We start from the raw sequence: 140,878 nt of genomic DNA, 5'->3' as shown, positions 1-140,878 counted from the left end.
TATTAAAAAAAATAAATCACTATGAAAAAGTAGTAGAAGCCGATAAAATGTCTTTTGAAATGAAAATAGACTAAAAATTCGCTATACAAAACAAAACATTGATGCTAATCTGATGAAGTATATTGAGATAAAACATTTAAATAATTTTTGGCGATTAAATTTGGTAGTAATAAATGGAATGCATTCAATAGCTATATATTCTTCAAGGTAAGTTTCTTCAGTCTGTCACTGTATTTACGGAATGTAATCTCACGAAGCCGGTTTAGTGAGTTCGCATATCTTCGTGGCTGTCTACAATTTGACATGTCGTCAGGAGCGAGACAGACGGTGCAGAAGACAAGGACAAATGTTGGCGCGCTTTACCGAGAATTCACGACAAAAATTTGAATGCCGCTTCGGATGCAGATCTCCAATCGCAAGGATAATCGGTGCCATTTGTTATTGTTAAATTGTTAACAATACAGGCGCCATGTTGGTGATAAAAATGTGAAATAGCCAACACAACTGGTTTTTGGAAAATTACGTTTGTTTGGTCGAATGTAGAACATAAGGCAATGATTCAATAGATTTTACTCGATTCTATTGAATTTGGCACAATTATATAAAGTATTATTTTATTATCTTTTTCAATCTTTTTCAACGTGAGCTTTCATTGTAAAAAGATCAGGTTTAGTATCTAATATACCAAATTATATATACGATTCTTACCTGCTGTAAACTCCTTTCTTGCTCCATCTCATTACTCCCTTTTGCCTGTTAATTCGTTCTTAATAATTTGGCATATTTGCACATTTCTACTGCACATCGCTGGCACATGCATTTCTTGGCGGAACTCACGCACACAGCGATATTGTTTTGACGCATGTGCTCAGCGAAAAAGTGGGCGTGTTTAACGCGCTATGCCAGTGTGCGTGAGTGAACTTGGTGCATTCATGCATACGTTTCGTTATCCACTACAGGGGTCGTCGGCAACTGTTATTAGCACAGGACTTTTGAGATAAAAATACAATTATAAGCATGAAATATGGACATGATTTCCCTCTTTATAAATATTATGATATTGAATCTGCTTTCAGATCTATTTTTTGTTATTGAAAGCAATGGAAAGCAATCTAAAAATGTTGGCTTTGAAGGCATTCATTAGCAAGTGTACGGGAGTTCTTTCTTGGTTCAACTTACCAGGACTTTCCGTTCTGTTTACACACCTTCTTTATCTTTTATTTCCTGGGAAGGTCTCGCGAATGCGCTCTCCCTCTCAGCTACGTTCACGTAAGAGAGAATCTGGACTCAGCAGCATCCCAAAGATGCCCCATGTAATGCAACGTGGATAATACGCTGCGTTCTTCCGGTGGAACCGCTCAGACTTGGCGCTATCCCGATTGTCTCACTCTGCCAGCTCCCCAATTGGTTGACTTCGTTCGCTTTCTTGGCTAAGCTGTTATTCGCAATATCTTCGGAGGATCTGGCAGTAGTGGGTGTCCTTGGTTTGATAAACCGCCTTTTTTTATCTCGCATTCAAAGTTGAGCCCTTCAGCAGAACATAGAATTCCTGGTACCTATGTTTCGTTTCTTTATAATGGTTTTACATGTATTTTGCTTGCTCGGGTGATCCGGACAAGTACATATTTTTTTTTTAATGTGTTTTTTTGTCGATGATTGTGGAGGTTGCTATGCTATTAATGCGTTCAATGCATATATATTTTTTTTAGTAATAATACAAACTATACGGTTAACATTTAAATTAATGCCTATTTGTTATGAACAGTTCATGGAATGATATTTACAGTGATTGATAATCTTTTATCATGAAGCTAGTAACTAATACCATTGTTATTTTACATCTGTTAAATCCAAAAAAATTGTATAAGAAAATTAAACATATGTTAAGTGATACTACATTTGTAATATTGGTTTACAAAATTTGTTTTTATAATGAAAACTGAATCAATACATCTAATTATGAAAATATTAACATCTAATTATTATTTATATGAGGGTCTCTCACAATTAGATAATCAAGTTGAAGAACTTTAATGCTTTATTTTGTTTTCTTATTACCATGCAATTAAAAAAAACATGCATCAAATAGTTGCGTCATCGTTGCTCCATCGAAAAATTACCACACTTTCTATGAAGAAATTCAATGCACGAGCAAAACTACTTACAAGCACCTGCCCGTTGCTGTGTCATACCATGCCATAGGCTCCGAACGACAAACCGCTTTGCAAAAAGGATAAAGGTCTTTTCAACCACAGCACCTACATCGTCTTTACTACCTTCCGAACTCCTGGGCGGTATGAGAAACCATCCTCACGCTCCGATTCCTGCAAGCAACGACGTTCTCAGTGGCCTCGGTGGTACGGTTGCGATCTAATTCAGAGCAGGATAAAATTTAATTATTTACAATCAAAGTTTTATATCAGCGCATATAATGACATTGTAAATTTTCATATCTTCTTTAATGTGCCAGACGGCTGCCGCTCGGTTGAGGTTCTTCAGTGCCACTGCAACTGAGCCATGTGACCTACGCCCTGGGATCTCATCTAATGAATCGAGAAAAATGGTGGCACGTGTAGCGGGTAGCTTGTTAAAAGCGAGCTCGATCGGTAGATACAACTTTTCCAGAGCACAGGCGGAAACTATACGGCTGAGAATTAGATTTTTAGTTCAGCGCTTTTATGGATGGTTCGTATAAAATGTATCAACCTGGAAGTGACTGAAGCTTCGCAAGGGATTGTGAGAAATGTAAAAGCTTGAAAGAGTCCTACTTAAACATGATGAATGAATATTGAGTTTTTGTGTGTTTTGAATAAGGTTTGCTAAACAATTTTGAACTGAACATTCTTGATCCCAAAATCTGAAGTCAACATCAGTCTCTAAATCGTGAGAAGGTAACAAATACAAAATTTGTTCGTGTAATAAACATTCAGCAGCCTAATGAAATAAAATAAAGAACATAGAATCCAGAAAACTCAAAAGCAAAATCTCATGATGAAATTAGTAAATAACTAACGTACAGCTAATATTGCTTTATATATCAAAGATTTTCTTTGAATGTAACATTGTTTAAAATAACTATACATAAATAAGCTATACATACTCCATGTGCCAACTGTCCAACAAACTAAAATGAAAAGTAGATCTTAGTCAATCGGTAGCCCACAGGCTATTGTATCCGATATTTTTCCCTTTTGCTAAGACCACATCATTAAACTGTTCAAAAATGGAAGCAAATACACCTTCAACTAAAAACACACTTTATGGGCGGGAATAACTCCCACCCATTCAAAAGCCGACCATCCACTGATACCGACACGTGGTCCAAACAGAAGGCAAAAACTGCGTGAAAGCCGTTGGTACCGGTTGGTACAAACAGCTTCATCTACACGAAAAGTCGTACCACGCTGAAAGACAGGTGCTCCCGCTGCTACTGGTAGAAATAGGCAGAAAACATTACGAACGAAATAGGCTTCGCCTGCGCTAGGTGCAAGTTTTAAAGGATCTTTTCGGGTGGGAAAATTGTTGCAAGAAACTCGCCCATGCCGTCTAGTGCGTGAATGTTTCCGATAAACTTTTCCTCCGGCGGAGTTACAAATTCCCGACCTTTCAGTGGTGGGAGAGATGTAGCGAGCGCAATTCTCACAAACGCGTGATATATGGACGGTATTTGTCTCAATTAAAATTACACCGAAAATGATCACTGTGGTGATGATGCTGATGCTACTGAGCTTGATGATAGCCGGCCGGGACGACAGGATCGTCCGAACGATAGCCCCATTTCTCGTGGCCTTACGTTCACTGTTAGCGTTCCATTCGTCGTGCAGGTGGTGCGGGAATGGTTTTAAGTAGCAAGTAGTAGTGGCAGTAGTTAAGAAAATTGTTACAAAGTATGTTCTGCTAGAGCTGGTCTCTTGCCATCCGACGAGGGATTTCTTTTGTGCAGCGTAAAGTTTTGCCATACCTCTATGTGCTTCGAGAACGTCTTGCAAATGTCTCGATACAGAAAAGCAATCCGGACTAATTGGCACCGAAGATCCATTAAAAATAGTTGCCACTTGCCCGTGCAAAGCAGATGCGACAGGGGTATTTGGGGCAGCACTGCACGGAAACTTCAAACGCTCCAAACGATTTCTTAATGGGGAAAGTTTAGACAGAATGGCAATGTGCTATTAAAAATTTTCAAGATCTATAAGTTTAAAGATTTGACCGGGGGATGGTTCTGCAAGCTGTCAATTAAAATTTGCTCCGATGGTTTTGTGAATGTATTTATGGAACAATCAAAAGCGTGTGAGGAGAAATAAAACTGGAAAACCTGAACGGTGTAGCGTCTAATATTTTAAGTCATGTTTAATTTGATTATAAACAAAATACATTTACTTGGTTATTCGAGTTATGCTTTTTACTGTAGAAATAAGATAAAAGCTAAACTTCAAATAGCCTCTCGTGCAATATAAACAAGACACAAGACCAAATAAAGACCTTCATGTGCTAAATATCTAAAGAGTTCTTAAATTCCAATTTGAAGGAACCTAGCATAATTTATGAAAGGGTGACTGGCTCAGCACATAAATAAATCATCTCGCTTTAATATCTGCCTGCTAGATACAACTGAAGTTTTTGTCTGAAACTTTTCGATCCTGATAAAGCGTCGATTCCCTGCAGCAGGAATTCCATCGATTGAGGGATTCTTTGCAACTACACCAAAACCAACCTAATCAATAGCACCATCCGAAGGTGCTGCAACCGTCACAGCCACCCGTACCATTTTTCCAAATGAGCAATCACATCATAAAGCATAAGGCCATGTCACGTCATCGAAATCCCCAAACGTACCCGCAACGTAGTGAAGGTGATGCCCATACCATAGCCGTTTCCTTTGACGATGAAAAATCCTTCGCTGGAAAGGGGTTCCGGTCTTTCAAATAATTTCCCATTAACCTGTGTGGAATAGAAGGGGACCTTGCTCGGCGAGTGTAGGAACGGTCTGAAACGGCCCTTTCATGAGTGGTGGCAAAAAAGGGCCTTGGTGGAGAGTGATTTAGCAAGCACTGTAAAGACGGTAGGGGAACGATTGGACAATTCTTTTCCACTGCTCTCGGACGAGGAGGAAGATGTAATATAGATAGAGTTTCTGACAACCTTTGCGAAGATGCAATGATGGGTGAAGCTGGGGATGGAAAGTAGGCATTTAACAGCTATTACAAGAAGTTGTCATCGATAAGAAGCAGCCCGGGGCGTCTCTTTATCATTGGACGGTAGGAAGCGCTGCGCAAGGTAAGCTGTTCTTGGGCAGAGAAGACGAGTGTGGCTATGCTGTCAAAAGTGTTCATCTAGAAAAAATAACAACGAGCTTTTTTGTGTTTGTGTAATCCTCTGAAATACGGTCCCAATCCCCAGCCACCAACGTCATCGGTCTGATTGATCGTGTGGGGTTGTCTATCGCCGTTCCATGGGGCGATGGATCAACACCGGCCGATGTGTTTGGATGGTTTTACCTTTCGATATGTGGACTATCAGTTCAGCAAATATTTGTCCGCTCCGCGGCAGACAGATATTTCAGCATAGTGTTACGTGCTGTATATTGCTTCATCGAACCAATCGATCGATCGTCTGAGTTGATCGGAATGAATGTGGAGTTGTTGCTTCTAATCTAATCTGCATTAAAATGAAACCCCTTTTTCTTCACATACACCCAGGCGGGTACGGGAGAGGGTATGTAAATCGATGGTTTAATTAGCAACGGGTTCAATTGTATCGAGGCCAGGTAGTTAAGTCCTGGAATCACCCAATCACCGCCACTGCCGGGCTTACTGTCAAGATTGGGGAGCCGAGTCACACGCTGTGTGCTATCTGCTTATCTGGACCATCGGTTACCTCGCGTCGTATGTTAATTCAATCAGCACCTTCAGGCTGCAATCGGGCTGAAGCTGCCCCATTACAAATTAGAGTGACGATGAGCTCCTCATCCAATAATCGTTATCAGTCGGGTGGAGGGCGTCTTATCGGGTACCTCATCCCCGGAGGGTTTTGTACCGTTGTGTGTGTGTTTGTATCACTGTGTGTGCACTGTAACAACAAACAGCGTCGTGCGGATTTTTCGTGGTATCACAAGCAAGCTATCGAGCTGCAATTGCCATGAGCTGTCCGCATGAGCTTCAGGTGGGTTGGTTACGTATTGCCCTGGGGGAGGCCGGCGTGCAAGTGATTGATGTGCGCTTAATCAAGGCTCAGTCCATTGAAAACTTAATCACATTAACGGGTGGTCCAATTGATTTGGTGGTTTGCGTGTGCTGGCTAGGGACAGGAGTTTGAATTATCTATTGGTCAGTAAAGGTGTGTTATTGTGATGAGGATGCGCTGAATGCTCTTACAGCGAAAAAAATGGGTACATGAGAAACGATTTTGAGTTTACGAACTAGTTTCTTGTGCCAGTCTCAATTCAAAAGGATTAGCTAAAATGCTGAATTAACCTAAGACGTTGCTTAGCGAATACTTTATAATTTTTCACACTCCAGAGTAAAAAAACCCCGAAAATGTTCAGTTGTTGTAACGATTCGTAATACACTGTTGATTTCAGTGACACTGAAAGTGCATTCACATGTTGCAACCTTGGGACTTTATTTAGAGTAGCCCAGTATTTGTTTTAGGTCCAAATGAAATATCATGCATGTGTAGGATAAGCGGACTTTTTCTTCCTTATATGCGCAGATTATTCCTAACAAAATGTCTGGATTGGACAATCAACAGTTGTTGTTGAGCTCAGGTCCGACTGCGTCATTGGAAATAACGCTGGACAAGTTACAAGTTATGTGATAATGCACATTTTGTGCTGCATTAAGATGTTATCTAAAGTACAAAGGTTTCCCGTTTTTTATGATAAAAAATAATAAGTTAGGAATTCCCACGGTGGTTTGATGCCATTCCAAGCCGCTACTAAGCATCCGCGTGTTTCCCCCTGTATAATCGTTGGCCGAAACGAAACGTCACTGTGCAACCAGACATATCGATACAATTTCACGCCGTGAAGCGAGAAAAAAATGCCAAAATCAGCTGTCATCCTGAGGCTGTCCTGTGGCGTTGACATTCGATGAAATGTCAAAATGTTCACGCGCCCATACATGGTGTGAAAATACTTGCCGTGAAACTGATTGTTTTTAGATGGAATTCTCATCGAATATCATCGAACTTGGCTTAACGCTTCACGGCGAGACGCTATTTCTCGGAATGGCTGGTTGCACGGTCACGTGTACGGCTTGTGTGCCGTTTTTTAAAACCATCACTTACCACACCCTTCTCGGTGGTAACCACGATGTATGCAAACAAGTGGCGCAATCGGAATAGGCAATTCCCGTACCGATAACAGCCTTTTGGCGACGATGGATCATGGATTGTTGACAAAGCCGCAATGGATAAGCGTGTTGGATGTATACAAACTTATTTGCATGGATGTCGAAGCTCAGCTAAGGTCTTATTCATCGTCTTGTGTGCAAACATTAATGTCGTTTCAACTTTCAACACAATTGCCGATTATCGTCCAAATTGTTGAAATAAGTTAAAGGAAAAAGAAAAGAAAACAACAACAACAACAACATAACAACTTACATGCAACTTACCGTGGTATGGTATACCAATTTTGAAAAGTGGCACTGTATGTCCCGATACCGGGTGACCTGGCACCGCGATGAGTCCTGATAAGCTGGGCAGTGTCTTGTGCGTCTATCTTGATGCTCGGGTGTCGGGCGGTTTGACACCTTTCCGTCGCCTTTCGGGTCGCCTATTCCTAAGCACATCCGAGCGGAGTATTGCGGCGTAAGTGAGTTGTTAGCTGTTATCATCCATCGGGACGCAGGCTTTGAAACGTGACGCGTAGTAGCGGTGGAGCAATAGAGAGCGAAAGAGCGAGAGAGTGTACAGCAAAGACGGAAAGTGTCTTGTCAAACCTCTGCCACTGCCACGTTCCATCCGGGTAAAATCGCGGCACCCCCAAGAGCCTCAATCCAATAACGGGGTGTGGTCGATTTTTCAATAAGTTTAATTGTCAATCCATGTTCCCAGCCCGGTGGTATATCCGTATGGGGCGGGGACGGTGCGGACGGTCGCGCATCTTTATCATCATCGTGTGCTAAACGACACATTAACAACGAACACGTACCAGCCGAATGAGGGCTGAAGCGCCTTCAAGTCAACATTAGACCGAAACTTAATTTTTGTACGATCGCCTATGGGACGACCATGGTCTTCGCAATTGCGTCACCGACCGTAGCACCTAAGGGGTAGAATGTGCGTGAATGACACCTTCAGAAAGTACCGAAAACTAAACAAATCGATTGTCAAACATACAGATTCAAACGGGACCAGGGGGATCGAACGTTTCGTAACACCGTTTTGTGTCGGATTTGTAGCTGGCCACTTCGCTGAAAGCAATCTGCGTTCTTATCAAAGCAATCGAAACCCCAATTGATTGGAGGTAAAGTAAATCACGGCGGATCTTCTTATCTGCTCGGGAGACACATTTGCTGTGGCATAAGCTTACGTCTACAACGATGGATATTGCCTCACTAAGACGGACATTGTTTGGTTTTCCGTTCGCTTCTAGCTAACCATGTTACAAACGGATGTTTGCTTTGAATAGTTTTGAATAAAAAAAAGAAACTAACTGAAAACCACACGTATACACGTCAGTATTGATTGATTGAAGTATGCTGTTGAGAAAATGTTTCATTGTATTGTTTTTTTCAGAGTTGATATCGTATAGTGTTGCATCTCACTAACCAATTTTTGAAAAAGCAGAATAATCTCTTCCAATCAAGGCGTACATGTCAAACAAATTTATGTAAATTATAGATACAAATTACGCATGTTTTGTACATTGTTAGTGCTTTAAATTGATTGGCAAGAGATCTCCTTTACTGTATGAATATTCTTTGTTTAAGTTACAAGTAAACCAGGAACTGGTAAGCGAAGTTGACGTTCTGAAAGGAAATTGCTAGCCTCAACCATCGTAATTTGTACAAATGAACAATGACTGATTATTAGACATCATATGTTTTTACGTGTCTGAAGCTGGTGTAGAAATTAATTCTTATTTTATAGAACTACACAACTATGACTTATTGACAGGCCGCAAGATAGTCTTCTTCTTCTTTGGCACAACAACCGTTGTCGGTCTAAGCCTGCCTTGACCCAATAGTGGGATTGGCTTTCAGTGGCTTATTGATTGATTACCCATCTTAGGATAGTCAGCCCTACATATGGGGGCACGGAATATTCGGGGCTTGAACCTATGACGGGAAAGGTATTAAGTCATACGAGTTGACGACTGTACCACGAGACCGTCGCAAGATAGTCACTTCTACGTATTTTAAGCGCTCGACCTATTCGAGATCTGAGATTTTGACGGGAGTATGTTGCTAAGTATTACGACATGATGACACGCAATCCACAGTGTGGGATTGGATTTCGTATTTTGAAAGAGTAGCTTGATCTATACGTGGATTCAAACCATGAATGTCACATGATTCAATCGTGCATTTCCTGGCTCTTTAGCAATCTGGTAATGGGGGCCTTCACGATTCTAGTTAATTTTTTGTATGGAGTTTGACAGTTGGAGGCTGAAATCATGTAAACACTCCATACAAAACCACAACAAAAAACTAGCCTGCGAATTTCAGTCTAGAAAATTTTAGCCTAAAAGCTAGAATTAGATTCGAGTACCTGCTCGAAAACACGGTGTTGTTTACATTTATCCCAAGGTGCATTAAAGAGATCAGGTGGTGGAATCTGGAATCAAAGGGTATGTAGTCCAGGTGGTCTCATAGCATTTTTTCATAACCAATTTTGAACATCACTTTTTGACAGAACGAGTGAAAACTTTTGCTCCAACGAGCTTTCTGGAGGCTTGACGAATACTCAAAACACTCTTACAATCTTCATTCAGAAGCAGAAGCGACAAAAATCAGCCTTCTAAATTCATACACCTTGGGATAAGCCCACCTGTATATTATACTCACTTAGATAGCTGCTCAAAACTGCTATACAATGCAAACAGCTGACAGGCTGAAATTTCAGTCTACGAGCTTCAAACGGAAAGGACCCCAATATAAGTATAATGAAAAATAGCTTAACATAAGGTACAATGAAAGCTATATCAGTTGATGGAACTATGTTTTTTTCTTATAGTTTTTTTTTATTTTATATTTTCATAATGGTTTCAATTTACGTTTTTGCAGGTATTATAGTGTGAAAATAGTCTACCTTAAAATATTTTTAGCATAAAAATCATACAGTTCCAGTGAAAGACGGAGAATGTTGTTTTTTTTTTTTAAATCTTATCTGTATTACATTTTATGATAAAGGTCTTGTTTCAAGACAAACAAAAAACGTAAAGTTTAGTAAAATGTTCATTTGAATAAAGTTTTTGATCAAAATGTAGCATCTGCATGTTAGATTTTTGATAGGATTGACTATGATAAACAAAAATTGAACAAACTAAGTTTGATTATTCTTACAATGTCATCCATTAATAAAGATCCAATAAAAGGATCCATTTACTGTTAAAGTTTATCAAAATATTGAGCTCTTTCCAACACGAGTGGACATTAAGAAAGAATGACATCGTTGGCAACAGCTTCTTTCCGTCCTTCTAGAAAAGGCCACAGCCCACTGGAATTAATCATAAAAAAAGGTTAAAATCGAATCACACAAAGCTACTGTAAAAGACGTTCTTACTTTTCACCATCAAGAAAAATGAGACACACATACACACACAGGAAAAAAGAAAGAAAGATTGAGAGTGACATAAAAATGGTTGCGTTTTTAGGAAATGCCCCATCAAAGAGCTTTACCGTGAAAGATTACAAAGAATAAAAGTGTGCTTAGTGTGGAGCCCGATTTAGGGTGGAGTCTCTGCACGAACCGTGCTGCGAAATGAGGCAGTGCAGTGTGCGAAATGTGGAAAACTCGGAGAAAAATTACTTCCATTTTCCTACTATGTAGGGGTGTTTGCAGTGTGTGAGTGTTTTTTTCTTGTTCCACTGGAAGCTGGAACAAGAGCAGAGCGGGCGGGAGAAAAAATCCCCCAGAGCTGCCAATGAAGGATAGAGCAAAAACCCAAGCCAAAGGACCTTGTCGCACAAAGTCGCCAGCAATCGCTTTCGGTAAAAGCGGCCATTCTGTTTTATTTCCCGCGCCCGTCCCGTGCGCGGTGGGTGGTTTCCATCAGCCCGTAAGCCATGCTGCAGCATTTATGTTTTAGCGAGCAGCATAAGAATAAAAGCAACAAAAAAAAAAATCCGAAAGAATATCACGCAAGCTTTTTGATAAAGTACTTTGTTGGAGCAAGTAAAAGCATCCCCTGAAAGCGAAAATGAGACAGAAACAGAGAGAAAGGAAAAGAAAGGGCTTTCGCTTGCAACGAAAAAACGATTGCATTTGAAGCTGCCCGTCGAGCTGCCTGTTTTTTTCGTTCGTTCGCTTCTCCAATGAGTTGGAAGGATAGAAGGGGAGATTTTTTTTTCGTTGTTTCTTCATAAAGCCATCCTTATGTTTAACGTTGTTCCTCCTTTTCGGTGTGAGGAGGTTTACGAGTGTACATAATGAGCGAGCAGCTCGATCGGGGACGTTTATAAGCACACGCGAAGGAGAAAGAATGATCCACACCGGGATCGTGTAGATGAGAAATTGAAGCGAAAAGAGAAAATGCGCGCCACGGAATAGATAATGGAAGTACGAAACTCGGGCTGGGAAAGCATAAGCCCCTGCGGATGGAGCTGTAAGACGTGGAAAATAAAAGCGGAACACAGTTCATTTTTTTTTTCTTTCACTCTCTGTCTCCACGCTGCTCCTGTAGATTCATCGCTACCGTTGACGGGCTGGAACATAGAGGACTCGGTAGTACATAAGAGACAAACCCAGTGCTGAGCTGCCTCGAACGCTATCATCTCTTGCTAGCCCGTTTATCTGCTTGCATATCTCCTTGTCTTCGGGTTGCGCTGCTAAGGCATGCCTGTTCCTTCGCCCGGTCCCGGGGAGCATGCGCGGATTTGGTCTGGGGAAATGACCGAAAAATACCAACACACGGAACGGAACGTGGGCACGTGGCACATAGCAGCATTTGCCGTATTCGAGTCGAGTGCCACCCACACACACACACCCTTACGCTCACCCTTAACCCCTCTACGCTCCCCCTCCCCTACACCATTTGGAGTTAGAGGCGCGAAGAAAAGGCGCTGGAGCGTTTTTAGGCACCGCCCTGAATTCTGGTGCAAAACCCGATTGGAATTTGCTTTTGGGTTAGATTTTCCCGATCCCGAAGCTCGCCCCGATCTGCCGGGATAAATCGTTGCTCGACCCGACCCAGCCAAACACTACGCCGTTTGCTGTTCGAACTTCGATCTTGGTTGGAGGGTTGCAACAGCCAATGAACTGGCACAAACGGTGAAACGGTCTTGCAGGATCGCGCGCACCGAAACCAGCAGCCCTCAAATCAGGCTGTTTGCCATTAAAGTAAGACCCATTCAACGACGTTTGGTAGTGTATGTATTATTGATTTTCCGAGCTGATGGACAAATGGACGGTGTGATGCTGATGTTGTGTCCTTTGAATTGCGTCCGCAATATCGATTTACCTCCGGCACGGAGGGCAAACGGTGTCCTTTGCGTTTGTGACATCCCGATACACAAGTTGAAGGACAACCAGCGTTCGCACATTGGTACGAATTGGATTCAGCGGTGACCCGAAATAGACCCCATGCCCCGGTGCTGCATCCTTAGAATAGGGACCGTTCATATGCCTCCCGCACTGAATGATGTTTGTTTTGAAGTCGTTGGCAGGCAGAGCCGTCTACCCGCTCATCGGCGGGTGACCTGGAGCTGGGCATATTTTTAGCTCAAGTTGCGATGAAGAGGTTGCTTCAGGTTTGTGGCGTCGATGGCTTTGCAAAGACGTCAGTAAATTTTATATGAGAAATAATGTTGCAAATGTTGTTTAAATCGGTGCAGATCCTCATGGCGTTGGATGATGAAACCTCAGCTCATGTTAATTTCGATAGAGAAATTTTGTAATAGAATACAAAAAGGTTTTCTTAGACGTTGAACCTTGAATGGCGAATAATACTTATTCTTATTTCAGTTTTAAGGATACACGTCTCTTTTTCAAAATAAAATCACTCTTCAAAAAAGATCAAATCACAAGAAATAAATTAAGGCTTCAACGTATCACTTCTACTGTACTTTGTTGATAAAGGCGATGTATTTTTTTTTGTGGTTACTTTAAAAAAAACCTTATATTTCGTATGCTAATTTGCTTAGGTGCTATCTTTGAGGCTTTTGGACAGTTCTTTAAACTGCGTTCTGAAGTACCGCCTATAAAAATCATCAAACATTTGCAAAATTTTTAATTTTTAGGAACTGATGTTCTATACTTAGGTTATTTAATACGCACATGAAATACCAACGCAGGTTTATGTCTAATGACTACTAATTCTCGTAATTCATTTTCAGTACCATATTGGTAAACATTGGTAAGTTACCTGGTCATTTTGCTAAGGAAATGACATGTTTTGCCTCTCAATGGAACTCATAGATCTCATGCCTTTTTCGACTTCGATTTTCAAGAAAATGGCCTGATTTTTTGTAGGAGCATATTTAAAGTGTGTCCTCAGCGACACGTGGAGATATTGTTCCGATAACTAGTCTAAGTAACAGTTCAGGAATCCTCAATGTCAGAAAATACATGCAAGTTTGAGGTGTCTAACATTAGTATCCTTAGTAGGAAGGTCAGTCCCGAGCATCAAAATTTAGATAGTTTGAAAAAGCTTGATTGTCGTTTGGATTCAAGCAGATGAAATTTAAAAAAAAAACTTATTTGTGTGATTATGCATGAGTTTCATCTTCAAAAAGACGTATTCTTAGTACGCTGCGCCTTTCATCTGATCGTTTAGTGCAAGGTTAGCTGAAAAGTGATTCTTTAGGATCGTTTTCGACCGACGATAGGTTCCCACACGAGCTCAATCTACTTACGCAGCAGAGATATCTACTTCGCAGTCCGTTGTACTGATAAAAGACGATGTTGATAGAGCTTCACACAGAAAATAGACACTCCGTGCCGCCTGCCAAAAGGTAGGAATTCAACCCCGATAGTGATCTGCTACTTTTATCTAGCTGTTGTTTTCCTTTTGCCGCTTTGTTTTTCCTCTTTAAGTGGTTTACTAAGCAAGGTGCGATTTTAACGGAACTGCTACAGTAGTTAGACGGGGCTGGAAAGGGGTAATAGAAATTAGTAACTGTTTCTGTAGATCGAATAAGAGGGGAGAAAAAAACTAAAACAACAAAACACGAGCGACAGTCTCAGCAGGGCGAACACAGGGGTGAAGAATGAATGAACGGAGCAAGGGTTTGGGGCTGCGTGTTAACATTATCACTTGACGAGAAATCACAAACGGCGGCTTTTTGGGGACGGCAAAGTGTTTTTGACGAGGCGCATCGCCAGGCCCTGTCTGCGTCGCGATGGCGCACTGCTTATCGTGTTAAGTGATCCATTTACTAGTTTCAACTCGATTCCGTTTGCGGTGTGTTTTCCATGTACTTATGGAAGGTATGTTTGTTTTTTGAAACATCCGAGAGCTATTGCAACTATTGATGACTCGGTGGGGGATTTTCGCAAGCATTTCATTATTTTAGCAATCGTTTGACGCGTGTTTATCTAAAGTTGCTTGTACTTAAAGTTGCTTTTTGGTTTCTAAATATTCTTCTACTACAGCTGGCTTCATATTTGTGCTCAAAACCAATTGAACAAGACACTAAAACCTACTGAAAAACAATCGTCTTTGATCCCAGACAATCGATAAGACAAACGAGGCCATTCGCCTCACCTTCTGCTTGCTGTCTCACTAGCTTCTCACCCAAAAAACAGAGGATTGCGATAAGGTGTTTGGCTAAATTAAAACGAAAATCAAATCACCAACACTTATCATCCCTTGTAAATCTTATCTTGTCACCATGCTGCTCCATGCTCATAGCTAAAACGCCCATTCCACTGGAGAGTCGAACATGTTTTAGAAATTAATCAAAATTTTCCACTACACAACCGCAAACTTAAAACGCACCACGGGCTGGGTGTCGTATTATTGTTGTTGGCTTTTTTATTTGACCCTCCTCATGCCCTACCCTTTTTCCAGCAGGTTGTTAGCAAAAGTGCAGCAGAAACCTTGGTTCCGGTTTGTCATGTACTAAGCGGGTCGGAGGGGTGGAGTGTAGAGAGTCGGAGGGAAGATAATGAAAAGCGTAAAGCGGCACGCTTTTATCCTTTTTGATGGACATAACCCCTCCTCTCTCCCTACCCAACCGTTTTCCGGCGCTGGATCGTCGAGCTGTTGTGTGCTGCGGTTTGCTTGAGAGGGCGCACTCTTTTGGCGGGCCGGTTCCTGTTCAATGGTCGAGATAGAGTGATTAAATACAATCGAACACTTGATAGAGGTTGATAGAGGTACTACGATGGGGGAGGAGAGACAATTCCGAAAGAGACGATTGCCCTGCCTGACGCAACTTCTGAAGAAGCACTGTATCGTAAATGGAATCGCTTCATTGGACACAGGTAACGGTTGGGTGTGTGATTGGAATCGAAGGTTGTGTTGCGGTAATAAAGATTTCGAGGAAATATATTTCAGAGGTTGAGAAAGTAATGTTATGTTGCATCTGAAGTCAAGCCAAGGACATCACATATACAACTATGTTTATAAACGTGTTTGTGAATAATTTATACGAATTCGTGGGATCTCAGAAATGCTCGGAAGGTCGAATAAGTTTGATCAAGTGAAACATAAAAATGTGAGTGATTATCATTATGTTTTGCGTCCTGCCATGAAGCCAAACATATTGAATGGCGATGGTATTCTATGAGAATAAAAACAATAAATCTCGTTTAATTTCACACGATCTCTTTTTTAATCCGTTTCCTGAGGTTAAGTTTAACTATCCTTTGGCTAATGAACTGTCATTTCTGAGCAATTCAGCTTTGCACAGTATTGCTTCTTCCTCTTATGAATTAATCAAAGATCTATTATCGTTTAAAGTCTATCTAATCTATACATTAAACACGATGACTATCCGTGGTTAAGAATCTAAAATAATAGGATAATCCTTCCAGGACATAGCTCATTTGAAAACTGCTTCCTTATGGTGATGTTTTTAATACGTTTTTCATGCGTTTGAGTACATGAAGTACTAGTGTCTGAAGCGTTTCATGTGATTTTTCTTTTTTCTATTTTCCATCAATGTTTAAGATGTATTTTGCTTATTGCACTAAACTTTTCCATAAGATATAACTTTAAAAAGTTTTTAGTGCAGCTGCAAAACGCCTTTCCTGCTCTTCTGCTGCAGATCTCATAAGGGTCCCTTTGACTGCAAGGAATAAAAGCAACACCCAATTAGCTGATCAATATTGGTTCATTGTAATTCTCATAAACGGGTTTGCTTCCATCAACGATCGGTCAGAAAACTCTTGCCAGTAAGCGACCCTAAAGGTAACGCCCCAAAACGCAGCTTGTTTGTTCCGTTTCAAATTACTTTTAAACTTTAAAAGCCGTTTAGGGAACCTATTCATATGCCGAGCAGCCAAAGGAAGAAGCGGACAACCAACAGCCAACGGAAGGAATGCACTTCACGCGGGAAGTGTCCGCTGGGAGCCCGTACGAAGTTGGGCTACCGTGCGTCATTAGCTTCCACAAACAAACAGACACTCGCGCTGGTATCTGTATTTGTACAGATTGACTCTCCGGAAGGCTTGTGGGATCAGGCCCAGCCTCATGCAAGTGCGAGTGTCAAAAATGCATCCAGCGTGGATCGGACATCCAGAAAACGATCCTAAATCCGTAAACGAAGCGATGAGCGTTTATGTTTACGCTGCCTGCCGGACGGAGGACGGTGTTTGTTTTGGTTTCCCGGACCGGAGTGCTACCGGCAAGTCGAGTGGACGTCGGTGGGATTTACCTTGCACTTCGACGCAAGGATGTGTTTTGACCTGGAGGTGGTCCGGAGGTTGAGTTTGACTTTCAATAAGGGTGATTAAAGCTAAGGTAGGAGATTTTTTGTGCGTTGCTCTTGGTGAGGAAACTCTAATTTGTAAGGGCTCAAAACGAACCGTGGTGATGGGTAAACTTGATCCCCCGTTAGTCGATTTCATGCATCGTTTCGGTTGCTCAGCACGGTAGCCCTTTTTTGGTAGTCTGGACAGTTGGACAAATATTTAGAAGCACTTCAGGCTGTTCAATTGACGAGTGTGTAGTAAAGGCGTTGGATTTCCGTTTTCTATATTCCATCAGAGATCAGAGAATTGCGAACAGCAGTTAGGAGAGATGATTGTGAAGGACGTTGAGTTAAGCTAAAACTGTAGTTAAAATATCAACTGCGTTATTTTAATTCCTTTGATATTGCCTTTAGTAAAATATTTACGTTAATCAATGTACGAAATGTTAGTTCTATAAGAGGTCCACTTGAAACAAAAATTAAATGCATTGTCGGTATCTCAACCCGAACACACCTACCCACCATGCTAAAAAGAAACAGTCGGTCTTTAAACCTGTTTTTCCCTCTTATTCCAAAACCCTTGTCCACTTAAAATGTCTTTCGCTTTTCCTTCCCATGCACGGGTCAGTTTAAGCAAATCGGCTTACAAGAATGAACCTAGCGGACCTTACCGTGCTGTCTTTATCCGATCATCGGATGGCCAATTGCTTCCCGCCCTGTCCAGTTCGTATGACGATAAACAAAATTGCAACCGTTACAGAAACGATGAAAAGTGGAACTAATATCCCAACAGGGCAGAAGAGCAGAACAAGAAAAAAAAAGAATCAAAAAAGGTAGCATGAACCATTGCATGAACCGTGATGGTGGTACCGTCTATTTTCTTCTACAGGCATGATCCCCCGCGCATATGAACCAGTACAAGTGGATACTGAGCCGAAAGAAGCCGGCTGCTGGACACTGGCCCCCTTTGCTTGTACACCCATTATTTGTCCGTATTTTTGGAAACAATCTTATTTGCCCACCGGTCGTGTCCGCTGGGCAGCGGGGCTAAGAAGCGATGTCACATTTCGTCGACCAAGATAGGCAGCCACGTGGTAAGTGAGTTTGGTATTTATTTTTTATCTTTCGATTTATTTTCTATTAGCAAACGATAAATAACCGGGTCGTCGAGTTGATCTGAGCTGAGCTGATTGTCCGTCGAGCCAGAGGGAAGCATTGAAGCCAGCCAGAGGACACAGCCCAGCGTCTTAAGCACTGGAAGCTGCTCCGAACATGTCTTTCGTAGAAAAAGAAATAAAAAAGAAAACAACAATCCTACACGTAGCAGGCAACAAAAAGCGAACCGCGAGCAGAAAACGGACATCATCCTCGAGGAATTGGAGCAGTGTCTTCAGTCTCTGGCTACGTTCTCAGGGAAAAATCGCCAAGGAAAATGGCAATGAATACGATATAAGAGGCTAAGGAGCATCCCGGCAGCAAATAACTCACCGGATATATGACAGATGACTTTATGATGTATAATTTATAGCTATATTATGCTTGTTATCGGGCTTAGCGTTGTGGATGTGGTGTGTTGCTGGGGTTTTTTTTGTTGTGCGCCCTACCTTCCGCTTCCCTTTCGCGGTGCGGAGGGAAATGGGATGAACAGAGGGAAAAACAGGAAAAAGACCACCATGCCAAGCTGGTGGAAAATAGGCTGCACGGTGGTGCTTGGTGTGGTTGACAAATTGGAAACAAGGGGACTTTACGTGTTATGCGGATAGGCGTCGTTTTTTTTCTTCTTAGTCACTGGGCGCATAAAAGACAAACATTATGATAGGATTTGAGGAAGATGTTATGTCCAAGCTTATCATTAGTCGTGGTACAGATTGGTTGAATGGAGAAAAATGGGAATGGAAAAATTTCGATCTTAATTAAAGTATGCTTAATATCGATGTAAACTAAGAACTCATATTTTGTCATAGAAACATGTTATTTTCAGCAAAATATTAAGTGTTTTTTGTGTTTTTAATCGGGATGTCCAAGCAAGTCAAAACATTCAGAAATGTTCTTTCTTTGTAGCTTGCCAATGTCCACTATATGAAACATATTCTGAGTAAGTGCATAGCTGTTAATAGTTTCATAGGCAAGCTGTGAATCTAGATGACTTCTAGTTTATGTGTTCAATCCAAATTTAAGACAAATCAAATATTAGGTTTTGTGAACGAAAACGAATTGAAGTGTGCAAATGATTAATGAACGCCAAAAAGCTGTAAAGAATTGTAAACAGCAAAAAAAAACACTTCATCATAAAAATCCATCGTCCAAGATGAGCTAAGACAATGCTTTACTTTGCAACGATAGTTAGCAAAAGCAAATACCATGATGAAGTGTCGCTATTTACGAAACAAAACCTAATTTAAGAAGCATTAAAAATAAATTCCAAAATAAATGGACGAATAAACACTCCGACCAGCTACACGGGTAAGAAAATGGACCGCTTCAGCCCCGGAAAGGATAGGATAAAGTTGGAAAGCTTTGGGTTTTAAAACAACAATGCACTTGTGCACAGTCCCGTGCTGAACTGAGACTGAAACAATGAAAACCATCAGGAATGTTTAGTGGGAGGAATTAAAAGAAAAAATAGCAGACGCAGAAATAATAAATTGTTTCCTTGAAACCGCATCACGCAACGTTCGTCCATCAGTCAACTGGCGAGGTCAAACCTTGAACAAAAAAAAAGGGAAGCCTTCAAAATGAAAAAGGGTTTACACTTTATTGCAGCGGAAAATTCATACCATGACGTCGCTACCTCGCTTGTCTTTCTTTTCCAGCGAAGGTTTTTATTTTGTGCTGGAGGTTAGAAGTGGTATAAAGCGGGTCATACTTTTTTTTCATTTGCTTCAATGCAAAACTCATCCACAAGAACGGAACGGACTGGGCGGTTTTGTGCGAGCAGAATCCTTATTTAGCATGAAAGCACTGAAAGAGCGATTGTTTTGGGTGTTGCTAGTGTACACAAACAAAGCAAGTAAAAGGGGAAAAGGAATTAAAACCTTACACTCACTTTTCTCCCGATGCTGAATGGTTGGATTAGATATCATATTTATTTTAATGAGTTTAGCAAAGCGTTTCGTTATTTTTTTCTTCGCTTTCTCCTGCGGTTTGGGGTTTGTGCTTTTTGTTTTTGTTTCAGTGAGAGATTGCACCAAAAGGTTGAAACGAAATATACAAGATGAGTTACGAGCCGCTGATGTTTGAATTACCTGTTTATATTGTGCTATTCTGGACGAGGTTAATAGAATAAAGGATTTATCTTGTATGTTATAGTTTTGGAAGCTAAGATCATTTGAAACAGCGCTCCAAGAACAATTTTCTATTTAAAATTTTACTTGAATTTAAATATTATTATAGGTTTTGGGCAGCTCGGCTAATTATATACTTTACAGGCTTTCTTAAGTTATATAGTTTTTCTATATCGCTATCTAGAAATATATGTAAATTGCAGACAAAACACCTGATAGAGAAAAAGTATACTTAGACAGAGAAAAGCAAATAAAAATAATCAATGCAATTTTAGCCCTAAAATTGTGAACAGAACAAAGAAAGGATAAAAAAGAAAGAATGGAACATAAAAAGAACGCTTTTCACGCTCATAAAAGGTGCGGTAAGGCACCGGGTGAAAGAGGGGACTGTACCATCGATACGGTGCGCTGTAAAAATTAACAAAATGTGATATTTATTCATTAACTTCCCACGTTCGGTGTCATCGGTGAGGTTTCCGTAATATTCTTTTTAAGGGTTTATTGTGTTTTTTTTTCTTTAAACTTTTTTTACCTCAATTTTTTCTGTTCAGCCGGCCTACGAGTTTTTAGAGCGCTTTTTTTCATACAACTAAAACCGCTACGGTTTCCACCTCACGCCAGCACGGTTAATTTCGGCCCATCTGCTTCGCCACCCGAAATGGTGATTTCACCTCTCAACCGAATTCTGCTCCAGCGGAAATTAATGTCCTCTTAAACTGTTCAAACTAGAGCAATCCTGCGAGCGGAAGAGGAAAAGAAGAGCTCGCTTTGTTTAACGTTTGGTTGTGGACAGATTTTTCCTTTTTTAATACGAATCCTGTCCTCTTTTTAAAAAAGAACATCTTTGCCGTATCAAACACGTACAACGGTGGGGCGGAGAGGGGAAAAAATAACATTATCCCATCTTTTGATACACAGCCCCGCGACGACACGCACGGCCGATAAGAGCACGAACGGGAAAAGGATATTTTTTAATGAATAAGATCAGAAATTTTTAATTGAACTCCTGAGATTGGGCCGGGTTTGCCCTGCTTTTTTTTTGCTTCGCGGCTCTCTCCGTCCCTTTATTAACTGGCGCTTGGTGACACACGTAAGACGATCGAAGAGGGTAGGTAAGGTGGGCGAATCTTAATTTTTCTTTTCATGCTCACTTAAGCCCGGATTAATCCATTGCCCGCTGTAGGCTCGTGCCATGGTAGGAGGTTTGGTTTGTTCTTGACGATTTTTTTTCATTATTTAGAGCCATTTTTCTGGCCTCTTTTCGTTTCAAGCGTGGTAGTCATTAGAGGCAAGATGGTCTTTGATATTTGGTCACGTTCTCAATCAAAAAATATACGACACAGTCACTAATCAGGCTTCTAGGTTCTAGGATTAGACAAACTAACGATGAAACAGATGCTTCTGTCCATAAAAAACTCGCTTAAAATCGTATATTAACCATTGAATCTTACTAAACTATATGTTTGTGTACGTTGTTCATGTACACAAAATAAGTTCTTTCTACGCATGAATTGTGTCATTGGATTACCTTACGCTGCCATTGATTGATTGCTGACGTGTTATCGTTGCGGCCTTTAATCGACTCGAGCTTCAATTCGCAATTCGAAGAATAATTGTAATCTCTTGCAGCCAGTGATAACTGCATTATCTGTCGCTTTTAAATTCCAGTCCTCCTGCCCCCCCCCTCCTCTCCCGTCCCTTTCAACGGTAGAGCTTGTGGCGGTAAAAATGTGGCGTAGCTCTCGAATAAGCGATAAGCGCGATCGTGGTCAGCGTTTTTTCACAGACACTTGTCGGCTGGTGGGGGACGCCGCTGGACACGCGCTGCCTGGGATACTTGACAGATTGTTTGCTAGCGTCACTCCGTACTGAACAGGTAGGATAGTAAGGCGTTGTCGATTTTTAAAATTAGACCATTGCTTAGAGCGGAACAGGGTGCGAAACGGGCTCAAGTACAGCGGGTGCGTACGGCAAAGGCAATCAGTGCGCGGCACGGAAAGAGAAGCAATCGCATGCTCATGATTTTCTTTGATTTATTAAAACAACAACACTTGATCCGATCTGTTTGCCGATCAATCGAGCTGCTGTGTAGTGCGGTGTTGCTTTATCAGAGCTCAAACTCTTTTTTCTTTCTTACGCTACGGGTTACTCTTATTGACACAGTTTGCAGCACTTTAGATGTAGGAATCGTACAAAACAAAACACTTGGTAGTAAAGAGGAAGAATCGGACCTGTTCTATCCAAAAATGAACCAAACTTTGTTGTATAATACGGCATAATCTATGACAAGTCAGTTGGGCTTCAATAATTTTTACCAGAAACAAATAAGAACGAAATATCACCTTGCTGCAAGTTTGAGTGCTGCACCTCAATGAGTAAAAAGATAAATTGGACAGCTAAACGACTTGTTGAGCCAAATCTACATTACAAAGCCGTGCATTAAGTTCGTTACATACTAAACAAAACGATGAGGTATTGTAACATTTTTGATGATTTTTTAAACGCTCCAAAACGTTTTGAAAATTGGCATAGGAAGCAGGAGTAAAAGCCGCATTTAAAAGGTATTAATTATTTTTCTCTACAAAAACACTCTCCCTTCCTTGGTGCCGCTTTTATACAGTCATGCAAATGTTAAGAGTCGATGTCGAATGGTAGCTCCAGCTTTATTATCCTCGTCTTATCACTGTTGAATGGAACTTTTCTCATAATTTTCCCAAACCCTGGCTGCGTTTCAGCCGTGCGTGCGCCCTTGTCACCAGGTTTTGCGCCAAAGTAGCTTATTGTGAATGCCAAGGTTTCGGTTCACTTCCACAGAGGCGCTACGATACCGTGGTGGAGGCGGCGCTCTTTCCCGGCCATCATCGGGGGCATTGCAAAATCATTTGAATTATTGATTCACGCAATTCATAAAGCCGACCGAGTATCATCGTTTCCTTGTGCTAGTCCAACGCGTTAGACGGTTGGCAGAACAATGGCCAGCGTGGTAAGGATGGTTACAAGGATCAGCAGGGTAATGAGGTTGGGTGCATTTGAGACGGTTCAGCGCGTGGTACAAAGAAATGGTTTCTTCTTAAGACGGGTTCCACCCGGCGTGGACGATGATGAATGCGAAGGGAACGCAAAGCCTAGGACGCAAAGTGGATGGTCCGCTTTGGTTTGATGGTTGTTAAAATTATGTAAACAATTTTAATCCTTCGCCCGCTCGGTGGATTGTGGACGCCGCGAGGACACTCGCTTGAGCTCCAGTCCAGGCTAGAGCAGTTGGATGCAGAACAAAGCACGCGCGGACAGGATCAGCGCTGCGAAGAGGTCGAGCAGGCCAAACCGGGAGGAAGTGTAGTTGCGTGAATAAAAAAGGCAATCATACTTGAGCGTACCAATGACAAGGGACTTTAGAGTCCATTAATAATCGACGCTGTGTGAGGCGCTTTGCAGAAGAGCGCGCACTTTCCGGCAGGATTAGAAACGGTGCGTCAACAATCGACCGAAAGTCCGATCTTTGACTGTTAGATTAATCAGTGAGTGAACTGTGTAAAATAAGTTATGATTTATCTTGGATGCGAGCATCGCTCCAATTTCGCATCTATTAATCAAATTTCCACAAGCAGAAGCGCATGATAAATGTCATTTACTTCCGAATAATCTTCACCCGTGTGCCGTCTTTTGCCTTAAAACAAACCGCTTGAAAACACTTTCCCGACCCACGGAGCTGCTCCCTCGCGTAAAGTTAATTATGCGTTTCAATCGAATTTCCACTCTTTGCCTACTTCAAAGGGAACAGCCAGCAGTACAGCCGATATTGCCGAAAAAAGGGGTTAACTCAATTTCATGGCAGCTAATGCGCTCGTCGATTGCCGGTAGGAAGTAGCTGCTTCTTTGCCGCTTTCCGGGGTTGTGAACGGGTAATTCGATCAGCGAAGATCAATACCGACGGTAGGGGAGCTGTTTACGACCATGCAGACAAAATGGGACAAACCAGATGACAAAAGCCGTCACATTTTATCCTGCTACACACACACACAGACAGTTTCAAGCAGCGAAAGCAAAGTTTGTGACTCCCAAGACGTCGTCGTTTTCCTTGATTAGGGCGCTTCAAGAAGCTTCAGATGCTTCTTAATCGCCTCAAATGGAACGCAAACCTCATCCCACCGTTCAGAGCAGTGGAGTGTTTTGCTGGTACGTTGCAAGCGGACTTATTGCAACTTTGCTTTAGATAAAACAATGGAGAGCCGATTCCTCTTTTTGTTGTGTCAATCCTTCAAAGGAAAGAATTGAAAGCATCTTAGCGTCATTAAAATGAAACTCCGTTCCGCGAGTTGATGATGGGGGAAAGGAAAACTCTTGACTGCACTTGCGGCGGTGCAATGTACATTTCCCATGGCTCGTTTGTTTTATTTTTTCTTGCGCCATTGAAGATGCAGTTTTATGTCTTGATTTTAAGGTCAGCAGTGTTTTTTTTTTTTCATTATGCTGGAAGTTCAGTCCGGAACAGTAGTTAGAGCGTTAATTCTTCTTTTGTTGAGTTTGTGTGTCAATTCCGTACAATTTTATAGTTTTTATGAGAAAAACGCGGATAGTAAACGGTGGAAAGAAACAATCTCAACAATGTCATTAATACGAACAATGAACGTCAGAATGGCATTTCTTTATACTTGCTAGGGGAAGTGGTATAAGCTTTCTTAACAATGAAGGATTTGTTTTATTTTATTTTATTTTATTTTATTTTATTTTATTTTATTTTATTTTATTGGTTTCATTATACTTCACTTTGCTTGTTGTTCCTGTTTTTTAGTTCAAATACATTATTTGAAATAAAATAAGAGTTAAGTTTTATTGCTTATGATGATGATTATGATGATTATAATTTATAATAAATCACATGTTGCCTTCTCTGCTTAAAATTCGGGTTTTTTTCTATGTGCTACGTTGAATTGTTATACTTTTTTTTACAGCCGTGACAATCATCATTTATTTATTTATTTATTTATTTATTTACAAACATATATGTCTTGCACTCTTAAGACTGTGACAAATGAAATCATATTGATTTTTTCAGTCTTTCGTTCCGCAAGTAGTCAGGATTTCAAAGTGATTTAAATTTCGCGATTATTTTACGATCCGAATGAAGCATCCATTTTAGCAGCGCTGTGGAAAACGACTTCAAAAGCGTCTTTATTCCTAACAAAAGAGGTAAGGGAAGAGATTTCAACTAACCTAAATACCCGCGGACGTCTCATTTCGCGCTCAGATAAATTAGGAAAGGGGCTGGAGGGACTTAGCTGGACATTTTTACTCAGTTCCTCAGTAACAGCTAGAGCACCACGTTCCGGATCACTTCTCATTCGATTATGGCGCGCTTAGCGATCTTCTTACAGGAACTGATTTTAATGAGGAAGATGCTACGGTATTTTTTTCTACCCATTTCGCTCCCTCACGGACAATGGTCTGATGTTGCTGGCCTGAGCAAATTACGTCCAATCGTCCGGCAGCCTTTAGCTCGTAGCTTAAGCGAAGACACAACCGCACCGGAAGCGCTAGCGCCACCGTGCAAGACACAACATCGGGAGCACCACCATGGGCAAAGGAAGCAATAATATCCTTTCGCGCTCAATTACAATCGCAAAAAGCGTGTAAGTCACAAAACGTTTTCTTTTCTCTCGACCCACTCCAACATCCCCTTCCCCCAACACTGCTGCAATTGGCCGTAACCCGTTGTGCAGTGCAGTGAGAAGGTAGCGGTGCGGGAAGAGTTGTCCATAAATTGACTCCTTCGCCAGCGTCTTCACCCGGGGCTCGGGAAGAAAAGAACGACCGGTCGCCGGTAGGGGTAAGTGCCAGTGCCACTGTTCGATGAATGAAGGAGATAAATAAAATGGGATTAATTTATAATTAAATGATGATAATTTCCGCGTGCTGCTCTCGGGCAAGGATTTCCCGCCCGGTTACGGGCGTGTCGGGTCATAGCGAACGGAGTACCCAGGAAGGGGTTTTTTGGTACCGAAATCCCACTCAACTCGGCAGCTAGGGGTAGGTGGACAACTTGGTGGAACACGACCACCAGGACCCGGCCAGCGGGAGAGGGCGTCTATTGTATTAGTAACGCAGATGATTTCGACAGGGGCGCTTCCCATGGTAAGCTTACGGGGTTATTAAGACGTAAGACGTTGGTTTTACGCGTTTCGGTAGAGCGGGTAAGACTGTGGTGGGTGAGCGATACCGGGACAAAATGGAGCCGATACCGATACAAGATTCGTGGAAAGTTTACTGAAACTAGTTTTAGTCGCGCAAAGCATATGCATCTGCGAAAAGTGATACTTTCCACTTATTTAATTCAGTTTTCATGCAGCAGTTTCTTTCAGTTTCGATGGAGAATGACAACGATTTTCATAACCTTACTTGGTTGGTTCGCATTGTAACGTTTTCAATGGTGCGGTATTTTGATGATGGAATTTCAATTTTCCTTGGAATACCGATCCGTTTACTTCCAGCTGCTATCGTCTTGACTTATGGGAAAGCTTTCTAATGAAATGGATGATGTGAAAGTAGAAGCACCAAAGCATTCCGGCGGTTCTCTGTGGAAGTAATAAATGCGATAGAAGTTAGATTAATGTAGAAGTAAGGTAAATGTATAACATTTCAATTTATTTCGTCTCGTTCTCTCCATATCTTTTGTAGCACACCAATATGAAACATTTCTATTGTAGAAAGGTTCCATTGAAATATAAACTTTTAAAACAGTATGTATTATTTTTATTTTGTACATATTTTCACGAAAAATATAAAACATTTGTTTAACTGTTTCTAACTCATTTCATCACAATACCATAGCAAAACTGCCTCGAAATACCTAACAGCAGCATTCAAGACTCGTCTCGTGTCGATTCATCTGCAAGCATTCCTATTTGCCGGTGGAATCGGTTCTGCTTTCCGTTCAATTAAATTTCGCTTAAAAACGCATTCCACCGCCTTATGCTAACCGAATCGAAAATGAGTAAATTTCTGTTCGAAGCTCCACCAGCACGAAAGGGAATGGTTAATTCAATGTTGCAGATACGATCCGTGTTGTGGCGGTGGTCCCGCGCACACTACAACCCCCTCTGCTACGTTATGTTTTCAATCATCAAACCCACCAGATCGACGCCCTATCTCGACGCTCGACCCGCAAATTGTACCACCGATAGCCAACCGCATGGCATTTTCGTACCTCGGTTTCGGGTACGGCGGTAAGGATCTCTCGGAACGCATTAGTGTGGTTATTTATGACGCCGCCGGCTTGATGGTGAACGCAACCATCGAACGCAATCGAACGAATCGAACGGCTTTTTCTCCACCACAGCAGACCGCTTCTGGCTGCTCGAGTGGAAATGTACGACCCCAAATGGAAACGCCATTTTGCCTGGGAGCAGTAAGTAGCAGGAAATAGAGAGAGAGAAAAAAAAGAGACACTGCCAAAAACCGATCTCATCTCGCGAATTGAGTCGTAAGCGGTCCCAACCATTCCTTCAACCAGTTAAACCATACTGGATCGAGCATAAATATGCTAATAATAGAAGTAGAACGTAGCCACACTCGATTGCACGATTGGGAAACGTGGATGCACGATGTTTTCCGCAATATGTTTTTTCCCCCAAATTCTCAACGCCCATTGATAACGATGCGCGTCGGCAGGAGAATTGCAGCTTTCGAGCAAATGTGCCAAATAAAAAGTAGACCCACTCACCACGCACAGCGGTGAAGATCCAGTGTAGCAGAGAACTCATAAAATAGAAAATTGTCCTTTCGGCTACGGTTGGCAGCGGGAATGGAACGGAACAGAAAGGGGCGGGTGTGATTTTCTCCCATTAACCGCAAACAAACACATGGGAACACTTCAAATCAACGGCTTCGGGGGAGTTTTCGCTCGCTTTCGCTTGCCCGCACATCGGGAAAATCGGCTCGCGTGTAGGTGTGGAAAAGCGTATAAAAGCGCCCATCTTTCCCGCTTGCTGTGGTGCAGGGGGGGTTTCGGTGTGTAACATCACTACCCTCCTCACACACCGACCGGAAGCTGGGAACTTCAGTAAGCAAACGTTTCATTCGATTCCGTTCGCTTGGTGCGGTGCGGTTTTCGCTAAGAAGCTCAGAGCGCAACGCAGGCAGAAGGGAGGAAAGAAGCAAGGACAAGAACCAGGGCGTACCCGCTGGAAGGGAAAAACAGACAACTACAAATTTGGACGATATGTTTACGAATTTACTTAACATTCAGGCATGGGCATGGGGTTTTGGGGTTGGGAATTTAGCAAAGGAACAGAATGGGAAAAACGGGGGAATATTTCTAACACTCGCTCTCGGGTGGAACAACTCGCTCCGGGACGCCGGGACGCACTAAGCTGAGGTACAATTCTTCCGGTTACGGTTCGTTGTCGTATGCGTTGATGTCGAATGTGATTTGATTGCGGTGTGATGAGCAGCAGGTTGTGTGGACAGAACGAGAAGAAGTGAACTAAGAGGCAAAAAACAAGAAATAAATTCAGTTTTAAGTGAGTCGGGTGGGGAGGGGAGGGGTTTGGAGGGCAGGTGAAAACAATTCCCAAGAATTTATCTCATGTGTAATGTTACGAGAATGAGAAAACTCGGTTACTGGTTTAAACCCTGCAGCAAGGGTTGGGGTAATGTAAGGAATGTAAATATAATGTAATGTAATAGTGAACGGAAATCGTAATGCATTGTGGTAGGTGGCCAGAAGAGCTATTTCCAACACTATGATTGAATCGGCAGTAGTATTTACAGGAAATTATTGGTTCTAGGTATCTTGTCAAACTACTTTTAGTTGAAATTTTACTTGTATTGTCACCAATATTAGCAGTATAAATGAAAGTATAGTGAACAAAGACTACATGGTGTTTGTTTGTGATATCTTTTCTAACTGTTTATTTATTCTCATTGTTTCCATTTCCATAACATTTTTAACGCTTACTTACGAGTTACCTTTGTAATAAAGGCATTCAAACAGCAAAAATAAACAGTTAACGCATTTTGTGTAAGAATTTCATATTTCTAGCATCTTTTAATGTTACGGACACCATTGATACTCTAAATCTAAAACTATAAACGTTTTAATCTAAAACTATAAATAAAACTATTCTGGAAAAAGTTTTACTATTATCTGAAAAAAAAATTGTTTACTTAGTGTTTCGTTCGAATCATACTTCTTATATAAAGTATTAACAAATTCATATGCGTCTGTTTGAGGCTTTATAATGGGTGTGTCTTTAACGTTGACCTTATTTTCCTCATTCGCTTATAATTATATACTATAATAATATGAAAAATAAATATAATAAATTTAATATTAAGTATGATAATATGAATATAATAATGATGAATACTTAATAAATTTAAGTTAAATTTAAGATAAATTTCAAAAGTTAGTAAAAAACTTAACCTCCTCTAGTTTCATTTGAATTATTTGTTATTAACAGTGTGAAACACAACAAAAATATGTATTTCTACATGAATGAAAAAAACACATATACTGATTAATTTTTTTTTAAATACATCAACAAATTGATTGCATAGTAGTCTACATTTTATCTAAACATTGGTATTGGTAGAAATTAGAAAATTAATGTAAAACAAATTTTACCACAACAACACAACAATTACCCGACACAGCCAACAACAATAGTATTTACACAACGTGAGATGAATCACCCGCCGAGAACACGACGATTATTCAACTCATTCATTATCACGTTACACGACCATTTTTTATTGCATCATTCTAACGTGCCCGCATAATCGCTAACCTACACGACACAATGCGGCCGATAGCGCACACGCTCCAGTGGCGCAATTGGTTAGCGCACGGTACTTATATGACAGTAATCGTTGCTTCGAGCGATGCCGTGGTTGTGAGTTCGAGCCTCACCTGGAGCAGCAACAGTGTTGTTGCTTTAACCGAAGCTTTTTTAGTAGACACACTCAGTACATTACCATAATACCCTTTTCTTGCGAAGAGATGTTTGATTTGGTGTTGATATTTTCATTATTTGAAAGAAGTAGTAGTAATAGTAATAATTGGTTAAGTTGCTGTTGTTGATATGTGTTGAGTTGAGTGTAATGAAAATTGTGTATGACAGCTCCTCGTTCGAATAATGTAAAGTAAGGGAATAACCAATAAATAATGAACAAAATTGTATTCATATCTCCCTATTATCAGTTGAATTATACTGTTTTGTATAAGCAAGAAATAGATACTAAATGTTGTATTAAGTGTTGTGGTTCAGTTTTATCATCATCAAGCCTGCGCTCTTTTATTATCGCAGTTCAATGCATTTTACTTTATTTTAATAAAGTACAAATTAATAGTACCAAGAACTAAACTATGTTTATCTACGCTCTGCTAGACACCCACCATATCTTAGAATTGTGAATGCTGAAATCAATCAACATTGTATCAGGTACAGAATCATCCGAAGAGGGCAAAAAAAGTACGGAAACCACATTCGGCAAACCGGAAACGATGAATGCCACAAAAGCGTGACTTGTGTCGTTTGTTTACGCGTTTCTTATCTCGACGAAATGATTTCGCTTAAGCTATGCTTTTCACTTTCCCGATGAGGAAAGCCCTTCTCCGCATCCTGTGCTTCGAAACAGGAAAAAAGATGGTCCAATGCGGACCAGGCGGCTACGAAATGACAAACAAAAAAAAAGTAATACGTAGGAAACCATAACGAAAGAAATGAAAGCGCCAGCGACATCGGAAAATCTTCCAATTATCTCACCGGTTGTCAGTCAACCTTTTTCAATCGTGCTTAGGGAGAGAGAGAGAGAAGGAGCAGTTGAGACGGAGAGCAAAAAAAATGAAGGACGATGAAATCGCACATTGACTGTTTGGGGGCAAATGAACTGATGTGGTGAGTGAAGAGGAAAAGTAAAGATATTTCCTTTATTCGTAAACGAATGTATAAAAAAAAACCTGATCTGAGGTGTAATGCAAGACGCTGCGGGAGCACCTCAGTGGCGGAATGGGCGACAAGCATTAAAACATAAAAAGAAAAGGAATTATTTCTTTACGCTCGATCGGTTTTCTTTAATTCAATATTTGCGTGAGCAGTGATGCGACTTGTCGAATAAATTTGTGGGGGGAAAAATGGAAAGCAAATGGAAGAAAAACTGTTAAGCTGCGGTTTTGGAGGTACTTGGAACGCACGAAAAAAAAAAGATAGCAAACAAACATGACACAAAGCATCACGATCGTGAAGGATGATTAACCATAAGCAACAGCGACAGCGCGCAAAGAACGCGGAATACCATTTTCATCATTTCCTGGTGGGTGATTTTTTTCGGGTATGACATTTTTAGAAATATTGATCGAATTTTGAGGAATGTCCTTTATAGAGTGGGTTGTATTTAGAGCACAATGTAGAGGACGGCCAGTTTGATTGAATGTTTGCGCTTGCTTGTGAGCTATCCGTTAATACTTTTTACAGGAAGTTGTTGGTTATAGTTAACAGCAATGAACAAAACAATGAACAAAAATATAGCAAAATAAAACGAATACTCCGAAAAAGTGCTGTTCATTTGAGGCAGGAGTACTAATGCTATAAAAAAAGAATATTTTTCTATTTGGTTTTTACTTACGCCGGCAGTGGTTAGCAAGCTGGTTGAGTCAAAATAATAGTTATAATATTGTATCATTTAACATGACGATCTGCAACGCAACGATCTCAAAGCAGTACTGATCTAAATTGAATGTATTTGTGTCATAAGTTTCAATAATTAGTGTATTTTCATATTATATTCCATATCCTCGATATAAGACTTCAAAGCGATGTTTTTTCGTGAAATATTTATCGTGTGTTGTCAACCATAGTCAACCATCTTTTGCATTAAATTTCAATAAAAAAAATTAATCAAAATGGATCTGTAGACAGCTAAACTAAAACCAGATGATATTTTTGTGCCCAAATTTTAATTTGCCTTAAGCCTTAATTTTTAAGCTAAGTTATATCATAAAAACATCTCTCGTTCATGTTGCCAACCACTGTTTCTGCATCGTATGGCGTCAGTGCACCCTGCCGGAACTCCATTTACTAAGCAAACAATTAGCCAACTTCAAACCAACCCCAAACTGTGCGCCAATTTTTTGTTGCACCTTTTTGTGTTTGTTTTTGTTTTTTGGGCTACGATCTGATACACTTTTGTGCCTCTTCTTTTTTTTGTACATCCGCTTTCAAACCTGAACCGAACGATGTGACATCCGGTGTGTATGCAAAAGTATGCGCACCCTGCGTGTCTGGGGATGTGTGGTGCTGGTCACATGGAAAATCCATTTATCCTTATTAATTAGTTTAGAAAATCTAGCCACTTTGGCAAAACCGCTTCGGTTGGTTTGGTTTTCTGTGCCTGTGTGTAGTTGAAGAAAATAGTCCAAAAGCAACACTGTTTACCTAATTTTTCGGCAGCGAGAATCAACAGGGCCGAAAACGGGAAACACGGGGTTTATACATTTCCCATAACAAGTGGTTTGACTCTGCTCTGTTCGCAAAAGTGTTTTCTCCATTTAAATCGAGGGTAACTGGCGACCGTTTGGTTGATGCGTTCCTGTTTCCAAGGGATGTGAGCAGCCGCTTGATCCTTTCACATGTGTAGGGCTTGTGGATATGTACATCCCACTTGTTTGTATTCATCCCCTACGGTGTACTCGGCTCGGATTGATTCTCGCATCCCGCGTTCGTTGCGATGTCGCGTGAGAGAAGTTGAAAGAAGGGGAAAAACTCGCATAAAAAAACCCCGGAGGAGGGACTTTTCCGTGAGTTCGATATTTTATTGATTCCAATTAGAGGCCATAAGGCTAATGATGTTTTTATCCCGGGCGATGGAACGGGTCCCGTGGTGATAATAGCGCTGAGCCGTTTTCACTCTGCGTTGCTTGCCGTGTATTGATTGGGGTAGGATTTCGGGGGTGTAGTTTGTTCCTTATGCTAATCGATTGGAATTGATGTTTGGGAAAAAAGGGAGTGATTTAGCGAGTACGCGTATGCAGTGGATGAACGTGAATTAGAGTATTTAGGGATTATTTATGTGTGGTTGTGAGTGTTTTTTATGCTGGGCGTACGTGTACTTATGAGCTTCATTATTGAACGATATGTTCGCTGTAGAAAATTAGGAATCTTTGCAATAAAATAGGCATTTAGCGTATTTATATTTTTCGTACGACTATAGAAGGGCCGATGGTCGAATGATAACAATTGCTATTTTGAAAACAAAAAAATACTGTATTGTATTAAACATACTCAAAAGCATTTGCTCTGCAATTTATGCTGCATTTTGCTGAAAAAAGAGCGTTGAAGCACAATAAACCACCATTGTGTAATTTATGAAGTTAATTGTTGAAACTTGATTTCTCATTTTAGGCGGACATAATTAAATTTGGTTGAAGGTGGTTGCAAATAGTAAGCTTTTTATTTATTTGTATAGAAACCTCGAGCCAATTGGCCTCATTCGCCTCTTTGTAAATAGTAAGCGTAGTAAAACATGTATCCATGCTCCAGCTTTACCAAGCGCCTGAAGTTATGCAATATACGGTTAATGTGATTTAATTCCTGTTTTCTGCGTTGATTCGTTCACGGGCTCAAATACTCACAAAACACTTCATTCTGTATGTTAAAATAGGTATTATGTTCTTACTGCAGCATACACACATTGTTAAAAATTAAAATAAATAGTTCTATTTAACATACGCATAAAAGTATGGAAAGAATAAATTTTATTTGAAAAACATTTGTCACTGAGGTAAGAACATTACATAACAAAATAAAAATTTAAGGCAGTTTCTTTCGTTTATAAATATTTTTATCTATTTTACGTAATGTCGTTCTAAGCGGACATATGCCGGCCTATACATGCTTTCGAGACTTAATTCATTACAACACAGCCGCATAGTCAACCATTGCTACGGGGAAACGGTCCATTGAGATTTTATCATCAGTTCTAAAAAAGAAAAAAAAGCTTATCTGAATGCGTGTCGCATGGTTAGACGTGTTAGAATGGCAGATGATGGCGATGGATGAATGGAGTTTCAACTGGAAATTTGTTGAGAAATATTCTCTGTGGTCTGCAAATAATACCCATGCTACTATTTTGCATTTGGCCGTTGACTGACTTATTGAAATATTTTCGTTCATCTGACTGCCAAAGATTTCGTTATGAACCGTGTGATGACAAAGTATTACGCTTGTTAGTTTTTTTTGATAATGTGCTGGAAGGATATTTGGATAATTGTATTGTTGTATTCAATAGAGCGCATGTGGCCTTCAATGAATGTAGCTTTATTTGCGAGTGGATAATGCAATGACGTTGTCTGGTAACTTAATCAACTGCTACTTATTAGATAATACTACAACTAAAAACCTTCAGAGGAAAGATATCTACTATACCACTAAAAACGGTTAAGTGATTGAAATTAAAACAATCCAATCTTCGAACCGCACCGCTGCTCATCATTCTGATTAATTCTCGCTTCCCGTAATGCACTTTGGCCCTCAGCCGGTCTCCTCTTCTCCTCTTCATCGTCTTCCAAGAAAAGATCGCACCTTTACACGCACGAAATCGCGCGTACGATAAGCAACGCAAACGCGGCGGTCCGTGCCTAACACGGGGCAAGCAGTGGTCGCTGTCATCGTCGTCGTCACACCGACCGGCACCGGCTTAAATTGAACTTGATTGAATTAGGGTACCTTCTCCGATTCGCTCCACGGGCTTATCCCCTGAATCCGCCGTGTGGTAAGCTGATCTTTGCGATCGGCTGTGCGCTAGACGTAGATCAGTCGACGGTTTCATGCGTGACCCGATGGCTGTCCGGTGCCAAAGGTGTACGGAAAGGTGTGCGTTTCGGTTCTACTGCTAGCCCGTATCTTCCCGGTAGTTTGCTGTGTTCGCTCAAGGTGAAGGCTAAGACAGAAGAAGTTTGTAAGTGCCATCCTCCAGATTAGAAACGAAACGTTGCGAAATCTTTCCACCACAGTGAGTGTGCAAAATTTGGTGTCTCCTGCTCACTGGATCCCGCTTCCAATCGCGTGTTTGTGTATGATAAGGGGGTTTTGTGTTTTATCAAGTAGCTTCCTGGCCCATCTCATCTCAGCTAGAGATCATTGCTCTCCGGTGATGTTTGTGATGTGTGAAAAAGGTGCCGGGGAAAACTGCACCCTAATGCAACATCTCTACTACTGCAATGTGCCGCAATAGGAGGGGGAAGCGCAGGTTAATCCATCCAACCGGGTCGAGCCTTTCTTGTGCTGGCAGAAGCAGGAATTGAGATCTTGATTTACAACATCAGGCCGGAACGGTCAGACACTGTGCTCCCTCAGCCACTTCAGCATCCCAGATAACGAACTCGCACTTTATCAGATCATCCTCAGCACAATACAGCACAGTCCGATAAGAGAATGGTTTCACAAAGCATCGCTCGCGGTGATTGGGAACTCTCGGGTAGGATCAACTCGATCGTGGCGAGTTGGGGCCGAGTGAACAAGTTCTAGAACGACCGGCGCGCTTGTGTGCCAATTTTGGACATAGCGCCAATGTGGATATGACGTCTACGTTGAGTTTATTTTAAGGTAGTTGGGGCTTTTGCTTGCTTGCTTTCTCACTGGAGAAATGAAGCCAGGGGAAAGTTGACAGATTGTGGGGGAAAAACACAGCTGCCGCGTAAGTTGTAAGTACCGCCGCGATCGTCGGGCGAGTGATCGTCTGTTTGCGCCGTCACTCTTTCGGTGCTCGGTGCTTATCACCTCCCGGCAGCTCTAGTGCCGGGGTTAGTGCAGCAGCCCGGTATATATCATCCTTAATCCGCGCACGGGCGGTAGGGCGTCTTGCGCGCAGCCCAGTAGGGTTTAATCGCTGTTCAAATGTTCTGGTTTGCCTCCGCCCTTCCCCCGGCTTCTCCTCCTTATCAGCGACGCACTGCCTTCTGGGCGGTGCATCGAAACGCTACAGCCTCTGCCACGCATCGGTACGCTTATCATCCATATATCACGCTCGCCGCTTGTTTGCTTCTTGAGATGAAGATCACCCCACCCCGGGGACACCCGTCCGCATGCCCTAATGCCTTGAGCTCGGCAGCAAAAGCGACCCCGCGGCTACTGGCCAGCCTCGTCTGACTGTCTGACAAATGGACCGGCCATCACCGTGATCATCGTTTGTCTTTTTTGTTGTCAGTGCTGTAAGAGCTGTTGTCGTTGTTGTTGCATTGTTTCCCACCAGGAAGCTAGCGGGGCAAGCAATCCCTATCGTATTCGGACAAAACCTTTAGCCGGAGGCAACCGCACGGACAGAAGTCTGCTGGAGCCGCAGCATTACGGAACGTCCGCGTTTAGTGCCATCGTGAGCGGTGCAAGAAGATAGAGCTGTGTTAGGCTCTGACATTGGGCAGAGGATCATTCAGAGGTTTACTTTCATCTAGCAATCAGCCCATTGATCAGGTCATCGTCAAATAAATAGTAGTTTGTGCATGTGTGTGTGTGAACAGTGATTGTGATGGTGTAAGTTGTGAGAAACCCGTTAACACAGTAGCAGAAGCACCATTACCTGAAATCGTCGAAGCCATCAATACCCAGCAAGTGTATAGTGCAGTTAAGGTGAAATGGTGCCCGAAAAGGATGTGGATGTATTTGATGAGCCCCGGGAGCAGACGGGCAGTGGGAATGGTGTGGTTGGTGAAGGCAGGGAAGGAACAGATCGAGCGGAGGATGATGATCGTACCGGTCATGATCAGGTGACCGAACAGGTGACGGTGGGTGAGCGTAAAGGCAGCTACGCCGTGTACAACAATGGCAAGAAGGCGGAAAAGGTACCGGAGATGGAGAAGATGCTGCCGGAGGACGTGGAGGACATGTACCGGGACATGCCAGTGACCAAGGATACGAGCTGTGGCTTTTGGATGTTTCAGGGTCCAATGCTGCAAAGGTAATTAGAGCCTTAGGAGCTGTTATCTTTTCGCGTATTAGTTCTTTGAAGTCTCTAATGATATTCATAGGGACCTATTGCTTAGACAGACATTCATCTCAGGGAATCAAAGTAAACTTGTTGATGTTTCCAAGAATGCCAATGCTAAGATATGGCATACTTTTAACACAAAACATTGTCATTCAATGGTTAATGGCATCTACATGGCACATACGGTTTAGAGGATTTTGTACTCTAGACAACCCAGGAATTAACTGTGTCAGGCTTTCTGGCACCTCTTTGTCGCAAAAAATATGAGAAATTTTAAGCAAAAGTACATTATATTTTAATAGTCGTGAGTTAGTAGAGTTTCCACAAATCTATAAAGGTTGCCTTTTGGGATATTAATGTCGTAGTTAGTCCTTCTTTCACATTGAAGCCAGGATGGATGACTGAAATAAGAAAAAAATATCGCTAGATATAGTTAAAAAAAGCTAATTATTAAACACTTTTAGATCGTCTAGCAGAAGTCTGACTAGCAATGCATTTCATCATGAAGAGACTTGCAGTTATTAGGTCACGCATTCAAGCCCAATTTTCGAAAAATTTCCTCGTTTTTTCACTCACCTTCAACACTCCCCGTCCTAACCTAGGTTCGCCAACAAGAAGGTGTACGTGTTCATGTACGGCGTGGTGGGCTGCATCTTTTCCGCCACCTATGCGTACTTCAACGGTACGATCACGACGCTCGAAAAGCGCTACAAAATTCCGAGCAAAAACACTGGCATTATCTCGGTCGGGAACGACATCAGCGCGCTGCTGCTGTCCGCCATCTTAAGCTACTACGCCGGGAAGGGCCACCGGCCGCGCTGGATCGCCTTCGGGCTGCTGATGATAACGGCGTTCTGCTGGCTGACCGCCCTGCCCCATCTGCTGTACGGGCCGGGGGAGGCCGCCCTCTCCCTGACCACCGAGTACGGTGCAACGTACGATGCGAACCAGACGGCCGAGGTGATGGAAGCCCAGAAGGCCAAAATCCTCTGCCGCACGAATGGTATGAGCTGGTGCAAGACACTGAAAAGACTATCTCGCTTAATATGATTCCTGCTCTTTCCCTTTGTTCCCCCCCCTGCAGCCACTCGCGGTGCGGAATGTGAACGGGAGGAGGGCACCCTGGCACCACAGATCGTGCTGTTTATCGCCCAGTTTATCTCCGGCATTGGAAGCTCGCTCTACTACACGCTGGGCGTCTCGTACATGGACGATAACATCAAGAAGTCGAAAACACCGGCCCTGGTCAGTGTGTCGTACTTTCTGCGCATGCTCGGACCGGCCATCGGGTACACGCTGGCGTCCTACTTCCTGAAGCTGTACATCTCGCCCTCGATGACGCCGACGATCAGCAATACCGACCCGCGGTGGCTCGGTGCCTGGTGGATGGGATGGTTGATACTGGGCGCCGTCCTTGCCTTCTTCGCCATCTTTATGGCCATGTTCCCGAAGCAGTTGCCACGTGCGGCCGCCCGGAAGCGTATCGCGCAGGAAAAGCGCCGCCTGGGCATGCAGCTGAGCGATGCGTCCAAGCGCGAGGATGAGCTGCCCGCTTCGTTCAAGGATATGCTGAAAACCTTCAAACGTTTGCTGCGCAACAAGATCCTGATGCTCAACAACATTGCCTCGGTGTTTTACTTCTTCGGCTACATGCCGTACTGGATCTTTACGCCCAAGTACATCGAGACGCAGTACAAACAGTCGGCCTCCACCTCGAGCTTGGTGACGGGCACGGTTGCGCTATGCTTTTCCGCGATCGGTGTGCTCCTGTCCGGGCTGGTGATCTCCAAGTTTAAGCCCCGCGCACGGTACATGGCGGCGTGGAATGTGATCGTGGGTCTGCTGTCGGTGATGGGCATGATCGCGTACGCGTTTCTGGGCTGCTCGGCTAGCGAGAACTCGGTTATCGTTAACATTCCTTCGCAGTAAGTATGGGAGGGACAGTGAGATCATGTGTAAAAAGGATGTACTAAAGGATGTACTCTATTTTAATTAATGTGCAGAACGGATCTTACGCCCACGTGCAACTCGGCCTGCCAGTGCGATTACGTCAAGTACTCGCCGATCTGTGGTGAGGACGGTAACACCTACATCTCGGCCTGTCACGCCGGCTGCAAACGTCAGAACCAGTACGGTGATCTCAAAGTACGCTGACATTGACTCACAAAGCTGACGCTCGTGATCGACTCGGTTCGACTTGCGGCCACTTATCTTATCGGTTGCTCTCCTTCCCTGTTCACAGATTTACGGCGAGTGTTCGTGCATTACGCCGGTGGTCAATTACACCAGCCCACTGTACAATCAGTTGCTGACGGGTGGCAATCACACCACCACCAGTACCGCTGCAGCTCGGGATGAGAATATGGTGAGAAGATCGCGTCTCATCTGCTCTTATAGCTTCCCGTCTTAATACACTGTGCTTCCCTTCTTCGCTACAGTTCTCACTAGGCGGATCGGCCATTGCGGGACCGTGCCCGCTGAACTGCCAGAAAGAGTTCATCACCTTCCTGGTGGTGATGTGCTTCCTGAAGTTTTCTGGCGCCACTGGCCGGGCAAGCAACTTCCTCGTGTCGGTGCGCTGCGTCGACGAGAAGGATAAGGCCGTTTCGATGGGTTTCGGCATGATGGTGCTGAGTTTGATGTCGTTCATACCTAGCCCGATCTTTTTCGGGCTCGTGCTAGACAAGACCTGCCTGGTGTGGGGCAAAACGTGCACCGGCAAGGGCAACTGTTGGCTGTACGATGGGGAAACGTTGAGGTACGGTTGCACTGGAAGCCGATCCGTTGTAGGAAACATGTTTACATAAACAATGTCTTTGATTTTTTCAGGTATTTGCTGAACTTCATTGCAGCGGCTTTCGTGCTGGTGGGCACGCTGTTCGATTGCGGTGTGTGGTATTACGTGAAGGATTTGAAAATCTTTGACGACGAGGTTCAGGATAAGGAAATTGCGCTCGCTGATAAGGAGGAGGAAGCGATCACGGATCGACCTACGTAGGCGGTGCACTTTGGGTAGTGTAAGTGTTGTTTTGTTCCTAGTGTCGTTAGCGGCAGGAAAACGGGTTGCCTAGTGAACGAGGAAACGGTTATGTATAGTGAAACTATGACGATTATTTAAATAATTAGATATCTGCTAAGAAATGAAAAGAATCAAATTTCTCACTTGATCTTTGTTGTTACGCATGGTCATCCCATGTCCATTAAAGCTATATGAAAGAAAACGCGTTATCCAAATGAAACTAATGAGTTTAACCATTATTTAAGCAAATACTATCTTTGCTACAGGAACAAATATTAAAAATACTAAAAACAATAACGATTCATCCTTTCACACTACAATTCAACATCGAAGCTGTGTGTGTTTGACAGTATAATTATAACTCTGGCCGGTCTGGTGGTACAGTCGTAAACTCGTGCGATGTAACATCATGCCCGTCATGGGTTCAAGTCCCGAAAAGACCGTGCCCCCTTAAGTAGGACTGACTATCCTGCTATGGTAAAAATTAGTCACTGAAAGCCAAGCTCACTTGACTAGTGGATAACAGGCAGGCCTTGACTGACAGCGGTTGTTGTGCCAAAGAAGAAGATTATTACAATTCATTTATTATCTTTGTTTTTCTTTTTTTCCAATTCTCAAAAAGTTTGTTTAAATTAGAACTATCAAACAAAGTCTCCTTGGCGATTGTAGCGCCCTCTGCAAAACTTATGATAGCGAATACAACAACCACCAAAAGCTGGCTAAACAGCGCCACCTGTTGATTAGCTTGGAAACTACTATAAAATCTTGCTTTTTTATTGCAGTTTAAAAAGCTGTTTTATTTTTCACTTATGAAAGGGAATAGTTTTTGTAATCATTTTAATTTATTTTATTTTTAGTCACACAGCTTAACAACATTCTCGTCATGCATTAACGCCTCTACGCCTACGTTGAAATGAAATCCTGCTAAGGGTGTTCAATAATACACTGATTGCCAAGTCTATTAGTGATACAGGCAGGGTTTTTCCTGCAATGTTTGATGCTTCTAAGCAGAAGAAGAAAAGAAGAAGCTTTAATTGATTTCCCTGGGCTATATTTTAGTCAATAAATAAAGGCTCCCGACATTTTTGGAACAGCTCGGACCAAAGTAAACATAAGTGATACTTTCTACGTGTCTTATTATGAATTCTCGCATTTTAATTAGTAAATAAAATGTTCACCCGTTCTGTCAAAGTTTCAAATGCAGTCAATCAAACCAGGTACGATCATCTCATGCACCAACAAATTATAATTGAACTAGACTAAAATGACACTATCGATAGCTTTCGAATACATTTTAAATCAAATTTCCAGTCATTTGCGTGAGAGCACATATGATTAGATGCATAATTAAATATCATACACCACCATGGAATCGGCAAGCGATTGCAATTATATCCCCAATTTAAAAGCCGCCTTCTAACACCGAGCCCAATTTGCGAGCAATTCACCCTGATATTTGATTGCTTCAAATCGCATCGTCGATTGACTTTTATCGATTATTAGTGACCCGAATGTTATAATTCTGCTGAAATGAATATCGCTTGATTATTAAACAGCACAGTAATAATAATAATAATAATAACCGTACAGCAATTAATCCTAGTTCAGTGGCTAATGACTTTCGGGAGATGAAGTAAACACATCTGCTAATTCATTCAACAAGTTGTGGAATAGAGGGAGCATAAAGCCGTTTGGTTTGATTGCTGTTTATATTCCCCCTGTTGGTGGAGCTTTATTTCAAGAACTATGTGTTTTGTGTGCTAGTTGTTTGCCTACAAGCGTACAGGTCAACGAATTCTAATAAAAAAGAAGAACATTTTCGCACGAAAGTTATCATCGCTCTCCACCGGCGACAAACAAAATGTCCAAAATCATGTTCCATGATATATGGTGAGGCACCGATCGTCACACCAGTATCTTTGTGTGCCCCGTGTATCTGTGGGGCAATAAACCGTGGCCTAAGGAAAGCAGATAAGCCTACCGGGTGTGTGCATCGGCTCACGCCACGATCGCCGGTAAGCCAGCCAGTTGACGGACAACCGTGCGAGCACCATGAACGGTAGTTTGGCGAACGGATTGAACGAGGGCCACCTGAACGCGCCGCCGACGAAGATCGCCTTCGATCGGAGCATTTCCGCGTACAGCGAGCGGGATGTGCAGTGCGGGTTTTGGGTGTGCCGTGGCCCTTTCTGGCAGCGGCTGGCCAGCAAGAAGCTGTACGTGCTGCTGTTCGGGCTGATGGGATGCATCCTCAACTCGACCACCTCCTACTTCTACGGCACGCTCACGACGGTGGAGAAGAGCATACAGATCTCGTCCCGCACGGTGGGTATCATTACCGCCGGCTCCGACCTATCCTTCGTGCTGGCATCGCTCTTTCTATCGTACTACGCCTCGAACCGCCGCAAACCGCTATGGATAGCGATGGGGATTGTCAGCATGGCACTATCCTGCTTCGTGAACGCACTGCCCCACTTCCTGTTCTCAAAGGCTCAGGCAGAGTTGGAGCAGAATCTCGGCAACTTGACGAAGGGTGCGGATAACCTGTGTAGAGAGGATCGACTATCGCCAGACTGTTCGCTGGACGTCGGAGATATAAGGCCACAGATCGTGCTATTCTTCGGCAGCTTCCTGTCCGGCATTGGGACATCACTATACTTCACCCTCGGCCTTACCTATCTGGATGATAATGTGCGCAAGGAGAAGGTACCGTTCCTATCCAGTTTGGCTGCGTTCGGGCGGCGCATGGGACCGCTGGTTGGCTTTTCGTTGGCTTCCCTGTGTTTGAAGTACTTTGTGCACGTCGGCGTCGATCCGGGCTATAACCAGAGCGATCCGCGCTGGATCGGTGCCTGGTGGATGGGTTGGCTAGCGCTCGGCTCCACGCTTATCATCATCGCACCATTCTTTGGTAAGGAGTGCGCGAGTGCGCAAACGCAATTTCGCAACATATTTTTGCAAGCGAGCAGGCAGGCGCCGACGCGGATTTGTTTTTGCTGTTGACACTTTCCGAGTCGTAGATAGTAGTGGCATTAAAACCAAATCCTGCTGTCTAGCCATCTGTCTAGCCAGTAGAAAAGTGGAGTGCGTTCAGTGTTTAACGTTTGTGTTCGCTTAACGGTCTTGTCATTGCAGCCAGCTTCCCGAAGGTGCTGCCCAGGACGGCGGAACGCATATCGCTTTCCCGGCAGGCGAGTCGCGCTAGCGGTACCTCGACCGCCGAAGAGGATGTCGAGACGAACCGGAAGGTGTCGTTCAGTGACATGCTGGTTACGGTGCGCCGGCTCGTCACCAACAAGGCGTACGTGTTTAACAATGTGGCCAGCATCTTCTACTTCTTCGGGTATATGCCGTACTTCCTGTTTCAGGCTAAGTACATCGAGATCCAGTATCGGCTGACACCGTCCCAGGCTAAGTAAGTATCGAAAACGGACACAGGTTGTCTATTTCTTCAGTAAATCTTATCCTCTATGATTATGGCAGCATGATCACGGGATCTACTTCGCTCGTCTTTTCCGCACTGGGAATACTGATCGCCGGTATGGTGATCCAAAAGCTGCGTGTCAGTTCTAGACAGCTGGCCGGGTGGAACGTAATCACAAGCATTCTTTCGGCGGCACTCATCGTTGGGTATGCATGGTTCGGTTGCTCTGCGTTGAACAATGCAGATATCGTTGCTAAGTAAGTTCCCAGCCAAGTAGGTATAGTGGTATAGTAAGCAAGAATTTAACACATTTTAACCATTCTTTCAGTTCTCAAGACGCATCCTGTAGTTTGGGATGCAATTGTGAGTTCGTGAAGTACGCCCCAATCTGTGGAAGCGATGGACAAACGTATCTTTCGCCGTGTCATGCTGGATGCCGGGACTCGCTCAAGGATCCAACTGGAACAACGGTAGGTGACACTGCGTTCGTATGAAAGCAACAACTGCTGATCGGTTTGTTAACACCTGCCAGCTCTACACAAACTGTTCCTGCATCGCGAGCCCGACAGATGATTTAGATGCCAATTTCACCTCCTCCTACGGTTCGGCCACGCCTGGAAGTTGCCCAGTGGACTGCGGGACTCCGTTCTACTTCTTCCTGATGTGCTTGTGCTTGAACAAGTTTATCGGTGGCACGGAATCGGCCGCAAACTTTCTCATCGGCTTAAGGTGATAAACGTTTTTGCTAGATCTTGGGAGGCTGTATAAATCAAAAGCGTACTCTTTATTTGTAGATGTGTCGAGCCACGCGATAAAGCCATCTCGATGGGATTCTCGATGGCGATCAACACACTGTTCTCGTTCCTTCCTGCACCGATCGTCTTCGGTGCTATCATCGACCGGACCTGTGTGCTTTGGGGCCGTACCTGCGCTAAACAGGGCAACTGCTGGCTGTACGATGGTGAGGCACTGCGCGCATCAATGAACTACACGGCGGCTGTGTTTGTCATCATTGGAACATGCTTCGATATGGGCACCTGGTACTACTCGAAGAACTTTAAGATATTCGACGATAAGCCCGGCGAGCAGAGTGCTAGCAAGAGCCCCACGGAACGGGAGCTAGTGTCGCTCGTTAGTAAAGCGAAGGAAGAGGAGGCACAAACTACTCGTAACAACCAGTAACCGGTTTGATCACGACGACCTTGACGACTTCTTGTGTGGAGCTACGTACAGCCCGGGTGGATTGTGTCGTGTGCCATGCCGTGCTGCAGCATCTGTGTACCTGCGCGTTATCACTCGTTTGATGGAAAACACCGCTTATCGGTCTGAAATGCAAACAGACGACACCTAATGGGTGTGTGGTGGGGCGTGTGTGTATGTGTGTGTTTGTGAGTACACAATAAACTGACCCATGACTCTTGTTGTGGGTCCACACTAAGCTATCGTGCGAGTGGAGATGATTTAGAGCAGCCTAGAATACAACGGGATGCAAAGAGTAAACAGAAAAGGATCATAAAGATGTTATCAGTGACCTTGCGATGTTACTGTCGCTGTACTCCGTTTTTGAGTGGAAAACCCGACAAACAACAACACATCACGGGCCATCCCATACGTCTCAACGCATTAGTTCGATCAATCTCTATCATTTTATTTTTCATTAGTAATTACATTAGTTACACACGTGTTGGTTTTGTTATGCTTTTTGTTGCTTTGCCTACACATCTGCTCTCCCTTCGATTGTGTCTTATCTATACCAAAACAAACAGAAAAATATTCGAATGAAACTAAACAGCACAAACTTCTGTCCAAAAAATCAAAATTTGGGACAGCCCCTAAAGATCAGATCGTTCCTAGGCTGGCAGCCCTCCCTTGATCGCTCTAGCCGACACGTCTACTATGGAAATTTTCCTCCACTACCTTCCTAGGGGGCCGAAATCTATTCCATTTGAGCCACTTAAACGCTAAAGTTATCACAGATTTTGCGAAATTTTTTGTTTCGTTCGATCGTCGTACGTGTTTCGTTTCAGCTTCGTTTGTTTTTGTTTTTTTCTCGTGCCTCATGTTTCCTCATCTCATTCTTGTATTATGTTGGAGGAGCTTATAGGTATGAGCTATGAGTGGATGAGAGTTACAGAGTGTGTGTTTGTGTTCCGCTGTGTTAAAAATATCGATTAACCGACCGAAATCAGTCTCTTAAGCTTGCTGCAGTACAGCACGTGTACGTTTGAGATTTTATGATTGCTTTCCATTTGTTTCGAGTTTGTCTCAGCTCTAGCTGTAGCTGAGGTGCCCTGTAAGAACGTAGCAGCGGCTCCCGGCAAAGCATGCATATGAGCGGCTCCGATGTCTGCGTGCTCGGCTCGGCACCGGTATAGACCCGAGTGACGTCGATGAAGCCATTGCTTGTGTTTATTGTACAAATCTGTGGAATGGAGAAACGGAAAAAAGATTCCTTTAGCTCCAGATGGCACTGCATGTTGAGCACGGTTATACTTACGAGTTTAAAATGAATTGTGAAAGTCCTTTACCACATGACCACTGCGCACCGTCAATTTGTTCTATATTTTGTTCCTAGAAGTTTTTTGTTGTTTCATCTGTAGTGGAGGAGTAAAGAGAAGAATTATTTAATATACAAAAAATTTCTTAATTCTTTCTAACCTTACCAGTTTCGATTGCGATCGCAGTTCAGTTGTGTGTGTGTCTGTTTCCTTCCTAGTTTACATCAATACGCTACTGTTTCCCTTAATTTAGCTCCGTTTTTTTTTCTTCTACATCTTCTACACAGTGCAGGTTCGATGTACAGCTGTACAGACAAAACCCGGGAGATGCAGGAGTGGCCATTAAAACCACTGATTGAAACGAGGCTACTCGTTGCTAGTGAAGCTGGTTCATTCGTCTACTAAGTGTGATCTAGTGCTCAACACGCCATGTACTATACAACGGGTTGAGATCACGAGCTCACACGGGGATGTTGGGATTGTTTGCATTTTGCAATCAGTTTTACTCCACTTCTCTCTGTTTCTTTCTCCCAAACTGTCAGCTAACAAATTGTTCCTAGCTTACGACGACGAAAAGGATTCTACTCACAACTGGAATAGGGGACTGGATTGATGTTTGCTTGTTGTTTTTTTGCTTCTTCTTCATCTTTTACTAACCTTGCTACAACATTCGATTACTATTGTGTATTTTGTTTAGGTTGTTTGTTAGTGTATGGGTTTTGTTCTGCTCTCTCATTTCCGTTTGTTAGCTTCTCTTTCAATAGGTTATTTTGTTTGTGCATTGTCATAGGATTTCCTTCGCTTATCACAGACATTGTTGTTGTTGTTGTTGTTGTTTCGCTTGTTAAAATGTAACGACTCCTTTGTGTTGAGAAGGGCCTGAAAATGCAGTAGAAATGAGTTAAAGAGTTGAAGCGTTGAAGTTGTGATGAAATAGCTCACCTTATCATCAGACGTTTCCATTGCCTTGGTACACGTCCAGTTCGTTGTCTTTCGGGTTAGTTGAGCATTGCTGGTTAAAAAAAAAGAAAAATGATGATAAGATTAAGAAGATCAGTAAAAAGAGCAAGCAAAGACAACAAAAAATCCTACCGATTGCTTCGCTTCCCATCGCTTCAAGGCGGACTTGTACCGCTCGAACTCGTGGCACCAGTCGGAGTAGATTTTCTGATAATCGTTACCCTTGCTCGGTGCCGTACACCTGTAAATACATCAGCTCTTTAGTGTTCCGGGCCAGTCTCATTGGCAGCGTATTAATCACAAATATCTTACCGATGCGCATCCACAACCAAGCTGAAGCTGCACAGTAGCGACCCACCGAGATAGCAATCGTACCGTCCGCTGTCCGCTTCGTTGATCGCAATCACCACCAGCCCGCCCTCGGACGTTTCGATGTGCTTGGTGACGCTGTACCGGACCTCGTACCGGCCGCGCTCCTTCGAATGGTGGTACCAGGTGACCGGCTGGTACTTCAGGATTTCCGGCACCCGTGCAAAGCACCCGAGATGGACGCTCTGGCCGAAGGTGACGATAATTTTCTTCCGCATCACGTTCGTGTCACAAATGTCCGACGTCCGGTTGCCAACATCCTGTTTGGAGCGCAGCCAAGCGAGGGAGATGAAAGGAGGAGTAGGTGTTAAAATGGAACTTTCAACCCTTACCCGAAGCACTGCGCACAGTTCGATTGCGTCAAATTTCGCCCAATAATCGTGATTAAATTCAGTATCGCTTTTTAATGCGATTAAAGCCTGCCTAGATAATCATCAGCACTTGGCCCCTTCGCCCCGGTGCCCCGGTCTAATGCTTTGCTGCGCGATGCGTTTTCGGGTTGGAAACCCTTTTAACGCCGGTTTTCAATTAACGATACATTATGGCGACCGGTGCCATCGGGACGACCATCACCACCCGGCCAGGGCATATGAGTTCGGGTGCGGGTCGCTTTGTGTTTGTGAGGGTTTTTTTTTTAATCTTTCGGGGCCCACACCTATCTGGCGGTCTCGTGGTGACGATCTACTGGTTATGACCCAATTCTAAAAATCAATTTCATCGTTATAGAGTGATTGCACACGTCCCTCGATTGCTCCCCACTGGATTGCAATGGTGGAAAGGTTTCAATCCCACTCGGGTTTGGTGGTGAGCAATTCCGAAAGGGATTTCAAATCGAGCTAATGGCATCGAGCGATAGCAGGGAGGGATGGAGAAGCAAGGCCCCTTGGGGGAGTAATTATTCTAATCATTACACCTTCACCTCACCCTAGGGCTATCGGTAGGAGCAGTGGAAAAGCACGCGCGTGTTCCCCAAGCGCGCAATAAAATTGAAATCGATACTAATAAATACGTGTGCGAGTGTCGATGAGTTTTAGGCGCCGACAGTAGGGCAATCGGGAGATTTTCCATTCCGTTTTTTTGTTGCTGTTAGTGCTGATGGGTTGACTAATGGAATCGCCGAACGAAAATGGACCGGATTTTGCTGCTACCGGAGTGTGTACCGGGGCACCGGGTGGGTATGAAGGAAACGCTTAGTTTCGATCGATTTTGGAAAGCTTGACATTATCCCGATGGTGGTTTAATTACTCTTGTGTGCGAGCTTTTTTGTGCAATTGTTTTGTATAAACTGTTATTAAATTATGCTTAAGTGCTGCGTTTTTTGCTGTCCTGGGTCATTTGTTTGTGTAGCATGTTTTTGATTTATGGTTAAACAGTCGATATTGTCGCGTAAATTGCCTAACTTTAGGCGTTGGGTCAAATGTGAGCGAATCAATTGTACAATAGGAACGTTTAATTCATATTTTTTATCTCAAAAATATCCCATGCATGATTTTACGAAGCCTGAGGCATGAACATGTTTTCCATGAAGTAAAAACATGAGCCGAAGAAACATTTGACTTGCTTACATTTACATGTAAAAGCCAATAATTAACCCTTGTACCAATTGAGTATTGCCACCGGGCTACGTGGTCATACAAAAATACATAAAAATACAGTAAACCGCCCGACAATATGCAATCTGCACTACAAACACCATTGAAAAACACAATCTTTACGCTAATTTACGTACCTGTAGGAATCCCAGCTGATACGGCCGGCAGCTACCACTGTCCCGGTCCCAGCCGCAGTACGGATCCTGCACGCACCGGTAGCAGCTGTCGTACCGCCGATTGCACATCACCAGATCGATCTGCTTGATGCGCGAATCGGTACCGATGTAGAGCGATTTGTAGCGCTGGCTAAGCCGCATCACCTGGATCGGTTCGTTCGGTGCCACATCGAAGATGTCCAACAGCTTCGCCCGCGACTGACCGTCGTGGAAGTACTGTACCACCTTGTAGATGCGTCCCTCGTTCGTGGCCAAATAGTACACCAGATACTCCTGGTTCAGGATGTCGATAGTAATTCTACGCAAAAAGGATACGGGAGTGTTAGAATTAGGGGCAATTCTTGGAACTGCTTTGCGCTGGGAAGGACGCTTACTTGTCAACAACAAGCTTGGTAAGGATAAGGTCTCGCTTGTAGAACACCGGATTGCCATAATCATGGGTGACCGCCCGGTCCATCAGTGGGTGGGAGCGGATAAAGTTCAGCACAGCATCGGGCAGTGTGGTCGTATCGTCCACACACGTACCGGGCCGTGGTTCGGGAATCTTGGAGCTCATCACCGGCAACCAGGCGGAGTTGGATGTCGCTTGCTCCTTGAATTTACCTACACAACACAGAAACGACGCATCGAATTAGATAGTGGAATCGCCGCGGCTGATGCTGCTGCTCCACCTACCAGCGAATGCGGAATGGATTTCGCCCAAGCTAAAGCTGCACACCGCCGATCCGACCAACCCGTTCGTGCTGGTCGTGAAGGTCGCATAGAACTTGGTCTTGTCCGTCGGCATCTGGTACACGTCCTGGATCTCGTTGAAGTAGAACGGGAACTCGCCCGAGATGCTGCAGTTCAGCCGTGCCTTTAGGTAGGTGGCCCAGTTCTGGTTGAGGATGTTCTTGCCGCCGGTGTCTTTCTTGCAGACGCGCGCCACCCGCGAGTATACCGCCTTGCCGCAGTTGATGTACTCGACCGCTATTTCGCGGAAGAAAAAGTACACGTACTCGCCGATGTCGAACGAACCGACAAAGTTGGGCTCTGCGAAGGAAAGGAGGAGGGAAGCTGGATTAACAAATCATGCACAAGAAAAGGATTTTTTTATTTTATTAAATGAATGGAAGGAATTGTTGCAATTAAATAAATAATGCTCAAAGAGCAGAAACATTGTATTGATGTGCGGACGCAAGCCTTTTCATGAAGTGTTTTTCTTCTTCTTCTGTGTCTTGTAGTCTCTTATCTGGTCAGAAAGCAAATAAGATTAATTTCTCTTGAGAGCAAGGTGCATCTAGATCAGTTGCTCTGGGTAGCAGTTCGTGTCTATCTGGCAGAGGCTCTCGTCTCGCTTAATCTTCACTGCGAAGAAGGTGTATAATGAAGCTGTTGCATATCGAGTGGTATCGTGGTTTTTTTCTTGCCATCATTTTCTTTTATCAAGAAGTGAGTTGTAGTAGATAGGAACCACAGCTCCTTAAGGAGCTGAATAGGCGATAGTAATGTAGTGAATAAAAGAAAAATGTGCTTTAAGGAAATTATAATCATTTCAATCCTATAGACTGGAAGCATTTTCCTCATTGCAAAGAAATAATTCACTTTTTACAGTTTTTACCACGATAAAACAATTCTTGAAGTAAATTAATAAACAAATATGGAAAACAGAATAAATAAGTGTAACAACATTGTGATTAAAGATGTACAACAATAAATTCATTTAACATTCAAACCTAACATGGTTGAAATCTAAACAACACAACACCCAAGAAGGCGTCCATAAGCACACCATAATCGCTAATCACAAACCATCTCCCCCATGACCGCCATTACGATTGGCGATGTAATTTTAGCAAAGCCCCACCACAAACCAGCAACTCCCATAAGTCATCCGCTCAAGCCGCTGGTTTCCGATGCGAAATAGATTCCAAGATTGTTTACCCGGTCGAGCGGTGCATAAATCCTCGAACCAATCATCCCCGTCGGAGGGACAGGGACGGGCGGGCGGATTGGCATCGGTCGGATTAAGATCATCGTTCCGAAGCAGCCATCGGTGCTTTCCGTGAAGCGCATATTGGTCAATTAGGGAGAAATGTTTGCTCGCGTTATCCGCCGTGCGTGAGGCTGGCTGTTGTTTGTTCCTGTGTGTCCTGCGTATCCTGTACGTATGTGCTTGCGGTTTTTCGATTGTTTCCCTCCTGCGCTCACGCACTCACGTCACGTTTCACGTCGGAGCAATAGTTTATGGTCGCGTATGTAAATATCAAAATTTTGGTATAATTTTGGACCTCATCCACATTGGGTTCGGGCTGCGCGCTTCGGAGAGCGGTTCTTGAGCGAACTTACGCAAACGCCGGTCCACTTCACTCATCGCAGTTAATTACCCTCAATGAGATAAACACTTGCTTCCAGTACGGAAACAACGGTACCGACCCCGGCCCCACTGCACAGCGATCCCGTTGCTCGGGATTTGTGGTTGCAAGTTTAGCTGAAATGCTATGTGCTTTGCGGTTTGCTGGCTGCCGCCAACACCAAACAGCATCAGCAGCAGAAGCAGCAGTGGCAACTGCATCTTGTTCTCGTTCTCGGAACGGCATGCATGAAAAACGGGGCTCGTTCGCAGTGATCGGCTGGGCACAAAAACCGGAGTACCGAGCGGCGGAGTAACGCTGGGTCATGTAATGCAAGGTGGTGGCAGCAAATAAGCAGCGCTGTCACAATCCAGTGCGCAAATTGATAAATGGCCAGTGGTGGTCAGCCGACCAAACGCAGCACAACGATGGTGTGTTGTCGGGGTGCTGGGCTGCAAAGCGGGTTATCTGGTGTACACGGAAGGGCTGCTCTAAAACATTCCATTACATTTGGAAAAGAATGATGATTGTTGTAAGGGGGTAAAGGGTAGGGGTTGTTTGGGATAAATCGGAAAGTGGGACAGGAGAAAATTAAGCATAATAAATTATACTCACTATCCAACCACTTGGAGTCGTACTTGAGCGTACGCTTGAAGTTGTACATCTTCTTCCCGGAGGACATCTCGTACAGATCCGCCCGGAATATGACCGTGTCCGCCTTGGTGAACTCGGCATTCGTACCGGAGTACTGGGCGGGTGGTGGCGCAGAGCGAAAAGGGGTAACAAACATGGAAAAATTAACAAACGAATCAACGTTGGTGCTGCAGGGTGATGGGCTGTGTGTTCCGGCTCGCTTGTTTGTTTGTCAGTGGAGCGTCGTGGCGCTACTGCTGCCGCTGTTCCAGGTGGAAATGAGCTGCACTTACCAGGGCCGGCAGGCCGCCGGGATTGCCCTCGTGCACGTAGATGGCGGTCGAGTTGTCGATGGGATCGTAGGGACACTTGGCGACGCCGAGCCCGACCCCGGGCACATACTCCGAACGGGGCAAGTGGGTTAAATTACGCTAAGAATGATAGATTGAAGGGGTAATTTATTAGACGTTTATGTAGTTGTGAGCAGTTTAGCTACTATGATTATGGCTGAGACAACAAAGATAATGCAATGAGATGTTTAAAGCAATAAAAACTAAAATCCTTTTTGAGAAGTTTTAACAACTATTCTAGATAGGTAATAACTGGACTTAAAGTATTTTATTCAAAGTAAGAACAACAACACTTTTTGTACTCTCTGTGTGCTACATTTTACAAATGGCGCAAATTTTGCCAATTGCTTCGTGAATATAATCATCTGAAATTGTTTGAAAATCGATAAAACTGAACCTCACTTAGCCATTTCCGTAGCTTTTTCTCTGACCCAGTGTCATTTGGTAAACAAACAATCATAGCACACACACACACATACTACTACCTTCGGAGCTGCCGAAAATGATAATGAAGCGTAGGAAAATGTCCCTCATCACATCGCTGCGTCAACTGGTGTGTCAACCCGCGCTGCCAGCGTAACAAACATTCTGTACCCTCTTACAGTATCTTATCTTTCCTTTTCGGCTTGAATTATCACGTAATTGATTTTTGAGCACTCCCGGGAACGGGAAAAACTGTATGTTTACGCTGTTATGTTTTACTCCATCAAGTACAAGAGGCGCAAAAAGGAGGCAAGCTTAAAGTGGTGAAATAGTTTCACGCTGCAATCGAAAAGATGCTCGAAACCCGGGAAGAGGGAAAATAAAAGGAAGCAAGTGGAAACTATACATCGCGGCCCGATCGTGGGAACCGATTGGAAAAAAGAAGAAAACTTCGGTACTGACACCAGCAATCATGCAATCCCGCACCGTAAGATGGGTTTTGGATGAAATCAAGTGGAAAGGTACGGGTTTCGGCAGAATTTTGGCACCCTTTGGAGGGGTTGCAGGCAGTGTGCGTGGTTGAAAATGGGGTACAAAATTTAAATATTTATTGCCTAGTTTCATACGAACAACTTCTTTGGCACAGTTTGGGGTACCTTTCACTTCATTTACTTTTCCTGCGGTGGTAGCTATCTTTTGGGACAGAATAAATCGTTGAGATGAAGTTAAAGTTTTTTTGTTATCAAACAAAATAGACTATACAATCAACATAAACACATACTGCAAGTGAATTGGAGAAAAGAGTTTATTAAATGTTACTCACGAATATCACAACATCCTTCGGGCTGTGAGCGTTGGTGCCGCAGATGTAAAGTCGTGTTCCATTGTCCATCGGCTGAATCACTCGAATGTGATTTTTACAGTCAAACATCTGCAAAAAAAAAAACAAAAAACACTCAAATAAAGACTTACTGCATGAGGAAATGGTTGGAAATGAGAAATAAATTGCACTGACCACTATTCGCACAAACCCTTCAATTGAGTCGGGCCAATTACAGCCACCATCGATAATTATACCAAAATTTGCAGTCAAAAGACGTCCACAACAAACAAAAAAATGTAGCACACACGTCAATCATAATTTCCGCTTTTCCTTGGAAAGCATGGCACTATTGCGGCAGTCTTCTACCCCACTAACAGAACCATATAATTTATTAAAACCATAGTTATGGAAAACCTTACGGCAATGGTTAAGAAAAAAAAACCACTGCCGGCGTGTACTATTGGAAAACGATGTTGCAGCAGAAGCAACAAAAAGGACCAACAGTGCGACAGTGTGTGCAGTGGTGCAGCAAACGGTACTGCTGCACGAAATGTGAACCGGAAAGGTGCCGCCATTTCGTCTGAATGTCAAATCAATTATACCCGTGGCAAGATGGGATGGGAAAGAATTGAGCCAGTCTCAAGCATGAAAAGCTTCAAAATGCTGCGAATGTGTGCTGGCCGTTGCACCGAACGCTTCGTTTGCAATTCGTACTGGACTCATTAGCGGCGGACTGCTGTGATGATGAGGGTACTACCAAAGTGGTGGTTTACTCACAAATAAGCATTTATTCTTCCTCTTCCTTGGCTCGGGTTGCACCGTTTTACCAATTCTTGGGTTTGTTGCTTTTATGCAGCATGAAAAGTGCAACACGCATCGGTTTGAGGTGGTTGGACGTGGTTGGATGTAAGAATTAGTAGTTGTAGTACTGTAGAAGTAGTAAGTAGTAGTAATAGTATGTAGAAGTAGTTCTTTTGTTGCATAATGAATGAATTAAGCTAAAGGGACATTCAAAAGTTATTTGTTGTATATACAACTTAATATCAGGTTCAGTTCGTGTGCGTTGGACATCTGAAACAACCAAATATTTAGAGTGCATATTTGCAATAAATGTATTGATATTTATGCTGGATAGTTTGAGTAGAAAAATAAAGCAACATCAAGCGAACATTGTGATAATCGTTTAAAAACTGATTTAAAATCGACTAGTCTACAAACATCGAAAATGTTGCTCATGAGTATGTTTGTATTCTGTCAACAACTTCTTGTCCAAATTACTTGCTTGCAAATAAGAAGTTGAAACAACGACTAACACCATTCTACTGTTTGCTTTAAAATATTACCTATAAACTTACTTAAAAATAACGAAACACTTACACAGTACAACAGTATTACATGAGTTTTTGTTTTTACTAGCAGGCACTTTTATTTTAGTCAAAATCCATGTTTTTTTTTAAATCCCATTCTGTAAGCGTCTTCGTCACCCATTGAGCGATTATTTCAGCCACCTTTACCACGAGTCTAGCTAACGAATTAGCACCGCAATTAAACTCTCCAGTACCATCCCGGGGGGGTTGAAAATGCAATTGCATCCACACTTTGCGCGTTGGCTACGCCTTGCCATGGGGAGGCCTCGCTTTCGGCCTGGGTAGGCTTCCATGCTTCTGTAGCGCACGGTTGATAGATGCACAGTGAAGGTGTTCTTTGTTGGTGTTGTGTAAAGCTTCTCTTGTAAAGGCACAATCTTTAAAGGACCGACGATAGGGATACAGCAAGCGTGCTTTTTTTTAACGTACATTCCACCACCCCCCAAAAAGGCTACACCGTAAAGCCACACCATCGTCTTAGCCGCGGCGAGACATAAGAAGCGGTAATGTAACGTCGAGCTGGTCTGCTGTTTTTCTTCTAGCTGCACCATCTTAGCCTCTTCAGTGAAGTGGTAAGCCACCACCTTAGTGTGACACGTGGCCACACCCTTCGTCCGCCCTTTCATGCTGTTCAATGTGCCTCCTGCGCTGTGCGTTTAATTTCCATGTAATTTAATTTTAATATAATTACCCTTAGCAAGCGCATCCACTGTATGTGTGCTGGAGCTGTGTGTGTGTGTGTGTGTTTTTCGCTTTCCCAGATTATGATGCTTTCGGAGGGTTAAAACGGTTGGTTAAGCTTACAGAGCGGCAGCACCGTATAGAGAAATTAAAAGAACGCTTCACAATACACCATCTCAAAGATGAATCAGAAAGGGACGCGCGCGCGCGCGCGCTTAGGGTTCAAGGGACTTCCCACCTTTTATGCAGCAGCACAGAGAGACCACAGAACGGGACTGATGTGCATCATAATGGCGAGAATGGAACAGCACAAGAGCCGCCAAATTCAAGATGGCATGTCGGTGTAGAAAGGTAAGCTGTTTTTTTTTTTCCTCCGTGATGTGCCGTGGCAACACCATAACGGCTCCTGAAAGCCATCATCAACAGCGTGGCTGAGGTTTGAACATGTTTTGGAAAATACTTGCCGGCGGTACAACAGTAACCGATTCTTCGTCTGCACGTGTTTAACGGTGAGCGATAATTGAAGGATTTTGGAGAAAAGATCACTGGTAAGATATGCACTGTGGGTGTGTGTGAGTGTACGCAACCATTGCAGTAAAGGTGAACGACAATGTAAAGCACCTTTACCTTAGTTGGAGCAGACAAAGCAGAGCGTTTCATCAAAAACTTGATGTAAAAAAATGGCAAAGAAGAAGTGGAAGCGAATGCTCTTTTTGATGGAGCGTTTTTTTGCTTTTCTTGAAGATTCTCAGATACTGAAAATAAAGCTTGGTAAAATGTGCGGGTTGTTTTAATTAATGGTAAGCAGCGTAATCACAGTTCTATCATGCCGGTTTTGCTGCGGGGTTTGAGTGGTTTAAATGATAATGAAATGCTCATTGCATACTTTTATTTGCAGGACGGTTTTACTAACGTGCGCTTGACGTTGATCTGAAAACGTTGCTCAAATACACCACTCACCACAAACACTCTCGCTCGTTGGAGTCAAAGCGTTCGAAGTGATGGTATTGTTTCAATTATTGTTGATTTATTGTTCATCGATAGGGCGAGGGTGAGAACCATATCAAGAGCAGCAACAAAATGGTTACAAAAAAAAAAGTAATCGAAAATGGACGGAACGATAAAACAGATTTATTACGTACCGACGTACCAGCCGTGGAAATAATAGTACACCAGCGGTAAAAAGGAATGGAAAATAAAATTTTGATTTCATCTCTACTTTAAATTTATTCGGTTCGAAGGCGCGCCGAAGACGTTACCGGGGGCGTAGCCACTTTTTCGGCGCTACTGTCATCGTCTTTTGGTGCAATCGATACAGGCTCGTTCGGGGAGCTAGGGGGAGGGAGCGTAGAGGACGCTATATTTATCCGTTCGGATGCATTGCCTCTCTTTGTGGGTGGACATTTTTTGTGTATTGTGCCTGTGTAGAGTGATTGTTTTTTTTTTTATTTGACCAATCATAAATTTTTACGATCGCACACCACGGCGGTATGAATTATGGAACGGCGTTTCAAGTGCTTCGATTTTTTTTTGCCTTTGCCCAACTGGTACGAACACAAGCGTGATGCTGTACCGGAATGGATTATTGAAGCAAATGTAATAATACCGTAGAAGGTGCCACAGGTACGGTGTGCGGAGTGTTTAAGCATTTTTGGGGTGGATAAAATATGGTCTCGTTTTGGGCAGATAGAGGAATTGAATTGTTTCTTGGAAGCGAAAAGGTATATCTAGCAGCAACGAGGTTTTATAAATGGATTAAAGCTGCTGAAAATCCATCCTCAATGTATGAGCATTTTCCACATCCATGTAACCATGTAACGATTTCCCTTTTATTTAAAAAAAGTCAACGTAGAATCAGAGAGTCGTTTTTAATAGCCGTCGTTAAATTCATGCAAAATGAACAACATTTCATCAAATATCTTGTATTAACAAATCCATAGACAAATTGAGCCGGTCTCGTAGTACAGTCGTCAACTCGTACGACTTAACAACATGCCCGTCCTGGGTTCAATCCCTAAATAGACCGTGCCGCCATACGTAGGACTGACTATCCTGCTATGGGGGGAAATCATTTAGTCACTGAAAGCCAAGCCCACAAGTGGTAAAGGCAGGCCTTGACAGACAACAGTTGTTGAGCCAACGAGAAGAAGAAGAGAAGACAGATCCCTATATGCGTAAAATGGCTGTATTATTCATTTTTGCATTATTTTGCAAAATAACAATGCTTTCCAGTGAAAACCAATTGTGAAAGTTTGTCCAAAATTACTTTGATTACTGATTTTTGTTGATCTACAATTTGCAACCTCATAAAATTGAACTGGCCACTGGTACATTTCAGTCCATTTCAAGTGAAATAAATGCGTACCACAATGCATCTGTCCATTGAAAGCGTAATGAACCATTGAAAGCAATATACGCATATCAATCATGCAAACGCATCAAAAACGTTACGCTGTGGAAAAGTCTCATAAAACGCTGACCATAAGTTGTCGAACACGTCACCGAGTGATGACGCATTGTATAGTCGAGACTTGAAAGCCTCCTTCCGTCGGCCCAACTATTAAGCCAACGGGCACGTCTACAAAGCTCTCTCACTCTCTCTACTCTCTCTCTCTCTCTCTGTATAGCTTCCTGGTAAGCTCGGCGACGTGTCCCAGTGGGAAAAAAGTAAACCAGCCGATGCCTACACCGAATCAGGACATGGATGCCTCTGTTGTTAGCCGATCTGGGCTCCACCTCTGCGTGTGCGTATGAGCAATTCGTGCAGCAACATTCCAGGCTTAATGGGTGACCCGCTACCCAAACCGCTTTCCCGAAAGTTCTTACTTGCGATCCTTGCCATCATCGAACGAACCTTAAGACCCACACTCTCTGGCTGGTACCGGGCAGAGAGCTATCAAGCATGAAACAGTTGCAACATTGTACGTGATGCATTTAAAATAAAACGTGAATAATTTCGAAGCTCGAATTGCTTACCGTGAGCAAGTGAGCAAATGGGGAAGATACGAAGTGGCAGTAACGCTTGGGATGCTGCTGGCCCATTGCCAAGCCCACTCGTACTCGTGCACGTCCGAGGGCTCGCGCTGGTGGATCCGAGACCGTGCAAAGTGCTACACACTTTGCCCGAGCGAAATCGCCACTGGTGCTGGGCATACTGGGCAGGAGGGAGAATTGTTTGTAGCGAAGGACGCGTTGTAACGATCTGCATACGTCATCGGGACTGTGAGCGTATTTTAGGAGCAATCGGATTTTAAGGATGTAGCCGGACATCTGCTAGGGCGGTTGAGCTGGGGTGGGATAACACGGACGCCAGAACGGACCCTCTCCGTTTGCGCACGTGTGCACACGCAGATGGTATTAACATTTTTGGCTACCTTTAATGCACACGTAAAGGTGGCCCGCCCGAGTGCCTTCGTGTGAGCGGCGGTACGAGCAGCCATTTGCACCATGGACGAATGGCGCTGATGGAAGTGGTCTAAATGCTAGCAGTGTTGTTATGATTCTATTTTTGTGTGCTTTTATTTGAAGCTGAGTAACGAAAGAGCCTTCATACTGATTGCTTCGGATAAAGATTAGGTTATCAAGTAGTTTTCAAATTGTTTTTTTAGCCAATTTACTCGATTATTATTCTCTTGTTTCTTAAAAATCCTCTAGAATCATAATTTCGTATAGCGGCCATTCGGCTGACTCAAAAGCACTTTCTGTCTCATACCATAAAACATTACGTGACAAAGAAAGACCCATCAAAAAGGGCTTGCTGCTGCGTGCTACAATTGTTGGATACCTCAAGCACTGTACCACACCGAATGTCATTTACAACCCAAACGCTTTCCAAACCCAACGGGCTGGGTCTTGGGGCATCAAACGAAGCACACTCGCTTCGCAAGTATCTCCCATCCAAATGGCGTATCCATCGAGCCGTCGAACGTTTTACGCGATATGAAATGCAAAACGCATTAAAAACCCCTTCGGTGATACACGGGCACCGGTTAGCGCCATCATCATCATCATCAATCGGTGGTGGCCGGCTGCTATTCGTCATCAGTTGCCGATACGGTGCTAGCAGCAGCAGCAGCAGCAGTGCCCATACGAGGCCTCAAGCCTCAATGCCCACGCAACTCATATTGTCATAAACAGAAACCTCAAAACCAGAGGGAATGTTTTCGAGAGGATGCATTTTTTTGTAGGCTCCAGTTCAATGACATAGCTCCAATGGGAAAGTGCGACAGCGCGACCTATCGCGAAAGTGCAATGAACTATTCCGCGATGACACAGTATGTCGTCGCTATGTCCCAGCTGTAGGTGCGATCGTAACGATGAAACGTGCTGCACTGATCGTACATTTAACAGATGGTGGAAGAGACCGCCGTGACGGTGACCGGTTCCTAAACCTTACACCCACGTGGATGGTAGGAAATTATGCAGCCCTTTTGGAACGTGATGCAATTAGTCGGTGCAGCAAAATGTTGCTTTGTCGAAACGCATGTTGTCTTTCATTGTCTGGATTTGTTCAAACGTTGGCGTTTTCCCAGGATACATATTTCAGAAGGAAAAGAAAACTTACCTCACTCTTGCCACGGGACACACAGTTCCGGATGTCCGCTCCAGTTGGATCAAGCAGCATGGAATCTTTCTGTAAATGAAAAAAAAACAATGAAAATGAAATACATCTGTAGAATGTCACATATAATGCCATATAGCTAGTATTATGATGATTTGTTTTTAATAGAAATAATGAAGTCAAGTGGTTTAAAGTAACCTTTCAGATTGAATAAATCATTTAAAAAAAGTTTACTGCTACATTGGCGATGGTCCTTTTACACACAAAGGATTTTTAATGACATTTATTAATAAATTTTCAAAATTTGGTTTCGCAACCTTCTACAAGTTTATTTGTTTGAAGCTTAAACTTTCTATTTGTTTCGAAGAATTAATGCCTTCTGATGTCTGTATTTCTGTTTAAAAAGACTCTAGTTTTGAATCAAATTGCTGCATTTTGTTGTAGAAAGATAGCTATTCATTTGAATCTGCAAATTACCTAAATTGGTATTATACATGCGAATCCTATAAATAAACATTTCAAGAACTGCTGGTAATGCAACGCATCTAAAAGCTTTATTTGAAGCGTATCAAATGGGATTTTCGATCCGACTTTCCGCATCGTGTAGGACTGTTTCAAGGTATACTTTCAATCATTAGTGGTATAGATCATTGTGATCAAAATATAGACCAGAAGCTCCAGGCTTTTTCTGCACATTGTAAAGCTCTAGTATTCCAAACAAAGAGATCGGAATGGAACTATTTTCTTTAAACATAACAATACAACCGATTGAGTGTAATAAAGAAGGAAAATTATAACAGTGTCCAATAATTACGATTCTAACAGACTAATGCCTAAGCCCCGGAAACCAAAACTCCCCCATATACTCAGTGCAGTCCGGTCCATCGAAAACCAACGCACAACCGATTTCAATTTGTGAACAAAGCTAATTTCATACCTCTCCTTTCCCCGGCACAATCCACAAAAGCCCACTCCCATTGTGCCGCCCAACAGTTTGGCACACAATCCGATTATGAATTCTGACACAAAAGTGCCACAGAATCTGATTTCGACCGAGAAGAAAGAATCCCAGTAACTAACTAAAATCGCATTGTGATAATGGGTTGCGTTATGGGGAGCGGGAACTCAGAGCGGGACGAAACCGGGACCAAGTACCCAATCCGAGCGACGTTTCATAAGCTTCAATTGATCCTGCTCCGGGGAATAAAGGTTTTTTGGTCACTGTTACAAAAAAGAAAAATAAAAAAACAAACCCGCCAGCAAATAGGCATCCAATGTTTAGAAGCTAATTTCATAAAATGATTAAACAAAACCCAATGAGCTTTTGGCTCTGTGTAGGAGTGTCGAAAAAAAAAATATAGTAAAAAGGGAACACAAGGTATAATAATTCCAGTTTCTAATGACACAATTAGAACGCCCTGCTTTGCGTCACCTTCCTTTGCTTGACCTTTCCCCGCCTGTCGCTAGGAATCTGTGCATCTGGGTGCAAAAGGGGAAGGGTAAGAGCTTTCGCGCAGCGGAAATTGTTGCTTTGATTTTTGCTCTCGTTTAAAGCCGTGGCTGGCAAAGCGCTTCATCGAACGTTATGTTGCCGGTGCTGCAAGTACACCAAACCCATGACCAGCGCAACGGCTTGGAGGAGCACTGGGAACGGAGTGAGGATCATCGTAGCAAATGGAAAATTAAGTCTTTGTTTTAAGAGAGGCCAGAGCGCCGACGGCAGGGAGCGCGGTCTGTTTGCCTAGGTGGTACAGGGTTGCAAAAGCTTGGCATTGCCAAACATCTCCCATCGTGTGCGGCTTATTGTTGGGAAATTGAAATAATTAAATTGAGATCTCTATTGCTTCATTGGGTGGCATTGGTTTCGGAGTTTGTGTGTGTGTATGAGTGTCTTCTGTTGCTTCGATATTATGCGTTTCGAGGGAGAGTGGAAGATTGTTTGGCACAAACATCCTTTGCGCCTTCGTGTGCCATTCTTTATTGATTTGTTCTAAACGGTGCGAGCGGAGGGAAGGCGTAACAAGATGAACATATAACGCAGACGCTCACGTGTTGTTGTGCTTTGAAGTTGTTAAATTTTTTCCCGGTTTTTATTTCACATTGTCATCGCGATGATACGCGGTTTGCTTCTGTGCACGAATATCAGACGAATAAGCAACACCTAGACAAATATTAACAAGAAGCGTGTTTAGAAGAAAAGAAGGAGTCTCTTCGCATAGTCATACATTTTTGATTGGAAGAAAGTTTCAACGTGGCTCACTCTCGTTCCTTTCATTTGATGAAATTGTTAGCTTGTGAGCTTTTTTTCGTTTTGGTTTGTTTTATGACAATCAGCAACCCGTGTGGTAAAAGCACACGTGGCAAGTTGCATTCTTGTGGTTTGTGTGCTTTGAAGTTTAGTTCAGCAAATGAGCTGTTTGTTTCTGTTGTCGATAGGTTCAGGCAGGAGTAGTTGGTTGCCCGGAAGGAACGTGCGTGCGACGACAAAGTAGAAACGCACACACATCTCGGGTCAGGGTCGTGGCTGTGAGTGGGTTGATTGATTTTCCATTAAAGCGTGCGGAGACGCAAGCTCCAATTTGCTATCGATCTTTGCATACACGGGGAATGGAAACTTATGCCCCACTTTTAGGGTCGTTAAGGTAGGCGAGTTGGGTGGTTTGATGAGCGATCGATGTAAAATATGTATAAGAAAATTATTGTTTGTGTTTGTTTTGACGGCATGAGTAAAGTGATCCCGATCTATTTTGTTTACTTTACAAAAAAAAGTGAGTCATGATTAAATTGTGTCATGCGACATGCCACAACAAGAAATAGAATAAAACAACTAGGTCTCTCGAACAAACTTGAGTGGCTGAGGAGTTGGGGAGCAAAATGACCCTGAAGGTAAACCCCCAACAAATGTGACCGTTTGCTCACATCAGCTATTTTAAGATTGAAAGAGACCACCAATGAAAACTCCGCTTTGAAACCCGTGGGAGCCGAGAATGACTCCTTCACGGTTAATTTTCACACACCTTTCCCGATGTTGACGTCTTTGGCCTGAGTCCAAATCGGTCATTTGACACAAGCTGTTTGCAGTGGGAGGAAAGAAAAGCTCGACCCAATATATAATCCTCACCTGACTTTTCCGTTGCCCATCCCTCTTACTGCTGCCCTACTGCTAGACTTCCCACCGAAGCAATAAAAGGCACAAGCAAAGCAAAGAAAACACATTCATTGAACGATTTTCTCAGCACCGGTGTCGGAGCTTCGGTGGAAAAGGTTGATAAGATTTCATAACGATTTTATTGGATTAAAGAGAATTATAGTTTCTCGAGCCAACGGCCCAGCATGCGAGTGGGAAAATCGTAAAGCCGAAACCATCCGTTTGCAGCCAGCCACCCAGCTAGTCGCGCCGTTCAGGGCCCAGGTCCAAGTTGTGTGTGGCGAAGAGGAATAACCGGGCGAAAAGAATTAAAAATTGATCAGTTTTGCTGATATTTTCCGCTACAGTGATGACGAACAAAAAAAAAAATAGGAGGAAGAGAACGAATGAGCGAAAATGTCCCATCAACATTGGCGAGCGAAGGCGTACAGCGAATCCGATGCGACAAAGTGGGTTGGTCCCAAAACATCCGGCAATGGATTATAGAACTAATGAAACCCGCAGTTTTTTTTATGCTTTGCTTCTTTTTTGATAAATTCGAGCAAAAAAACAAAAAAAAAACACCCAACCCAAAAAAACACCATTCCAATCGATTCCGTACATCCGAAAGTGCAAAACGATGGCAAATGGATGCGATTCTTCATTCGCCTCCCTTATCCGGGTGGGGGGGGATTTTCGCTCAACGAGGCGACTCGAGCAACGCAACGGATCGTCAAAGATTAAATTACTAGAAAATGTGTGCCGTGCAACAGAAAGGGGAGAGGGTGAAGGAATCATTCAACGAGCTGAGCCCCGTGAGCTGTTTTGTCATTTCTGTCCTGCTTTCTTCCAACATCGTCGCTTCCGGTGAACCGGGTGCGCGCGCGCGCCCTCGGAGAGGCTTTTCTATTGGAGACAATTTTTGTTCCATCCCGATGAGCATCCGCTGCCGATTGGTGGAGCATTTATTGGATAAGTGATTAATGATTTCAACTTGAAAACGACTGAAGATAGATTTAATTTCATTACACATTTTTCTACTTTCCGGCCACTGCCACCCGGAGGTTCATTGGTGGCAGTTTGGGGTAGCTTTTTTTTTTGTTTCCGAGAAAAAGCATGAGCGGCGGCAATGAAATGAAGGTTAATAAAACAAAAAGGGAAATAATTTGCTGGTAATGAAATTGGATACTGATTGATGGAGCATTTATCAATGGTTGGGGAGGCTTTTACGTTACTGCACAGGTCTGACAGCTGAATTGAGAGCTATATTTTATATTTAGATATACTTCGTTAATATTATTTATTATTTCAACAAGTTAATATACATTTCTTGAAGACATTTTATTCTATTAAATTTAAAATTGAAATAATCTACTTTTTTTTACTTATCATTATCTATTCAATCTTACACCTTTATTAATTTAATTATATTTTTCCAAACTCATACACATTAAATTCGTTTTCCGGACAACAGCGCACCAAAGTGCACCATCGTCAACAATTCGTGTTCCACGCGTAAACCTTCTCAAGAAGGTTTATCCATTTACTTCACCATCTCCATTGACAACCGGCACTCAAGATGGCTTTATTTGATTTGATTTAATTAAGCCCACATTTGAGGGGAAAGGTTTTTTCTCTTCATATCATTCAGATCAAGCGAGACCTCAACCACTTTCATGATATGCTTTCCGCATTATGAAACAACAATTAAGCAAAGGCAAAAACAAAAGGAGGAACACTCTTAAGCAACCAACGCGCACAAGAAGGGGCGTATGCAAGCGTACAGATCTAATAATCATACGCGTATTGATGTGGTTTGCATTGAAATGTGCTCATCGAAAGGAATGTGGCTAGATTTGGTTGCTTTCCATAGTTGAGGTTCCGAGAATTTGGAGCTTCTGTCTGACATGAATAAAAGAGAAGCTGTGTCGGTTTCGGCAAAATCTCATCCCCTCGCTTAAAATTGGTTCTCCATAATGGCTCGCAAATAAGAGTCCGAAATCCGATAACAATACAGCTACCCAAAAACTGCAGCACAGGGAAAGCAGTGCTCTTGCCCTCGTTGGCGAAGGTAAATTGGGCTCCTTTCGTGCTGGTTTTGGTCGAAAGGAAATTAATCCAATTTGGCTTTTAATTGCATTGCACACTACTTTATCTACCTGTGCTTGAATGTCGGTGTGTATTTCCGCACACCTTTCCAGATCGGGTGAATCGGTGTATGCGAGTATCGGTGAAAGCTATTGCAATAAGATGGTTTATTTAATTTTCCTTTTATTTTGTCCAGCAGCTTCCGTTTGGCAGAAGCACCCGAAACGTGTTGCAATCTTGCACTACCTTCCTTTGGCGCTACCGTACTGCCGCCAAGCGGTTGTATAAGTAGGAAGCATTCACTGATGGAATTTTAATTCCTTCCTGTTCGCCCGCTGTTCCCGCTGCACGGAAAAGTAATTTGTTTTGTTAAAAAGTGAATTTCTCGTTCACAGGCGAGGAGGAAAAACAAACATTGTCTTTGCACAGACACAGGCTGTATCAGACACAAGGGGAGGGGGGAGGGGGAGATTATTCTTGCCAAAAACCACAGCTCAACAGTGCTGGCGATGATGGCCCTGTTTGTAAAATGCCAATTTACATACCCCAAATCCTACCAACCCACTCTCGCCGCTTTTTCGATTATTATTGCCGCATACATTACTCTCGGCGGTTTCGGAGGGATGCATTCTGCCAGAGATTGACTACTTGAAAGTCCGCACCCGTCTATTTCCTTGGTAACCAATCTCCCAAGAACCTTGTGGCGAATGGCTTTCTTTTGTGGCGGCGCTTAACCCTAGTCCGCTGCACCGTGGGCGTCGGGATTGATGGTTTGATTCGCCCCCAAACCTCCACCAAGCAAACCAGCTTTGTGACAGACGTCGAAACAAGCCTAACCGCCGATTCCTATTAGCCCGACCGTCAATCAATGATGTCCGCCCGGGTTTTTCACTCAGCGAAGGGTAGGACCGCTGTCGGGTGCTTTTCAAAACACGCAAAACCGCAAAATTTGATCATCGCGGGCGAGCAATTTCGGTCCATTATTGTGTTGAACAGGGCAGCTGGCTGGGGGCTGCGCTGTGATTGTCCGCTCAGTTTGAGTGTGGATGCAGATATTTTCGGAGACGATTGTTTTGCCGTATGTATTGTGATAAATGAAGATTGATATAAGTGATAAGTGCGTGACACTGTTCGAACAATGCGTCGTTTATCCATCAAACTTGTTAAAAGCAGGCTTAATGGTTTAGATATTAGAATAAAGTGAGAATAGAGTGATTGTTTCTGGTGACCTCTGTTGCACATTGTTAGCTCGGTGTTAGAAAAACCGTTTGAACAATATAACCGAAATATATAAATTTAATTTGACATTTCCATGCATTTACACTAATATTAAACAACATTCAATGTGAAGTTTAAGAGCTTGGGCTTAAATTCATTTTGGAAATACCTAAATGAAAACATAGTTTACACACTTTTTTTAACTTTTCAAACAATGTCATCAAGAAGTTAGGATAATCCTTCTTGTTATTCGCTCTTTATTTCTTTCTGGCTGAATGAACCCGGTTATAACGATTGAAACCCATAAAAGCGCTCATTTCCCGAACTCCAAGCGGAAAATGAAATATTTCTGATGCAATTGTTCTAATCGAGCGATATATTTCATTTACGAGCTGGCATTTGTGAAATAAATTTAATTTATTTCATCGACATAATGTGTCGGCGTATTCCTTTTTTTTTGTTTTGCTTTTTTCCACACCCACCCACAGCTCTCAGCCATCCCGCAAAGGGAGCGCACATTAACCACGGATCTGCAGAGCACGGGTTAACCAGTTAGGATGTGTAAAAATGTGGCTTCGCGGAAAACCACGCAACACACGCAACGCAACCTCCATCTATTGGAATTGCAACGGTGCGAAACTATGCATGGAAGGCCTACGGCAGGCAGCTGCACGCATTAGTGGCTGCGTGCGCCTCCAACGTTTTTGTCGCACGGATTCCAATCGCCTGCCACCCTCACCCAGGTACGAGTGGGGGAGGAGGTTTGTGGCGCGCGAAAATTATCACGCAAACGCGTGCAAATGTGAATCACACGGCATCGGTACAAAAGAATTACCAGCGGTAATTGTGGCAAGTGCAGTGGGGGAGGTCGGTGCAAATGTTTATACCGTGGCCACCTCCGAAGTGCAAATCGGCATGCGTGCGATTGCAAAATAGCAAAACACCCCACGGTATGCCCCCGGTTCGCTATTGAAATAGTTTCCACCAGCCGAGCGGAAAATGGGGAAAATATTTAATTTCTCAAAATTAAATTAAATCCTCCCTCATCCCAACTTGAGCTGGGGAGTGGGGTTTGGTGGGGTGAATTTGAAGAGCCGATTGTCCGTGTTTTTTTTTTCTGTGCTGCCTGAGTGTGTGTGAGCGCGTTTTGTGGCTTGTCTTGTTTCACAGCTCCACCGCAACCCCTCACCGGGGCTTAGTCAGCATGCCAAGGGCGAACGGATTCCCGCCAACGCAGGGCAATGTTACGCGTGAGTGAGGCAATTTATATTTTCATAAAATTTTATTTCATTACTTGCGTTATTTATGACGTGCCGGCAGAAAGGGTGTTGGCGCCGGCCTTTCGGTAGTGCCGGCGGGCGGGTGTTTCCGTTGTCGGTGGAACAGGGTGGAAGTGCATTTTGTAAATTGGTCAGTTTTTAATTGATATTGGGCTGGTTAGTGTGTGTGTGCATGAGTAGCGGGGAGTTTTGATTAGAATTTTCATCACTCCATCACCACCCCTTGGATGACTGGGCCTGCTTGGGCGCCAAAGTGTACCTCCAAGCAATATGGTGAATCTCGTTCGATTCTAATCAGAGCGGCCCTTTGCGGTTGGATGAATAAATGTATTAACAGCGTGCAAAACGTTGTGCATGTATGTATATGTGTTTTTGTGCCCATTAAAGCAGAAAATTCCAGCTCAATACAAATCGGTTTGCCACTTCGGTTGCGATGGTACGCTTCGCCGGATTTGCAATAAACAACAAAACAGAACAAAGCAAAAACTTCCCTTTTGAGCCGTATGTGCGGCTAAAAAACGCTTCCGTCCCAGGCAACTCAGGATCGAAATTAGTGTCGTAAAATATGATTTGTAAACCGGAAATCGCTTTTGTATCGGACTTTTCCGGCTGCCGTCATTAGTGGCTTTTGCTATCGCGGTGGTGATAAACAGTGGCCAAATTTTCCACCCGAATAAGCATCCCACCGGTTGATCTCACCCGTCCGCCCAAAGCGAGAAATTCCTCAAAATTTATTTACTATTAAATGATGAAAAATGGCACACAGGGGTGCAATAAATTCGCACACTAATCACCGCGCACGACCGATTGGAACGATCGGCCCTGGATCGCCCAGGCGACAAATGCGCGCCGGGCCGATAATCCATCATTTGCTGGTCGGGAGCACGCACAACCGGTAAGCGGTGGCACCATTAACCGTTTGGTCATCAGGGTGTGTGCGTGTGTGTGTGTTTTTTTGTTCGGTATTCACACGCATTAAGCGGGACAAATCCGTCACGAAAAAAGCATAAAAGCACGCCACATCCCTACAGCTCCCTAGATTGGGATATTTAAGCTCGAGATCCCCGGTTTGTTCCGTGAAGTAAATGGGGGAAAAAATGAAACCATTTTGCTGGTGCGATGCTCGCTAACGTAGGCGGGAGAAAAAATATTAAATAAAAAGGCTTGACAGTTTGTTTTTCGTCCTGCACGCGTGCCCCCCGCACCTCGAAGTACCCGTAATACTCACTCACTCTGCTACAAATCATTTGACCGGAAATCGAATGTCACAGTCCCCCCACCGGTTCACACCGGTATCGGGTACGATCAGAAAATATGGAGGGATAGCGGGATGACAGTTTGTTTACCCCTGAACCAACACCCCCTCGGACCGGGTGTCTTTCTCCCCGGAGCGGTCAATGGTGGTCCGGCCACGTGCTGGATGGATTGCAAGCAGGATGGCAAAAATGGGAATAGTGTGAAAGTATCGGACCGCGGACCTTCGGAGCTCATAAATGTTAATCGTTCACATATCATTTATGGCTTATCTGTGCTGTCGTCGTCGTCGTCGGCAATGTCCCCTCGTTTAACTAATCCAGCGTGCATGAAGCGGCAAAGGACGCAAAGAGCAGCGCAAAAACGGTTATAGGATGCTGACGCCTTGGGTCGGGCTTGGGAAATTGTGGGAGTGTTTTGTTGTTGTTGTGTGTGCTTCCTTTCGTCCCATCTTTCCTTCATCGAAATAGCTGATTTGGTTTCGTTCAAAAAGGCTAACGAAGCTAAACGAAGACACCACCGCACGCAGCACCATCTTGTGCCGTGTGTGTGTGTGTCGAGTCATCGTGGGGCTAGCGCTGGACTAGCTCCGGATTGACCCTAGTCGGGATAACGCAAAAATGGCCACTGCCGGCCTGCGTTTGACCTCAGGCGTGTCATGTCGTCGTGAGCAAACCGGCTCAAGTAGGCATCGTTTCGTGTGGATTGTATGCTTTTTGTGGCTAACTGTGATCTTCTTCTTTTTTATTAGACCTTATCAGCATTGGTGACAGTTCGATTTCCGGTCAGTGTAGGTGTTGCAGCTAGGGTTTTTTCCGTTGTTGCCATTGCACACTTCATTTCCTTTTTATTAAGCTATCAAGATGACGCACATTTTCGTCCTCGTCGGCCGGGTCATGGAACATATGACGAGAATTGTTATCTTGTGGCCTGCATTGGTTCGGCTAGGCAATAGATGCAGTAAAGAAAAGTATTCTTCGTATTTTTAGAATGTAAATAAGTTGATATTATGATTGAAATAAAGAAATTCTCCAAAGATTTCAGGAAATAGAATGCATGGATTTCATACCTATACATATTTTTTTAATGTCAGTTTTGAACCGAATTAACATTCATATTATGAAAAAAAGCTGTAAGAAAAACGTCATATTCTACAAAATAGCCAAATGATAGACGGGCCTGCTCGAGCTGATTAAAAGGCCGAGTTAATTTTTCACAAAAAGATTTAAGTGTAAACCAAAAATTATATTATTACATGTTAACAATCATCAATGTTTTTAAATGCTTTTAGTTATGGATTTTATGAGAAAATCTTGGTAGGAGACCATGTACAATTTTAGCACATGAAATGAAAGGATGAAATGCAAATTGAAGGTACTTTAACTGTATATCCGAAGGTAAAATCTTTGAGCTCGAAGAAGTAAAGCCTGTTTGCAAACCTTTGACCTAGATTGAAAGGCACAGGCACGTTGAATCCACGACTAAACGTTTCCAGAAATGACGTCCACGTAGACCAAGATAAGATCGGAACCGATACGCTGAAGTGCCAATACCCGATCGATTAGCAGTAACATTAAATGCTCCATCAAATGACGCTCGGGACGCAGTGCAACAACTGCTTGCCAGCGGTGAAAAAAAAAACCGGGCCCCTTTACACACGCACCACTCACATCGAAAAGTCATTGCGTCAACGTACCGAGTAATCGATAACGATTGCACAGATGATCTCTCTTCCAGGCAAATGGCCACATTTGATGGCAGCCGCCTAATGGTGGTGATGCCTTGCTTTAGCACAGAGAAACGAAAAGGGAATGCCGGAAAAAAACACTCACACAAACACACATAACCATGAAGAACGTGGAGCGTGGAGAGATTCACCGCACGAAACGTCAAAAGGTGACACGATTATCCTGGCTGCAGCGATATCCGTATCGTTCCGTATCGCTCTGGCGAGGAGCTAACCAGCAAAAAAAAAGGTAAGCCACTCGCCCAGCTCGATGATACGGCCCGGAGACATTAAGCTAACGTCCTCCCCGGCGCCCACTGCACCCTTCGGCTGGCCACGCTCGAAACGTGAGGCGGAATTTGTGAGCGGCATTCTTAAAATGTTCCGAATATCCTGAAGACATATTCCTGCCCGGGCCGGCTTTCCAGCCAATGTGTGTGTGTGTGTGCGTGTGTGTGTGTGTGTGTGATTTCCCTCTTGTCTCTCCCTTTCAGGGAAAGCTTCTTCATTACAGCTTACTGTTGTTTTGCTTTTTTTTGTCCTTCCGCCTGTTGTGTTACCACACAAATTTTTATTTTCCTTTCCAAAAACCATGGACACCAAACGTCCCATTCTCATAGAAACACACACACACATGCACATCCTGTGCTCCCCGGATACGCGGGGTCGTTATTGCCGCAGGTGGCTCACGAATATTCCAGCGATGGCATGCCTTTGGTTTACGCGCTGGTCATACCATGTGGAGGTTCTTTTTTTTTTTGATTTTCCTTCCCGCAGGTTGAATTGAGTGTTTTCGAGGGTTTGTGGGAAATAGTGGTCGGCAAAGGGAATGACCGACTGCCACGCGAAGGGAACGCCTCGGGGGACAAACTTCGTGTCGTGACATTTGTTGGACATTCGGGATTGTGACAGCGTTTGGGATTAGCGTTCTGTGGGAGCAGGTTTCGGAGTCGCAAAAAGTCACCGAACAGTGTTTGCAATGAAAGAGAGAGAGAGAGAGAGAGAGAGATAGCAATAGACTAGGAGCAACTGAAGGAAATAAAATGAGAGAGAAAGAAAGGGAAGGGCAAACGAAGAGGGATATGCTGGCGTAATTTAATAAGAAAGGTCACTGTCGTTCTTTGATTGCTGGTTGAAAGAAAGAATGATGCAATTAATAACAACAGACACTTGAATTTTTATTCTCTACTTGAAGATAAGAATGAACTGAGAAGCTCAGCTTTAAATTAAACCTAAAAAAATCCAATGTTAGCATGATTTTCAAACTAGATTTTATCGATTGCGATAAATTGCTAACATTTCACCACCAAATGTGCTTCTACTGCTTTGTTGCAGTTTGCTGGAAGTTGCAAAAATAATTAACAAACAATTTTTACGTTTTAAACCTTCAACATCGCACGTTACATTCTGCATACACACTCCTCCATTAAAGGTCACGTAAAACAGAACAAAAAGCAAACGCTCCTTATTTAACAAGTCATATAGCTGGCTTGCGATGGCTTTTTTTATTTCTCCCATTCTACACAACACTACCCTTAACAGCCAAGGACGTTGCAGTAGCTGTGTGCAGTGCAGCAAGCAAACTGCAACCTCAACGAAAATCTGCCCAACGATGAACGAAACACTGGTGTCAGCGCGGTGGGTCGAAGAAAGCTCGACCGGAAAGATACACACACTGCGATAGTAGCACCGTGCGATGCCAGGGTGGAAGAGTGCCTGCAGAAAGAAATGCAGCAGTGAAAAACTCCCAAAACCTTAGACCGTCCATAGAGAGTGTAACAAAAGTGGGAGATGTAAAAAAAAAAACACGCTTTTGAAAAAACCAGCATCAGCTGCATTTTAACTCCGGTAGTAATTAATTTAGTTTGCTGGAGAGAAAGACAGCGAGAGACAGAGAAAGAGAGAGGTAACCACGTATGTGGGTAAACGTGGGGAAACCTCTGGCCCCAAACCACATGTGAGCACGGGTGCAAATCCGTGAATCCTCCACAAGGGATATGCATTTTAGTTAAGGCTAGGAGAAACTAGGCAAAAAAACGAGCTACAAAATAAAAGTGCTGTCGTTGAAGAACGGAGCGACTTGGTCCGGTTGCGGGCAGTGCCGGTGTTGCAGGAAGGTAATGGATGCTTTTTTTTTGTTTGCATCCATTCGTTGTTTTTACGTACTGTAGCGTTTATTGTATCGTGTAGGTTTTTTTTTTGCATGGATGGTTAGAAAATCACTTCCAAAACGGGTGTAAACACAAACCGCTGCACAATGAACCAGCACAGCAAGTGTTGTTTGAATAATGCCACAAGGTTGATAACCTATCACGTGTCGTTAGATGCTCATACCTTTTGGTATTATTGTATTTGTTACTTTTAATCCTTATTTATTTAAAAAAACAATACACTTTTGATGATTATTCCACAAAATATCTATCTAATAAAATATGGTTATGAGATAATTAAGATTCATTCTTACAATAAGGAATCTTGAGAACTTTATTTAACAGTTTATAAACCATTCCAAGATCCTTTAAGAAGGAAGGATAAGGAAGCTACAAATGTAGATTATTGTTATTATCATCAAATTATTTTGCAAGATTAACGATTTTGTTAATACACCATAACGATTTTAAATTATCTTTTGAAATATTATTTTCGATGAATATGGATTTTTTTGGATTTAAATTGCTATTTACGATATGAAAATGCAATTATACTTCAATTATTCTATATAATTTCCTTTAAGAATTATTATCAATAAAAAAAGGGTTTCTATTTTGCATTGAGTATTCTAATCTTGGGGCCCTTCACGATTCTAGTCAGTTTTTTGTATGGATTTTGACAGTTGTAGGCTGAAATCATGTAAACACTCCATACAAAACCACACACAAAACTAGCCTGCAATTTTCAGTCTAGATTATTCTAGCCTCAAAGCTTAGATTAGATTCGAGTACCTGCTCGAAAAGTGGCAAAGCAAGGTGATGTTTACATTTATCCCAAGGTGCATTAAAGAGATCTGGTGATGGAATGTAGAATCAAGGTGTGGACTACATACATAGGTGGTCTCATAGCATGTTTTTTATAACCAAATTTGAATATCAATTTTTGGCAGGATGGGTGAAAATTTTTGTTTAAACAAGCTTTCTGGAGGCTTGACAAATACACAAAACACTCTTAAAATCTTCATTAAGAAGCAGAAGTGGTAAAAATCAGCCTTCTAAATTCATACACCTTGGGATAAGCCCACCTGTATATTATACACACTAAGATAGCTGCTCGAAAACTGCTATACTATGCAAACAGCTGACAGGCTGAAATTTCAGCCTGCGAACTTAAAACGGAAAGGACCACCTTGTCCGAATAACTTCCGAATAACTACCTTAGGTCCGTTTGAGTGTTGTTGAAAGCAAACAAAAAATAAATTGTACATCAGGAACAAAACTCGCATTGAGTAAGTAGTTTGTTCAAATAAAATGATTCCTTTTCACTAGCGAAAACTATATTAAATATACCTACGAGAAAAAGCATCTAAATCTACATCTATATATGAAGCAGTTTATCAACAGCAGGTCAATTTTATTTTTCGTAAAATGCCACTTGTCGTTGATGAATATTTGCTTCCTTCACTCAAAACCATTCAAACCGAACCGATAGAAAAAAAAAGAAACACTAGCTTAAATATATGAAAAGAATCCCACCGGAGGACAGCTTCCTGTCGCGCAAAGTATATCCTTTTCATTGCGATGATGTGCTCCACCAAACAGGATTGCGGTATCGCTTTGATCGAGAAACAATATATTTTATCGTCAAAAAGCTCCCCGTTTTATCCCCGGGTCCGGGTGCCGCGAACGAAGGTTGGGTGGTTGGGAAATAAACATGCTGTTCACAAGATGCTCTCCAACGGTGAGCCAATGCACCGAATGCACACCAATGCAAACAATGAGTAGCGAAGGCAGAAGAGGAAAAAGCCGGCCAAAAAAAAACGAGGATAAAAGAGAGCGAGTGAAAACACATCAATTCCGCATCCGGATACCGGACGTCCTGTTTTTTGGGAGTGCTTGGTGGTGATAGTACCGCAGGGTTGAGACGTATGTGTGTATGTGTGTATGTGTGTTTTATTTTCGCTGCGCCTCACTCCGGTGCACAGCAAGCGCGGTGTGCATCTCTTTACCGTCCATTTTTCCTCACCCAGCCTCTTGCACACTATCCAATCCGAACGATAATCGAACGCTGAATGTGCCGGGGAGTGGCGATAGGGACGTGGGGTCAAAACAATTTCCCTTCGCTCCCCAAAAATGGTTCGGAAATGACTCCATCTAAACGGGTTGCTTTTCTGCTTGTTTTTTTGTTGCCGTTCCTTCGTCTCTTTTTTTTGTTGCATCCACGCCACATTTGCTTGCATCCAGCGCCACAGTTTGTCGATGCATAGCTTTCCGGCTTTCCCCGTCCACTTTTCCGGGTGCCGGTGAAACGCTGGCAAAGTGGTTTCAACAAGGGAGAGAGGAAAGATCAATTGATTTGAATTCGTACGTTAGTTTTCATCACCAGTTAGGACCACAGTTCACCTGGCAGCAGCTCATGTGCTCATGTGTGTGGCTGGCCGGGAGTGTGTGTGAGTGTGTGTGTAGCGTACTCCGCGGGGAACGGGTAAGGATGAGTTTGTTTTTGTTTCATTTCAAAGCAGACACACACACACACACAAACACCCCAAAAATGACCGCAGAAATAGCTTCCCACTAGCTTTAGTTGCTGTTTTGCCACTGGCCGACTACTGTTTTGAACGGGGACAAGCGAGGAGTGAGTGTGATGGGGCGGACTACAAAAACTAGTTCGTTTGATGTGGTTTGCAGATGGAAAACTTCACAACACTGCACCAGGGCTGGTTGGCTGCCGGTTGGTGCCTTATCGAAGGAAGCAGCAGCAGCAAAACAGGTAAAATGTGAAAGCAAACAAAAAAAATAAACATTTGGTGAATTGCTTCCTCCCACTCTGTCTATCTCTCTTTCTGCTAGCGGCACTCATGAACACTATTCATAGCAAAATTCCAGTTGAAAATTGCGACTCGATAATGCTGTGCTGTGTGCTGTGGTAGATTAAATAAAGAAAAAAATACAAATGTTGCCCGATTTTCATGTTTCAATTGATCATAAATGAATTAAGGAAATAGTTAGCTGAGCACGCGGTTTTTATTGTGCGGTGGTAGGACTTACCTCGCATGATGTCATGCTGATATTTTTCAAATTAAGTCGATACACCCGATTCCTGGAAGAGCGAAGAAAAAGATAGATTAATTAACACATTCGTAGCAACATGTATTGCTCAAACTTGGAATTTGTAACCATTAATTAAACGATACATTTTACGAATTTTATGAAACAGCTGTCAATTTAAAGTTTTTTTAATGATTTACCAGTAACATCAACGCAGAGTTGAGAATTAGTATGAGATAAGGATTAATTACAGAACCGTTATGAGTTATGCGAATCAATTTCAAGTCTGAACAGGGGTCAGAGTCATTTTACATTAGGGGGGTGTGTGTTTGTATACGTTACAGGATATGTTAAAGCTATGTATAAGTTCCTGGATCGCTATGGATATAGATTCAGTTCCAGGACTGTATTCAGAAGTAGAATTAAGCTGTAGAAGCAGTGTCAATGCTAAGACCTGGCATCAGTTCTAAGACCTGGCAGTACGGTAGACAACTTCAATCGTATGGTTAGGAATCCGACATCATTTTACGATAATGATGGTGATAATATGTTCCACCTCTTACCCCAGAACGGTAAGAAGTTCTAGAAGGACGGAAGTATCTTTGTAAGGAAGAATGTAGGAAGTATCTAACTCCATCGAATACAAGGCATCCCTGGCATACTTTAAATAGCTCGCCAAGAATCAACTAATAGATTTAGCGCACCACTTATCATGACATAACTACGGCATGCATATGACTAATTCCACTGGTACCAACGGTTTAACAGAAATTTACAAATCCTGAAAACGGTTTTGAGTGAATGGCATATTCGTCAAACGAAAGATTCACGCATTCGATATCATTTTTTAGATTTGTTTTTGTTAAATTATTGCAATTACATATAAATGACATGCAAGGTGCTTCAAGGACCAAATGTAAGATAATCTTTACAGAAATAAAATCATTCACTCTACCAACAATGGATTCAATCGATGCAACAGCGTAATCGAACCCAAACAGCACATAATGGTCCGCATCCTTTAGAGTACGTCAAACAGAAACATTGAACCCATAAATATCTCGCCAGAAATTTACCTCACCGCTTAGCATTAAGTAATACAGCAGCAGGATGCAGACGAAGAGCAAGCAAAAGCCACCCCACCAAATCATCGTAAAAACGCTTCGGTGTCGATAAAAAAGCACCTCAAGTTCAGGGTGTTAGCATAAACAGCCAAAATAGACACCAGCGTGAGATTAAAACTCCGCTCGCCACCCTTCGCACCCAGCTTCAGCTTCATCAACATTCCAGACCGTCCTCAACGCCCGTCCCGGCTTCCACGAATCGATCCACTTGTGACGCACAGGGCGTGTTTGTGTGTGTGTGTGCTTCTTCGCTTTTGCTGTACAAGCTCTGGGCAGCTTCACGTAAATTATTTTCCGCCTCAAGGAGACTCCGTTTGGGCTGGCCCGGCTGGGGTGGCCTTTCCGGCGGCCCGAATGACCATCCGTCCACTCCGCCGTTTTTTCCCAGGCATCGAGTCCCGGCAAAGAGCTGCGTAAGTGTATTGTTGAAGTATGTGAAGCGTAACCAAATGCTGGCAATTTGGAAGAGCAGCAAAGCGATAGAGAGACAAGTAAGTGAGCCAACGCAAAAAAAAGGACGTCCTTCCTACACCCAAAAGCTTATCACACAAAAAAGAAAACATGAAATGAAGCAACACAAAAACCGCACAACCGTTAGAGACCGATTCGCACACTTTATGAATTATTTATCTCCTTCTCGTGCTTTGGCCTGCCTGCGGTGGTTCTTGCTCAAAGTTCATGCTGCCACTTTCCGCGGTTTTTTGCTTACGCTGTACTGCTGTTAGGGGGGCAAGCAAGAAACCTCCCGGAACCGGATCTGTACAACCATCGTAACCAACACCACCACCACCACCACCACCACCACTGCTACTTCATTAGCAATTTCTGTACGCACCCGCAGCCGACCGGACGACACAACGCCCAGTTGCCGATCCATCAATTGAGATTCCGGAATAAAACACCTTTCGGTCGGAAACATATTAAATATTTATCCAGCGTAATAGACTACCCAAGGCTCCGTTCCCGAAAACCGTCCAAAAGGACGCACACACACACTTACACCCACACACAAAGGAAACTTTCCCAAGCTTTCGTGAAAGATTCGTGGCAGCGTCAGCTAGGGAAGGACGAACGGTGCCGCCGTTAAATATTAGGCATGAAGCACGCAAACAGCCGGAAAGGTACGTTGGCGCTGGATTGCCTTCCCGGTTTTCCTGCTTCTGATAAAAGCTGACAGCTGTTACTGTTGTGCTGCCTTCGAGGTGTGGTTTTCCTTTGGCCTTGGCAGAGCCCCAGCACGGACGGTCCCTCGGACGAAGCGGACCACAAACGGAAGGAGTTATTTGTGTTGAGTCAGTTGTTTCTCGATTTCTCGAGCAGGCCCAAAGTCAACCCAATAGCTGTCCCATCCCATCCCACCAGGAGCAGTCCAAATCGACGGCCGATTTTGGGCCAATCGGTTGGGTTAGGCTGAGAGTTATGAGGTGGATACCGATCCTATCCCGATTCATCAGCAGCTGTAATGGATAGCTTCTTAGGATGCGCCCCGGGGATCCCGGGAAAGAAAAGCCGTTTGCAATGTGCGGCAATTAAATAGTGCTACCTTCAGCGGAAACTACAAAACCAAACCCAATTGATGTTGGTGGTGCTGGTGGCAATTAAAGCGGCCCATTGTTACCGCCCACAATTCTTTCAAGTCTGCTAAAGCCGCTCAAACGGGAAAGTGTTCCCGGGGCTCGTGTGAGCAGTGTTTCGTTGGCATTTAAATACCAATATCGCTCGACGGTGCCTCTTCTCTATCGTACGGCATTAAACGGAAGCCTTTCGCGCGTACGAAACGCCTACCCACCTTCGAACGAAGCTACTCGCTTTTCATTAATGCCGCTTTTTGGCGGCACTTAGGGCCCGTTGCCGGATGAGCGAACTCATTTTCGGCTACAACTCATCTCTGCCCTGCCATTGAATTCGTGACCTTGAGTGAGGGGTTGAATTTTCACCGAAAAGCTCCACTTCAAACTCTTAAGGGAAATTAGTGTCTTCGCGATTGTTTCGCTCTCGCTGCTAGGCGGGTTTTCGTGCGGGAAAAAAGTGCCCTTTCGCGAAGGTATGCTTATCCGAAATTGTTCGGATCAAATTTCACTCCCTGACTCGCTCTGTGTGTGAGTGTTTTCAACGCAATACGCAGTACGCAATGGGGCAATGGCCAAAGAAAAAGAGGCAAAAAAGCTTGATAAGCTTATTGCTGCTGCTGCTGCTGCTGCTGCTGCTGCTGCTACCACACTCCGTAGAGAGTGGAAAAATATAGCAAAAAATCGGAACAATTTGCAGGCGAAACAAAAAAAAAAAGAAAACCCATAACGTGAAGAGAGCCCGTGAAATAAATTACATTGCGACTTCAAACACCGAACAGACATGATGACGATGGCAGACGGACGGGGTGAAGGCGGCGACGGGCGGCAGCAAGTGCCTTAAAAAGTTTGTGCTTGCGCACACCGGCTTCGCAGCTAAACCAACGGGGATAATTTAATTTTGCGCCCCTTTCGAAAGCGTTTACCTGCGCAGTGAGGAGTCCCACGGCACGGGACGCTTTTATTGTGCGGCCCTCCTGTGTCCTGTGTGTGTGTGCGGGAAAGCTTCTGGGACACGGGGCGGCACCGAACCGGCGCTGTCTACTTTCGCCCGCAGTTGGGTAGATATTGTTCGTCTCCCCGGTTCAATTTATCTCTTGTTTTCTCGGGCACTTCTCGGGCGCTCGGCTCGTCACGATAGGACGGTTGATTTATTTCATTCCCAGGCTTTATATTCTCGGCGAAGCACGGGCACATTTTGGCTCATTTCTTACGCTTTGAAGTGTGTTTTGGTAGTTTGGGTTTTATATATTTGAACTTTAGAAAATTAGGCATTATATTTCATACATCGTCTTACTATTGTTCCTGGTTTTCAATACATGTGACCTTTATTTACTTCTAAAACTTCTTACTGCTGTCGGTCATCCGTTCCTTGTCGCAGTTAAGAGCCTTTCCGCGAAATCGTTTTGTTTGATGAGTTTCACATTCACCCTGATCGGTAGTCGGAAGTCGAACGATAAAGAATGTTTTCCCGAGCAAATTGTTTGCCGATATCGAGTGTAACTTCTCCCTGCAACTTTATCAAAATGCCTACTCAGCGCTGCTTTGCGGACGGTTGCGCCCTGCCAGTATCCCTACGTGACTGTGATTGTTAATGAAGCTTTTGACGAACGTTTATGGAGCGAAACACTCACTACAAACGATGCTCCTGCCTGACCGCTCCAGTTTCATTTACACCGTGTGAGAGGGCAGTTCGGCAGATGTCGGTAGCAATTTTCGCAACGAGATAAGCGCACATGTATAGCGGGCAGCGGGAGGCACCAGGATTGAGTCAAGCAAAGCCAAAAGAAATTGCTGGGACGAGAAAGATTGAAGGAAATTTCCAACGAATGGTCCAACTGGCACGCGAAGTCTCGTCAAAGAAGACTTTAAATCTTGGTTTTATCTTGTGAGTGGTTTCAATTTCAGGACTGTATTGCTACCTTTCTGTTTTGTGTGTTTTTTTTGTGAGTATTCAGGACTTAACTACGAATGACGAAGAATGTTGGTCGTGGCCAAAAACAAAAACGAAACTCTAATTGGAATTTATGACGACTTCTCCCTCGCAAAAAAAAAAAACGGATTCAGAAGCAAAAAATCTTTTTTATTTCGTTCCTATGAGTCTATAACTTCTTGAGCGTTGAACGCACAGCAAAAGTCAGCTGTATTTTTCTATCTGGAGCGCAAGAGAACTAGGACATCACAGTGGGGAAACTGTGCCAGTGTCATGACGATGGCTCTTCCCTTTCGCTTGTCATCTTCTGAGACGTCGTCAGCGTTAAGAAATTTGCTGCTGAATATTCTCCTGAACTCGTCTATCTGGAGGTGTGTGTGTGTGTGTGTGTGATCGCAACGCAAAAAAGCGCGATCCTACTCAGTGGATGAACTTCTCGTTCTCAAGGTATTTCTGTGGGTGTGTGTGTGCGTTTACCCATCCTTTCTCATCTTGACTGCTTCGGTTCTACCAAAGCATAAGAGCTAACGGAATGCTGGCGAAGGAAACTTTCTTCTGTTTTTAGCTTCACATCTGGATCATCTGGCACACTTTCGCACTCTGTCTGACAGGAATGGTGAGCAGCTTGAAGCGAACGAGCCTGATGCCTACCAGACTACGGGTACGGGTGGAGCAACAAATAAAAAAAAAATACCCCATTAAGAAGAATTTGCTGTCACTAGCGGGCAAGAGAAAGAAGAGCGTGATGAAAAATTTATTTCAATTTGCTTCCAAACGCTCAGCCGCTTTCACTCTCTTATCTTATCACTGTCAGATGCTTGAAACTTTGTTTCTTGCTTTGCGTCCCGTTTCCCCGTAGTTGACCGTTTGTGTCCTGGACGGGTTTGATTGTGCGCTGAAGTTTCATTGCCGGTGAACGTTTAATCTACCCCGAAACCGGGGACCGGACGGCGTCCAAACACCCTACAGCTGGAGCTGGAGGGTTCTGGCTTGTGTGTGTGTGTGTGTGTGTGTGTGTGTGCAAAAAAATGAAGAAAAATATCCAATTCATTAAGAAGTGACATTAACATATTTTATCTTCTAGCCTAGCTACACACTGGCCACACGCCCTCCGTTTGCTGATTAGTGAGTGACGGTGTCTGCAAACAGAATCCCGCCGGTAATCCAGCCAGGATCAAGTCAACATGGGCAGGAAGTAAGCGCCAGCTGTCATGGGAAGGGAGAGTAAAAAATAATCGCAAACGGAAACGCACGGGTCTGCTGTTAACTGTTGATTGTGCTGAACCACAAGATAGGCGTTAAACTTCTTGGGAGGAGAAGCACAACTTTGCCTAATTTGAGCTGCGACGTACGCAGGCTGATAGGTTTTTGACAAATTATTGAATGTTGTCTGCTACTCTGTTGGGATTGTTTTTTGGGCGTCAGGCAAGACAAATTAGCGTATTTTGCGTCTGGATTGTCTGAATCCTGCTTCCTTCCTGTTGCACTAGGGAGGGAGAAAAACAAGCTGTTGCTTTTAAATGCTGCCGCAATGGTGCTGGGTTATTTAGGAAGCAATGAGGGCGAGGGCTTAAGAGCTGTTTTTAGTGCTGAAATCCCTCTGGATTACATATAAACCTGTACTGAGGTAAGAGTATTAAAGAACTGACAATAGCATAATACCATTTGTCTGTATCGTAAAACAAAATATTGGAATGTATTAGAAAATCGTGAATGATGTGTCGTGTGTATTTGTTTCAAACTTTTAGTTAGGATATAAAATACTTTATTAATATTGACTATTATTGAACTATTAAAATATTGACACGCACATCATAAAGCTTTAAATATAAACCCTTGAAAGGTTCATTCATTGCTAGAAATAGTAACAAACAGTCATCGACAGGACTTTTCAATTCCCTCGAAACTTTAGATCACTAAAACACTCAGATAGCTACCGTTTCTTGTCGTTTCTTTGGGTAAACATAAAAGCGATTTCATACGATCAAACACATACACCCCCACAAACCCCCAGAGCCACCCACTCGCAAGCGCCTCCACACAGCTTGAACACAATCAAACGATTTCTCATTAATCTAAGCGCCACTCATTAGGAAGCAATTTTAGTACCAATTAAATAAACCATACAAAAGGGAAGCTTGGATTTTACCTCAACCTCAACTAAGCGGGCGATTTAGTGCGTGGGAGAGATAGTGGAATGGGGGGGGAGGGGGGGTTTAGTAATTCCTTCCACAGGTGGATGGTGCGTGGTACCGGTTCCCACAGCCACCGACCGAGTTGCATGCCTTTGGCTTAGGTTAAAATAATCCCGGTATTGATGAATGATGGTTCGTGATGGATTTTGGCGAACCTTTCACGGTGTAAATTTCGGTTAGCTGTACAGCGCGCCCACCTCAAAAACTCGCCTCCCTACGCTCCCTTCCCTCCCTGAATACACTGTGTAAATGTTAGAAAACGGGGGAAAACTACGGGCGGAAACGTGATGTGCGCACGCCCACTCCACCCAGGGCGGAGGGAAATCCACTTTGCTACTACACCACCACTTTACAAGCGCTTTTTCCAGGTAGCTGATAATATGGCAATGTGACACCGGCTCTCATTATTCACCAGCAGGGGCACCACCCCTTGAAGAAGTCTCGGCTACACACGGTGGGCACGGGTAATTAAAATTGGCTTCGTTAGTGTGAAACCTCACCCATTGAAACACTGGGCGCACCCGATACCCGTGTTTTTGGGGGCAGCACCGAATCGGGACGCGTGCGGGAAGGATTTTCGGGTAAATGAACGTACCCATCCACAGCCAGGCTGCTCCAAAAGGACATCGGGAAAAGGTGACGGAAAAGGTAACGTCACCATCGTTACCACGCAGCTCATAAGTGTTACCGCAGTATCAACTTCACCATAATAAGTACGATGTGATGATTATTTTCGAACAAACTTTGCTTTCTCGCCTCGCCCTGATCTCTGGGACGATTGGGGAGAAGGAGGATTGAGGAGGTGTGGTGTATGGAGGGTGCACTTTGCCGAGGTGACACACAGGACGACACGTGGTGGGAGTGGTTTCAGGTGGTAAAATATTTACCGAAATCCCGAAACCGAAACCTTCAGACCTTGGCAGAAAACCTGTGCCAGGATCGTGCTCATCATCCTGAACGGCACGGCAACATCATTCTTATCCTCATCAATCCGAGCACTTCCGTGTCGTGGCGGTGGTGGTGGTGCTGGTAATGGTGGAGGATGGCTCCCAGGAAAGCAATACCTGCTTAAGCCTTTGGCCCGTCTAATCTCGATGCTTCTGGCAACCACGCCGGCTGCCGTCGTCGTCGACGCACCGGCGGCCCACCCCTAGATTGGCCCAGAGTTTGTCTTCACACGTGCCCTGCACGTGACGCATCCCATTAAATCTTCATCACTGTTTGTTTTACGCCAACGGCAATGCCGGGCGAACGGCTCGGCCCGGTCTTTCTCTCTCTCTGTCTCTCTCTCTCTCTCTCTCTCTCTCTCTCTCTCTCTCTCTCTCTTTCTCTCTCTGGCAGGTGAGCGATTGGAGCGCAGGCAAATGGGATGGATTCGGTTTACATCGTTATCGCATCGCCGAAACGGAGCAGTTGCGAAGAAATGGAAAGCTTTCAGCCTGAGGAAGGTGCCAGCTGGCTTGCGCTCTGCACGGCACGCCCGGACCTGTACGCCGAGGTTTTGCTTACTGCAGCAGCTCACCGACAACGACTTAATAGGAAATGAGTTGTCTTTCACTTTCAATTTGCTTGCAGCTACAGTTTACTTTCATCCCGGGAATACAAAAAAAAAAAAAGATGCGTCGAGGTTAGTCACTGTGTGTGCCCCTCTGTTGCTGTTGTTGCTTAAACCAAACGAGGAACGCTTTAAATCGCAGGCAAGGATGAAGGCAGCCACATCTAGGCGGGAAAACGCAACACAAAATAACACTTTGATCCTGATTCATTATGAAACGCACCGTATGGTTGCTGATGATGAGTACATTTTAGAGTACCGTGCAGCCTTGCGGTGCTAGAGACCATTCCACACTCTCTTCCCGTGGGACAATCGAATTAGAAGGTGCGTCTAAAAATGGATACACCCGACCCCGAACGCCTCCCAAAATCACTGCGTTGCTGGGCTTGCGATAGACTGAAACCCCCCAAACAACGCAACCGTATCAGTCTCGAGCGCAACGTTTCACCGAAGTTTCACCAGGCGTTCGGGGAAGTTTGGGGAATTATTAGGTTTAAGTGCTGTGGACGTTCATGCCACAACGTACGAACACACACACACACACACCAATGCTGACGATGTTAACCGCGCGGGCACAATGACGCTGGGAAAGGAGATAATGCGACACAAAATAGCGATAGGCTGTGATGGCTGATGGAGAAAATTATTATCGGATTATCGCATAATCGCTTGCCTTTGTTATTGAAAGTAGCAAACAAAGAGAGAAAGAGAGAGACCGAGGGAGGATAGAGCGAACAGTGCTCGGGACCGTGCCGTTAGTCGGACCCGAACCAGAGACTGCATAAAATGGGTTAATTTGGATGGATAAATTTTGTACACACGGGCAGAGAGTAAATTTTCAGCCATCCTGATGTCGACAGACCGCTCCGATGATAACTACCCCGTACGGGTCCCGGCACCTCCACCCACCGCTTTTCAACATCGCCAAAGGTCACCTTTGTGGTGGGTTAGGTTGAAATTATGTCAAGGCGATGAGATAATGTGGCTGATTCGTTTCATGTTAATCGAGTGCCAGTGTCGATAATAATAGTCCTCTGGACTGAGAACTTGGAAACACCGGCAAGATTTACATGTTGTGCGATAAGCGCGTTGTCGTAAGCCAACGATTCTAAGATGATTGTTATGTAATTAGTGAAATAAGTGGGTATCGGGTCGGGGATGATTAAGCTCATCGAGCGCCTCCGTGGATAATTTGGTATGATAAATGAAGATTTATACGATTCCATGAAGATCTGGCTATGGTAATTGCAGTATTGGTCGTTATCACTGCTTTGATTACAGTGTACAGCAATAACATCGAATTATATGAGCGTCATCTTACGAGAATGTTTAGCGGGTAGATGGATGATTAAGTTAATGCATGGAAAACATTACTAATTGTTAGTAACGTAAGGTACAGTGATAAAGCAAAAGATTAGTTGCCTAAGCTGTCTAACATTTTAGTCATCATAGGCATTTGACAGCGCAGCAGCTTATCGCACATACGAAGGACCAAAATGAAAACATTGGACTCTATTTCTAAACTTTTGTTGCCATACAGGGTTTTCCAGGAGTTCTCATAGCTGTGAGAAACTTTATTGACTCTTTCTTACATGAAATGAACATATTGTAAAGGGAATTGGATTCTATAGTACCCTTGTTGGACAAATCCCATTGGAATTTGCAAGGAGCATGTCCAAAAAGGGTGCCATAGAGTCGAATTTCCAACATACGAAGTTCACTTCCAAGAGGAAAGAGTTTAGGGAGTGTTCCATAACATTGAGAACCCCTGGAAAACCCTGTATCATATAAATCATATACAGATTCAATCTGAGATTTGAAACTAGTACTAATAAAGGCATGAACCTAGGATATGTTACTCTCCACTAAGTCAAAATAAAACTAATAAATTAATCGTTTTTTAATCACCTTGCAAGGCTATATATTTTGTACTGCTTTTATTTGGTGAAGGATCCTTAAAAATGGACACAAAGCGACAAGGAGTCGGACTTTGTGGACTTTTTGACTCATGCCTTCTTCATTTAATGATGAAAGACGACAACTTCACGTTTCATAAAGGAGTCCAAAAACGAAAGAAGTGTATACAATTGTATTATCAATATAAATGCACTAATTAATGATTTAAAACAAGAAATAATTAGTTTTTTAATGACACAACGGATCCTGAATTAGTTAAAAAGGTGACATATTCTAACATATTGTGTAAAATTACAATTACTTTAATGTAAAATTCTACACACTGATTACAAGCTGATGAATCTTAAAGACAGATATAGAAAGTTAATCTGCTACCATCCAATACCTTCAACCTTCAACCAAACTACAAAGACAATGGCACACAATGGCCCATTTCAAATTCCAAACACATTCACCAAACTTCCATGTCATCGCAAGTCATTTGCAACAAATTAACAAACGAAACCATTTATCACGGAGCACGTCGACGTTCGTCGGAATCGTCCCGCCAGTCAAGTCCTCCTTGACGTTTGCCCATCGTCATCGCAGCAAGCGCTTCTTGTGTCTGATTGTCCGGGATTCGATTTATTCCCAGCTAATCCTTCGATAAAAATCAAACAATAATCAACCGGGGCGGGCGTCCCCGTCCACAAACACACACACACACTCACACACATACACAAAGACAGTGCCCGTGCCTGGCGGCAAGCTTGTGCAACAGTTGCACGGTCGTACTTACATGGCACCGACGTACAGCGTGTCCCGGTCCTCGTCCATGTAGAACGTTCGGTAGTAGAATTTGCCGCACTGGAACTCCCGTACGTGATCTGCAAGCAGGAGAGAGAAAATTGTGGATGAGAAAAAGCACACACAGACAAAAAAAACATGCCACACACACACCGACATTTAGTGAGACAAAGCACTGTAGCGAATGGATTGCATTTTACTTTCCAAGCACCAAATTACTGTAGACAGAGCAAAACAAGGGGAATTGGCGGATGAGGAGCAGAGGGAAAAGTGAGCACACCCACCGAGACAAGGGCATCTTTCGAGCGGAGAGAAAATACGACAGGACTGGCTTTGTTTGGGATTTGGCGTTGCTTTGTTTTGGGTTTAGGATTTAAAGGCTGGCAGGGCGTTCCGTTTCTGCCGTCGTCTTTTTCACGTCCCAGGGCCGTCCCCTTTCCAAGAACCATTTCGGGTAGGGATCCGCTTAGGCTTTCGACTGGCGTGCGTGCATGCCTGTGTGTATGTGTGTGTGTGTGTGTGTGTGTTTGTTCTTTCCATTTGCATCCTTGCACACGGGCGGGGTGGGCCACTGGGATGGCGACGCGTTCGTTTGCCTGTAGCGTATTGTACGTGTGCATAAGCTACTGTTTTGCAGCCTCCATCATCACGAAGCTTATGGAATTGTTTGAGAATCCGGCATGCCAAAAAGAAAAAAAAAGGAAAGGAGTGTGAAGGAGAATGAATTTCCACCGAACTAAGCTTTTCCAAAAAAAGCGCCAAGGAGCTTAAAGTGAAAGAAAAACAAGCACAAACACACACACACACACAGCCAGACAAACCCAAAATGACAGAAAAGTGAAGAAATATTTGATTTCCCATGCAAATGTATTCATTCTAGCAAACGGTTTTGTGTGTGTGTGTGTGTGCTGCTTTTTAGTCGTTTAAGCGATGGCCGGGATTAAGGTAGGTGAAGAGGGAACTGTGAGTGGACACCCCTTGCCTCCCTGGCCACTCTGCTTCGGTAATGGCCCGAGTGTTTACATTCCGTCTGCACGAGACCATGCGTTTTTGGGGCCGCCGCAGCAGCAACGGGCAGCCTTAGACTGCACCCGCCGGAAATGCTGTCGGATTTTGGGTGGCCCGTAAATATTCTGTTTCGTAGCGAAGGAACAACAACAGCACTCAAAAAAAAAATACACAGAAAATCGGTCGATTTGATGAAAAATGCTCCTCCCTGTCGGGTGCCGGGCCGAACCGACCGAACGTGAGCGAAAGTGAACCTATTTTTGATTCGATTGCTTGAACGCATTTTTATGCTCAGTCGAGCCCCGAACCCCCCCCCCCCCCCCCCCAGAACCCAGTATTTGGGGGTTTTCCTGTTAAGTTTTCGGCTTTCTCTTTGTGTATGTGTGTGTGTGTGTTTTTTTTTCTTTCACATTCCAGTGCCTACACGCCAGAGAGGCACGTACGGTGGAAGCCTGCACTTGTGGTACTTGTTTTCCATATTTTTTTTTTATGTTGCTTTCTTTGGTTCGTGATTTTGGGGCAAGCACTTTGTGACCCAATGAATATATTGGGTTTATCTAAATGATCGATATGCGCGGCGGTGAGTGGCGCATTTCAACGAGGCCAACGATTGCAATGCAAAGTAAAATAAAGAATTGGCCCGAAAAATCCGGCAAACAGAACGTACGCGGGTGCCTGAATTGGTTGCCGGTTAAGCAAGCGAAAGGTAAAAAGGAAAAATAAAGGCAAATTCGAGCCGCGAAACGAGCCAAAAAAAAAAAATATATATGCAAAAATGCGTACCATAAATGCGGCCCTGATGGATGAATGTTTGAGAGCATTTATTTAATGCTTGAAGATTTTTGTTCGTTTCCTTTTTTTGTCTACCCTCCTCCCCCCCCCCCCCCAACCAGCCCAAACAGACCCTGAAACGGTTTGCTTTATTGCGGGGAGCATCCGTTTTTGTTGCTCCTCTGCTGCTTGCATTCGCTTCTCTGTCACTTCTTCAAACGACTCAAGCTCAATTGAATACTGTTTGAATTTTGCGCATGGTTGATGGATGGTTTTCATTCCGAATTTGGTGTGCGTCGGTGTGGTTTTTTATTTCGTTATTGTCTTTGTGTGGTTGGGGATGGTTTTCATGACGGCAAAAATTAGGTAAAGATGATTGGAACCAACACGATCGAAAGGTACGATCTAAATTGATGTGATTTGCAGGGCTGCAGTTGAAGCAGACGGAATTTTATTTGAATATTTATTGCACAATTTGGTTTGGCGTTTATTTGGAATGAATAAATTTTGCACAGACCAGTGCAGACAAGCTCGTTGATTTGGAAGGTAAGTGTTTGTGTTGTCAATTGATTCGAAAACATAAAAAGGCGAGAGGGAGACGAGACATTGTTTGACGAAGAAATGGAAACATTAGGACAAGAGACTTACCAATCACGTATTGTTATATTAGTCTAGCAATGATTTTGACTTAAGTATAGAGCACTTTATATTCTACTGCTGATTATGAAAAGGAAAAGTTAACTTTGGCTGCAATTTGAACACTTACTTGACTGGTAAAATTATTTGAAAAAATAAGGTTAAATACTTTCAAAGCAATTTATTGAGTATTTTAATGGTAACTCAATTTCTCTTAATCTGATTTACCTTGAATTAAAAAGTATGATTGTTGAAATGAAAAAGTTTAACAGTGTAAAAACAAACTTCTCCACCCACCACTCTCCGTGTCAATAATCCAACAAAAAAGAAGTACTTTACTTCAATCGTTTAACCCACTCAATCGCCACGCATTGCACATCAATCCCAATCTCTGGTGCATAAAGCTTTCAACAACGTCTCCCTACTTCACCCCATAGAATCGCGTCCAGTTCGCCGCTTCGGGTCGATTTTCACATTTTCATAATTTAATGCCAACATTGGAATTGATCCAAAAAGAAACAGCGCTCAATTGCCTTCAGGTAAAGTTGATCCCCACTGGCTCATCCAAAAAAGCGGCCAGATACACACGCAGCAAAACACGGGGCTTTGCTGCTCGTAGCCGGCGGTACGGCACCACGGCCACGAGAGCAAAATACATTATTTAACAGCTAGCCATCAGCACACCGCATGCCGAACTGCTGCCGCCGCCGAACTAGGCCGGGTTTTTGGTACAAAGGTTTGATGGACAGCACCGTTTCGCGCTCCCCACGGCATTTGCCGAGCAAGGGGGTTAAGAAGCTGGCGCTGGAAAAATAATACACGCAGCATCAAGCCCGCTTCCGTAAAGCCACGCAATGCGGAAGCTACTCGTCAACAATTTATCGCAATGGCGGCACCGGCGCTGCTGCTGCTGCTGCTGCACCGTTGACAGCTAACATTCCGTCACTTGCTTTTGGAAAGCGTTTTAAACGCCCAAATCCCAGCTGTACCGCCGGTGCGCCGGTGCGACCAAACCCTTCACTTCGCAAGGTGAACAGCAACGATGCTCGAACGTCTATGCTGCTGATTTACGCCACATAAATAAGCCTCCACGTGGAATGGATTGGCTTTTTGGGGGTCTGTGCGCTTCGGAGGGGGAAAAATGGAAAAGAGAATTTCTCACACACTGCTTGGAATGTAGGTTAACGGCAAGTGTTTGGCAGCTTGAAAAGAGAAGCAGGAATTTCCAATACTGGGTACTTGTTTTTGCTTTTTACTGGCAACGAAGAATAACCTAGAAGGCAAGTAAATTGCTATAACATAACCGGGATAGAAACCCCGCCTTCTAGGGGCTTTAAAGGAGATGTTAACTTTGGGTTACTGTGTCCTGTCCGTCGTTTGGCAAACAAGGAATGGTCAGTTATGTGGTGGTTGATGTTCTGTAAATGGTTTGTTGTGTCTTTTCAAGTTCCATACTCTCTCTCTCTCTATCTCTCTCTCTCTCTCTATCTCTCTCTATCTCTCTCTCTCTATCTCTCTCTTTCTCTCTTTATCTATCTCTCTCCTGTCCTCTGAAGAATTTCTTTGATACTGAGATGTGATCCGAGCTACTGTAAAAAACTTCGAATCAATCTAAAGTTAATAGAGAAATCAGAAAAGTAAATGTCAAATGATAGCTGTGCCATAGCCATTGGTCCTTTTTAGACATGTTTGCTCCTACACACTTATTACTGCAGTGGAAAACCCCACTTTCACCAGCAAAAACATCCACACACCACCATCGACAGCAAATCGATCGTGAATGTCAAGTGTCAGGCCAGGCCGGATACACGTGCGTCAGCCAGAAAAGTTCATGATCATTTGTCTCAATTGAGATGATGGCTCTACTTTGGCTCCAAGGGAGGAAAAAAGTACACCCTTTACCGCGCCCGAACACGATGATGGAGTTGATGTTTATCGATGTTCAACATGCAGCACTTATTGCGGCACCCCTTTCGCCCAGGCAGCAGCACGCATCATCACGAAACGGATCATTTTGACTGTGCCTGTCACACACCTGAGCAACACTCTCGAGCTTCCTCCCCACCCACCCCCGAGATTGTGTTCCAGCTTGACCCCGTTTTGCCGATGGCCTGGCCTGACAGGCAGTGCTTTCGAGCCACCGCGAAACTGTTTCCTTTTCCAGCCAATTGATCATCGCACCGAAGGAGTTGTCTGCCGTTCGTTCGGCTTCGTTCCATCGTTCGCCCGTTGCCTCCCGAGGGCGAGCGCATAAATCAACTCCATTTCAATAGATTCCCCATTAATCATTTTCCAATTGCGGTTTTGCGGGCTTGCGCGTGGGGTGCCGGTGCGCGCATTGCCGCTGTAGCTCGGGCCGGGCTTTTGTTCGAGTGTATCAAACGAGCGTGCGAGATGGGTAGGTCGGTAGGTAGTTGAAACGATGTGTGACTGTATGTGTGTGTGTGTGTGGTACGTTATGGCCGGGCATAGATCGTGACTGAAATCTGTTAACAAAACACCTCGGCGCGTGGGCACGGGGCTCAACGCATCAATGGGAACGGGAGGTTCCTCCCCCTCCTTCCCTCCTCGCGTTGACCCTGTTTGTGACGCGTTGTGCGGTGGTACGTGCGAATCGATTCCGTGTCACATTTTTATGCACGATGGAGATAAAATAAATGGTGCTGAATAAATCACACATCCGGCGTCTAATTATAGGCAGGCGATGGCGGTGGCTCTAGCCGGATGTCCCACTGCCGTCTGTATTGTTCTGTCGGTCGCCATTATGACACCAGGAGGAACATCCCGGGAACATCGACACAGGGAATGATGTTATCGGGCTGAATTGGTGTGTTAAAGGAACGAAAGAAAAAAAAAAGGAAAAAGAAGAACTCGAATAGGGATGGTTTCCTCGCACTGAGACCCCCCTTCGCTATCTCCTACAATCTACGCCTCGCACGGGGGCAAACAATGGCTGGGGAAGCTTTCAATTCCACTTGCATGGAGGCGCCTGGTGGCTGGTGCTACCAGTTTTATTTTCTCTCCATTCTACCGAGTCTACCTCCCAACGAAAGCAGCAGAATAAAAGAGAAACGTTGTACTTTTCGGGTTTTTTTCTTCTTCCTATCATTGGACGCTTCACCACCAAACTCATCTACCGAAGCATGCCCCGGAACGAACGCAAACGCAAGACGCATAAATCTTATTGGCAGTTCACAAATGGTCCCAGCCACGAAGCGTTTCGGGATGGGGATTCACCATCCCCATTCACTTGCCCCATTTCTCGGTACGGAACCCGTCTTGCATGATTGTTACTCTTCCATCCTTCACCAGCGTCCTTACGCCTTTCGGTACGATTCAGTTTAACATTAGGTTACACATGTACCATAAGGAGCTCGTCTCGGGCACGACGTGCAGCAGAGGCAGCAGCAGCAGCAGCACAAAACGCTCTGTTAGGTGCCAAAGAAAATATTGAGGAGGCTTATCCGGAAGAGATGTTTCCACTTTCCGGTGTGGGTTTTGCTAAAAGAGGCATGGTTTGTCTGGGTAGGGTTTGGAAAATCCGGAGCCGTTTTTTTTTGTTGTATTTTGCAAGGAAAGGAATTCATGTAACGGAAGGAAGAATTGCTTCGCAGCAGGAAGAGCGATGTGCTGTGCCAACTGTAATGCAAGGAAATTTTATTTTAATATGAAATCAAAGTGAATCATTTGGGCTGGATTGCTTGAAAGGTTAAAGTAAACGTTTTTTTTTAATTTTGAATATATTGAGAGTAGTTATAAACAATTAATTAAAATAATTTTATTTTTTAGATATGGCTCTGTAAACTCTGCAAACAACTTAAAATAAAAATATTCACTAATTTGATAGTTAGTTCGTCAGGATTTAGTATGTATCTATATAACAATATCAGACTTTAGCATGTAGGGAAATGTTCAAATCTCTTTAAGCTCACGCATGTCTCGTTTACTCCCTCCAGAAAAAAGTCGGATCACAAGACAAGATTTCACCAGTCCGTAAAGAGGAAAACTATTTCAATAAATTTTGGTTGAACCGGTTGACTGCATTTCACTTTGAAGGGATGTGCCCATACCTTTCTTTTCGTCTATTCGTCTGTTTTCATCTACATTCTCCAAATCGTTCCAAACGACTGGCTGGAGCTATTCTGGTAGTTTGAATGAATATTTTTGACTCACTCTCACGTAAGACAATACGCCAAAACAAACTAAAAAAACAGCAAAAACAAAATGCCTCAGACCAAATGGAAAACAGCTTCCTTTTGTAGGGATCAATGCCTCTTAACCTTCTGTAACTCGAACCAAACTAATTCGCAAATGGCTAGCTGCAATAAAAATAGTCCTGCTGGGTGAGTATGTTTGCCTTCGCTACATAAAAAAGAACCCGGGCTAAGCACTGGGAGGGAGGGAGCGAGTTAAACGACCCATCAGACGGGCCGGGTGTGGGAGTGCAAAAGTTGGCAAGCATAAAACACTGGCCTGAAATGATCCGCAACGTGTTTCCCGATATAGCACTGCTTCGCATTTGGATGGCCGCCGGAATGACTTATGCGATTCCGATGTCTTGCGCGATGGTTAGCGCTCTCTCTCTCTCTTTTGGGATGGCAATTGTATCTGATCATGTTTGCTATTGATTCCCTTTTTTCCACCTACATAGTTTTTCCTTTCGCTTCGATTCGGCTGTATTACGATTCGGTAGTCACCTCTCCCAACGTGCACCCGCGCGTTGCGTAATGAATAAGACATCAATAGTTCGTTAGGTGAAATTCCGCACACTGAGATCCATGCCGGCCCTGTGGGGTGTTGTGATAAATCTTTCGCACACTGTGTGACCCGACCCCGACCCATCGCATGTGGAGTGGGGCATGCAATGCCGGCATGAGAACCAATATCCATTACTCACCTTTATTACAACGGACACACTGTTTGGCTGTTTGGCCCCGAAAATCGCGCCCTTATCCATCCAGCTATTACGCGCGCTTGGCGTACACGGTGAACCATTAAAACGTCACCTGCCGTCGGATCGAACGGTAAACCATGGCGGACGAGATTTGTGATCGATGATGCTAATCATACGAAATTAGTTCTTGCATAGGTTATCTTTTCCGCTTTCGCATCGACGGGGAATCACACGAAATCAAACCAAAAAGAAGAACTATAATAAAGCATCACCTATTGCGCCACCGTGATTAAGGTGCAGCTCGTGGACGGCTATGTTATTTTAGTATTTTGCTTTCATAGAAAAAAAAAAACACACACACACACACAGTGAAATTGCGTTGCTATACTTTCTTCCTGATTGTTACTATCGCCCAAAATAACATTACATTGCATCTCTTTCTCTCTCGTTTCCATCCCGGCCATCCGCAATGATGGCTGGTCCATTAAGGGCACCTTCGACAGGCAAACGCAGCGTGAACGCATAAATCACCTTTCAATGCAATAACTCTATTAACTGGACCTTCCCCCACACTGTGCGCGACGCTGTGGGGCAGCATTATTATTGCACAAGTGTATATTTGTTGCGGTTTGCGCGTGTGTTACGTTGCCTAGATGCCTGTTTCTAGCAGTTTGCTTCGTGCGAGCTTTCGGTGAGCGGCTCGTAGCAAAGGAATTGCGTGAAAAAACTCTCTCTCTCACACACACACACACACACACGCACACAAATATACTATAGTAATTCGGCAACTATGGTTGTTGAAAGGAATTTTTTATGCGCCCTTGTCCAAACGGGCTGCTCTTGAAAGCTCCACAAAAAGGAAACAAACGCAGCGGGAAGTGTAGCCTTGGGAGAGTTATTCGGTATTTGGAAATTGTTTAACCATTTCGGTAGCGTCAATTTCGTTTTTTGTTGTTGTTGTTGTGCGGGTTGAGAATGGTTATAAATCATTTCAAGGTCCGAAAGAGCAGGGAAAGGCGAATGGTTTGGCTGGGGTTTTTTTACGCAGTTAGCAAATCAACTATGTATGCTGGGGAATAGTTTTTAGTGGGGAGTGTGGAGGGTAAGCTTTTGTATCGTTTAAGTTTAAAAAAATAGAATATCCAAAAACATGTTTTGGATGCGAGCCTTTCGTTACAAGCTGTACATGAATTTTACTTTTCGAAATCATTTAAATTGAAACTGAGTTATTTTGTCCAATTTTACACGCATATTGTACACTGATTTAAAGAACAAAAATTAAAATTTAAAAATGTGCTCTTTAGATTGTCACCTCAATATGAAACATCCACCTGAATAGATTAAAATGTTTTATAATTTAGTACATTAGACTTTTATTTAAAAAAGGTGAATTTTATAATAAGAGCCTGATAAACCCCTATTGTAAATAAATTTGATGTGTATACTAATAGTTTTTTATCATGAAAATCTGATCCCGAAAAGATCCTGATGTTAAGGTAAATTATATATTTCAATGCTTCTGTATTATGCTGATATCTTTCACACATATGTAATCGTTTACCATAATCCAACATCCAAATCGACGACAAACGGTTCTCCCACGAGCAATACACTTTACGCTTACCGATGGTACCAGGACATTGAATTGATTTTATCCACTATCTCTATCGCTCATCGTACGGTCACTGCTATGTTTTCCTCCTCCACAGGTGCAAACCATTTCGGCTTCCTCCAGCTCAACTGTCACCCGTGTAAATGCAATCCAGCAATGTCTTGCTCCATAAAACAAATTGCACCGAGCCGGTATTCCAGCGAAACCCAACCTGTCGTTTCACGTTTCGCGCTCAAGAACCCATTCGCACTTCACTTTATTTGGCGCTGGCCGTGAGCGGAGCACATTTGGGAAAATTAAAAACCAACCCCAACGACGGGCTGTGGAAAGAATGCTGGGCAAATAAATAAAATAATACCCAGCAAAGGCTCACTGCACGAGGCATCCGGCAGCCGTTTTGCAACCGTTTCGCTGCAGCTGCCACTGCTGCTCTGCAATCATTCTTTTCACCCTCCCACATACTCCCCTTTCCCCCTTTTTTGTTGGGATGATTTCTCCCACGGGGAGTGTGATTGTAATGTATATCTTAAAACGATCGCACAATGATCGTTTCGCTGGTATGCTCGTTTTACTTTTCCAACCCCGCATTGTACCGGCAAGATGTAATGCTATCCCGAGCTCAACACAGAGTGGCAGCAAACATCACCCCGGGGAGGGGAGGCAGCTCCATCGACCATAGTTTCGTGCAGCAAACAAAACTAACAGTCAGGGATGGAAACACTTTCCGTTGGCCGGCAGTTTGCCGCTGAAATGTGAAATGCAGCTGCAATTGCGAGGAATTATTGGGCAGCCGACCTGCCCCCGGCCCTTCAGCTCCGGCGCACAAATGGCAAACCCCGTGCAAGCTGCTCAGGATATGCTCACAGACAAACCGGTTCCGACTGGCAACCGCCAACTGTCACGCCGGCTTGGAAGGAATGAGCTTACGATAGTATAAAATAAAACGTAAGGAAGCAGCACGTTCGGCTAGCAGAGAAGCACAGGAAACATTAGAGCCACCGAAAAGGAAAGGAAACCTTGTGCTCAAACATCCCACAGGAAAAATAACGGCTCCACTTTAGTAGCAGCAGCAGCAGCAGTTACTACAGGCTACTAGGAAGTAGCGGCTGAAAAGAATGAGTGCCTGACACGCAAACTGTGGCTGCCAGTGGAGCTGCTATTGCAAGTCGCCCGGCCTGTTAAACAACACCACTCGCTAGATAAGACCATGCCTTCCCACCAGACTCGTGCAAGGCTGGCGCTGCACGTGGAGTGCGTTTCTGACCAGCGGCAGCACCCGTTACATCCCACCTGCTATACTGCGGGTCACTGCGTCATTAGGAAAATTAAAATTCGTTTCCATTCGAACGTTTTTTTTCTTTTCTTGGCTCCTCGATGGATGAAACTCCCCGAATAGATATGCCCTAAGAAAATACTTCCCCTTTGCCACACACCCATTCTCCCAGCCTGATTCCAGCTCGGTGGGAAAACGGAAAGGTGACAGCAACCCGTTAATTAAATTGTTGATCGTTCCTGTCCGTTAATTGTCTGCTGAATAAATAATCGCTCTAAAACGACCGAAACACCGAAACACCGCCGAGTTTGCCGAATGGTGCGGGTAGGTGAAAACCCAGCAAACCACCGAGAACGCAAAAAGGAAACGCGAAACAAAACAAAACTGAACATAACGGCCAGAGCGCCCGAGCGTTTCAGCCGTCCTGCTGCTGCTACCACTATCTTGTTCCTCCTGCTGGCCGGGACTGAGGGGTGGTGACATTTACAAGAAATAACACGCTGCACGCCACCGATCGGTCCACGCGATGTCGCGCGCGTAGACTATTTAGTAGTAGCGTTTAATAATTCAACCTTGCGCCCCGGGGAAGACATATCTGGCAGCCGCAAGCTGAGCGGTTGGATTAGTTGAGCTGTCATTTTGTAAGTTTAAATTACGAGCGAAAGGATGGGGAAGATTATTTTTTCTTCCGTTCTTCAAAAGCTTTGAAATGTTGCTTTGCCCCTCCTCATGGGAGGGGGACAAATTGGTGGTGACGGTGCCGAGGCCGTCCGCTACAAATGATGGACTATGAATTTTTGAACGAGCCAGCTTTTTTTTTTGCTCTCTCTTGCCAGTTCGTTTGCTACGTGTTTGTGGGTGCTGGTTTGGTGTATAATTTGTTGCAACTGCACACTGCCGAGTTGTTGCAGTGGTGTAATTTTGTTTTTTCCGACCGCCCAGCGGGGTCGGGATGCATTCAGCCAAAGTGCGGACGGTAAGAGAGTGAAAATTGCACAGCCAGCAATCAGTCAGCTAACTATCGGTTATGGACAGGAGCTTTTCAAGTTTCCATCCAAAGCAGTCATGCTGGTAGGGTAGTGATGTGGGCGGTGAGGTTTAAAATTTTTAAAGTGCTTTAAACTGGATCAAAAGTGTGTGGCAATCGGGAAACTGTTGGTGCATTTTTGCAATACTGCTTTAATATTTATTTGGGTCATGTTTTTAATATTTATAGAAAATATTAAAGTTTTATTTTTAATTTGTTATTTCATAAATGAAATGTGTATCTTTTATTGTAATAGTTCCAAGAGTATTCAAAAGTTAAGTAATGTTCTGCAGCAACAGTGATTTTTTTTGAATTTTTTTTATCATTTTTCACATAAACCCCATCTGAAATTGTCACCCGTGTACACCTGCTCTATCGGTGCATCGAGATAATTTCTTTTCGATTGCAGCCCGCCCCACACAATCTACCCAACCCACACCGGAAGTACTTGACCGACCACATCCTTCCAGCAATTCACGCTCAGTCCCGCTGCTTTGCACGCTGCAACCATTTAACTAGCAAGCGTCCTCCCCGGCTGCGCCACATTCAATTGCTGTAAATGTCACGCTAAATTCTCGTTCGCTGCGATTCGAAAATTTGCGACCGTGCAGTTTACGAGCACCGTTTCCAAGGGTGCTGCGCTCAACGGGAGACGACGGAGGGTTGGCTCGGTACGGCGTGTGTGTGTGTGCGCGCTGCTTGCACCCCTTTGCGCACACAATGCACTATTGCAGCACGGTTGTGTTACACTTGCACGCCAGTTGAAGCGCACCGGAAACGCAGACACACAACACACAACGATGGCAAAGAGGTTAAAGTGAAGGAAAGAGAGCTTTTGCATTCACTTGCCGTGTTTTTATTGCAACTAATTGCTGCGTTGTATTACCGTCGGTAAGCCTTACCGTGCGGAACGGGAGGGAGGGGAGGGAAGCTCGCAAAAAGCTTCGACCTTGCGGGTGTGCTGTGGTGACGGAGGGATCAGGTTTAAGCTAGCCCCGGCACGTATACGCTCGCTAGGATTAATCAACGGTATCTTGAAGGCTTTAGATTTCGCTTTTATTGGATGACTTTTACTGCTTCGCTTTATGCGAACCGGCGACGTAATGGAGGCGACGTAAGGGAAGCATCGGGAAAATCGAGCGAAACATGCAGCGCGATGCGTTTAGGTGGTGGTGTAGCAGCAGTCTGCAAGTTTATAGCATTCTCGGTGCATTCTTCGACACGGCACCGGTCGGTGGATCGGTTTTCAACTTATCTACTAATTGCATTCGACATCTACAAACGCACTCGCTGGCATGTGTGTGTGTGTGTGTGTGTGTGTGTGTGTGTGTGTGTGTGTTTATGTGCGAAGGTAAAGGAGGAAAGCAAAAAACAGTAAAACGAAGCTCAATGTAAACGATGTAAATTTTCTGCGTCGGGAATGATGGGAACGGTGCTTAATGAGATGCTAAAATGGGTGCATCACACGGATTATATGTTTGGAATGGTGGTTTTGATGGTAAGGTAGCATCGTGATTTTCGTGCTGCGTGGCAGTTGAGATAAGATGCATGGTTGGTGCGGTTGTAAAGGTGGTTTTTAACGGTTTAGTAACTTGTAATGTGTATGGCATCGGTGAAACCATAAAATACGATTTAAATGTAAAAGAAGGAATGGAACATTCAAAATCAATTACAAATACATCAATTTAGATCATGATCGAGCCTGAACTAAGAAGGAATGTTGTATCAACAGAAATAAATTTTTATCGTTTATTGAAGATAAACCAATGCGCTGATTATCTATTACACATTGATTAAAAAATATAAGATAGAAATATCTACAAACATCTAATTACATAAATATTAGAAATTTATCTTTCATCCGACGATTCGTAAATAAAATTATTAAATCATAAATAAAACACACATTTCAATAAACAAATTAATGTTTTTTAATGTTTTATGTTAAGTAATGTTTTTTGTCTTGCAAACATTTAAAGATTTACGTGAAGCAATATAACGAGTACCTCTTACTACAGGTTTTGCATAACGAAAAAATCTTAAATCTCAATAAATATTTCTCTGAAATAAAAATAAATAATTAAATATATCCTCAGTGTACTTCAAAATAAATGGGAATTACGTAAGATGATATCAACAAATATACTAAAATAATTTCTATAAATAATAGATACACTTCTAGAAGCCACGTAAGTACTTCCCATTCCCTGTATGCAAGTAATGCCATTAAAACCTTGCACTAGCTTTTTCCGCACGTTTTATCATGACACACACACACGCATCAACAATTATCTCGCCCGATATCTAAATTATTAGTTCATCCCTTGTTGCGGCAGCTCATCAACTACCCCGGCCCGGCGCTCATCAACTTTGGCCACCTTGAGACTTTCCGTGCGCCGTGCCGTGCCTGCCAGATGATTGATTGGGTAGCCGGTGCCCGAACGAGAGAGAGAAAGCGAGCATGCAAAGCTAACTTACAGGCCGCGGCAGTAAGAAAATCGCTCACGTAAACGGTCTCCCGGTGGGGTTCGGGCAGTAATTAACCTAAACTTCTCTAAATGGAAGACCCACCAGGGTCCCAGGGTTTGTCGGGGCGGCGCGAGCGTTACCCGTGCATGAAAAGGTAAGACGCAAAGAGAATCCTTACCCCCCACCCAGAACGAAAGAACCAAACTTTTCAAATTAGCTTCCAATCATTGCGTGAATGAGACGGCCGTACGGCTGAACTCCCCGTCCGCCCCGGACACTCTATCGATCGATCTTGCGCTCATTTTGCGTGAAACTTTTCGTGTGCATTTGGCGCGACTCATGCCAACAACAGCAACAGCAACAAATAATAAGGCATTCACTTGTACAGGAACAAAAAAAAAAGGCGAAACAATTTCAAGCCACCCATATATGCGTCTGTTTTTGTGCTGCGCGTGTTTTGGGGGAGATTGTTGTTGAGCCTCAAACTCCCACCCCAGCACGAGTGGGATGTGATCGGTCGGGCCGGGCCCTGAAGAAAGCATCAAGCTGTGCAGTGCTGTGGAAAACGGGGAGACGAAATTGCTGACAGGCAGTGAGACAAGCGAACTGAACCGAACGCCCAAGCCCAACAGGAAAAGCTCATGCACTGTGGGTAAAGCTAATTTCATTAATCTGCAAGCGTTTATCGTAAAACTTGGCGGTGCGCGGTTGTCTGCGGGTAACGTTGCGACGTGACGATAACCTTCCATGGCCCAACCATGTCTGCTTTAGTGAAGTCAGTTCAAGCAAAAACACATACCCTCTATTTCATTATACATCTCTCTCTCTCTCTCTCTTTCTGTTAAAGATTGACTGATAGAACCTTCAAATGAAAGTGAAGGAGATGGGGCGGCGTCCATCACCCGCCACCATAATGAATCATTTTCACCATACACAAATCGACGGGCGGAGGTAATGAGCTGGCACAATTTGCCTCTCCCATCCTGCTGGCACCAGCTCGAGCACTTTCGCCAGTCCTCTAGCAAGCTTCTTGAGCAAGCCAGAACAGAAACCGCGGTCGTCTGTTTGCTCGGAAACGGGCATGCAATTATTAGTAAATGAGGCAAAATTTGAGACGATGAAAGACCGGGCCCAAATGCCGACAGTTTTTTTTTCTCTTTCTCTTTCTCTTTCCCTCGGCTGCGTTATAAGGATCTGTTTCAAACGATGTTTTGCTGTTGCTTTTAGCATCTTCAGACAGAAAGGGGCTTGATAAATAACGAGCGGCATCGAGATGGTAGTGGTCCGGGGAGGCATTTTTCGTATTTATTTTTTATCCTTTTTTATTGCAAAAGGTCACACGCATTAGCAGTGGGGGAGAAAAAAACCCCTTTCTTTTATCAGCTTCATTAGCATGGAACGCATTTTTTTGTTGGTGAATGTGGCAAATTGTGAGCAAAAAAAGAAACAAGAACCTGCTGAAACTCACTGGCCACTGGTTGCAGGAACAAAATCCATGCTCCATGCTTCTCTACAATCACACAAAGACGAGCTTTCCAATTGTGTGTCCCATTTACAATAAATGAGGAAAAACGATACATTGGAAGCTGAAGTGAAGAGATTCACGATGAATGAAAAAAAAATGGAACAGGAATCAATATAGATTTCGCTTTGTTTTGTTTATTCAATTTCAACCCTCTGCCGAACGGGCCTTATAAAAAGACTTCGAAAAACATCGATGCGAGCTTCATATCCTTCGGAGCTGCCGTTACCAATGGCCAAAGCCAACTGATGGGGGGGGGGGGGGGGGGGGGGAGAGGAAAGGACTCTCTGCCAACAGGCTTGACTAATAAAATTGAAAAAGGATTCCCAGGTTCCGCAACGAAGCAGTACCTCCCGCGTACCGTGCCAGGAGCGGGGAGACAAGCTTGCTAGGGACAACAAAAATCCATCCGGATATTCGGTACAGTGTCCAAGCGCGTGGTTGATTCAGTTTCCGGGCAGTTTCTATTTATTTTATTTCTGCTCGTGCGTCTTGTGCGTCCTCCACTCCGGCTTCTTCGATCGCATTCGCGCATAGCTGCTGGCGAAAGTTGGAGGCAGCGCAGCGCAAAACCAGCAATGTCATAATACGGCAAACGAGTTCGAAAACGAGTTGCGCTTCCTGAGCAGCGAGAAAGTTGGCAGCTTCCGGTGAGGCAACAAAAAGAAAAAAAAAATGCCGGTGCTGGAAAAGCCAAAATAAAGCCAATACAAACGACACTACGGCGACGACGGTGGCAACAAAACGCCGTACCGGAAAGACGCTCAAGATCGTGGCATACACACACAAACACACATAGGACCACATACGCGGACAAATGGGCTTGGAGGAGCAGTGGAGAAAAAAGCCCAGAAAATGACCCTTGAAATCCAATTTCGCCTAATTTTATTATGATTTTTGTTGTATTGTTGTCCATTTTGGAGGGGCCCGCGCGTGTGTCGTATGGAGCTTTTGTTGGGAGGGCAGGCTGTAGCTGGCCTGCAAGGCATTTCTGTAAAGAGTCTGCTTTTCTTAGGCTTGCTGCGCCCGTCCAGCTCACGGAGAAAGGAGCGGAAGAGGCGGCCCTGCCGCCATTGGGTACAAAATTTGATCCGGAAAAGCGAAGCGAGATTACTGCTGCTCGTGTTCCCGGGAGCCGTGACACTAAATTCAATCAAAAGGGCGGCAAGTATGACAAACTTGTGTGTATGTGCTCCAATTGGGAATGTAGGTGTGTGTGTCTGTGTGTGTGTGTGGGAGAGAGTTTGAGTGAGCCGGAAGAGAAAACAACTGAGCCGTCTTTCGCCGTTTCGTCGACGGAATCGCTTGATTGGATTTTTATTCAACGGTTAGTGTGCTCGTTTTCGGAGATCATGTTGAGATTTAAACACCCATTCGATTGTAGGCCAACGAGAAGGAGAGAACGGGCGCGTGCGTGGGTGGAATTATTGGGGACTGATTTCTTACGAACGAGCCCGGCGAAGAACGGCTGCTGGGCTGATTTCAATAAATTGTTTCATTGTCCAAAACAGTGGTACGAATTTGTGCCGCAGCTAAGGAGGATTTATTTTACAGCTGCCAAGGTCGTGTCGGAATTTGTTGCCAACGAGCACAATGCCAATTAGGTTAAGCCCTTTGATTGTAATACTGTTCAAGGAGCGTAGAGGAAAATCATGTTATTGGCGAAAAAAGCATACACATAAAAGCTAGAATGCGTGTTATATTGGAAGGGAAATAGCCCATGGTATGCAAACGAGCTGTATCTGCTTATTGGTACATCATCTAAGAATGGTTTCCATTTTAATGGACTGATTATGAAGGATATAAGTCTTTCTTCTTTGGGAAGAAAAGCATTTTTTCGGTAAACATATGACTACAATTTGATAAACATTTGAATTTTGAAACGGGCATTTAAATAAGTAACAAGACTTTTTATGAAGAAACGTTAAACTGTTAGCTTTGCACTAAAACTATCTGCCCAATTTCTCGTTTTTATCATTGTACGAAGCCATCACTAAGAGGCTATCATTGTACGAGGCCATCAATCGTCTTCATCTACGCAAGCATCAGCTGATCCCGGTGGTTTGATAATTACGGAACAGTTTTCCCACTCATTAACCAATGTCATCGTCCGATATCATTCGATTCTATTGGCCGGCAATATCGGATATTTAGAAGCGGCCCCAAAAAGCGAAGAATTTACCCAACGCAAGAGCTTTTGCGGTTATCTTCAACCAACCGGCAGTGAAACTTTATCATCTTGCAAAAGTTGCCGAAAATTGCTGAGTCGGCAGAGAACTGTACCACTGGCCAGCATCGTCGCCCAAGACGGAAGACTCCCAACACAACTAGGCATAGGGCACCCGATTACTGTATCTGTCTTACTCTCTTTTTTATAGCTCTCTCTCTCTCTCTTTCTCTCTATCTCGTTTTCTCCATTGCTAGAGATGGAATGTTTTGTGATCCAGTTCTCCCTATTTTTTGCTTCCAAGCTTCAATTCCGAGCTCAAGCCTTCGAATGGGTCAAGAGCGTCAGCTGAGCGTCCCCAAGGTGATTTCAGTACATAAGGAAACGTACAGCAAGCATACTAACGGGACACGGCGGTAGTTCTGTGCCGGTTCGGGCGGAAGCCAGCGGTGAGAAGTGGTATATATTCCTAATCCAATAAAATCCGGCTTAATTAGATAATGGAGAAAAGTAGTTTGACCGATACTCAGGACCCGAAGAGCAACGGGGACTCCATCCCCAGGGGAAAGCGCCGGATGATGAGGTGGTATCGGTCGCATAATGGGAGTTATAATTTCTTACGCCTTTAGCCCACTTTTTGCGATCTCTGGAGGGCAAAAAACAAACCCCAGCGGGGTGGCTGGTGAGCCATTTCTACAGCTGCAACTGCTTCTGCTCGCCGGCCCATCAATGGAGCAAAGCGTGCGGATGCTTTGGCATCAAGCGTCGTAGCAAAAAGTCATACGATGGAAGCAGCAATGAAGATGGTAAAAACGACACAAAGAAAAAACGGGACTTGCAGCTTGTCGTTTTCTTGATTTTTCCTCTGAAGAAAGTATTAAAGAAACAGCAGAATCGGTGGATTGAAGGCCGACGACAAAAAAACGGTATGCAAGTATGATCAATGATATACCCGAACCGCCGTGGTGTTCCACCCTTAAACCGGATGTCGTTGGAATTGTTCGTCGGTTTCGCTTTAATGCCCGTACATTGCTCGAGTTTTTCTTCTCCGCCCAACTCCACGGCGGTCTGTACCGCTGCAAGCAGCATGGCAAGCAGCATCCGTTTTACCCGCACAAGATTAGAGCTAGCAGAAGAAACTGAAAGCGATTTTCATTCGCCCGGAACCCGGAATCGATGCACACTCGAACGGGAAGAAACGCACCTCCGAACTGCCATCACATTGCGTTCGGGCGGTTTGTGATGCATCTTTCTACGGGACAAGCGCCAAGGAAGAAAATGTCGTTCCTAGCACCTAGCTTCACTGCCCTATTCCCACCCCCGGCAAAAGTCTAGCCGAGAGCAAAACCGAAACGCTGAAGTACTTTCCAATATTTCTGCCATCCATTCGGAACTTCTTCAATTTTGCCTCTAGGGCGGAAACGGAAGGCGAACTTCTTTCAGAAGGCCATTTTTCCTTCAACGGAGCATTATTTGACTCCCTTCGCATGTGCTCTTCCCGCCCACCGTGCAAGACAGAATACTGAAAGACAGCTGAATGGTTTTTCGATTTGGCACGGTGCCCACAACCACCCATGGAATCCCTCCGCTCCGCGAACGCAAACCCCTGCCACAGCACATGCATAGACACATTATGGGCTAACTTCCGGTCCCGGAGGTCCCCCTTGTTCGGCCCTCCCCACGCCAGAGTTCGAAAGGTTTTCCACACGCTTCACGTAAGGGGTCGCTGCCGGTGCCAAACTCGTTGGCCCCGCCGTTTAGGATCTCGATTGCGATGTGCATGCGAGGGGCTCGGGATTCGGGCTCGCTACATTCGATTGTTTGGCAAACAGCTTCAGCATTCGCGCTCAAGTGCACCCGTACCGGGGTTTTTTGGGGAGTTTTTGATTCGTGCCACAAATGGACGGACGAAGCAAAAACATTGCCAGTTGGCCGTTCGCAAAGTGGCCCGGTTAGCTAAATGGCCGCACGGAAAAGTTGGCAGATAGTACGTGCGATAGATTATCATTTCGTGGGACATGGTTTGCACGCGTGGAAGTGTGGGGGGGGGGGGGGGGTGATGATGTGGAATGACTGAAAGGGCGGTTCTGCCATGCATTCAATGGGCAATGATAAATTGCGCTGTGTTTTAAATCATTTCAGACTCCAAAAAATGGATGGTTTTTAATGTGTTGAAATGTTTGTAAAACCTGCAGCAGTCATGTTTGTTACGAATTGAAGTGCAATTAATACTTGTTTTGCTTAACTCTCCACACAGATTCAACAGGAGTTTATTTGAATGCTTCAGCAAATATATGATTTACATGATTATGGCGATGATGATTTTTATCTTTTTCTAAGTGATAACATCTTATTCTGATTCTTCTCTTCTTCTTTGGCTCAACAACCGTTGTCGGTCAAGGCCTGCCTTTACCACTTGTGGGCTTGGCTTTCAGTGAATAATTGATTTCCCCCCATAGCAGGATAGTCAGTCCTACGTATGGCGGCACGGTCCATTTGGGGATTGAACCCATGACGGGCATGTTGTTAAATCGTACGAGTTGACGACTGTAATACGAAACCGGTTCACCAATTCCGATTCTACCATTGGGTTTTACGAAACAGGTCCGTTTTTTATATGAAGTTTGACAGTTGGCGACTGAAATCATGTTAAAATTCCACCCAGAACCACACGCGAAACTAGATTTCCGGCCATGATTATTTGATCATGAACTGAAAAACATGTTAGGATTGATTTGTTTTGCTGAAGCATTCAATTCAGTGTTCAATTAAAAGTATTACAGCTCATCCCAAACAGACAAACACAAAGAAACAAAAAACTATTTCAAAATCCGTCTTTGTATCTTCCAAAATGATGTTATTGATATGGCGGAACGTAACTGTTAAATGGATACAACCCGGGTGCTGAACATTCCCAAATAGCCAGCTCGTACTTTATAGCTGATTTGGGGCTGTTTAACGAAAAATCGTTCCGATGTCGTACTTTGTGGCTGATTAAGAGATAGACGGTACTTTGCGGAACTATGGAGCTTTTTAACAGGCACATGGCACTCTTTGAAACTTTGCGGCTGATTAGCACTATGTGTAGGGTTCATGATGGAACTTGAAGGCTTGTTAAGAAAGGGTACTGAACTTGGTGGAACTTTATAGCTTTTTAATGCATGTCATCGGTACTAGGTGGCTCTGGTCAAAGTGTCAAAGACTGACGCCGGCAATCATCTCATTGCTGCTGCACAAGTTAGATTCGTTAATTGAAGAATGAATATTGAGTGAAGTGATTGTGAATTATCAGTAAATTGTGTAAATTTGTGTGTAATTCATCAATACAAAGAAATTAAAAATATACACATGTGTTTAAACGAAAAAAATCTTGTTGTTTATTTCATCGGTGACGCTTGCTTGAAAATAAAACACAAAGAAAAATAATCCCTGGCACCGTGGCATAAGGAAGCTGCTTAGGCGCTGTTTGAAAGACCCACATAGAACTTTGATGCTGTTTATCTACTGCAAAAGGCGAATTCAAGCAGCGATCTTTAGCGTGCCAAAATGAGCTGATTAAGCAATTCTGGCTATTTGGGTTGTTCCACTGATATGCTGAAATTTCATCTTAAAAGTTAAAAATGGTCACTGATAGAATTTTAAAGTATAAACAAAACTGAACTTTTGACAATCTTGCTAAGGATTTCACTTTCTTTTTATTTTTTTTTATTTGGAGCCAAGACATTGAAACAAATGGCTTCACATTTGTTCGGAAATATTCAAATAAATACACATTCATTAATTCTTAATGCTTTCAAATTGCAAATTGTAAGTGAGTTAAGACATTCGCTTGCTAAAAATAATATTTGTATATTATTATAATTTACTTATGAAACAAAGCTGAAACACTGAACTGTACTGAGAGCCTTCATATATAAACAGCATTCTTTCAAAAACCCGTCTCACCTTATCTCTAAATCGTCACAAGCACCGGCTATAATTGTATTTGCCCACAAGTAAGTGCAAAGCGTGATGATATCATTGCGATGAAATTTAATCTTCCGTCCGCCTCCCGCGCATTGCAATTCAGCGCAAATTCCTCGGCACGTGTGAGTTAAAAATCCACTTTCCGCGCCGTTTCGCAACCGATCACAGTCACAGACCCCCAGCAACCAAGCGTGTGAAACTTAATCACTAAACCACTCGGAAGTGCAAACAGTACTTTTCATTTGCATAATTCATCTCCTCCAAATCGATGATTTTTCCATTAAGCGTGGGAGGGTACCCCTTTCGCTAACACCCGAGGATCCTCGCTCCCTGCACGAAATTGGTTTGCAAAACAAATGTATAATGCAGTATCGTTTTCAGCCGTACGTCATCCTTCGCCTTTTAGCAGGCGCGGGCGTTGAGCCGTCTGTCCGCGCCAGCCCTACCCCGATGCATGGTACGACATCGGCAGCAATGGTGGCAGCAAGCAGTTCACTCAAGTCCTTATCAAAACATCACACACTCGTCGCAGTCGCTCGTCGTCAGCACTGTCGCCTCCCGCCCTGCCATAGTGCGCCACATCGCCCTGAATCTCGAATCAATTTGTAAATCCTCCCGTTTTTTTCTAGCCGCTCGAGTGGAAAATCTCATCGAAATCGAAGCACTTTTCTCACCGCTTAAGCATGGGGCGGGAGATTGGGGCTAAAGCGACAGCACTGTCAGATGCCGGTGCGAGCGAAAGAGAGAACAGGGCAGGAATGGGGTTTCGGTTGAAAGGTAGAGAAAGTGGAAGGAACCTTTTTTCGCTGTTGCTGATTCCTACAACACATGCAGAAGTGAACGAAAAGAGAAAAAAAAACACACACACAAACGAAAAGCTCACAACACTTATACCGCGTGGGTGTGCCGGGTAAGGTGGTGAAAATCACAACCCAAGCAATCCGTACCGCAACTGGAAGGCAAAGACAGAGCAGCAGCAGCAGAACCGGGCAAAGAGGAAGTAAACCGTCAACACAATAAAACGGAGCAAGAAAAACATCCGGAACACATCTTCAAGCACGATCGAACGACCGTTTGTGTGTTTGTGTGTTTGATGTTAACTGATAGAAAGCAGCGTGTTGCGCAGGGGAAGAGATAGAGTAGGCGAAAAAGCAGAACGACCAGGACACCAAATCCTGCCAAACATCGAACGTCGATCGAATCGGAACGCAAGGTAGCGATGGGCAAAACATGTGTGTACATAAACATTTACAAAGTGCGATTTCTCTGTGTGTGCTGTTGTGTGCCTCTTTCCCAGGTTCCCGTCCCCACTCCCGGCCCGCTAGTTAAAAGTTGCACCTTTTTCCTTTTTATGCAGATCCAATCTAAGACTCTCGGGTTTGTGTGTTGTTGTTTCGTTCTGTTTACCTTTCTTCTACATTCTGTTTGCTTTTTAACTGATTTGGTGGAAATGCATACACACACACACACATACAACGTTCGTTCCAGGGGCTCTCGTGTTCTATTTTCGCGCTACTATCAGGCAAGACACACACACTCACACACGTGGCAAAAGTGCTCACCTCCCAACCGGTCCCGGGATTGGGCAAACAATCGAAAACCGGGCACAGGCTTCGATTTGATTTTGATAGATTTCTCTGTCACACATTCGAATGTTTTTTGAATGGTTTCGTTTGACGGGAGGCGTCTCTCGGAAGGACATGCCAGGATTGTTGCTTGTTGGAGAGAAAAGATGAAAAAGGTGTTTGGATGAAATTAACTTAAACTAACATTGCAACTGATGGATTTTATAGAAAGAGGGACAATTTTCATTAAAAAAGGAGCAAAAGTCAATGAGCAATAGTCATTTTAAAATCTTAATAATATGCCAATTGTATGCCATCTTTAACAAATTTAAATATTTATTTTGGCCCACGATTCCAAGCAATAGGTAAACTCGTTCTCCAGCAGCACAAAAATGAGTAAAATAATTGTCCCATTCGATCGTACAACATGGTCGCTCAAAGATTAGCCTCACCTACAACTTTAAACCATTCATTCTTCACCGTATAGCAATCGCTTTGCAGCACACATCCGTATCGACGCCCAAAATGCACGAAGCAAATCGATGACGGTACACCGGGCGATACACACCTCTGCATGGCCAACACGCCATTACAGTTGGCAGGCGTAATGATGTGTAAGGAAAGCTCACTTGCAAAACGAGGCCACTAACAATGCGTCGAACCGTTTGGGCCACCGAAGGTAGGATTCGTTTGCATCGACCGAATCGAACTATGCCAACTGCCGCCCCGCGCGTTTGGTTGTGAAGCGCTGGTGGAGCACTGTAGATGTGAGCAAACATGTTCTGGGTCGGTTTCGGGCAGCGAACGGCAGCAAAACCACCACACGTGGCACGTCGAGCAGTCGAGAAACGAAGGAAAAGCAGAAAAAAACAACTCCCCAACGACCAAGCAGTACGAGCAGCGATGAAATTGAGCCAGCTGGGCATGTGGGAAACATGTGTAGCACGTGCGAAAAAGGGTTTTTGTTGTTGTTGTTGTTGTTGGGGGGGGGGGGAAACAGGCAGTATGCCCCCCCCCCCCGTGAAGAGCGTCACGGTAGGTGCGGGAGTACTTACGGCACTAAGGCATCCGTAGTGTACGTAGGCTAGCGAAATAGGAATATCAGGTGTTTACATCAATTTCCCATTCAATGAAAATTGAATCGTCCGTGCAGTCTGGGACGGAGCGGTATGGGCGGAACCAAAAAAAAAAAAAAACAAGTAAACCAAATGCAAACCGAACCATTGCAACGAGAAAGCTTTAGGAACGGTGTTTGGTGCGACTGAAATGAGGACGTAACCGTCACCATGAAATCGGTTTTGAGATGTGTGCACGTGTGCTTGAAGTGTTGAAGATATGTAACACAAAGCTACATACATACACAAAACTGGATGAGTCTGTCCGAAGTGTGCTGCCGTGTGCATCGGCTTTCCTGCTTACTTGCTGCGAAAATTCCACTGCAAAGCGGATGCTCCACCGCTTCAATCGCCATCACGCGCTAGTTTTAGGAAAAAGGCATGGTGCTGAAACCTGCTCCTACCTCACGGCAGGGTGTAAAGCTAACGGCTTAGTGGTGAGAAATTTATAACCCACCAGCGGCAGCGAGCGGCAAGTGAGCAACGGCTACGAGCTGCCATACTGCTGGGGGCCGGACTGACCCCAGCAAAATCCATTCCAAAGCCAGTTGTGGTAGGCCAGCTTCAATTTATGGAAATTAAATCGATTCGCTCGCTCGCCTCACTGACCTCACAGGCCTTTTTCTGGCTCACACACACACGCCTAGGGATACTTATGCCTTCTTTCTCTCTCTTTCTCTCTGTCTCGTTCTCCAGAAAACGTTTATTGCAGTTGCGTTCCGGTCCTTAGGATGAAGGCCAAACCGAAAATTTGAAAACACTAACCCATAAGGGACTAAGGACTAATGCTTTCTTTTCTTCGTTTCAAATATGTTTCGGATATGTGGGTAGGAAGCAGAGAAACAGAGGAATTTGAGGAGGGTTGAACGATAGTTCACCTGCGATAATTTTCCCCATCGGTGCTTTCCCGGACGGTCCGGGCTTTCTAAGCTTGCCATGGAAGTTTGTTTGTGGCGCAGAAGAAATATTGTTGCTATCGTGTAATCAAATTACCAACGGCTGGAGCTGTAGCTGGCTGGGTGGTGCGTTTGGTAGGAAGAAATCCCAGTGTCAGCTTTTGCTTTTGAGTTAGAGTTTGAATGGTCATCGTTACGGTTGCTGCATAGAATGCTGTATGCATGCAATTAATACAGGTAAAGCACAGAGGCTTTACACTCTGGCTTAGAGGACTGATGTCTGCTCGAAGAGGTAGGCTTTAGTTCGTTGCATAAGAGTAATGCACTTTAGTGGCCTACTTAAAGACACAAAAGATTGCTCACAACAGCAAGAATGCTTTACTTGTTTTGAAATGCTCTAAGCAGCTTTTGAAAAACATTATTATTATCTGTGAAACTAATAATCAATTGAAGAACCTTTACATGTTCTTTCATCATTCTTAACGAGCTCCTGCACTTTGAATCCTACATAACCATAATCTTTCATAGCCTGCAAGCACTTTGAACGGTTCGCAATTTAACGACGACTGCATGAGAACAGTTCATCAAAAAACTTCTCTTGGAAATTTGCAATCCACTCGCTGCATAGTTGTACTGTTAGTCCGTTTAACCGACTAGCTGCTCCACCTTAGTGTACCTCAGTTATGAGCCGTTATTTGCCTGTGTAACTAATAATTGATATGTCACACGATGGCTACCGAACCGGGCGAGTGCAGGGGGCTCTTTCAAAGAATTACACTAAAACCACCCAGCAAAACGTAACGTGTGAAATTGCGCCCGCAACTTTGTCCGGACGGAAAGTTGCACACCTGTATGCAAGTAACGCTACGGTGCCGTACCATTGCAACGATGCACAATACGGGCCAAAAGGGGTAAAGGGGTGCGTTAAAGTTTTGATTGCAAACATTCCACTCCATGGCAAGTTGTCGGTGTCGGACGCTAGAAGCGTTTTTAGCTGCCCTACGAAACCAAGCAACCGTTTTTGGGCGTTCTTTTGCAACGCAGACAACCACACTCCCACTGTCTAGGGGTGTGAGTGACTGGGGCTGTCAGAAGTTGCCTTCATTAAAATTCCTGCGCGTTGTTGTTTCTGGAGCATCGTGCCGTCGGTGCAGGGATGTATGTTTTGTTGAATTGTGGTAGATATAGAAATTAAAAGGCTTGTGTTTTGAAGGAAAGTTAAGGTACATTATTTCATTGAACTTAATATACATTTATTTTGAGGGTTAGTGTTTGTCACTATTACCAAATTATTTTTTAATAAAAATGCCGCACAATGCTCTTGCTACTTACAGTTGATCATTTTATTATTGTTAAAATTCTTTTTTTTCTCAACGAACAACGTTCTTCCTGTCCATCAATCTATCGCATTTGCGTTGAGTGCTTAAGCCGATCTGGATGAGCAAATGCCCAACAACTCGAGCCACTTCTTCTCGAGCGGTATGGCAGCTCCTGTTCAACGGACTCACTTTACCAGCCTGCTCGTCTAAGGGCCGGTCGCCCTCGTAAGCTCCTGCAGTTATTTACGGACAGCAAAAGTGCATTCCACCACGGTCGGAAATCGCTTCTGTGCAGTAATGCAAGTGCCTCCTCCCACCTCCTACGGGGAACGGACCGATCGCACCGAGCGACGCTGGCACGTTTACTATTTACCAATGATGCCCTCGGCAGATTCGATGTCCATTCCGTTTGCAGTTAGAAGCGGCGATGGTGAAGTCAGATGAGTCCATTTATGGTGTGCTTTGTTTTTATTTCGCTTCTCTGCCAGCCCCCCGGGAACGACACCGGAAGCATTACTTCGTGCACCCATGTGGAAGGCCTCATTTTTTTACTTCCCAATCCATCCAACTAGCAGGCATGAAGTGCTGCAACACAAAAGCCACCCAACAACACGGAAGCTCAAATGCGCCGTCAAATGGACGTGCATGGAAACAGTAGGCAGCCGACGGCAGTGTAAGAAGTGAACGTATAAATTCACTTGACATAATCTTCCATAAATAATAACGCAGCCAGCAGGGCAACGGTAATAAATGGATTTATTTGCATTCGATTACGGATGCATGATGGCGTGCGTCCCTCTCGCTGAGCTCTACCGTTTCTTCCGTTTCTAGTCGCGCAGCTCGCCGGACCTTGGCCGCTTTTGTCACTGGTTAAATGGTCTGAACAGTCTGAACCAAATGCAGGTGGAGGGGTAACATCACCTGCTCGAAGCTGCACGACGACTTTTGATTCATTTCCTTTCGGGCCGTATGATGTGCCTTATGTGAAGGGTTTTCCAAGAAACTGTACTCCGACCGGTGCCGGTGCCACCGATTACATAGCTTCCCGTTGTTCGGCAACACACACACATACACACATACAAAAAGGGAAATGGAAAGTGGCCAGCCAAGAATGCAACAGAAATTCTTGTGCTCTACGTTCATTTCGGTTCCTATGTTCTTGGTAACTGCTAGACGGCGGCTGCCGACTGTCAGACAAGTGACAGAGGCTGGGGACGTGCTAGGAGCGGCAGGTGTGGTCAGTTTGTATGGTGATTTCTGCTCCCCATTTTACCTTCCCTGTTCCCGCACTGTCTGACACCGACCACCCATTGACAACTGACAGCCAATTTATCCTTCAAACTATACGTTATGCTGCTGCTGCTGCTGTTGCTGTTAGTCCAAACCTTTGCCTGCTCGTCCAAACCTGCCTTTCCGAAGTATTCAAATGGCTGTTTTCCCGAAAAAAAAAGAAGTAACGACAAGCCAGGTAGCAAAGGGGCATGAGACAGGGAGTGTGTAATTGTTTTTCAAGTGTTGTGCTCTGTTTACTTACTGTAATCGTACGGTCGTTGTGGTGTGTCCATCGTGCGACTGTACGAAGCGAGTCGGGCGAGCACGTGTAGCAGTGTGGCAGACGCGTGGTCAGTCAGTAAACGAATGCCCCCGAGCGCACACAGCGCCATTGTACCAGACTAGTGCTGGCGGGCTAGAGACGGTGAGCGATGCTGAGGGATGAGTTGAGAGACAGAAGGAAAGGCGAGGGATAGAGAGAAAAAACACGACAACAACATCCGACGGAAGGATAAACATTCTCCAACACCGGTTGAGGGAGCCGACGGGAGCAGCGAGTGGGCACAAGAAATGTCACTCCTGGTGGTGGCATTTGCAGCACAGTAATGCAGTGCAACAGCACACAAACACTTGTCAGTGTGTGTGTGTGTGTGTGTGTGTGTGTGTGTGTGTGTGTGTGTGTGTGTGTGTGTGTGTGTGTGTAAGAGTGCAGCAAATGAAGCAACGGGCGGCAGGAAGTGTACCATTCATTCCCCATGCATGGACGTTTGGCTGGTGGACGCAGCAACTTCTCGAGACATACAGCGGAGCGGATGCGTGCACAACCCTGGGCACCCGGGGAGTCGGTGCGCTCCAACTGCCGCCAGTTGTTACAGCGATTGATGGGTGTAAGAAAGAAGGAGCAGTGCGCCGGAAGTAGTAGCCCCAGCTAACAGGACAAGGGACCCCAGGGTGTTTCTGGGGAGCTGAGAAGGGACCGAATGTGCTTCCCTCTCGAGTTGTCAAAACAGGATGCGTTTCGTGTATGTATTTTTTGTTGTTTCTTTCTTTTTTTGGACCTATTTTGTTTTGACCCAGCTGAAAGACACTGCTTGCAGGCTTGAGGTACTGCCAGCAACCGACGGTGCGACCGGGTCGAAGGATATGAACTGCACCACGAGTGTATGAATGCATGGAAATGACATTATGCATACGTTTCGTTTGCACGCTGGGTTTTGCCTTCTCCCCAAAAGGCCACCCAAACTTTTTGGCTGCGGATGAGGGGCATGTAGTTTGATGAGAAGAATAAAAAACAAATACGATGGTTTTATAGGAAAAAATACAAGATGTAGACGAAGCTTTCCAGGAAGTAGTAACTGTAATGCCTAAGTAAGTAAAATAATAGGATGTCCTTAATTTGGCGTTGTTGAATATGCCATGTACAGAGAGCACATAGTATTGTCAAACAGATCAGTTCGGAGCAAGGGAAAAGAAGTCACCCCAATTCTAAATTGAATCGAAGTTGCAGATTTCTTCGCTTCATCTTAACGAAATGCTCTTTTTTCATTTAAAGAATTTAAATCATCATTGAATGCAATTCGTATAACAATTTACCACTTACAAATATTGGGAGAAGCCTAATAGTGTCCATCGGTAGTTTGTATTTCGTAAGCTTTCTTGTTCTATTTGACATATTTTCTTTTTTGGAACATTTATTTCAAAGTTTGTCAATTTTAAATGTGCGTTTATATCTTTTCTCTTTAACAAGGAAAGTTTAAATGCCGTACTTATTAAAATTCTACATTTAAAAGACTGCATAACAGGCGAAGCCTTTCAACTCTACTTATTTAGTGATATTGATATAAATAAATGACTAAATTGGTAAATTAGGACAAAATTAAAGACAAAAGTTTAATTGAATTTGATTAAAGCCTTTAATATAGTCTCAGAATGACATAACTATCAACTATTTTTCACTCTCAAATTGTGACATGACATATCTAATAACTAACTTAAATGATATTTACCGTGTATGTAAGCTATAATTGAATTATTTATGCTATCCAAACCACAACCCATTACATCAAAAAGGAAAACACATCACACACAGCAGTCCCCTGTTTAGCATATCAACCGCAACGTCAAATCCTTCTGACAAAGGCAGATCTAAGCTTCCCCTCCGGAGTCTGTCAGATTACGCCAACGCAATGTAGAGATGATAAATATCTCTTCCAAAACATACGAAGGAAAAAGACTCCCCATTTTCGCAAAAAAAAAATCCAAAACTAACCCCAACAAAACCCCCGCTCACACTTTCCCATCATTTGTCATAATACATGTCCAATTTGGTGGACTTTTTCGATAAACAATCGCCCCAGGATCGATGTTCACGGTGTCAACACCTTGCATAAATAACCAATCATTTCATGCCGGGGCGGGCCACCGGCACAATGCTGCCAGCACTCACACACACACACACACACACACACACACACACACTTACACACATCCAATGCTCTGCGTACTGCCCCGGTTCCAGCTCGTGGTTTCGCTTGGCGGTATCAATATGTCAAAACGCTTCCCAAATGGTGGTCGAACCAATTTCAAGCCAATCATCAACCTTCCTACCCTCCCCCCCCCCCTCCCCATGGGATAGGGAAGAAGGGGCCGGGATGGGGAGATCATTTGTCGTCGGTTGAGGGTAGCGTCGCACGTAGTTGTTTTTGCTGCTGCACTACTCTTCCTATTGACGGGAGTGTGTGTGTGTGTGTGCCGGAAATGGTTCGAAATTGACAGATCAAAACTTTTTCCTGGTACGTGTGAGTTTGTGTGCGTTCGTGGATGTGTTTTTTTTTTTTCATCCCATAAAGAGTGGACCAAAGTGGGCGCCAAATCGATGGGTGGTGTGCTGGTGTGTTTGTTCGAGTCCATCAGCAGGTCTAATGTCCCATTTCCTATGCGAGCACAAACCAGACGATCGACGATGTGAGCAAACTAGGAGGGGGGGGGGAGGAGGGAGAAGAAAACCAAAACCCGACACCCAACCACACCTGCGACTGCGTGTCCCTTTTTGACGTCAGTTATTTATTTTGATTTCTTCAGTTTTGCTTTGTTTCGGGCATTTTTTTTTTATTTGTTGTTCCGCATTCTTGTCACGACGCTTCAGATTTACTTTTTCTTCTACAATCCCACGCTTAAGGTCGTCCCTTTTTTAACGGGAAACTCCCGAGCACAGGATGTCGCTCGGAAAGTTTCATCGTTCAAAGTTTCCCCTCTCAGCGTTTGCTTGCCTTTCCCTCGGACCGCGGAGCGTGTAAGGGAGAAGGGAAGAAGCATTTGTGATCGGTTTTCGCTTTTTTTTTTTTGGCCGAATTTTCCCGCAACACTCTCCTTTTCACACGCAGCCCTTGAGTGTGTAGATTTTCTTTTGCAATGTTTTTTTCTCTCTCTTTTCTCATGCTCACGCACACACACACATACACCAGTTTTCTTAAGCTATTGCACACTGCGCTCCACCAAAGCGATATCGTCTCGTCAATGAAGCAGAAAATGAAGAAAGTTTTTTTCTTCCGCCTGCTGGGATTTTGAATTTGTCCATCTTCCCATCGACTCACGCCGGTTTCTTCTTGGACGTCGGTTGGATTTATTCCTACCGCAGTGGCACGATTTTCCTGGAAACGGCTCAGCTGTCGCGCTATTTTAGCTTCCCCGGAACCACCCCGTACTAACTTTCCAGACGCGACGCGGGAACTTCCGGGATTGATGCGCTCCTGCTCGGACTCAATCAGCTCAACTCGTTCGCATCTCGGCGTAAATCACGTAACATCATTAGCATCCCGTAAGGAGCATGGGCCCGGTCGTCCATCCATCCGGCGGGCCGGGGCTCATCGTCGTTTTAACCCGTCCCCACCGCTGTACGAGCCCGCGCAAAGTTAGTCTTCTCCCCAGTGTGTGTGTGTGATGGGTTCGCCGCGAACGCGGACGAGAAGGAAGAAAATCCTTCAAAAGGTCCTACGTCCACGTCGTAGCTCATTGTCAACCAGCTCGTCCCTTTATGTTTTTTTTATCCTCTTTCTTTGGAGCCCGCCTCGGATCGGTCCAAAGAGTTCCATAATTTCAGCGGAAGGTCACACTGCAATAATCGTACCATTCCCGGTACGAAGCACAATTAAGTGTACGGAACGGCCCCCGGGAGCACGTGCGTGCCGTGGAGTAAGGGGAAGAGCGACAAGAGCAACTGGCTGTGTGTGTGTGTGTGTGTGAGAGAGAGAAAGCAAAGCAAGTCAAAGTGAATTAGTGACAGCTGAAGGCGCGAAACGATGCCAAAGACAGCTGAACCGAGGTGCCGACCGACTGTCCTTAACAGGCGGCGAGTGTAAAGTTTCGTTCGCCCTTTTCGGTACGGTCCCTTCCCAGTCCCACCCGGGCGCACCATCCTTCCTCCATCCGTCTTATATCATCTTCTACTTTGTCGACCACACTTGATGGACTTCGCGTTTTACGGTCCAGTACGCTCTGTTCCTTTCTTTCCGATAAGGGACAAACGGTACAAGCGAAGATGGTGGCGTTCGTGGGAGGCAAAATATCGATCAGTGTTGGTTTAATTTTATCGCTCTTTGGAGTTTTTTTTTTCTCGCTTTCTGTCGTTGTTCTTCTATTTCGCCGCTTCCAGTGGCTGGGACCGTATATTCCTGGTCACGTCACCAGATGCAGAAAGCGTAAATTTGCTCACGCTGTTCGGTTCGTTTGGTTTTGATTTTCAGCGGTGAGGATTTTTTGTTGTTGTTGTCGTTGTTAGTGCCTCTCATTGCCCAAAAGAATGATTTTGGTCCAGCTTCTGTTCTCACCGCTCCATTGTGCTCCAATATATCCCCTCTCCTCCCCTCCCCCTGTTTCAATTGTCGATGCTAAACACATTTTCACTGCAGGCGTGACTTTTCAACAAAAGGGGACACAATTCCAACCCACTCCCAACAGCCCCCCGGGCAACAAAACAACGCCAAACCAGTTCCGATGAGAGCGGTTCATTTGCTTGTTTATCAAATGTCCAACCATCGCCGGCCAAAGCACTTGAATTTTGATTAGTTGCTTCCCGGTCGCTTCCCAAACCAATGGCAGTTTAAAGGTTTGAGCAAACCAACCGCGAGAGGAAAATTTAGATTGCACCGGGCGAGGTTTTGCATGTAAGTGATGCACAGGAGGCAGAAGCGCGGTGGACTTTTTCCCATCGTCGAGCCGCGCCGAGTGTCAGTGACTGCCGGTGACAGGTTTTTACTCCACCCCACCGCACACCCGTTGACGCCGTGCACAATGTACAATGGCACCCCGTCACCAGTGGACCAGTAAGTGGGCTCCTGTGTCCACATGGACAGTCGCCCAAAAGTGTTCTCGGTCCGTCATTGTCATTGATTTCGTCGCGGTGCGCCGAAAGTGGAGGGACTCGATTTGTTTAATTTCATTTCGCATTGCATACGGGGTCGCAACGGTTGGCAGAACATGACATTCACGTACCAAAACCTGAGCCGACCCAGCGGGATGAGAATTCAGTGGGCCATGATTTACATCCAGCAAGCACCGAAACAGAAAATAGACAGCGGCATTTTGTAACCCCCACTTTGTTACACCGTACCGTCGGTGGCGTCAGCGTACCAGAACCGAACCGAAGCTGGAGCGGTTTGTTGTGCTCATAGTTCATAACATTCGCGTGAAACGTGAAATCGTGGTTTTTCGGTAGACTAATCATTTTCACCCCTATTGTGGATGGCGTGTTGAAGTTCTCAGTGAAGGTTTGGTATCGGGCACGGTTCAGAGGAGCAGAGCGAGCGAAATTAATTCTGCTTTCGAGTAAGTAGTGGCAAATAGTTTGCATGTTGAACCGTGGCAAGTAGGAAAACATATGTTTTAGAGCGAAATTCACTCACGAGTGTGAATATTTCCATAGGAATTTGTTTGCTAAACATACTGAAAATGAACAACGCAACTATTTACTTGAAAAACTAAATATTTACGTGTAAACAATATAACTAAGATTGATTTTAGCACTATTTATTTTAATGTATTTTCCTCAACACGAACTCATCAAATAAATCTAATTGCAAATTAAACTCCTTATTAGTGCGTACTGGCGCCCAGCATTTCAATCCTAACTCCCCCGCCACACGCCGACGGGGCGTAAACGCCGTCAAACCGTCTGTTACACTGCACATTGCCCGTGTTGCGAGTTTTGCTTCATGCTAAGTAACTTTCACCATCCTGCCCGGATGCCGCACGTAACCCGAAATTGAATTAGATGCTAAACCGGCATGAATATTTATTGTTTCAAAAGAGGATTTATGCTCGCAACTGTGAACTATGTGTGTGGGGCGGGGAAAGGTTTCAATGAGATGGTTGAGCAATGGAAACACTTCCACCGTCGAAGCGGCAAGACAATATCAAGCAACGACGACATTGTCATGTTGTGGTTTCTTGTCGTTGCGTGTAGCGGAACAGACGCGTCCGCGTGTCTTTGCTACAAAGCACCATGCGTCTCCATCGACGGTGCTGGGACGGTGGCGTTAAAAAATCGCTAGATACACACGGGCAAGACAATCACAACGCGACAGTGAACCCACCCACACACACACACACACATAAACTGTAAGGTGTCGAATGCATGGGTGCTTAAGGGACCGTTGTCACTTGCTTCAATTATCTAAAACAACGCCCCGGCGGCAAAGTTGACAGCAGCCCCAAGCTTTCACACCAAGACCCTTAAAACCACATCCAGCAGGTCCACCATCCACCGATGAAGAGGTAATACCTTGTGCGGTGGTGATGGTGGAGCATGTTACTGTTAAGCTACAGAAACGGGAAAACATATGCCGAGGCGTTGTTTCCTGTACCCCGCAGGTCCCTCTAAACTACTTGACTGTGCAGGCAACGGTAAACAACGGTTTCCTCTTAGGCTGATGCGAAGGCCTCAAAAAATAGGGATAACGGCGAATAATGCTTATAAAAAGTGGTAAAATCATTCTAATTAATTTAATCTTTACTATGCCACCGCAAAGGCGGACGCGTTGGATAGAGATAATCAGGTTCTAAACCAGTGGTTCAAGATGGTTGGTTCTTTTTACGTTCGATAATAATAGTTATCTCACTAATCTGTTGAAGACAACCATTGTTGTTAGCTTGAAATATTCTGTTGAATTCCATGAAATGCAAATGAAGCAATATTGTAACAACTTCATTACAAATAAATTTAAGACATGATTCATTACCTAATATGAAGAATATCCAAAACTGGAAAAATCAATCAAATTTTCTAAACATTTGTTAAACAACCAGAGACACAGTTGTATATGCTAAGATCATTTATTTATTTTAATTTATCTGCCTTAAATAGCATGCACATGGAGACGCTTGGTACTTCATAATACTTAAACCCGTATTTTACATTTTTGAGTCATCAACCTTTGAATGTTTTAGATTTTCTAAGAACCTGATTTCAAATATAGCTTTAACGGCCATGTATTGCCAGATATCTAATATTCCAATATTGGCCATCTATTGCCAGATAGCTAATTTGCTACATAATATATTGAATAAGCAGAGTGTTCAGTCAGTGATCGACATTCCGTCGGTGAGGGACCGCCTTATACAGCCACCTGTCTCTTTACGATTCATTTGCAGAGCTGGCAACCCATTATCGCCCAGCAAGCGTTCATCACCTAATGCAACCATTTCTAGCTTTGAGTAAATTCAAGAAAATCCTCACTAATGCTTTCATCGCTCCCGAAAGACACCTCGGATCCGTCGGCATCCGTGCGCAAAAAAAGGGAGAACGTATGCATTGTGGACCGCACTGCACTGCGTGCTGCTATCTTCAGCGCAGACGTCCATTCTGGCCCACTGCTCGCTAGCACACATGAGCACACTTTGCTCTCGGTTTGCTTCTTTGATATCGTGCTTCGAAAAAGGAGCAGAAAGTAAGGTTACCGCTCCTTGCGATATCCACCTTTGCCGCCCGAAGCTCATTCGACTGGAAGCCGGAAAAGATATCAGAAGTTAATTACTGCACTGTACTCTGCAGCCATGCGTGCTGTGCCACCACCACGGGCAGCACAGTAGCAAAACGAGGAAAAACATAAACACATAGCGCTCGTCATACCGCACCTACCTCACTGTACGCTCCCAACGCAAGGCAGAGAAGATCAAATGGGACGAAGATTTTCCATCCCATTTGCCACGCAAATTTACAGCCCTTCTGCGGGGCATTTGTTGCGGGCACGAGCCCCGCCCTGCCTGGCTGCCCACAAAATGGAGTGAAATTTAATTAAACACACACACACACACACGCTCTAGCGTCGTTTGTTTTTGCTAAAAAGGTTGTGGCTTTTGAACAAAACCATCCTCAAACCGGCTTGTGTGTGAATATAAGTCTGTTTTTTTTTCTCGCTTCATTTTCTCCTTTCCACGAAAGTCAACGCTTTGAAGATGAGCTTTAAGCAAACTTCACCCCGTGGTGTGCTTATGTTCATTAATAACTCCCGTCGGCTTGCAATTATTTTAATCGGATAAGTGAGCGTACAGCGGGTGGCAGCAAAAACAAATAGCCCCACACGGTCGGACGGGGGGAGATCTTTGTTGAAGCGCCGGTCCCATAATGCTTTCGAGCGCATAAATAAAGCCTTAACCGGGTGATCCTCTGTACCACTCGGTTCCCTCCCAAATCCGGCCTGCACGACCGGGCAACCGTTCAACGCGCCCCTGCAAAAACTTCACCAGCCCCTAACACCTCGCAACAAAGTGTCGCCGAAAGTTTTGCACCGCTTCTATCTAAACAAATCTTACGCCGTAAATGTGGCTCGCAAGCCCACCCAGTATCCCAAAGCCCAGCATGAATGAACAGTGGGAAGACGATGATCACGGTGTTGGGATGAGGATGTGTGTCCAAGGGACGTGCGCTTCACCAACGGCACTGATCAACCCGTATGATAGGGTGTCTAATGGGAGGTGACAAAACTATTCCACTCAACCTGGCAGAAGCTTGCCGCTTCCCGGATCATCTTTAATAAAGTTTTGAAAATTTAATTGAATACCACTGAGAAAGGGGAGCGAGAGAGAGAGAAAGAGAGAACGTAAGCCCAGTCTTAAACTCAACTCCGTCCGTAGAAAGTGGACCAAGCTTGCACCAAGGCACCACTACGGTATCAGTTTAATGGTTTCACAAGAATGCATTTTGTCGATAACTGAGTGGAGTGAGCAAAGGGTTTGTATGTGTGCCCTGGGGTGTTGAGGGAAAGTTTGCGAAGAAAACTCTTAAACCAACTCTTAAAGGCCAATAGTTTATGCGATGAGGCGTGCAGGGGCCCGATAATTTAAGTGATGCACTTGGACAACTGGAACTGATGCAGTTTAAATGGTGTAATATTAAATTACTTGACATGTTTTGGATTACGGCAAAGAATATTTTAGAATTAATTAAAAATGTTTATGATGCCTCGACCAATCCGTTGGAAGTGAAAAATATAGCACGGGGAGCTTCATTATCTAAAAGAGAGCTTACATTTGTATGTAAAATATTGTATGTTCCTGCAAATTAAATAAAATAAATAAAATGCGTACAATTTCATGACTTCAAAGGAGAGGAATAGTACACGAAAATAACGAAATGCTTCGAAAAATATAAAGAGTTTTCAAAAATTCTAAACTTTGGTTCATTGCTTTTAGCTCAAAACGCGTCGCTGAGGTTTCTATAATTAAGCTTATACCACACCAAGCGTATATTTTTCCACCCTGCTCACAGCAACAGCTTGATAATCTTCTCTCCTATTAGTTGAGCAGTTATTATTTCAGCAAACTTATCGCCCACACCCGAAAAGATTCTCCCCACGCCCACCCTTCCAATACAAACATGGTTGCTGGCACGCGAACTCTCACACACCCATCGCACGCGGCACCACTTCCTGGGTTTTGCTTCCACGAATTAATTAGCGTGAAGCTGTGTCGGTACGCATTAGGCAGCAGGCAGCGAGCAAATGATGAGCTAGAGTGGCATCGGGATCAATTAATTAGCGGCTCTCCACTTTTCACGCAACACAGCACTCTCGCCACTGTATTCCGGGTAAGTGGAATTGATTTTAGGCTAGAAAACATGTACCATCGACTTCTTGCCGGGCGATGCAGGCGGATCTCGGTTGTTTGTTCAAATCCCAACTAGCTCATTGCGGTTTGGGAAAGCTTTTGCTTGAGTTGAACCAAATATTGAAAGAAAATAGCGCACTTGTCACCAATCAATCACCACGCTGGCATTGAAGATGAGTTTAAACAGCTAATCATAAACAATGTCTTGAATGATTTCTTTGGAAAATTCGTAAACAGATTGTTGAAGAGCTTTTGAATAAACTTTTGAAAAGATTGCACAATACCTAGTAAGCTTTAAACATCCATAATTATCCTCGCAGTTAGTAATGCTTGACAACACTAAAATTGAGGTAAACCTTTTCGATACGATCCACCTGCAATCAGTACACCCGTCAAATGCATTGAGCAAAAAAAAAACAATAACACACTAACTCGATTCACTTGCGAAAACGACTGTAAACTAAAAGCTTTCATTCAATCTTACGTACGACCGAAATCCACGCTCGACTATTGGCACACAAACGTTCGTGGACGCGTTCATGCTGTTCCTTCGACTGTCGGGCAAAGCATTTCATCGCTCCAGCCAACGCTGTGGCAGGGCAAGCAAAGCGGGCCTGCTGGAAGTGACAACAGCTGCTAAAACATTCTGCTGCAACCAGTGAGATTGGATTTTTACAACTCGCAACGGCGCGGTAGTGTGAACGGTGTTGAAAGGATTCACGGTGCACGGTGTGGCGACCCAGAATTAAAGCATTCCGTGTGCACCGCCGCACGGTATCCCGTCGGCGAATTCGAAGTATTTTAATTTAATGTTGCACGTACGGACAGTTTCGGCGAGCGGGCGATGGCGCGGTGGACCGATCCTGCTGCTGCCGCAACGGACGTGCAACTATTCGAAAAATCACATCACATTCCAATCTCGTCCAATTCGCTGATGCTAATCAAAATAATGTCGCATTCGAGGACCGTTGAGGTCATCCCTTTTTTTTTGGTTTCTCCCACCAGTCGACCGGGTAGAACCGTCAAACCGAGGAATGCACCCGTCGTTCGCAAGCTTCTCCGGTGCTGCGGTGCTTGTGTCCCATTTCCTTAAACGAACTCCAATTAATGACCGAGAGCGCTTGCTTTGCTTTCATTGGAACGACAGCGACTCGACAGCGCTCGAAAGAAGTTTCGCCTCGTTTGAAAAGCACAAAAACATAGCTCGCTTTTGCACAGAATGCTTCTGGTTTTAAGCACAGGAAAAGTTCACTGTGAAGTCCTCGGGCCCCGGGAAGGCACGTTCATTGACTACGCTGCCGCCGAATGTATTGTTTCTTTTGCAGCGCAACCGATTAATTGATTGCAGCTCAAAGCTAAGGATGCGCATCAACGTCACCGACAATGGTACGGTTTGTTCAAACGCGACGCCAAAAGCAATCGCAAACGTGTGTGTTCTCAATAACTCGGCTGCGTGCGGTGTGCACTCGTCCCGTGGCCACAAATCCAATCCAATTTCAACCACACATCTCTGTACCGCGGGGAAAGCGTAAAGGAACCCGAGTTTCAAATAACAGGCCGCGAATTATCGCTGCGCTTCACGCTTCGGGGGCACTCTGCACTCGATCATTTATGAGTTTGATGAGTTATCGGTATGATCGGCACAGGCACTGGCTGGGTTTGGGAGGCTTATGATTTCATGCACCGCATGGGAAACGGTAAAATGAGATTTTTTTTTTGCTGCTCTGTGTGTGTGTGTGTTGGCTTTTCAAACAGCAAATGCAGCGGCAGATGTTGCCACTGCCGTGGCAGATCAGTAGCAAATCAGAAACAGAGTAGCGCTGACCTGATTGGATATGAATGCTAAATACACATGCGGAAGGATGCATTTGGGCAGTTGTTTTTGTGATGTTTTTGTATCATACGATACTAGATGGTTATGGTGAAGAATGATAAAACTTTTTGAAAATATAGAAAACTGTAAGTCAGAATTATAATTATATTATAACACCAATAGTAATAATTTTTAATAATACATACAAATAACTCGTTTAAAGGTGGTACAATCATGAAATAAGAATAAGCCCACTAGTGGTACAGGCAGGCCTTGACAGACAACGGTTGTAGTGCCATATAAGAAGAAGAATTATAATTAAAGTAGCTAAAATGTAATTAGCTTTCAATTAAAACAGATAACTCCTCATACACAAAAAGTTTATATGAATAGTCAAATGAATATACTTTCCGATTACAATCAAAATTCTCATGAAAGGACAACAATGCTAACTGGAATTGGCATTTTCATTTAATTAAGAGCTAGTGTCAAGTCATCGGAATTCCAAAACTAGACATTTTTTTGGATTTTCACAGGAAAACTCTAACCAACCTGAGCAGTTTTAGTAACTGACTTTTAATCTAGCTCAACCGGTTAATTTCTAGCAAACCTTAGTCATTGAAAATAACATAAAATTTCTGAATAAAGCTACAAGATGCTATGTGAACGCAACATTGATGATTAACTGCCAATGAAACTCCATTGTTTGATGAGCGTGAAAAGGCCATTCCACTGTTACGAAAATACTTCGAAATGAAATTGATGAATTGCAAGTTCAGTGTGGAAAACGTATTAGTAAAAACAAATAAATGACGCAATAGTTCTTGGTAATAAGAGACACTCAAAGTGTTATAATTGTGAGCACAGTTATTAGTAAAATGGCGTGATGGATGATGTCACACCCTTTTAAACACTTTCGGTGGGTTCACTATGTTGAGAAATGTGGTGCAAAGTACGCATACCACATTTTCAGTGATGATTTATAAAAAAAAAGATAATAAGAAATTAATTATCCTATTTCATCGCGATTTAAACATTAAAAATTAAAATTTTATGATGAACTGAAACCAATTACCATTAGTTCAAAAGATCGACATTACGCGACAAGAATAAGCAAGAAAAAAAAACAATCAGAACTAATTATCGAATACTTTACACATTGCAGCCGACCGACAGCAATCGTACGGCTTCCCAACGCACGGCCGTTGGAAGTTCAAATAAGCCTGCTGCTAAATCCACCCGAAACACAGTTTAACAGCTTTGCCGCAGCTAATCAGATTCTGCTGTCAGATTTTATTCGAACAAAACCAGGGCCGGTTAAGCTGTGAAGGCTTTTCTCCGCAAAATGGCTGCAAAAGCAATACTACTACTTCCTGGGTGATCCGTTTAAATAAAAGCCCCGTTTACATGAGCTGCTCTACACACACACACACACACCCGCCGGCTCGTGTCCGCTGCCGGCCAGATTTACTACGTGAAAAATGCTAAACGTTACAAAACTGATTTCTCACTTGCCGCTCACTGGCTGCTTTTCCCCTTCATTTCTCCCGGCTCGCGCTATGGCAATGGAGAAATGGGCATAGCTTTGAATTCACCTTGTCGTTTTTGTCTTGCCTGCCATTCTCTGTCTCTCTCTATCTCGTTTCCACTTTCTCGCTCGCATGGTGCCTCTCGGCCACCTTCGCTTGAAATGACCTGTATTTTGCACGGCACGACCTCATTGGCTGCCATTAAAGGGGTTGCCCTGAGACAACCTTGCCGAAGCCCCAGCGTCGACGAACGCCCGGTTTGGCCCGCCCGGGCAAGGTTTCAGGTCGTAACACGCTGCGGCTTACATGCAGAGGCAGCGGGAAGAGACCCGAACGTTCACACGTTGCACTTGGTGCGGCAACGCGCTCCCCCGCAGCCCCCGTGCAGTGCCGAATCCATTCCCTGTTTCGCTTGTCGCTCCCTTCCTTCCTTCGACAGCGGTGTGGCCGTAACTTACCCGGAAAAGTCCGGCAAAGGTGATTTCTGTGTCTTTTTTTTTTTTTCGTGCACCAGTTTCTCGCTCGAAATGAAGGGGCAGGCTGTGGGAAGGAATGGCGTGGCGGGCAGAAGGGCTACCGACTGCAGCAGTCCGACGTAATCCTTTTTAAGTGACTTATCTTCGTCTCGTGCTATGGTTTCTAGGCGAGGCGAAAATAGGGTGCAATGTGTTGCAAAACCGGGGGATCCGGAGCGGGGAAGGTGGTCAAATCGAAGAAAAACGGTCGTTTTTCCATTATTCCAGGAAAAGACGCTTAGCGTGCATTGGGGTTGAAGCGGAAAGCGGCAGAAGCGGCTGAATGGGATGGCAACGGCCCCGTGTGGGACGATTGGACATTTTCACCTACACCTACTACGTAGAAAAGCACAAAGTACGGGTGCGAGCGGGCTGACGAAAGCGGGTGGAAAGGCATAAAACGTTTTGCACATTGTAGCTGGGTGCAATTAGTTTTATAGCTCTGCCTCAAGTTGCAACCTGCACTGGGAGGCCCGAACAAATGGGAGGCCATTCGTACCATTTAGCACCACGATACACCTGTGTATGTGTGTGATTGTGTGCCGAGAATCGGTAATCGGATATTGCATTTTGCCCCGGTGATCGGTATGCGCTGTGTAAATAGTAGACGACAGGAAAAGGCACACACACACACCACACAGGCTCTAGTCTAGGGGTGCGTTGTGTGTGTGCGGGTTACGGTAGAGTAATGATTTTCCCTAGCACAGAAAATGGGAATAACTGCCAATTCGGAGAAGCGGAGAGCGAAGATTAAAACGAACGTTTCCTGCAGCAGGCTAGCGGGCGGGCCAGATGCCTGCCAGATTCCGGCAGGGCAGACTTGAATTCCTGCAGGAATCAATTATGAATCGCACTGCTCTGCTACCTGCTATCAGTGGGTCATGGTGGGATCGACAAAGAGTGAAAGAGCATGCACGACCGTTCTTAAAAATCATCCATCAACGTGACTGGAGACTCCACGCCCTCCTGCCAGCTTAAGCCCGGGCACCGGGCGTCCTGGAGCATCATAAATTCTGAGATTAATTATCTCCGAACATTGGGAGCCGAGGCGTTGACCGGTATGCCAAAAGGCAGGGTGAAGTTTATACATATCAATTGCGTGCCCAGAGGCGTCGACCGAGGAAAGTTTGTGTTTCTTTTTTCGTGCATCGCCCCAATGTACCTGCTACAATGCCGGTGTAATGGATCTTTGAGGTATTCGGCATTCGGAATGTTTCATATCGCATGGTTTGTATAGCTGAGCGTGTGTTGGGTATGAAAGGCGATAATATATCTCATTACATTTGATGCCGTGTGTATCGGCTTCTTGAATAGTTTAGCTACCGTTGATTTTTGGAAGATAGGAAACAAGTTGATGTTATCGGTAATTCGAAATTAAAACATCATGCAGCTTCACTCTCCAAAACATTATTGTACATCAGGAGTTAAACGGTAGTGGTCTATCTGGTTCACCTGTGCTTAGACTGGAAACTTTAGGGGCCTCAATTTTCACGAGGTTTAAACGCCTTGTTAAAACTGTTCGCGTAGCGAAAATGTTGACTCTTTTCGTAGGAGTTTATAAAATACGCTGGGCTTTGCTTTAGTTGAAGTTATATTTCGCGAATTCTATTAACACATTTAAAAGAAACTTGTCTTCTTTTGGGTCACTGTCGAGATGGCAATAATGGAGCAATTTTCCAATTTCAATGGCAAGAGCTGAATCGCGGATCACTAACCGGATCAAATTTAGTACATTTCAGAATCGTTGAATCATTCACTGAGGGATAGCTCTATTTTGTTTGTTTACGAACGTGGCAACACTCAAAACGGCCTAGTTGTTGGTTCATACGGTTTGGCTGTTGTAGAAGAGTTAATAAATATAGTATGAGTATAAATACAGTGTCAACAAGGATTTTGTTGCAACTGGGGAGTTAACACTAACATCTTGTAACTAACTACAAAAATTGGAGTAGCTTTTAACATGGTTGATTTTTTTAATTATTCTATTAGGCATAATGTCTTACATGTTTTTTGTACAGGCTTTCGAGATTGATTTAGTACCACGCAGCTGTATAGTCAGTCTTTGCTACGGGTGGACAGTCTACATGGCTGTATATGAGCCTCGAAACCATGATGGGTTAAGTTAAGTCGTACGAGTTGACTGTACCACAAGACCCATCAACTTGATTATTCTTGGCATGTATATTTTTACATATTTGCGAAAAAGAGTATGTGGAAAAAACGATAACAATCACCTACAATTGATCATATCTATTATTTAGTTTGCTCTCTTTTATCTACTTTTAGTCACTTAATCTGATTTCATATGTCTCCATTATTTGGCTATAGTTTTTTTATCTTGTGTAGGCTTTATTCTGTTTCTTTTTTGTTCATTATAAAGGCTTATTTTGCCCAACAAAACAACTAGTCGTGCATAACGACGCCATATGTACCTTCTACATGTACATACTTTTTGTCATTCATGCCTGTTTTTTTGCACACTGTTTCGCTTTCCAAACATATTCCAAGTAGGAGGGCCTTACAAGTGGCAGCCATTGCTGCGGTACTACACTGTACCCACACGTACACAGCAATATTAAAATGGCTTTTCCCGCACTGTGAGGATGCTTCCGCCCCGTTCGCTTGCAAGAAAATCACTCACATGAAGCAACCCTAACGAACCGCCAACCGAGCGATCCAACCAATTGCTTCGCAACACCTTCAACACCCTCCAATGCAGTTATTGCCCCCGAAAAATCAAGCCCTCATCAAAGCGAAGCGAAATACAAAAAAAAAGGGAACAATAGTGCAGGAGGACCTCCCCGGTAACTGTAGACGGCATTCGCTCGGAGTACGCACGTGCTCGCTTACGTTGATTGACGGACAACGAAAAGTAATGGAAGAGGCAAAAAACCAACACACACACACACACACAAGCTAAAGGGAGGGCATTCCATATTATTCGCATAAAACAATGCACCACCCTTGGAAATAACCCTTCTGTCGGTTGGTTTGGTCCTGCTTCCAGCAGCAGCAAGCAAGTCTCAAGTGTCGAACGATTTTATAACGTGCGCAACGGATCGTCAATCGCAATCGAGTGAAACGCTTCTTGCAAGATTGCATGTTGCGAAGCCGACAGCAAACAAAAAACACACACACACACACACACACCCACAAAAACCAACGTTCCAGCAACACTACAATCTCGCCCGTGGGCTGTCCTCGTGTTCCGGTGAATCGAAAAGAAAGGCCCCCATTTTGTTCGACACATCCTTTAGCGGCCATTGCGACGATTTTTGTCATTTTTTTTTCTCTGAAGGGTAGCCTCAAGTGCATATTGGTGCAGCATCATTTCAGTGCATACACCCAGTGCCGCCCTCTCCCTTCGGCGGTGGTATGGTTTTACAAAAACCTCTAAACGGCCTTTTTCTCAAATGGTCCGGAATGAACCACCCCGGAGTCGTTTAGCCACACCCCGTTAGCTGCTGTACTTGGCTGATATGAGTGTGTGCATGTGTTTGTTACGATCCTTATTTTGGTGGAGTTTTGGTACCTTAAGCTGGTTCTTTTTTTTAACCCGTTCGTTTGCTATTTTTAAAACACTCACAAACAGATCCGCAGCAAATGGGGGAACACGTACGAAGGTGAAACAGAACATAGCAGGAGGAATTGTAAAGAGCTCTGCACACATACAGGGATAAATTATTATAAAACACACAACAGCGCGTTCCAAAATCGACCCCTCGTCTGCACAAACTGCCCGCCCACCTTCCGTTTGTGCAGAGCGGGCAACCGAGTGGAAATCAGCAAATTGAAACCACCTACCTCCATGGTGGCGCAGATGGAACGGCCCATTGGTGGTGCCACCGCAGCACGGCTGCTCGTAGTACGAGTTCCATGTATTTTCATAATCTCCCAGCACGGCCCCGGGAAGGGGCAGTACCAGCGCCAGCACCAGCAGTACCATGGCCAGCGCCGCTTTCGGTCTGGCCGGTGTGCACGGTAAGCTTGCCGCTGCCGCTGACCGGAGCGCTGCTAAGCATGGGTATGATGATGCTGGTAACATTGTGGTAATGTTTCTCGGATTTCTCAAAACCGGTTGCCGAACGGCTGCTTTTCTTTTCTCCCCAACCGCCCCCAAACCACTCCCCCACAGCACAGATACAAACACACACAAACCACTATTCCTTTCGAATATGCGCCACTTTTGCTTCCACAGTGTCGGCCGCCTAAACAGCCGACTTTATGCACGCTGCCACACACTACGAATGCGCGGCCTTCGCACACTCTCAGCACTGTTTCGACAACTTTCAATATGGTTTCGATATGGTTGTTTGAGCATTTAATTCCACACTAACGCACTGCTCAACGGCGTAATGCGCACGGCAGTCGGTGCCGCTAATACCGACAATCGGAACCTGTAAGCAGGATATCCGGATTTCACGGCTACTGTCACTAATGCACGTTCCGTGTGTACGCCGAAGTGAGCATTTTAAGCTGGCAAAATAGTTAAATCCTCCCAATCGCTCACAACCGTAACGTACGACCGTACTGCTTTGCGTCGAGATTCGGACAAGTTTTCCAAACTGACAGCTGCTTCTGGCAGTTGCACCTGCCCGTGCCGCACTGTGTTTACCATATGCTTCCAAGAGCCTTTCTATTCGAGCGAACTGGCCGGCTCACTCACTGCCCCCTTTCGTGCGAGAAACGCTACACCTTTTCAATGACAGCAAAGCCTCAATCAATGGCCGATGCCTTTTTTTGTTCTCTACGTGAAGCGATCGATATTGGTAGCGACTATTTTTAGCACCCTTGCGTACTATATCAACAGAGCTTGCTGCGCTACACGCAGCATCTTTACACGCTCTGCCCGCACCGAGGGCCACCAGCAGGACGGTGTTCCGAGAACTGCTTCTTCGCTCTGCTTCGGGACCGTTTTGGCCAAATTATTCATTCACCTCAGCTCACTCATTCAACAAACTCGTCCGTCCCACCGTGGGCTGACTTCACGGCTGCTCGACTGCTGCCCACTTGCACAAGAAATCCATGCCGCGCTCTTTATCCAACCCTGGCACAGCACTACCCGAACTCAACTCAAATTACGCTTCCCACTCCCTCAAAACGGCTGTCTAATGAAATTCACCGTTTTCTGATACCACACTCTACCTCTGCCCGCGCGGCACGCTGGGAATGCGGTTTAAGGGAATGTTCTTTCCAATCGCGCTTTCCTCCCTCACAGAAACACTCCACACGCTCGGTACGCTTTCCTTCCTTAGCGCAGATCTTGGAAGGAAAAATCACGAACACAGCTCAGCGAACACCTTTTGGGCCCGGTGTGCGGCCCGAAAAACGTCTCGCCCCGTACCGCGAAAAAGCGTATCGCACACCTGTGCCCGTGCACTGGCGCAAACAGCACCCCGTGACTCGATTCACTCGCACGGAAGAAGTTTTGGCTGACGCTCCGATGGTGGGCACGGTAGGGTGGAAACGGGCAAAACGCTTCTGCTGCTGCTGCAGCTAACGACTCGCAAACGCAACACCGACTGCTACCGACCACGACGAACCACACTCGCGAAAGACGTCCGATCCCGACCGAGTTTTCAAACAGACTGACTCCGTGGCGGCGAACGCTCGCTTGTTCTTGTGCGTCGTACGGGCCCCGCACCGGGATGCTTCCAGTCGGAGCGACGCAAATGCACAACAACATCCAATCGAATCGGTGGCTTCCACCCGAGCTGCCGATCCCGACCGAGGACCGAGGGACCGATGAACGCTAGTGCTGCGTATGAAAGCGGGAGTTTGGAAAACTGCGAGTTGACTCAGGTCCTCAGCGGTGAGAAAATTCCACTCCTCACTCGCTCTCACACACCCGTGAGTCCTTTCTTGTCCTTGTTTTGCTTTTCCGGTGCGAGATTTTTGTTGTGGGAAATTTTTCCCTCGCTTATACTTGCGCGTGTATTGGTGATTGGGATATTTATTCCCTCCGCAAGCGATGCGATACTATAGCGAAGGGAAAATGAACCAAAACGGGGGAAAGCATTATAGCAGTAGGAAGGTGTCTTGCCATAAAATTGGCAAAGGAAAATGAATTGAAGAGCGTGCGCGCGCATAGCTCCGTAGTGGTCGTATGGCATTCGAGCAATGTAACGCTCAGTAACGCATTTTATAGAAGAAAATTAAAATTGCTTACTTGGTTAATGCTATGCTGAGCATTTCCTAAACTTTTAAATTTGTTGAATAATAACATAAAATAGCTGAAACTGCATCAAAGTTGTTTTTTCTTCTTGAAAATGTGTTTATTTGGTGTAAGAATACCTGATAAACAATTTAACTTCTTTTCTGATAATAAATGTAATCAATAGCAGGAATTAATCATCTTTGAGATGGGGTTTTATAAGTTTCCATGAAAAACTTTAAATGTATGTAAAAAAATTATTTTTCAAGATGATTCAACTCCATAATATATCAAGTTTCTTCTCAAAAAGTATGCGTCCTTTTTAGATTTTGAAGAAAGAAAACATGTTTCACGTTATCATTGCAAAAAATGTAAGTCAAATGTTATTTTAAATACGTTAACAGAGTTTTTGGCTTTGAAATTCATGCATGAAGTTTCAATGGTTGCAAACTTAAAAATATGTCCATTCCAAGCATGAATGAGGATTGTTTCGTCGATTTTGGTCATTCAAATCAATAATATTTCATTTTTTCTGCAATATTACTATTTTTGTGTTCTGTCATTTGAATTTTGTTCAAGAATTTATTGAAGAACATAAACTAGGTACTGCTCTGCTGCATGCATAAATAGTTAAAGTACTATTTCAATTGTATTAATTCAGGATATTTTAAAAATAACGCATTCTAAACGTTCCCTCAAAAAGTTTTTAAGCAGAATCCAACACGCCTTATGTCCTCAAACGAAAATTTACTGAATATCTCCTTTGCACTGAGACAAAACGTTCCCCATCGTATCACTGTTTCATCCAAATTTTCACGTGCATCTTTCCATTCTCCAATCTCTAGCGGCTATAAAAATCCCAACCTCCCAGTTTCATCTTATTGCACAGCGCGTCAACTCCACGCCGGACTCGTTCGCACAGCAGCCGAAAACACTTGGCAGCACATTCTCGTGGACATTGCCGGTCCCGAGATTCACCATTTTCACCACCACAATGCCCGCTCAGCCTCGTCGGACGCCCAACCATGGGACACGTACCAGTGGTAAATAAAAATTTATGCTACCGCTCACGGCGCTCCAGCAGCGACACACAGGACGCGCACATTTTCGCGCGAGAGGGTGCGTTTTATGTTTTCGCTTTAGTGTGTGTCTCTCTCTATATGTGTGTGTGTGTGTCTCTGTTTCCTGGCTGACCACTTGCTGCAATTGCTGGTCACGTCACGACGGTCCAGCGGATGGTCCGGTTCGGTCCGCCAGGATTGGATTGCGTCCCCCGAACCAGCATTGGACTCCCTGGTTTCTTCACGAGTTTGCGAATTACTGCCTAGCTCCACTTGCGGCAGCGCACGTTACGGCTAACGATGGCTAACCCCCTGCGCGCGAGATCTAATGTCCGGCTAGACTCTCCCCCGGGGGTCGAGATGAACGCCACGCCGGAGGTCCGTTCTTTCATTAGCATATTTCCCGCAGGTTGGCGGCTAATTGGAACGCTAATTCGATTAGGATTGGGACTTATTGAATTTTATTCCAGCCAGCTTTGCTGCCGACCGTACCGACCAGTGCCGTTCCAAGGCAAGCTGTGCCGGATTCACCGCCGACCACATATGTGTGACCGTGATGCTGCAATAGGTATCGCGCTCTAGGAAAGGGTTGCGACTTGATCCAATGAAGAGTCAATCTGCCTGCTCACTGGTCGTATGTAGGAATAAACAACGATTCGGACTTGAAATTGGACGGTTAGAGGTGGCTGTATAGTGCAATTTTCCATTTTTTTTCAGTCAATTTTTGTGACTTTTTGACGGAATGTGAAGAAAAAAAAAAACATCTTACCTGGTGTTAGCAAAATCGATAATTCGCTTAACTCAACTTTTACCTTAACAGGACAGCCGACGACATCGTTCCTGCTTCAATTTAACCAATAGCGAGGCATACCAACAAAAAACGACCCAACTCAGCTACCCCAGCGTAGCAGCCGGGCATGTGTGGATGACGCTTTCATTCCAGCTGGCCCAAAAAGGATGACTCAAAGAACTATGGTCGTCTTGTGATTGCCCGAAAAAATTAAGCCTAGATGAATACCAGAACCGCCAGCACAGCACGGAAGCGAGCAACGACATCGGACCAGATTCACACTTTCCCGGGCAAAGGTGAGAAACAGCAAAGTGCGAACCGGCGCGTTTTATGTGTCTTTTACTTTTACGATTATTGTTATGGTTATGAAGTTGAAATGACCTCCCAAAAATACATTTAGACACACAGAGCGGCAAAAAGAGACAGAGAAAGATGGAGACAGAGGGAACGTACATCAAACAGGCACAAAAACACATGGATACGTTCTTCGAAGGCTTTCCATTCTAGCCGCAACCGGGACACAACCGTGTCGTCCGTTATTTAGACCTTTTTCTGTTGTTGTGGAAGTGACCTCGTTCTAATAGAATAGATGGTTAATAGAGTGAGTTTATAGGCCCGGGTGGGGGGAGGGCACTGGTTCGCACTTAATCTCGTGCGGCCGTTATTCATGCATCAGGGAGCATCAAAACCTTTACATTCGTCCGCACCGTCCCACACATCCGCTTGTGGAGAGGTGAGGGACATATGAGATCACCGCTAAAAGCCGTCCCTGAAGTCATTCGCAAAAAAAAAGTTCCGGGGATCGCACTGGGATTAATCGATCGAGAATAAATGAGTCGTAAAGAGCGCGCGTTGGTGCGTGCTACGGAGGGATGGTGCTGGAGCGATGTGGATGGGAAGGTAAGAAGTGCAAGCTCACGGTGCCGCCCTTGTGGTTGAACAATTTTCATTAATCGCTAATGACCCAGGAGGCTCGGCAGGCCGCAAATCGAGCTAGAAAAGAGTAGAATACTTTAGTAAATTTCGGCAACTTTATAGAGCTTGATTTACAATGGCATATTGTAACGTTGGATTGACAACAAAATTGAAATATTTTATTAAAAATCAAAATGTTCGCACTTCTAATCATTACAAACTATGTTGGTTGATAGTATTATTATTATACCAATGAAATGTCAGATATAATTCTATTTTATAAATACATTTTACAAATTCTTCCAAGTTAAACGTCAGACTAAATCGTAGTTATGCCAAAATAAATCCCATTAGAATATGTTCACAATTTGTTTTGGATTTTTTTTATTTTAAATTATTATACGTAGAAATTCATTTTCTTTAGAAAACATTTAATCAACAAACAGAGTGTAAATCAATGAGGAGCATAAATTTAATGATCCCAAAAAGCTTAAATCTGTTAGGAGATACCATTTATAATTTTATCACAAAATCGTCTATACCGATAACATTTCTCACAGGTATTAAACGTTATGGCACAAAGTGCACTAGTAACATTCGAACGCCAAAATGCTTCCACTTTTCCTAATCGTTGCTCTAGCACTTATCGATTGTTTCGATTCCCACCAAAGCGTCGAATTTTCAATCAAGGCTCTATTCAAAACTCTGCTCCCATCGGTAGCAGTAATTACGCCCATCGCTTGTTCAACCCGACCTAAGGCCGAGTCACCGTGCGAAATGGTTTGGACTCGAATCATTTCCTTCAACCGGTTGACTTTCAAGCACATGCCTAGAGACGATTGGTAGACATTCCGTGAGAGTGTAGCACAAAAAGATGGTTCTCAAAAAGCGTCAAGTATCTTTCAAGGATGCAAGAATCTGTGGTATTGCCAATTTTGATTAAACAAGCGATGCAGGCCGCACCGGTGCAGAGACCGTTGGAATGCTTCTACTGAATTCAGCGCAGCATGAAGCGTGTTACGTTCGTGTTGAAAGGAGCATTCTATTCACATCCAAAATTACACCATTCAACGAAAGGTTTGACGATCCATAGAGTTCTTAACCATCACGAAACAGGTGCACTCTAAGCCCTGCAAGTGGAAGCACAAAAATCAATCAGCAGGAAAGCTTAATGGCTATCAACTCGGTTGGATTGTGTTGTAAACGCTTCCCCATTGAATCTGCCTACCGCTTCTACGAAAGGTGATTAATCATCTAATTTGGGAGCAGAGAACAACGTCCCAAACTTTTCGAGGATCTTTCTCGAATTGATTGTGTTTAAAAGGCAAACAGAGATAGAGAGTTAGAGAAGAAGAAAAAAGTATAACAATGTCCTCCCTTGCTAATACAGCAACATTTCCCTTTTCTGTTTTTACGTTTTCCATTAAAAATCACAACATGAAAGCCATCCCCAGATCCGCGCCAGATTCGGGTGTCACGTCAGTTCGCTTGCCTGCCACAATCAGCGCACCGTTTTGCTCATTTGCGCTACACATTTTCATCATCATCCAAAGCGCGACAAACACCACGCATCAACGACCATGAGATAAAGCCTTGCGATGCATCACAGCGCAATGATGCCGTCGGGTGTATGCAGTTGCTTCTTCCAACGTCCTGGCGGACGCCAACCATTCCACCCAACGTTCATTGTTGCAAGCAGCGAGATGTTTATCTCCAGCGTAATCTTACCCGTAAAACGCCACAGCAAAATGAGTCGTCACGATCGAGATAAAGGATGCGTTCGGGCGTTGCAAAGCACCGCAATTAGAATCTGCTTCCCGAGATTGGTATCCAAGTGCTGAAAGGTGCTAAAAATTACTTCCTGCTTTTACGCGGAGCGGATGAGCACTGCCGGATTGGCAGATTGGTGCCAAGTATCGGAGCGGAAAATTAGTGCAAAGCGGGTCGTGTAATCAAAAGTGCCACCTCTGTTTGTTGAAGGTTAAGAGTGGGTTTATTCCATGCCACGAAATTGGAAAATTGATATATGTATTCAGGCACCGTGCATGTTGGGAATGTGGGAAGCAATTTTCACGAAAAACTAATCAAAATCTTCAAAGCAAACCTTTCGGTGATAAAATGTGCCATTGGCGCTAGCGGTTTTGATTGAACGAGGCGCCAAGCTGAATTTTTAAAAGCGTTTCCTAATTTTTTCCTGTTCCACGTTTAATTCCGCAAACACGTTTAATTGTTCACGAGTCATTTCACACCCAAAGTTCCCCCAAAGCGTACACCTAACCTCCAGGAAGAAGGGCAGGATCTAAGTCTTCCTTCCAGGAATCAACAGCCCGATCGTGCCCGGATGGGAAACGTTCCCGCCATCGTCACACATTCCTGGAAAACAAAAATTAACTTCAATCGCACCACACACTATCGCTCGCCAGCCGAATGTGCCGAAAGAGTCAGGTTTCGCGCAAAACACCTCCAAGATGAGACATTAATGAAAACTATCCCACAACTTCAGGTCGCCCCCGGGCAACCCCTACATCCCACCAGGCGGCCACAGATTGTCGTTCTCCTTGTTGACATTTATTATAACACCACCACCGGAGCGAGAGATATCGCTTACACTGCAAATAGCCTATCCGCTTACCGGTTTTCCCTTCAATCGGTGGGCCGTTTGCTTTTTTTTTTGTTTATTCGTTATTCGTTTTTAGTTCTTCCCTTGCCGTGCCGCATCGCTTCGTTGGCAGTCGCAGCCCGTCTATTATGACGTGACAGCACGTTGTCACCAGTGGACAGCCCTGTCAAAACATGGCAGCTCCTTCCGGATCCAGCACGGGTCGGGGGCAAAGGAAGGGGAAGGAAAGGAACACCCGTCCCGACCACTTCACATAAAGTAATACGTATGTCTCGCGTGCATTGCGTCGCCATCGCCACTCATTACCATACCAGCGACGGTTTGCTTTCCTGTCCGGTTTCTGCTGTTGTCCCTCGGCTCTGCCCGACCCTTCAGCTTCAGTTTGGTACCGCATTTTGGATTCTC

The 140,878-nt window shown here is 44.1% G+C and overlaps 3 protein-coding genes and 1 non-coding gene across 4 annotated transcripts; 3 read left to right on the top strand and 1 right to left on the bottom strand.

Annotated features, from left to right (window-relative positions):
• Positions 1 to 30,125: 30,125 nt before the first annotated feature.
• Trnai-uau (transfer RNA isoleucine (anticodon UAU)) lies at positions 30,126 to 30,223 on the top strand. Its single transcript has 2 exons — positions 30,126 to 30,163; positions 30,188 to 30,223. It is a non-coding gene; the product is annotated as a tRNA-Ile (tRNA).
• A 6,304-nt stretch (positions 30,224 to 36,527) lies between these two features.
• LOC120950476 (solute carrier organic anion transporter family member 74D-like) lies at positions 36,528 to 40,452 on the top strand. The gene is made up of 7 exons (XM_040368541.2): positions 36,528 to 37,255; positions 37,888 to 38,288; positions 38,370 to 39,210; positions 39,289 to 39,430; positions 39,528 to 39,650; positions 39,724 to 40,043; positions 40,115 to 40,452. The coding sequence occupies exons 1-7, from the start codon at positions 36,933 to 36,935 to the stop codon at positions 40,281 to 40,283; spliced, it is 2,319 nt and encodes a 772-aa protein (XP_040224475.2). The 5' UTR covers positions 36,528 to 36,932; the 3' UTR covers positions 40,284 to 40,452.
• Positions 40,453 to 42,282: 1,830 nt separating this feature from the next.
• Positions 42,283 to 45,166, top strand: LOC120949016 (solute carrier organic anion transporter family member 74D-like). The gene is made up of 6 exons (XM_040365945.2): positions 42,283 to 43,215; positions 43,440 to 43,719; positions 43,788 to 43,985; positions 44,057 to 44,198; positions 44,261 to 44,457; positions 44,523 to 45,166. Exons 1-6 carry the CDS (start codon positions 42,357 to 42,359, stop codon positions 44,908 to 44,910), a joined length of 2,064 nt encoding a protein of 687 aa, XP_040221879.2. The 5' UTR covers positions 42,283 to 42,356; the 3' UTR covers positions 44,911 to 45,166.
• Positions 45,167 to 45,355: 189 nt separating this feature from the next.
• On the bottom strand, positions 45,356 to 134,617 carry LOC120949015 (semaphorin-2A-like). Its single transcript, XM_049605424.1, has 16 exons — positions 132,738 to 134,617; positions 87,456 to 87,543; positions 76,386 to 76,437; positions 60,498 to 60,566; positions 53,886 to 53,993; positions 52,583 to 52,720; positions 52,272 to 52,404; positions 49,999 to 50,355; positions 49,698 to 49,926; positions 49,285 to 49,621; positions 47,499 to 47,815; positions 47,319 to 47,427; positions 47,169 to 47,238; positions 46,392 to 47,105; positions 46,226 to 46,322; positions 45,356 to 46,150 (listed from the first exon to the last, which is right to left on the bottom strand). Exons 1-13 carry the CDS (start codon positions 132,976 to 132,978, stop codon positions 47,176 to 47,178), a joined length of 2,241 nt encoding a protein of 746 aa, XP_049461381.1. The 5' UTR covers positions 132,979 to 134,617; the 3' UTR covers positions 45,356 to 46,150; positions 46,226 to 46,322; positions 46,392 to 47,105; positions 47,169 to 47,175.
• Between the last annotated feature and the right edge of the window lie 6,261 nt (positions 134,618 to 140,878).

The sequence above is a fragment of the Anopheles coluzzii genome, chromosome 2 (genome assembly GCF_943734685.1).
Source record: "Anopheles coluzzii chromosome 2, AcolN3, whole genome shotgun sequence".
Classification (NCBI taxonomy): Eukaryota; Metazoa; Arthropoda; class Insecta; order Diptera; family Culicidae; genus Anopheles; species Anopheles coluzzii.
This window is presented reverse-complemented; position numbering and strand designations above follow the sequence as displayed.

What these genes read in the sequence shown, in the direction of transcription:
- LOC120950476 (XM_040368541.2), top strand. Translation starts at nt 36,933, where the DNA reads ATGGTGCCCGAAAAGGATGTGGATGTATTTGATGAGCCCCGGGAGCAG. An exon ending in CAGCTCGGGATGAGAATATG is followed by an intron (nt 39,651 to 39,723) that starts GTGAGAAGATCG and finishes TCTTCGCTACAG; the next exon opens with TTCTCACTAGGCGGATCGGC. An exon ending in TACGATGGGGAAACGTTGAG is followed by an intron (nt 40,044 to 40,114) that starts GTACGGTTGCAC and finishes TGATTTTTTCAG; the next exon opens with GTATTTGCTGAACTTCATTG.
- LOC120949016 (XM_040365945.2), top strand. Translation starts at nt 42,357, where the DNA reads ATGAACGGTAGTTTGGCGAACGGATTGAACGAGGGCCACCTGAACGCG. An exon ending in AATGCAGATATCGTTGCTAA is followed by an intron (nt 43,986 to 44,056) that starts GTAAGTTCCCAG and finishes CCATTCTTTCAG; the next exon opens with TTCTCAAGACGCATCCTGTA. An exon ending in AACTTTCTCATCGGCTTAAG is followed by an intron (nt 44,458 to 44,522) that starts GTGATAAACGTT and finishes CTTTATTTGTAG; the next exon opens with ATGTGTCGAGCCACGCGATA.
- LOC120949015 (XM_049605424.1), bottom strand. Translation starts at nt 132,978, where the DNA reads ATGTTACCAGCATCATCATACCCATGCTTAGCAGCGCTCCGGTCAGCG. An exon ending in TGTCCCGTGGCAAGAGTGAG is followed by an intron (nt 53,994 to 60,497) that starts GTAAGTTTTCTT and finishes TTTTTTTTGCAG; the next exon opens with ATGTTTGACTGTAAAAATCA. An exon ending in CGACTCCAAGTGGTTGGATA is followed by an intron (nt 50,356 to 52,271) that starts GTGAGTATAATT and finishes TTTCCTTCGCAG; the next exon opens with AGCCCAACTTTGTCGGTTCG.